This window comes from Podarcis filfolensis, assembly GCF_964270895.1.
Source record: "Podarcis filfolensis genome assembly, chromosome: 5".
Taxonomy (NCBI): domain Eukaryota; kingdom Metazoa; phylum Chordata; class Lepidosauria; order Squamata; family Lacertidae; genus Podarcis; species Podarcis filfolensis.
Genome location: NC_139608.1, coordinates 5,085,756 through 5,202,390, shown reverse-complemented (window position 1 = coordinate 5,202,390; position 116,635 = coordinate 5,085,756). Strand labels below are relative to the sequence as shown.

The 116,635-nt window shown below is 49.0% G+C and overlaps 3 protein-coding genes across 3 annotated transcripts; 1 reads left to right on the top strand and 2 right to left on the bottom strand.

The window, feature by feature from the left end:
* The first annotated feature begins 18,881 nt into the window (after window positions 1-18,881).
* On the top strand, window positions 18,882-65,843 carry ECEL1 (endothelin converting enzyme like 1). Its single transcript, XM_083612792.1, has 17 exons — window positions 18,882-19,684; window positions 40,894-40,962; window positions 41,353-41,463; window positions 42,570-42,662; window positions 44,024-44,148; window positions 44,899-45,121; window positions 46,854-46,952; window positions 49,805-49,879; window positions 52,423-52,526; window positions 54,392-54,450; window positions 54,877-54,928; window positions 56,349-56,416; window positions 57,656-57,780; window positions 60,462-60,527; window positions 62,125-62,220; window positions 63,098-63,174; window positions 65,307-65,843. Exons 1-17 carry the CDS (start codon window positions 18,920-18,922, stop codon window positions 65,404-65,406), a joined length of 2,307 nt encoding a protein of 768 aa, XP_083468918.1. The 5' UTR covers window positions 18,882-18,919; the 3' UTR covers window positions 65,407-65,843.
* Window positions 65,844-67,287: 1,444 nt separating this feature from the next.
* On the bottom strand, window positions 67,288-90,196 carry LOC310762197 (intestinal-type alkaline phosphatase-like). Its single transcript, XM_083612879.1, has 11 exons — window positions 89,945-90,196; window positions 84,858-84,974; window positions 81,176-81,291; window positions 79,132-79,306; window positions 77,839-78,011; window positions 76,276-76,407; window positions 74,164-74,236; window positions 72,116-72,250; window positions 71,752-71,943; window positions 69,949-70,065; window positions 67,288-69,087 (listed from the first exon to the last, which is right to left on the bottom strand). The coding sequence occupies exons 1-11, from the start codon at window positions 90,003-90,005 to the stop codon at window positions 68,825-68,827; spliced, it is 1,554 nt and encodes a 517-aa protein (XP_083469005.1). The 5' UTR covers window positions 90,006-90,196; the 3' UTR covers window positions 67,288-68,824.
* Window positions 90,197-91,956: 1,760 nt separating this feature from the next.
* On the bottom strand, window positions 91,957-116,410 carry LOC310762193 (alkaline phosphatase-like). Its single transcript, XM_083612870.1, has 11 exons — window positions 115,946-116,410; window positions 111,637-111,753; window positions 106,260-106,375; window positions 105,004-105,178; window positions 103,531-103,703; window positions 102,467-102,592; window positions 101,886-101,955; window positions 99,122-99,256; window positions 96,491-96,682; window positions 94,152-94,268; window positions 91,957-92,504 (listed from the first exon to the last, which is right to left on the bottom strand). The coding sequence occupies exons 1-11, from the start codon at window positions 116,016-116,018 to the stop codon at window positions 92,203-92,205; spliced, it is 1,596 nt and encodes a 531-aa protein (XP_083468996.1). The 5' UTR covers window positions 116,019-116,410; the 3' UTR covers window positions 91,957-92,202.
* Window positions 116,411-116,635: the final 225 nt, after the last annotated feature.

Below are 116,635 nucleotides of genomic sequence, written 5' to 3'. Positions count from 1 at the left end.
ATAATAAATTTTATTTATATCCCGCCCTCCCCAGCCGAAGCTGGGCTCAGGGCGGCTAACAACAATAAAATAATACAACATTCTAAAATCATTTCATTAAAATTAATTCAACTCAAATTGATGGCAACCATTAGGCTAAAGTTCTGTGAAGATTGCCAAAGGAGGGAGTCAGGCTGCGCCCTGACCAAAGGCCTGGTAGAACAGCTCTGTCTTGCGGAAAGATGTCAAGTCCCGCAGGGCCCCAGTCTCTTGTGACAGAGTGTTCCACCAGATTGGAGCCACAGCCGAAAAAGCCCTGGCTCTAGTTGAGGCCAGCCTAACCTCTCTGTGGCCTGGGACCTTCAGGATGTTTTTGTTTGAAGACCGTAAGTTCCTCTGTGGGACATACCAGGAGAAGCGGTCCCTTAGGTAGACAGACAGGTGGGGCTGAGGGCAAATCGAGATTGGCGGGGCAGCGCCCTTCTTGCACACTCCCCAATCTCCGAGCAGCGAGTGACTCCGGGGGTTCCTGCATTTACCCAGGGTTCAATTTCCTTGGAATGGAAGTCAGTGGAGATGGTGGTGTCTTTGGGAAATGCGATTTGATTTATGGATATGCGCAAGCTGAGCTTAGGATGGAGGGCCTCACAGCACTGACACACCAACAGATCTTGCCTGCCCGGGAGGTTCCCAGAGAGATCCCCAAGACACAGTTTGGGGTTGTCGTGGACTGGCTGGGCGCAGAAGAATGGTGGGAGGAACCAGCTGAGGAGAGGCCAAGAGGCAGAGATGAGTCGGGCTGCTGAAGAATCACTGTTGTCTCCTTTTCCTGCTGTGATAAGGTCCCCTCCCCCCTGGTCTCCCAGAACTAGGAGAGGCGCGAAGAGAGCGAAGGAGAGGTTGGCTTCACACAGGTTCAGTCTTCGATTGCTTGGGGAAAGCCCTGGGCAGGAGGGGACTTTCAGTCTCAGTAACTGCTTTATGGGGGCAAGACCAACCAGAACTAAGTTGCTGTGCTCACTGGGTCTAACACTCTGCCAGGTCCTTAGAGATTATGTGTGCTAATTCCAACTTGCACAGTGTGATTCACTGCTGGTTCCCTTCTGACAGGGGTCCAATACAGAGCAAGGCAAGCTTCTGTGTCTCCAGCTCCCAGCACCAGCCCAAACTCACTCACTTCCCCCCCCCCCAGCCTAATGATGATATGGCATTCAGCCAGATGAGGTGGGCCCATCCATTTGTCTCTATGACAAGAGGGAAAGGTCTTTAGATATATAAATGGCAGTACTTAGCTGGCCAGCTAAGGCCGTCATCTCGCAGCGGCCTCTTAGATTCTAAACCTCACTGGATACAGAATCGTGGGACTGGAAGGGACCCACTGATGCCATCCAGACTGACCCTCTGAAGCCCTAGTGAATTAGTGGGGGACTAAAGCTCTACATCAGGATCTGGTGCCACCTGAGGCTGTTGCCTTACTTTGCCTCATGGGTGTGCCGGCCCTGCTGGTGCTGCTCAGCCCATTGGTCTGTGGGGGACAGGGAGCCCAGGTAGGCATCAGTGGTGGGCATCCCAAGACGCCACGGCCCTCGGCACTGCCCCGATATGCCAACTCTGCAGTTATCAAAGGGATGCCTTTGTTCCTCCCTGCTCCGAGTGTGCGTAGGGTTGCTTCGTTTGCCCCTAAGTCATGGCGCTATATAGCTGAATCTAATTGGTCATGTAGTCACATGAGATCATTCCACTCATAGAATTATCTGTGGTTGTCTTAGGACAGACCCCTGCAAGATGATGATGGTGGTGGTGGTGGTGGTGATGGTGATGATGATGATGATAAAGAATTATTATTCTCCCCCAGGGCCAGGGCCTTCTCAGTGATGGCTCCGACCTGTTGGAATGTTCTGTCCCATGAGACCAGGACCCTGCAGGATTTAACTTCCTTCTGCAGGGCCTGTAAGACAGAGCTATTCTGCCTGGCTTTCAATTTGAACTTAGCCTGCTCTTTATTCCCCTTCCTTCCCTCCCCCTCCCCTTTTTACAAAGATTACCCGCTCTGGGATCCCACAGCTAATTCTCCCCTGGTCTCCTCGCTGGCCCAAATAGGACTAATTCAGCCAGCTAGCCCTGGTGATCATCTAATGTTTATTGGATGGATTTTCCCCCTAAATTGATTTTTGAATTCTGAATTTATTGTTATTCAGGTTTTATACTGTATTTTATGCTGTTTTTTGTTGCATCAATTAAGTGTTTTAAATTTGTTGTTAGCCGCCCTGAGCCCAGTTTTCTGAACCAGGAAGGGTGGAGTATAAATAAAAAAAAGAGTATTATTATTATTATTATTATTATTATTATTATTATTATTATTTATATGCTGCTCATCTGACTGGGTTGCTCCAGCCACTCTGGGCAGCTTCCAACAAATTATAAAACTACAGTAAAACATCAAACGTTTAATACTCCCCTTCCAATGTTCAGGACTACAACTCCCTGGCAGGGGCTGATGGGAATTGTAGTCCCAAACTTCTGGAGGTTTCAGGCTGGGCAAAGGCTGGACTAGGATTGCAGAGACAGCGAAGAAAAGGTGGTATGGTGGTTCTGAAATGACACAGGAAAACAAGTGCTTAAGGGGGTGGTTCTTGCCCCATCATGTTTTCTGAGCTTCCCTCTCCCAAAATATTTTTTCCCCACCAGTGACAGTTTAACTGAGACTGAAGGCTGAGGAAGACCCCGTCTTCCAGTGGCCCAGAATAATTACCAGCGGTGGAAAACTGTTTGGTTTGATTTGATGTTGTTAATTTGCTTAGCTTGCGCAACATTTGACTTCAATTAGTCCACTTTTGAACAAACTAATCAGCCTACTTAAGCTAATTGAAGTCGAAGATAAATGAAGCAGAAGCGAGTGGAGAACAAGTTGAATCTCCGACTGAGGGCTTGAATAAACAAAAATAAAGGGCTAGACTCCAAATGCATGCTGTAGCAGACGGAAGAAATCATTTGAAGCGGCAGGGAATCCGATCCGTTAAGGTTTCAGTGCTCTACCTGGGAGGAGGACTCATTCAGCTGGGCTGGACTTGAGGGGAGGGGACCAATATGGAATGGGGAGGCTGATAAACTCTCATGCTCAGCACCACATCCAAGTTTGCATGTGGTGTGCATAATACACATCCTCCAACTTTCCTCAGATGAAATTAGGAACATTTCTCCCCACCCAACTGAATGGCAGCCCAATTTGGCGATTTTCATAAGAAATAGCTCAAAAACTCTCCTTTTTTTGGTTGAGATTTTGCAGAAAAAGCTTCGGCCAAAACTACTTTTTGAAAAACAGCAACCCTAATCAAATCAGAAGCTGGAATGGCTTTTGCATTCCAGAACTGTCCCTGGGGAATCAGGACATTTGGGGGGTATGCTCTCTGAGAGACCCGGAGAGGCAATGGGCCCAGGAGGAGGGCACGCTTATTCATTTACCTGCCGGTTCATTTTGCCAACCTGCTGAGAAGATAAACACTTGGGATGCAAAGCTTTTTGTTCCCAAGAACCTCCCAGGGGACTGAAGCCTTTAAACACAGTTTAATTGCAGGTCAGGTCTTTACAGGAAAATCTCTATTAGATCTCAGATTATTAATAGCCTATAAAACGTGTTTATGGAACAGCTGCTGTATGGCAAATATATCAAATACGAGGGGTGTGTGTGTGTTTCACTTCTCCCTGATGCGGCCTGGCATTTCGGAGGATGTGTCCGAGTTAATTAGGTGAAAAACAAACGGACACAACTTTATGGTTACGATCCGCCAGACTTTTTTCTGGGGTCTGGGGACAGCTGAATGAAGCAGGGCTCTCTCTTTTCCGGGTGGGTGGAAATCAGTTGCGATCTGTAACAGGCTTTGCCAAGCTGGTGCCCTCAGAAGGCTGGGGCGGATTGGAGTTTTAGTCCAAAACGTCTGGAGGGCACCAGGTTGGCAAAGGCGGGCTTTGAGACTGGTTTGCCTGTGGATCCCCAGAGACAGTCAGCTCTGGATTCATGGAATGGGAGTTGGCAGAGGGACCACAAGGGTCATCTAGCTCAACCCTCTTGCAATGTAGGAATCTTTTGACCAATCTGGCTCGAACCCACGACCCTGAAATTAAGAGTCTCATGCTCTACTGACTGAGCCGACTCCCCAAGCGGCAGACTCGGCTACTTCTTAGAGGACCAGCAGAGCAGCGGCAAACAAAAAAAGGAATTTTTTTGGGAAAGAATCTGACATTTGATATTTCCAGAAGAAGAGGAGGAGAAGGAACATTGATGCAGTTGTCAGAGGGGAAATCAGCACTTAGTTAAACTTCCTTACACTCTGTACTTGTCCCCCATTTTCCTGCTCTCTTTTTATTACTTATCCCCACCTAAATCAGGGGGGCACCCTACTAAGGTAGATAAAACATAATGCAAGGAAATCAGATGCCGTGATGTGTTGCACATGACATGCACATGTATGCATTTCAGCATGCACACAAGTTTAAAAGGTAAAGGGACCCCTGACCATTAGGTCCAGTCGTGGCCGACTCTGGGGTTGTGGCGCTCATCTCGCTTTATTGGCCGAGGGAGCCGGCATACAGCTTCCGGGTCATGTGGCCAGCATGACTAAGCTGCTTCTGGCGAACCAGAGCAGCGCACGGAAATGCCGTTTACCTTCCCGCTGGAGTGGTACCTATTTATCTACTTGCACTTTGAGGTGCTTTCGAACTGCTAGGTTGGCAGGAGCAGGGACCAAGCAACGGGAGCTCACCCCGTCGCAGGGATTCGAACCGCCAACCTTCTGATCGGCAAGTCCTAGGCTCTGTGGTTTAACCCACAGCGCCACCCGTGTCCCGCACACAAGTTTAGGAAAACTAAAATTATATTTTACGGTCCAGTATTGTTTTTTTATTTCACGTTACATGGGGGGGGGCAATAATCTTTGCAGAGTTTAGGGTCTTGATCTGGCCTTGGCTGCGGTGCAGAGACCCTCCCCAGCCTCTCCCCTCCATCCCAAGGCAAGATCTGGGCTTGCGCCATTACAGAAACCGCTGGGGCAGTCAAGAGGGCTCCTCCAGCTGCAAATTGAGAAAACGCAGTGGGGAGGGGAGAGACTTTTGTTGCTGGACAATTAATTCGCCCATTGCTTGGATAAATAGCCGGCGAGCGGCGGCGGCGGCAGCCCCGGTGCGCGAGGATGAGCTGCGCTGGCTTTGCATTTTCAATTGCAAAATCACGCCGTGTTGATCATACAAGTGGAAAAATCCTATTTGTCACCTGCTGTTGAGGCATGAATACATCGGCAGGTTGGAGAAATAAAAAGGAGCAGCTATGCTCAGAGGTGGGGGTGGGTGGGGGGCCCACAAAGGTAAATCTGGGATCAGAAAGTCTGATGGAGGATTTGTTCCAGGCCAAGGAAACCTGGTTAAATTTGAGCTATGGTAGAGATGGTACAGGATAAAGAGGGGAGTCTGGGTTTTGTAGCTGGCTAGGAGGAGTCGTCCAATGGGGCTTGGTTTGGTGGAGGCAGAAGCCGTAGGACGAAGCAGGCATTGCCTATCCTGGACTGGTTGGATGCAGAGAGGAATGGTTGGAGGAACCAACTGCAGAAGCCCTGAGGGAAGAAGGCTCAGAAGCTGGGTGGTGATGGTGGGACGATGACTAGTGGTCAGAGGGAGAAGATTGGGAAGAGGAGGTGTAGGAAGCTGAAGAGGCAACAGGGTTTAGTGAGCGGGAAGAGGCTATGGCAGAGAGAAGTTCAGATTCAGAGTCAGAAGTACAAGCAAGAGAGGAAGAAGACCAAGAGGCAGAGATGGGTCAGGCTCCTGTTGCGACAAGCTCCCCTCCCACTTGTCTCCCAGAACCAGAAGAGGCATGAAGAGGGAGGAGCAAAGACAGCTTTTGTTGTATGGCCGTTTAGTCATGTCCGACTCTTCGTGACCCCATGGACCAGAGCACGCCAGGCGCTCCTGTCTTCCACTGCCTCCCACAGTTTGGTCAAACTCATGTTCATAGCTTCAAGAACACTGTCCCACCATCTCGTCCTCTGTCGTCCCCTTCTCCTTGTGCCTTCCATCTTTCCCAACATCAGGGTCTTTTCCAGGGAATCTTCTCTTCTCATGAGGTGACCAAAGTCTTGGAGTCTCAGGTTCAGGATCTGTCCTTCCAGTGAGCACTCAGGGCTGATTTCCTGAAGAATGGAGAGCTTTGATCTTCTTGCAGTCTATGGGACTCTCAAGAGTCTCCTCCACCAGAATTCAAAAGCATCCATTCTTCGGTGACCAGCCTTCTTTATGGTCCAGCTCTCACTTCCATACATCACTACTGGGAAAACCATAGCTTTAACTATACGGACCTTTGTTGGCAAGGCGATGTCTCTGCTTTTTAAGATGCTGTCTAGGTTTGTCATTGCTTTTCTCCCAAGAAGCAGGCGTCTTTTAATTTTGTGGCTGTTGTCACCATCTGCAGTGATCATGGAGCCCAAGAAAGTAAAATCTCTCACTGCCTCCATTTCTTCCCCTTCTATTTGCCAGGAGGTGATGGGCCCAGTGGCCATGATCTTCATTTTTTTGATGTTGAGCTTCAAACCATATTTTGCACTCTCCTCTTTCTGCAATGCAGGAATCTCAGCTAGAGCATCCATGACAGTAGGCCATCTGACTTCTGCTTAAAAACCCCTTGACTACCAGCATTACACTTTCCATTTTTAAGTTCGGAATAGAGTAGTTGCTTTGGAAGACTATAATCAGGCATCTACACAACATGACCAGTCCAACGAAGTTGATGTTGAAGAATCATTGCTTCAACACTGGTGATCTTTGCTTCTTCCAGTACACTGATATTAGTTCGCCTGTCTTCCCAAGTGATGTGTACAATTTTTCAGAGACACTGTTGATGGAATCTTCTGAGATTCCATACCCCACACATCTGACTGGGTTACCCCAGCTACTATGGGCAGCTTCCAACAGATATAAAAATGTAATAAAACATTAAACATTTTTTTAAAAAAACCTTTCCCTATGCAGGATTGCCTTCGGACAGCTAAGATGGTCAGATAACTCCATACCCTCCAACATTTCTCCAATGAAAATAGGGACATCCTAAGGGAAAGCGGGACATTCCAGGATCAAATCAGAAATGGGGACAGCTTCTCTAAGTCAAGGACGTCCCTGGAAAACAGGAACATTTAGAGGGTCTGCAGGAGGGAAGAGTGTTGCTTGGATCCTGCTCCCATAGACATCTGGTTGACTACTGTGAGAACAGGATGTCTGACCAGGGAGGTCCGTGTCATCCACCGCAACTGAAGCCGGGAAGCCGACTTAGTCAAGGACACAGGGCAGTTTGTATGGCACAGACAGGTCTTCTCCAACTTCTCTCTGCCACCCCCCTCCCAGTATCTGCCACCTGAGGCAGCCTCTCCACTTTACCTAATGGTAGAGCCGTTCCTAACGCTGGCAGCTGAAAGTAGCCGGTCCCAATACTGAATGAGTGCCATAATTTTGACGCAGTGCCCGAAATGCTAGCATGAAGAAGGAACAGAGACGAGCAGGAGATCCAGTGATCTAATTCGGAATTGGTATATTTGTTGTTGTCTTTGGTGGCGTGGGACCATTTGTTTCCTTGCCGACGCCTGCAGATCTTCCCTAACTTAATATGTAACGACAAACTGCCGAACCACAAATGTGCACGCTCCAAGTTCTCGCAATGAAGTCGGCTGCAAAATGCTTCCGGTCGGAGGCTGTCATTTTGCTGCACACAAAGTCTTGCTCTCCTTCTTCGCCTCTCCGGACCAGCTACAATTTGGGCCAGGAGCTTCCTGTCATAGAATCATAGAACGGGAAGGGACCCCGAGGGCCATCTAGTCCAACCCCCTGCAATGCAGGAATCTCAGCTAAAGCATCTCTGGCAGATGGCCACCCGACCTCTGCTTAGAAACCTCCAAGGAATCTCCTTTCCTGGAATTTGAATTCATTGCAGGGGCAGATTCATGGCTGTGCGAGTGGTAGGTGCTGATCCGAGGGGGTGCTGGGCTGTGGGAAGGAGACATGAGGCTCTGACAAGGCCCTAGAGTTTTCTTGGCTCCTTCCCAAAGATTTTCCAGCTCTGGGGAGGCGACAGAGAGCTCTTGGAAGCTTTTAATGTTTGGTGCAATACTGTATTTTAATATTTTGTTGGAAGCTGCCCAGAGTGCCACATGGGCAGGGTATAAATAAATTATTATTATTATTATTATTATTATTATTATTATTATTATTATACCCTGCCAGAGCCTCACACCTCTTTCTCAAAGTTGGGCACCTCCTTACCCACCTTTGGGAAGGCAGCAGAAGGGCTGGGGGGCTGGGGTTGCCAAATTCTGGCCTTGCGCAGAGCGGCATAGTACCCACGTCTGCCAATGTCCATTGGTTTAAGTCAGTGCTTTTTTCTGGGGGGTGCGCAGGGATACACATACCCCTAAACATTTTGTGAATCTAAGTTTGGCCTCATTGAGGGACAGTATTTCAATATGAGTAGGAAAATGAGAGTACCCCAAAACATCTATTTAGGGGGGAAAGCACTAGTTTGAGTCCTAGCCTCCGTAGCAGCATAAAACAAGCTTACTCCATCTTCCATGTGACAGCCCTTTCAAATATGTGAAGACGGCTGTCTTATTACCTCTCACTCTCCCCTTTACTGCTCCTTTAATAAATAAATAATATTTTTTTTATTTATACCCTGCTCTTCCCGGTTCAGAAAACCAGGCTCAGGGCGGCTACCAACAAATTTAAAACACTGAATTGTAATACAACATAGAAGCAGCATAAAATACAGTATAAAAGCATGAATGAGAATAAAAATCAATTTGGGGGAAATCCATCCAATAAACATTAGCTAGTCATCAGGGCTAGCTGGCTGACTTAGTCCTACTTGGGCCAGCGAGGAGGCCAGGGGAGAATTAGCTGTGGGGTCCCAGAGTGGGGACGTGGGTGGCGCTGTGGGTTAAACTACAGAGCCTAGGGCTTGCTGATCAGAAGGTCGTGGTTCGAATCCCTGTGATGGGGTGAGCTCCCATTGCTCAGTCCCTGCTCCTACCCACCTAGCAGTTCGAAAGCATGAAGTGCAAGTAGATAAATAGGTACCACTCTGGCGGGAAGGTAAACGGTGTTTCCGTGCACTGCTCTGGTTTGCCACAAGTGGCTTAGTCATGCTGTTCACCTGACCTGGAAGCTGTACGCCGGCTCCCTCGGCCAGTAAAGTGAGATGAGCGCTGCAACCCCAGAGTCAGTCACGACTGTACCTAATGCTCAGGGGTCCCTTTACCTTTACTTTTACCAAGAGTGGGTAATCTTCATAAAAGGGGAAGGGGAGGGAAGAGAAGAGAAGGGAAGGGAAGTAAAAGATCAGGCTGAATTCAGATTAAAGGCCGGGTGGGATAGCTCTGTCTTACAGGCCCTGCAGAAGGAGGTTAAATCCTGCAGGGCCCTAGTCTCATGGGACAGAGCATTCCACCAGGTCGGAGCCATCACTGAAAAGGCCCTGGCCCTGGTGGCAGATAGTCTGACTTCCTTAGGGCCCAGGACCTCTAAACTATTCATGGACCTTAAGGTCCTCTGTGGGGCAGAGCAGGAGAGGCGATTCCATAAATACAAGGACCCTAAGCCACAGTGTGGCAGCTTTGTCCTCCTCCACCTTCCCCCATCTTTCAAAATGACTCTTTTTGTTAAGCTAGGCTCTCCAGATCTCTCTTCTGCATCCTGGCGCGTCCCAGGCAGCGCCTGGCGAGGGGATTGCCAGGGTGAGGCCTCCGTCCCGCTGCCGGAATTCAAAGCAGCTCAGAACAAGGCGCGTCAATAACCTGGGGACCCTTTCGAGGGCTGCTCCCTTCACTCCATCGCGGCGGCTGCCAGAGACAAATGCTCCGTTGTCTCGCTAGTGACAGATGACGTGTCCCACCGGAGACGAGCGACGCTCTTTCGCAGTAGGCCCCTGAAGAAAGGAAAATGAGAAGACTTACAGCCTGATCTGTGGGCATGCCGGCTGGCGGGTGAGGGGAAAGTCCTGGAGAAAGCAGGAGCTCCTTCTAATGAGGAGGGACTGGGTTAGATTGGCGGGTAGTGGGCAGCGGTGGGAGAGATTTTACAGACCAGGGGCCGCATTGCAACCTTCTGGGGGCCTGATCCAAGGAGGATCGCTGGTCTCCATCAAGGAGGTGCACCCTACCCAACCCTCAGATCAGACCCCCGCAGAATAAAATGGTGAACACATTTGCAAAGCTAAGCAGGGTCTGGTATGGTTTCAATTTGTGTGCAGGACCTTGTGTCGTGATTCCTGCATTGCAGAGAGTTGGATTAGATGCTATATAGTTCAATGACTCTAAGAGGATTCTGTTCCTTTGCACTGGAGTGGCCTGGCTGGGGGCAGGCAGATACCCTGCGAGGAGGTGAGCAGGCACTTCGCCCAAGTCTTGTCCTCCGACTGGTTAGGAAAAATAACTTAAGAACGTCCAACCTTATGGAAAACAGCTAGGGTAATATCCAGGTTTGTTTGATTCTCCCGTTTGGAGGGCCACCCCATTTCTTGTTTAAAGCAGTTCACATGCATTAACTCCTCCCAACACCATTGCAAGGTAGGTGAGTCATACTATGCCCATTTTGCAGGTGGGAGACTGAGGCTGAGAAAAAGTGACAGAGGCTTTATTAAGGCTGCCTTCCATTCTTCTGGCAATTTAATTTTTCCTTGCCTCTCTACCTCCAAAATCTTTCCTCAATTTTCCCCCTCTTCTTTCTCTCCATCTTCGTTGTGTGTCTGTTTCTTTAGATTGCTACCCTGCAGGTAGGTTTTCCATCATTGTTCATTCTGTGTTTCATACTGTACTGGGTTGCAGGGTGTTTTGTTTTTTTAAAAGGTGTTTATAAATATTTATTGTTCCTTTATTATTATGCTAGAGGCAAGGGAGACTTGGTGGCTCGCAGACCTCAGTCTCCTAGCCAGGAGCCACGTGTGACTCTCTCAGTAGCTCTCCACAGCAGCCCTATAGGAAACTGCGTCCTTACTTAAAACCCAACCCTCACATAGTCCTGCAGAAAAAATAATAATAAGACTGTGTAGTGCTTAGCAAAAGGCTGGGATTTATTATTTCAGCCACTCTGTGCAGCCTGTAATTTTTACTACCCTGTGCGAGCAAGCGGCTACCACCATTAATAACGTAGGAGGGATCTGCGTGTTCTGACTCGGGGTAGAACATTCCTGGGGTGGAACTTTGAAAAGCCCGACCCACTGTTCTCCCCACCACAACAACCTCAAGTTCCTAGAGGGCTTTTTGTTGCGCTCCAAACCCAGGAAGGAGGAGGATGGTTGCCTTAGCAGGGCTGGCTGAGAAAGTTGACATTCAAGACAGAAAGCAACTGCTGGAATCTTTTCTCCTCTTTTCGAGTGTGATTCTGTCACATACTGACAAATTCAGGTGGAACAATTAAATCTGATTAGGAGGCAGCACTCCCCCCGCCCCAAAGAAAAATAGGTGCCGGAAAAACTCACCATGAAGTTCTTTCAGTAGGTCGATTAGTTCAGTGGTGCCTACACTGGCTGGCAGCTGATGTTCTGCCGCTGAGCCCCGTCTCTTCCTGAGTGTGCCGCCTTCCAACAACCCCGTTTTTTCACTCACCCTTGGCCCTCTGTGAAAGCTCTCTGGCTTTTCTCCCACGCTTTCCCCTCTGTCTTCTGGCTAGCAGAAGCTCCCCCTCCCTCTAATTAATCAGCCGGCTTCCCTCTCCCCCTTCACGTCTCTCTTCAAGGCCCACTTAAAGAGAGTGGCAGGGACAAACTCACTTGGGAAGCCAGTTGTAGTAATTCAAGAAGAAGAAGAAGAAGAAGAAGAAGAAGAAGAAGAAGAAGAAGAAGAAGAAGAAGAAGAAGAAGAAGAAAACTCTGCACGTGCTAAGAGGAACTCTTGATCGCCACTACACAAATTCCATGGATGAGCATTCACACAACAGGTTCAAATACTTACTTGGTTGGTATCCGTCTGCCTCGAGAGACAATGGAGTGTGCTACTTCAAACTGCTGCATTAATTTGTGCAAGCCTGGGCTGTATGTCTGGAGGTCCTGAGCTGACCAGACAACAAGACTCCCCTCCCAGCTTCATTGATGTGGTCCAAAGGAAAGCAGATCATGATATTTGGCACTAGCGTGGCTGCAGGAGTTGCCAGAAGGAGGCGTACAAGGAGCCATCTCACTGCCTTAGGGACTCCACTCCAGATTTGTGTAGGGTTTACTCCCTAGCCTTTTCTTCTCCAGAAGATATCCCTCAAGGTAACTGGGATTTAGGACCAGAATTTTCCTTCTCCTAGATGGGCTCCTTTCCCAGGCTGATGAGCCCCATCTGGCCCTCATTTCCCTCTGCAGCATGTGCAGGAACTGCCTTCTTGACCACTGGATCCACTCTTGGTCTTGTCTGCTCAATCCTCCAGAGCTGTCTTCACACGCAGGGGAACGTCCCTAACTCCCTGAGGATTTGAGACCCATCAGTTCCCCTCACCTGGCTTAGCCGACCAGTTGAAGCCGTTCCCAGGGTGTAGCCACTGTTGCATGTCGACAGCTTCCAGGAGCTGTGGGAATGTTCAGGGATGCAGGAGAGGATATATTGTCTGATAATAGCCTTTCCAACTTGTGTTAACAAGTTCACAATTTAGCAGAGTAACATCCCCCTTTTTAAACTTGCAGCGGATGCGTTTGTTCAGGGTCGCTAAAGCCTCTATAATAACTGTTCTAGTATTTTCCCTTTATTCCCTCATAAAAGATAAGACACGACACAGTCTTCTATAAAAGTATAAAAAGAGTTTACTCACATTCTGTTCACAATCGGATCCCAGAAGGCAGACTTAGCTTAGAAAAGTAACATACACCTGGAAACTACCGTATTTTTCGCCCTATAGGACGCACTTTTTCCCCTCCAAAAACGAAGGCGAAATGTGTGTGCGTCCTATGGGGCGAATGCAGGCTTTCGCTGAAGCCTGGAGAGCGAGAGGGGTCGGTGGGCACCGACCCCTCTCGCTCTCCAGGTTTCGCAGACCTCCGGAGTTGCCTGCATGCCGAAGCCTGCGCGCGCTGAGATCAGCGCGTCCAGGCTTCGTGGACCTCTCAGCAAGCAGCGGGAGCCAGCGCTGGGCTCCCACGGCTTGCAGAGAGCTGCCTGTTTGGGGGCTGGGGTCGGGGGAAGCTCGGGCCTCCCCCACCCCAGCCCCGCGCCTGGGGGGGAAAAATATTTTTTCCCCTTTATTTCCCCCCAAAAAACTAGGTGCGCCTTATGGGACAGTGCGTCCTATAGGGCGAAAAATACGGTATCTCATAAGGAGACAGTCCCTTTGTCCTCTCTTGGCTGGAGGCCAAGAGAGCATCTTTGGCTAATGAGATGTTGCTTCTTCGATGCATGTAGTCAAAGAGAGAGAGATGGCTGCCCTGCCCTGTGCTTTTGTCGTTACCTGCGCAGGTGAGGCCACGCCCACCTCTAGTCACATGCAGAGGATGTCTGTCCCAGCCCAGAAGGAAACAGGAAGTTGGCTGGCTGGACAAACATTCCTCCCCATGTGTAAACATGTCCACTCTAGGAATGCTGTACTTGACTGCTCTTGTGTTTCACATCCCACAGGAGCCACAGGTGAGAGTGGGCACCAAAGGAGGACAAACGACCCCAGAAGGATGACAATATGTCACCCACCAGGAGAGGCACCAGGAGAGGCACCACCCCTCCCCTACTGTGGAGAATCCCATTTTGTCCTTGAAACATCCTTGCCCTGTGGCTTTGTGGAAGAGACGGTGAGTGGTCCAAGGGACTCTATTTTTCATGGTCATGGGCCAACACTGAGCTAACCCAGAGGCAGTTGGACTATTGGTCCAACTCTGTAGAAGGTTGTTTCCGATGCTCCTATGCAACAAGCTACACAGGGACAAGGGACCTGTGGTCCTCTATATATTGATGGACTACAACTCCCATCATTGGCCATTGGCCATGCTGGCTGATGGGAGCAGTAGTTCACCAAGTTATGGAAGACCACCAGGTTCCCCACCCTAGAGCTGCTCCGCATTGTCTCTCCTCCCTGCACCTCAAAGCAGATATTGGAAGAGCTGGGGAGAGCTCAGAAATGGGCACCCAAAATGATCAAGGGGCTGGAGATAAGTCGGTATCGAAGAAAGTTTGCAAAACATTCCCAAGTGGGAGAAGTAAAGGTTACCTTTGTACAGCTGGCTAGTTTCTACAATGGGACGTGGGTGGCGCTGTGGTCTAAACCACTGAGCCTCTTGGGCTTGCCAAATGGAAAGTCGGCAGTTCGAATCCCCGTGACGGGGTGAGCTCCCATTGCTCTGTCTCAGCTCCTGCCAACCTAGTAGTTCGAAACCACACCAGTACAAATAGATAAATAGGTACCACTCTGGTGGGAAGGTAAACAGCATTTCCATGCGCTCTGGCTTCCACAACGGTATCCCTTTGCACCAGAAGTGGTTGTCATGCTGGCCACATAACCCGGAAATCTGTCTGTGGACAAACGCCGGTTCCCTCGTCCTGAAACAAGATGAGCGCCACATCCCATAGTCGCCTTTGACTAGACGTAACCCTCTAGGGGTCCTTTAAGTTTACCTTTTTTTTTTAAAGTTTCCACACGCACACAAACACACCAAGGGTAGAATTGGGTCTTTCAAATTTCAGCAGTGCCCTGTGCAAGGCCAAAATTTGGCACCCCCGGCCTCTTGCCTCCCGTTCTGCATGTGCACTACATCATAGCTCAATACCCAGTGCGAGGGAACCATTCGCACTGCCCTAAATCCGCTTCTGCCTTCCCTCCAGTCTCTGTCTTTCCTCCAGGCAAGGAGAAGGCATTCTCTGAGTTTCAGGAGACATTTCAGCTTGGCCAAAGCAGTAAAGGAGAATGCAGAGCAGGAGCATAGAATCATAGAATGGTAGAGTTGGAAGGGACCCCAAGGGTCATCTAGTCCAACCCCCTGCAATGCAGGAATCTTTCACTCAACATGGGTCTCGAACCCACGATCCTGAGATTAAGAGTCTCATGCTCTGCCAACTGAGCTATCCCAGCTCATGACCTGGCGGGGTGTGTGGGTGGGTGTATGATATGGCGAGAGCTCCAATGGCAGAGAGACTTGGAGGGCCACATTTGGACCCCACCCCATGAGTGCAATGACTGGGCGATGAGCCAGGGATTTCCTCCTTCAAACCGTGCTTCTGCCCTAAACTTGCCAGGCCACTTCTCCCTGGCTCTGCCCCCACAGCTGTAAAATGTGCGTATAATCATGGCCTACCCTATAAGGCTCTTCTGATAATCTCTGGAACAATGCGCCCTGGGACGCTCTAAAATGCCAAGCGAGTGCCTTGCAGGTATGTTTTTTAGGCAGAGTGGCCTGGCCTGCAGGCGAGTGCAGCCACAGGTGGTCAATTGTCCCAGCAAGTTGCCTCCCAGGCCAAGCCAACAGGCCACAGGGAGGGAGCTGCCCGCCGTGCCCTCTGCAGCATGCCAGCAGGGCCAACGTAGCCGCAGGTGCGTGGCGTCATATGCCCCCTATAAATATTCAAACCCTTTTGATTTACCCAGATCAGAGTGACACCCGCTGTAATTGATGGGCTATAAATCTCCACCGGCGACACCCGCTGTGGAGGGCGGACTTATGGTGGGGATTCATCTGCAATGCAGCGTTATGTTCCCGATTGGATTCAATCTGGATATTGGAAGTGGTGTGGGGGGGGGGAGGGAGGGAGGGACGATACAACCCCTCCTATCCACGCCCATCTCTACTTTTCCTGGCAGACACACACTCAGCAAAGGCACGGAACTGCCACACACACAGCTGTTCCCCCCAGCAAACACCCCCTGTGGAACCACAGAGAGAGAGCTCTGAGGAATGCCGTTCTGTAGGGGCAAGGAACCCAGAGGACATCGGGTCCACCCCGCAGCCAAGCCTGAGGGGAGGGACCACCCCACCCACCCCTTGCAACCGGTCAGACCCCCAAGCAGAGAGCCCCAGCTGCGGGCCAGGTTCTTCAGGTGCTTGGAGGAAGCCAGCTGAACCGCGCGCCCCCGCCCAGTCTGGCTCGAAACTGCCCCCCGCCACAAAAAAACGAACATCTGGCGCTTCCTCCAACCACATCTGTGAAGGGAAACTCTCCAGTCCCTCCAGAGGCAGGGAAAGGGCTTCTATATGTGAGATTCTAGGGAGTCTATATGTGAGATTCTTTTTTGGGGGGGTCCCTTTTTTACCCGTTCTCATTCCCTTGCCCAGGTCCAGGAGCGATGACCCCCACCCCACCCTCACTAGGGCTTGTCCTCAACCAGCTCTTCTAGAAGGGGGGGGTCTCTCTTGACCCCCCCCACCCCTCCTGCAAGTAATCAGGGGGTTCCCCTCCCCACTCCCAGGGGTCTCTCCCACTGGAGGGAGGGGCGAGGAGGTGGTCCCCTTCTCTCTCCCCCCAGCTCCCCCTGCCTCCCTCTCCCAGCCCTGGCAGGGATGAGGTAAGACTTTGGAGCTCAGGCACCGCCGGGCTATTTGCATAATAATCATCGAGCGGGTTTCTCTCTCTCTCTCTCTCTCTCTCTCTCTCTCTCTCTCTCTCTCTCTCTCTCTCTCCCGCACTTCCAAGGGGGGAGGGGATGGTCGGGCTGGAGGAGCCCGCAAAGAGGGGCTGAGGCGAAGACACCCCCCTCCTCACCGCCGGCTCCTCCGGCAGGCAGGCAGGCAGGCGGCAGCTCTGAGCCAGGCGACCCGAGGCTCTGACTACAGGTACTTGGGGAGGGGGGATCGGACCCGGGAGGGGGGAGAGGCGAGAGACGCCCCCCCCCGCCCAGCTCTGCCTCCCGGCGCAGCCACTGCGCGACCGTCACTGGGCAGCGAGGTCCGGGGCGCACCGGTTCTGCTCCGCGCAACTTGGTTTCTTTTTGGGGTAGGTAAGCTTTCTTTTTGAGAGGGTGGGGGTCTCAGGAAAGGAAGACGTGCCCCCCACCGACCCCCTGCTATCCCGATCCCGAGCCAGAGATCTGCTCCTGCAACTTTCCCGGCTAGCTTTCTTTGCGCCGTGGAGAGCGCAACAGATCCGGACCGGAGAGGCGGCCGGACGGGGAGGGGTGGGCAGCGGTGCTCGGGCATGTCCCAAAGTGGGAGGGGGGGTCGGGTTCGGTTCGAGGGACGGGGTGCTGTTGAGCCCCCCAAAGCTGTGCCAAGAAGAAGCCGCTGCGCTCTGGGGGAAGGCGGCCACGAACAATGGGACCGAGGGGGGGGGCACACACCACCTTCTTCCTCCACCCCCCTCCCACCGTGAGTGGGCGCACACGCTCATCCCCAAGAAGGGGGCACGTCGGAGGGGGCCCCGCGAATTAAACGCCCCCCCCCGTTTATTCTGGAGGAAGAGGAGCTGGAAAGTTGGCGAGGCTTGGAGGATCGCTCCCTCCCCCGCGCGGACCCGGCACGCCTTCCACCGGCGTGCCCCCCCACCCCCAATTCGCATGGCTGGCCGGGCGTCGTGGGGTCCCGCTAGCTTCCCCCCCCCCCGACTCCTCCTTTGGGATCGGCTGCAAATATTCCTGGGAGGAGGAGAAGGCGAGGAAAAGCCCTGGCAAGCTGGAGGTCCCAGACGCCCCCCCTCAAAAAACCCCCCATTGCTTCTGGCGCTGGTCCCGGAAGATTGGGACTCCCTCTCTGCCTCTCCCGATGAGCAGCCGCGTAAGAAAGACAAGCAGGGCGGAAAAGCCTTCATAGAAGAGGCGAAAAGAGACGATCGGCGGTGCCCAAACCCAGAAGGGAGATCTATGTATCGCCCCCCCCCCAACTTCAAGTTATGGGATGGGGGCGACCCGAGCTGCAGGGAAGTTAGATGTAGCAGGGCTGGTCGGACCTCTCCGCCCGTCGCCTCCTTCCCCTTGTTGCGCGATGGAAAGAGAGAGGGGTCTTAGAGATGTGGGGAGGGGGCGCGCATCGTCTCCACACACACCCCTTAGATCATCCATAGCGAGATCCATTCCTCGAAAGACAAAAACCCCAGCGGATCATCTTCTAGTTGGAAAGGAGGAATGATTCAAAGGCAAGGGTGGTCGCGATGAACTGGTCCCAATTTCAAACGCCCCCCGCCCGTCTCCAAAGAGGCGCGCGTCTCTTCCCGCGGGGAGCTGGGGGGGGGGGGATGCTACTCTCCTTACAGCCCCAGGCAATGTCTCTCCTTGGAGTCTGTCCCGCTAAAAATGCTCTTTTTCTCCCGGAGAGGGGCTGTGGGGGGTTAGTTTTGGCGGGCGCGTAATCTCATGGGCCTTAGCAGGGAAGGGAGTTTGCAGTTTAGGAAGGGTGGGGAGAGTTTGGCGGGGCTGGATCGGGGAGGTGGGCGTGAGATCAGGCTCCTCTCCCCGCTCCCCGCCCCACCAGTTCCCTGTGCGGACGGGGAACGATTCCCGACGAGGCTCTTATTGCGCTTTGCGCGCCCGAGGATGCTATAAAATATGGAGGCGCCTCTCTTCCCTCCCGCTAATTAAAACATCTCACTGTATGTGTGTTGCTGTTTTTTTTTTTTTTGCAGAGCAGCCCCCGCCTCTCCCCGCGGAAAATAAGCGGCTCCACCTGTTCCCCGCGCGCGCGGATGTCCCCGTCCCGCGAGGGATTCCCTGGACTGAGGTGCTTCCAAATCAGGAACTTCTGTTGCTGCTGCTGCTGCTGCTGCTGCCTGCCTGGTCGCTTGCCTTAAACGCCCCCTGCTGGAATCTCCTGCCAGCGCCATCACGGCCACCCGGTGACCTCTGTGCCCCTGTCCCCAGCGAGCCCGCCAAGCTCCCCTCTGGCCTGCCAGCGGAGACGGTTTTAGGGTAGCGCAACTGTTTCGGCTGCACCGCAACCATGCCATAGAACGAAGCACGAGAGGCGGGAGTGGATTTTAGCATCGCACGGGCGCCCCTTAACTTTGAGAGCCCAACATCCGCCGCTGCAAAGATGGAGAAGACGTACTCTCTGACGGCGCACTACGACGAGTTCCAGGAGGTGAGGTATGTCAGCAAGTACAGCAGCAGCGGCACCCTGCCCAACGGGTTCAACCTTCAGCTGGGCGCTACGGTGCCCAAGAAGCCTCGCTGCGGACTTCCCCGCTGGAGCCGGCGCGAGATATGCCTCCTCTCAGGCCTGGTCTTCGCAGCGGGGCTCTGCGTCATCCTCGGCTGCATTCTGGTTCTGAAATATGTGGCCCTCGAATACGATGCCTACTGCCTCAAAGGATGCCAGGAGCGCAAGGCCCTGGTCAAGGTGTCGCGCTTTGTCGCTGGCAACATCGACCACACCATTGACCCCTGCAAGGACTTCTACTCCTTCGCCTGCGGTGGCTGGCTGCGGCGGCACGCCATCCCTGAGGACAAGCTCATCTACGGCATCATCGCCGCCATCGGCGAGCAGAACGAGGAGAAGCTGCGGCGCCTGCTGCTGAGGCCCATCCGAAGGCCCTACCAGGCCTCGGCCGAGCGGAAGGTCAAGGAATTCTTCCGCTCCTGCCTGGACATGGCGGAGATCGACCAGCAGGGCGCCCGGCCCATGCTGGACGTCCTGGAGGACTGCGGCGGCTGGGACATGGCCGCCGCCACGGCCAGGCAGGCGCGATGGGACTTCAACGAGCTCCTGTACAAGACGCAGGGGGTCTACAGCACGGCTGTCTTCTTCTCCCTCACGGTCAACTTGGACGACAAGAACTCCTCACGCTACGTTATCCGGGTAAGTCGGACCCCGCTGTTCGTGGGAAATGAGACTGAGTGGGGGCAGACTTGGGTCATCTTTGGTATCCTGGCCCCCTCAGCCAGGCCAACATTTGGTGCCCCCAAATGGATCTTCTCAGTGATGGATCTTCTCAATGTGGTGCCCCCTTGGCTCAGCGGCCTGTGCAGGGGAATGGCCCTAAATTCAACACTGGGCTGAGCCTTTTGGTCTAAGCCGGATCATAGAATGATAGAACTGCAGAGTTGGAAGGGACCACGTGTGTCATCTAGTCCAACCTCCTGCAATGCAGGAATCTTTTGCCCAACGTGGGGCTCGAACCCAGAACCCTGAGATCAAGAGTCTCGTGTTCAACCAACTGAGCTGTCGTCACACAGGAGTGGCCATGGGATGCTGTTTCGTACCAGAACTGGACCGCTGGTCCTTCTGTCTCAGCGTTGTTCCAGGGTGTGCCTGGAGCCATTTACAAGTGCTGCTTTGTCAACCCCTAGTGGCCGAATCTTGCTCACTGCCTCTGATCGGATGCATGTGTGGTACATGTTTTCATGTGGGCTTGTTCCTTTTGCAACCTCACATGTGTCCCGTCCCCACCCCACGCCTTTGTGCGTGCATTACTGGGCACTTTTGTTGTCTTTGCTGCCAGAGGTGCACTTTTGCTGCGCAAGTGTACTTTTGGGATTCATTGCTATTCTTTTATCCGCTTCGTAGCCGCGCATTTTCAGTGGAAACATCAGATCGCAGGGAGGAGGGTGGGGAGGGACTCAGGCGCATAATTCAACGATTATTATATGCACTTACAGCCGTATTGCACCTCATCTTCCAAGAGTTAACAAAAGGAAGACGTCTCTTTCATAGTGTTCATTATCCGCTCCCTCTGTCATACATATTCAGCGAGGCTGAAGTCAGACAATCGTTTCTGAGGCAGCCAAAAGTGGCTCGCGAGAGGATGTGCTTCCTCTGGCAAGGCACACCCACACACCAATTTCTTCTCCTGCCCCGCTCTCAGCTCTAGACAAATGGGTTTCTGCAGCAATACAGACACCTGCTAAGCCTGTTGAGCATAAGAGAGACTGGGGTGAGTTGCCGCAGGAAGATTTCCGTGCTACCTTGTGGAAGGAGTGTACCTTCCTGGCAGGACATCTGCTTGGAGTGCAGAAGGTCCCAGGTTCAATCCCTGACAGCATCTCTAGATAGGGTTGGGTTGAAAGTCTTCCTGTCTGAAACCCTGAAAACTTGGACAGCTGCTGCCAGTCATTGTAGAGGAACCAGTGGACTGACTCAGTATCATAAGGCAGCTTCTGATGTCTGTGTGAAAAGGAACGACAACAAAAAGCCTGTCTTCAGCTTAAGGGTTGCCATATTCCTGCTTTGGACTAGATGACTCTTGGGGTCCCTTCGAACGCTACAATTCTATGTTTCTGTACCAGCAATTCCCCAGATTCTGTCGTGTTCAGGTACAGGCAGTTTGTGCCATTTGGCAACCGATGGTTTTTCTAGCCATTAAGAGATACTAAACTGTCCACACCTCCTCATGAAAACCAATTACAGATAGGTAGCCGTGTTGGTCTGCCATAGTCAAAACAAAAAATTTTTGATACCAGATATCTGAAGAAGTGTGCATGCACACGAAAGCTCATACCAAGAACTAACTTAGTTGGTCTTTAAGGTGCTACTGGAAGGAAAAAAAAATTTTTGTCATGAAAACCAAGTAAGAGATTAATAGAAGCACCTGGATTTGATTTCAGGTGACACTCCCTCCCCCAGACCCTTTATCTTAGAGCACCTGATATGTGCTATTGTTATCATTCCAATTTATCTCCTGTCCTTCTTCCCAAAGCAGTTCAGGGTAGCAAATGAATGCATTGCAATGATAATGCAAATCTCTTATCTCTCAGCCTTAGCCCGTGGAAAGGGAATCAGCCAAGCGACCTTGCAGGGCTGTTGTGAAAACGAAGCAGGCACAGAATCACAGAACTGTAGAGTTGGAAGGGACCGCGAGGGTCATTTAGTCTAACCCTCTGAAATGCAGGACTCTTTTGCCTAACATGGGCCTTGAACCCACAACCTCAAGATTAAGAGTCTCATGCTCTACCAACTGAGCAGTGCATGCAATGTGTATGGGCTAAAGGTCAGCCAAAGAAGCACACACACACATACACAGTGCTTGTGCATATATATATATATATATATATATATATATATATATATAATTTAAATGCCACCTGCTGCTACACAAGCCACTGGGCAGTTTGCAGCAGACAAATGGGATTTCAAAAATCCATGAAATAATGCAGCCCTGAAAAACATTTAATAAATCACAAAAGGGCAGTTCCTAATAGTGGCAGCGGCCACCAGGTCTCTCCTCCTCCGCCGAGCGCCTGCCAAAACAGATGCATCAGAACCAGTCGACTAAAACTTCTTCTTCTTTGACCATCCCTTGTAGCCGAGTAAGATTGTCTTCCATAAACACGGTTTTAACAATGAGTCCGTAAGTGACTGTGGAGGCCAATTCTGGATCCACACGTCCTTCCACAGTAGGGACATTGGTTTCCGGGTGGGAGTTGATCATGGTGTGGATTTGCCAAGCGTACTTTCCTCTTAGCACGTTTCTCTCTTGCATTCTAAGTTTGAGTGTCTTCAAAGTCCATGACACCTTTGGTAAAGGCTGTTCTCCAACTGGAGCGCTCGCAGGCCAGTGTTTCCCAGTTGTCAGTGTTTATACTACGTTTTTTTAGATTAGCCTTGAGACCGTCTTTAAACCTCTTTTGTTGACCACCAGCATTACACTTTCCATTTTTAAGTTCGGAATAGAATAGTTGCTTTGGAAGACGATCATCAGGCATCCGCACAACATGACCAGTCCAACAAAGTTGATGTTGAAGAATCATTGCTTCAACACTGGTGATCTTTGCTTCTTCCAGTACACTGATATTAGTTCGCCTGTCTTCCCAAGTGATTTTTTGGAGACATCATTGATGGAATCTTTTGAGGAGTTGGAGATGGCGTTTATAAGTGGTCCATGTTTCACAAGCATATAGTAAGGTTGGTAGGACAATAGCTTTGTAAACAAGCATTTTGATTTCCCTGCAAATGTCCCGGTCCTCAAACACTCTGCACTTCAATCGGGAGAAAGCTGCACTCGCAGAGCTCAGGCGATGCTGGATTTCAGCATCAACGTTGGCCCTTGTGGAAAGATAACTGCCTAGGTAGGAGAAGTGAGGTAGGGTTAGAGGCACCTCAGTTCCACTTATGAGGAGCCACCACTGAAAAGACCCTTTCCTAGGCTCACAGCACCCATGTTCTTCATCCAGGCTAGGCACCCTCAAGGCCTCATCTCCTGATCTTGGGGTGCAGGCAGGTCAATAAGAGTCACAGAGCTCCCCTGCCATTGGTTATCCATCTATCAGGGTGGTACTTGCATAGAAGAGAGAACATCAAGATGCATGTGCGGCAACCACGTAAAGCTCTTGGGATGCAGTTTGTGTGTGTGTGTGTTGTGTGATGCATGTCGTGTCCTTCAGACTTGACAGAATTACCTGCATCGGGGTTATAGGGACAGAGGTGAAATTCAGTTCCTATCCCCTTTTGAAGAGAATTCACTTAATCCACACACTATCAAGCTGTAGCATGGCCATCCTTCAAATTCCGCACTTCTCTCCAAATTTTGTCATGCAGTTCTCCAAGCAAATAATATGCACAAAGCTATACATATCAGGGGGATGTGGGTTTTTTTTTTTTTTAAGAATCTATGCATTTGCAGAAGTAACATTCGAAAATGCTTTTATATTAAAGAAGATTGCTTGCAAAAAAATTGCATATGTTGGTCAAATTGCATAGAAAAAGGTAGTACACTAAAATGCTGGCAGTTTTCTGCGAGGGCTTCAATAAAGTAAAATAAAGTGTAAAATCCAGAAATGTGGAGAACTGGACTTTTAAGCTTGGAAAAATGAGAAATGGGTCGAAACCAAAAATGGACCACCCTGCCTGCCCCTTTTGGGTTAAGGGCAATACAGTATTTGCACTGGAACCATCTGTGTACTGTCTGTGTACTTTGCTCAAAACAGTTACCTCTGTCCATGTTCAAATTAACCTCACAACAATGAACGGTTCACACGAATTCAGGCAACCAGCTCTTTCTCTCCTAAATGTGCAATAACTTCGGTGGAGGGAGCCTAGTGGAAAGGAGAGGGGTGCGTCAGAACGGGGGTGGGCACCTCCTGCTCCCAGTTCCATCTCTGAAAGACGAGGCGGATCCTGCATTGCTGCCATCTTGCAGTGGAATGAGGTGGGCAAGGTAGGCAAGGCTCTGGTCAAACGTAGTTTGTGGGGTTCACCCCAGGGGTGCTTGTGCAGGAGAAGCTCTGCGTAGGTGAGCCTTATCTTATTACTTGACCAAATGGCAAGAGAAACAAGGTGAGGTGGATGCGGTCCTCTGCATTGCAACTTCCACCAGCAATTGTCCATGCTGACGGCTAGGAGTTCTCCGGCCAGGCTCTCCCTCCACGGCCGGAGGCAGAATGTGCCTCTGAATACCAGCTGCCAGGAAACACAGGTGAGGAGAGGACTGCCATGCCCAGGTCTTGCTTGCAGGCAACCTGGGACGTCTGGCTGGCCACTGCAAGAAGCCTTCAACATTTTGGGTGTGTATCAGTTTAGAAAAGAGTCAAGGAAGCAGGGACGCGACAGAGCTGCTTGATAACGATACTCAGCATGGAGAAAGTGGAGACAGGGATGGTTTCTCTCTCACAATACTCTGGAACATCCAGAACAGTGAACCTGAACAGTGGTAGATTCAGGACCGGCAAAAGGGAGAACTTCTTTACACAGCGCAAAGTTAAACGATGGAATGCACTTCTACAAGACACAGGGATGGCAACCACCAACTTGGGTGGCTTTTAACGGGGATTGGAGGGTTATAATGGAGGGTTATAAGGCCACCAGAGGCCATGAGGCATGATATGAGGTTCTCCCTCCACTCTCAGAGGTAGCACACTGGGAACCGCAAGTGCAATGAGTGGGCTGTTGCATTCTGGTCCTGCTTGCAGGCTTCCCATGGAGGCCTCTGCTTGGCCACTGTGAGGATGCTGGACTAGATAGGACACTGGTCTGATCCAGCAGCGGAGCTCTTTTTTAAGTTCTTATGAGCTGGACTCCAACATCATCATCGTGATGTCAGGTGATGGGCAAGTGGGCGGCCTCATCCAACCCGTCAAATGTGCCCAGCAGGAGGAAAGTGGCTGCAGTCCCCCCACAGCTACTGCCCTGTACAAATGGACGTAAGATTATGCAATTGGCTTTGATTGCAGAGAAGACAAGTGAGTGGGACAGCCAATATGGACGGAAAACCAGAGGGTGACATTTATTCCATAGTCTTTCACTCTGGTAAGAAAGAAGTTGTTTTGTGTACGTGCCACTCTTTCCCTGGCCAAAGTTTTCCCAACAATTATTGAAGATCTAGAGGGAATTTGCCATCGTGCTATTAAGATTGTTCCATCACTGCCAGTATTTCTGCTTGCTGGACAGAACCATTTCCCTCCTTCTCCCCATTGCACTGCTCCTGGGGCACAGGAGCCAGTTCCTAAGGGCCAAGGTCCCTCCCCCCCATAAAATATTTGAGGGGTCAGGGGACCCCAAAGTTGATGGGCATTGCCATTTAAATGGTGTGTGTACACACCCTGTCTTGTGATCAATTATGTGGGGCAGAGCTTACCTGCCCCCCCTATTTTATTCACATTGGCACCCCTCTTGGGGGGGGGGGCGTTCTTCCAGCCCTCCAGAGCAGAATGGTGGGAGGGTTCTGTTTTTTAAAAAGGGCTGTCAATCGGTTCAAATGATTATTACAGCATCTTAAGCTCCTGGTAATATTGTGAGGCTATATTGTCAGGATGGGACGCGGATGGTGCTGTGGGTTAAACCACAGAGCCTAGGGCTTGCCGATCAGAAGGTTGGCGGTTCGAATCCCTGTGATGGGGTGAGCTCCCGTTGCTCGATCCCTGCTCCTGCCCACCTAGCAGTTCGAAAACACGTCAGTGCAAGTAGATAAATAGGTACCGCTCCGGCGGGAAGGTAAATGGCATTTCCATGCACTGCTCTGGTTTCACCAGAAGCGGCTTAGTCCTGCTGGCCACATGACCTGGAAGCTGTATGCCAGCTCCCTCGGCCAGTAAAGCGAGCACCGCAACCCCAGAGTCGTCTGCGACTGGACCTAATGGTCAGGGGTCCCTTTACCTTTACCTATATTGTCAGGAAGACAGGATATGCCTCCCCACCCTCCCCCAAAATTTACATTCGCAGCAGTAATCAAGAAATCACCTTACAGTATCTACTACAGGAGAACACTCCAATTTAAGAAAAGGAGGTTTCAGATTTGTAATTAATGCATCACAATCAGCGGCTGGGTCGATGCTTTCCCGCGGCAATTAGCGACGTGTATTTGCAAATGAGGAACCTGACTTTGGGTTACTTTCCAGGCAGAACGGCAAATCTGAACAAGCCATCAGTTAATTGGGAGGCGAGTTTGCAACACAGAAACTCCTTCTTGTCTTGATTTGACTGCAGCCCAGACTGGCGTCTTTCTTTGCAGATGTGTTTTGCCATTTGCCATTGATGAAACAGTAGTGAGGTAGTGCCGGATTTGTACTAGGCTGTCCACAACACAACGTTCCACTTTAGTAGTTGTTCTGCAATGCTTCCCCAGTGTTGCCATATTGTTGTGTCTTGGTTGGGCGGGGGGCACTCTTGCACTACAGAGCAATAAGAGCGGGCCAACGAAAGCACACTATGCAATGTTTGTGGTGCGAAGGATCCCAGGGTTTCAGCAGGAATTTGCAGGTTGGAAAGGAAGCAGAGTGTCTGTCCTTGAACATCTGCAGGTGTGAACAGTATTGAGAATTCAAACCAATTGCATATAACAGGCTCTCTTCCATCCTGGATGCAAATCATCATGGATGCACAATAAGGAGGACGTCTGAAGAGGCCCAACAGCCCCCTCAGTGCAGAAAGAGTTTTTGCACATTTTTTGCATTTTAACTGTAGAACTTGAATCTGGGGGCTTTTTCTGCAGGTGGTGTGCTTGCTCTGCCACCAGCTCTTTGATCCCCTCTCATAGCTTTTGTAGATTTAAAAAAGTTTTTGGAAGATGGGACATGCTAGTAGAAGTCGATGGATGTTGGAAGATTCAGGCCAGATAAAAGAAAGGAGCTTTTCACACATTGCAGTGTTACGCTGTGGAACTCACTCCCACAAGAAGCAGGGACAGGACACTTTTGCAGGAGCAGGAGCACTTTTGGCTCACTACCTGAGCCCAAACAGGAAGGTGCTATCCTGCCCCTGTCAAAGCCTCTCTTAACCTGGGTCATTGGCAAACCAGCCCTGTACTATTTTGCCTGTGTTCTCTTATTGCCTCTCATTTTCCCGACGGGGCGTACGAGCTTTTAAAAGCTCCGCAACGGGCAAATTATAGGGAGGTGGGTAGGAAATGGGTTGCAGCTAGAAAGCTGCTGACCAGGGCCACGTCATGAGGATGCGAGAACGTGCACCCATCGTTTCTCTTGCCTCTGAAGCTCCCCAAGGAAAAGGCCTCAGAGCCAGAACCAGGAGGAAGGGAGTGCATGTTCAGAAAAGTGAAATAAATGAAACGAACGATTTCAAAGCCTGGCTAACGAAGGCTGTGCTAATCGATAGCTCGGAAAGGCCAAGACCGTAGGCATGACGGCCAGGGACCTCCTCTTCTGCCAGCCCCTCTTCTCTCCCCCCCCCCCAAGAACCCAGCCGGTTTTCAAGTGCAAAGCTGGTGTGCAATGCAAAGAGCACACATTTAATGCACAGTTTGTTCCATTACCCGGCAATATGTTCCCCTGGTGAAGTGGCTGGCATATTTCTTTATTTATTTGTGTGTGTGTATGTTGACATTTGCCACACGGACAAGGAGACTGCCGTCTGGCCTTCCGGCCCGTTGCCCAAGCACGGCTTAGCGAGGAAAATGCGGGAGCCACAGCCGGCTCTCTCACCAGCCGCCAGCACTAACAACTGCCTGCTTGGGCCCGCGAGGTGCTGCCGGGTGTGCGGCGCCAGGGCCCTCATTTGCATGGCGGAGGCGCTTCTTTTATGCCCAAATTAACGGGGCTTCGGCGGGAGGGGAAACTTCGCCAGGCAATTTCCCTCCCCGTAATTGCAGTGTTTAGCAAAAGCAGCGCACCAGGCAATTTTCCAGACTAGCGGTGGATTCGCAAAGGCAGGAGGAGGAGGAGGAGAGGGAGGGAGGGAGCCTCCATGTATGTGTTCAGGAGGACAGCAACAGAAGGACTCTCCTGATGCAGGGGGGCTGTTGCTCAGTGGGTAGAGCACTTGCCTTGCACGCAGAAGGTCCCGGAGGGGGTTAAATTCTGGGTAGGGCTTGCAAAGACTCCCTGGAGAGTTGTTGCCAGCCAGTGTAAACAGTACTGAGGTATAGAACCATAGAACTGTAGATTCTAAAATGTAATCTAACAGCCTGCCCCCACCCCAATGCAGGAATCGCAGCTAAAGCATCCCTGACAGATGGACATCCAACCTCTGCTTAAAAATCTCCAAGGAAGGAGAGTCCATCTCCTCCGAAGGGAGTCCGTCCCACTGTTGAACGGCTCTTGCTGTCTGGAAGTTCTTCCTGATGTTTAGTCTGAAGACTGTGACCAGGAGACTTGGCTGTGCCTGATCGTTCTGCTTCCCAGGTGCTCACTGTGAATGGGCAGCTACTTCAAATGCCACCCCTGCCACCACGTCCTCCCTCCTTAGGGTGCTCCACCTGTACGCCAGGCTTGGGCTGGGCAGCAGGCAAAAGTTTGTCCTCTGTACCATAGGGCCCCTCTGCCTGGGCGCACTTAGAACTTCTCGGGAGGGGATTGCAAGAGGGAGAATTATTCCGCACCCCGCCTGCCAATCTTCTCATGGAAATGGCTCCCTGCCCAAGGCAGTTAACAGCCGCTGCCACTCAATTAAGGAAATCTTAAGCCAACAAGTTTTAATTGATTAGACTATGGTTACCAGATTTTTTTCAATGAATCCGGGGACACCTCCCCCCCTTTTTTTTTGAAGCTGAGTAGCAACAGGGAGTCAGTAGTGGGGATGGTGAGGCAAAAGACCCTGGGCCCAGGCACACATGCATATTGTATAAAGGTGCAAAGCCCTTCTTTCGCACCCTGTGAAACATAAATGCACACTTTTTAAAAAAACTGGGCAACGGCATGCTGGCTGCCCATGACTCCCAAGCCGTCCCTGATCTCCTGCCCCCTTCCCCCTTTGTTTTGACAGATCGGGGGAGGCTCTGGAGTCACAGGCAGGCAGCTGTTGCCCAGTTTTTTAAAAACTCTTCGCATTTATGTTTCGCAGGGTGTGAAAGGACTTTGCACCTTGCCTGGCAGAGAAACTGCACACCTTGGACCCCTCCTGGGCAACAGCCACCCACCTGTGACTCCTGAGCCTTCCCCAATCTGTCAAATAAAGGGGGCAGGAGATCTGTCCCGCCGGATGTCCCCGGTTCACCTTCGGCAGTGGCAGCGAGCAGCAAGCAGCTCCTGAAGCCAGCCAACTGTGCTACCAGGCTGGCTCTGGGCTGCTGAGGCTGCCACTGCCACGTTTCCCGGGGACAGATTTGCAAATCTGGGGACTGTCCCCGGGAACGTCTGGTAACCCTAGATTAGACGGCGACATTTGCATGCGACCGTAGCTGTCATTTTGGAGGGGAATGCTTCCTTTGGTTCCAAATGGGGCAGGCGCAGGTTGCAATGGGTGCTGTTATTCTGGAAGAGGCTTCTCCCGCTGTGTGAGACAGGGCAAGGCAGCTTCTCAGATGGAGCCCACGATTAGCACGTGGGTTACTTACTTATTTATTTTAATTAACCTGATCAATCAGGAGTCTTGCTGTTGGAGGCACTGTGCCTCTGAATATACCAGTTGCTGGGAATCACCACCAACTTTTGCGGCTATAAAAGAGGATTAGATAAATTCATGGACAACAATGGTCCATGTCCTGTTTCTGCTGTCAAAGGCATTGGGACCTCTGGGTATGGTTTTCTGGGAATCACAGGTGCCGAGAGTCACTGTTGAGCTCAGGTCCTGCTTTCGGGCTCCACACAGGGCATCTTGTTGGGCACTGAGAGATGCTGTGCTAGATGGGCCACTGGCCTGATCCTGCAGGCTCTTCTTACATTCTTATGAGTGCACATCTTCTAAGCTGGCCGAAGCTGCTGGTGGATGTTGTCAGGTTGATGAAGGTTGACTTGAACTCAGGAAGTAGCTTGAACTGCTTGCTAAATCAAAGACAACAGAAAAGGTCTGTTCTACCATCACACAAATCCCCTTTCTTGTCGTGTCAACCCACTGTTGAGGTCCTTCCCTGATCCTCAACAACAACAACAACAACAACAGCAACAACAATTTTATTATTTATACTCCACCCACGGCCACTCTGGGTGGCTTACAGCATATATAAAAACTTGTAAAACACCAGACATTAAAAATTCCCCGATACAGGGCTGCCTTCAAATGTCTTTAAAAGTAAGGCAGATGTTTATCTCATTGACATCTGACGGGAAGGCGTTCCACAGGGCGGGTGCCACTACTGAGAAGGCCCTCTGCCTGGTTCTCTGTAGTTTCACTTCTCACAGTGAGGGAACCACCAGAAGGCCCTCGGAGCTGGACCTCAGTGTCCGTTCTGGACAATGGGAGTTGAGAAACTCCTTCAGGTCTACTGGGCCGAGGCCGTTTGGGGCTTTAAAGGTCAGCACCAACACTTTGGATTGTGCTAAGAAACGTACTGGGATCCAATGTAGGTCTTTCAGGACTGGTGTTATATGGCCTCTGCCTTGTGGGACATCTTAGGGAGAAGAAAAGGCTAAGGAGTAACCTTATGCAAATCCAGGGTGGTTGGATGGTGTCTTGTACGCCTCCTTCTGGCAACTCCTGCTGCAAAGCTGGTGCCAAATGTCTTGCTCTGTCTTCCTTTGGACCCCATCAGGGAGGCCAAGAGGCGGGCCTGTCCTCTGGGCATCCCAGGACCTCCAGACGCACTGCCCAGACTTGCACCCTGGTGAGGTCACTTTGGCACTGCTAATACAGCAAAAAAACAAGATGGGAGGCAGCAATTACGAGTTGCCTGCCTCTGCAGCCACAGCAGGCGTTGTGATTCTTCAGGGGTTTGGCTTCACCTCTGCAGACACACTCCATTGCCTCTCGAGACAGACAGAGCCCACAAATTCTCCAGAGGAGTTGCAGCCGCCAAGCTGATGTCCTCCGGATGTTGCTGGACTACAACTTCCATCATTCTGGACCGCTGGTCATGCTGGATGGTGCTGATGGGAGTTGGAGTCATCTGCAGGGCAACAGGTTCCCCAGTCGCATAACTGTCCGCAACCATCTGTGCACTGCAGCGCTCTGGCACCTCCCAGGTGGAAGGAGGATGGAAGTGTTTAAGGGATGCACAACGTCTTGCCCAGTGGCTTCCCATGGATGTGCAGACATGCCCCAAGTGATGGGAAATGTGTATGTGCAAACGGGGAGAGGCTGTGTCCTGGGACAGCTCTGCGCCTGCAGGGTTTTTTGCCTGGATTGTTTGCATTAACGTGCGGGAGGAGAAGCAGAGGGCCGCCTGCCCCAAATGGCCGTAAATCCAAAGATTTATGGGGCCGGCAAGTGGGGTTGTTCTTTGCTTCCGCTCCGCGTCCCTTGAGCACGTGTCAACATGTTATACTGCTCTGTGCCACCCAACCAAGGGGGACCAAAATTGGGTTTACAGGAGAGCTGGATTTCTCTTGGATTTATTGCCCATCTCAGGATTTTTAAAACGTTCCTTAAATCACGGCGCTTATGATAAAAGCCTCTGGAGGAGAGCAGCTCAGTGCGTGTGTGAATGCAGGCGTGCATGGGGGCATATGTTGGCCAGCCTACAATTTCACCCATTAAGGGATCTTAAGAGATTGAACCACAGAGCTGTCTAGTTGGAAGGGACCCCGAGGGTCATCTAGTCCAACCCTCTGCAATGCAGGTTTTGCAGCTAAGGAATCCCTGACAGATATGGCCATCCAACCTCTGCTTAACAACGTCTGATGAGGGAGAGTCACCACCATCCAGAGCAGGAGAAAGCAAGCTTGCTCCATCTTCCATGAGACAGCCTCTAAGATATTTGAAGACGGCTACCATATCACAGAAGGGACGCGGGTGGCGCTGTGGGTTAAACCACAGAGCCTAGGACTTGCCGATCAGGTCGGCAGTTTGAATCCCCGCGACAGGGTGAGCTCCCGTTGCTGGGTCCCAGCTCCTGCCAACCTAGCAGTTCAAAAGCATGTCAAAGTGCAAGTAGATAAATAGGTACTGCTCCGTCGGGAAGGTAAATGGCATTTCCGTGCACTGCTCTGGTTCTCCAGAAGCAGCTTAGTCATGCTGGCCACATGACCCGGAAGCTGTACGCCGGCTCCCTCGGCCAATAAAGCGAGATGAGCACCGCAACCCCAGAGTTGGCCACGACTGGACCTAATGGTCAGGGGTCCCTTTACCTTTACCTTTACCATATCACAGATTGAGTTGCTGGTCCTGTTCTGCAGGGTGACGTTAAATGACCCCACTCTTTCGGCTGGCCCATTCAATCCAGAATCCTGTTCCCTGCAGAAGCCAACGCAGCCAACATCAGCCAGGTACCAAAGGCTTTGGTCAGAGTGTTAGATAAGGATGGGGATACCCAAGTTCAAATACTCAGATCACTGGGTGTAACTTTGGGTGTCTCCCTCTCTCCTTACCCTTGTTTTGACTTTTCGTGTTTGCTGCCCTGAGCTCCTTGGGGAGAAAGCGTGAAATATAAATTTAGTAAATGAAAGAATGAAGTAATAAGCTCCTTTGCCTTTAACGGCAGCACAACCCACAGGCATTCAGCAAGGAAGCCGTTCCCTCGCACGGAGATGAGTGCTGGAGAATCTTCTTTATGCCAGGCTTCTGTTAAATGCACAGGAGCTGGAACAGTTTAAATAAGCTGGCAATCCAGGAAATAGGTTTGGGCTTTGCAAGAGGTTGAAGCAAATAACTCCAGCTTTAAACAGATTAGGCTTTGCTTGCGTCTCTGTTGCATTGTCCCTATGAGGTGTCACGCGCTGACAGACTGACACGGGCAAACACTGCCTCTGTCAAGACACCTTTTTCCAAATCTCTCCTCCAAAGGCTTTTGAGTGAGCTTCCCGGCTGTCTGGATCCGAGCGCCTCTGCAGTCACACAGCCAGCGAGATCCATCATCGTTGCTGTTAGATGATGGTTTCTCAGCTTTGCTTGAAACGGCATAATAGCCTTATGTCAAGATTAATTGACTCCAATTCACAGGACAGGAAAAAGGAGAGTCCTTTGTTAGAGACGATAATGGACAGACACACGGCTTCGCTGTGTTTCATGGGTTGCTTTTACTGGGCAGGGCATTGAATTGCTTAAGCTGGGAGATGTGACCAACTATTACAGCCTGACAGTGTGGCAGGAGTGTTAAGAGACTGAGCTGTAAATCGGAAGGTGCCTGCTTTGGATTCTGCCTCTGGCATGGACTCCCAAGGCAGCCTTAGAGCAGACTTTCATTCTCCCCTCCCCTAGTCTGCAATATGATGCTCACCTACCTTATAGGGATGGCGTAAGGATTTCAGCAAGATGATGTATGCAAAAAAACTATTGATACATGCAACACTGTGCTGATTGGGGATATTGGGAGCTCTAGTCTGAAACAGCTGGTGAGCTTCTCCAGGTTGGAGAATCACAGAATTCCAGAGTTGGAAGGACCACGAGGGTCATTGAGTTCAACCCCCTGCAATGCAGGAAGCTTTCAAACAAAGTGGGGCCCGATCCCACAACCCTGAGGCTAATAATAATAATATTTTATTTATATCCCGCCCTCCCCAGCCGAAGCCGGGCTCAGAGCGACTAACAACAGTAAAATAATACAGCATTCTAAAACCAATTCATTATAAAATCAGTTCAAATCAAATTGATGGCAACCATTGGGCTAGAGTTCTATGAGGATTACAGAAAGAGAGAGGGGGTCAGACTGTGCCTTGGCCAAAGGCCTGGTAGAACAGCTCTGTCTTGCGGAAAGATGTCAAGTCCCGCAGGGCCCTAGTCTCTTGTGACAGAGTGTTCCACCAGATCGGGGCCACAGCCGAAAAAGCCCTGGCTCTGGTTGAGGCCAGCCTAACCTCCCTGTGGCCCGGGACCTCCAATATGTTTTTGTTTGAAGACCGTAAGTTCCTCCGTGGGACATACCAGGAGAGGTGGTCCTGTAGGTCTCATGCTGTACCAATTGAGTTAAGAAGCCTGCTCTATCTTCCTATATACACAGAAATGTAAGGCTGTCGTCACGCAGGGTCCATTTGTAGTGCCATGTTACAATCCTGGAATTTGGGGCTGGCAAGGGGACAAGCGAACCTGGCAGTTGCATGGGGTGGGGAGGGGACGTTTTAGGGGGTCAATGGCTGGGTGATTGGTGAGCAGAGGGAAGTCATGCCAGGGAGAAAGTCTATAGAAAAAAGTTTTCCCCCAGCTCTCAGAACACCACAACCTGTGGACATCAGTGAAGCTGAATGCTGGAAGATTCACGACAGATTAAAGAAAGTACATCTTTGTGTAGCGCATAAACTGTGGGATTCAATCTCGCAGGAGGCAGTGATGACCAATGGGTCATTGGCCTGGTCAAGCATTAGGAGAAATATTTTAAGTACAAAAAAGTGTTCACTCTTGCTGTGACTTTTCCCTTCCCCTCCTTGAAACTGAGATAGAATTTCTTAATCACTGTGAACCCAGATAATTTCAAACAGTGATAATTCAAAGAGCCCTGCATGGGGACCCGTCTCTGATTTAATTTCTCATTTGAGATTAAACAATTGAGGGGAGGAGAGCTCCCCTGTCATCCCCTGGCAGATATCTGTACTCTCTTTCGCTTTGCAGGGATCGTCCATCACTCTCTGCCTTTCTCCCTCACCTGTGTCCCCTTTGTCCTCTCCAGGCTGGACGCCTCTTAGTCCTGATTGCTCCCTGTCTCTGTAGCATTCCTGGCTTAATCACGGCCTCGTAGAATAATATTGGTTCTCTCCCCTCCATAGCTTTTTACATTTTGAACGGGATCCAAGTCGGAGCTTGCAGGCTCATTTCCTACCCAGAGATGTCAGCCGCGCTCGTGCCTCTGACCTTGCACGGAGAATTCAACGTTTCGCAGTGGGCCTGAGAATCAAACCATCCATTACATGCAGGCAGCTGTCAAGGTTATGACAGCCATATGCTGAAGCGGGGAGCACTTCTCCCTACCCTTCCCACTGGGCAACGCTACCAGCCTGGCAAGAGAAAGGCTGCTGTAGCTGTGTGGGTCACGCAGAAGAGGAAAAGGGGAGGTCCTACCGAGAAGCAGTAGAAGGTTGGCCTGCAAAACAACAACAACAACAATAACCCATGCAGGGGTTGTCAACGTGGTGCCCACGGGATGGGCAGTATACCTGCCGGTACCTGCTAGGGTACCTGTGAAAGGTCTCCATATTCTTTCAGAAACCCGCAAGTTTGCTTTTCCTGCTCAGTTCCTGGCTCAGCCTCTCCTTCCTTGGACACGCTGCTCCAGAAATGCATCGCAGGATGCCAGGATCGGATACTTAGCCCCCCTGCCATTCTGAGCAGAGGAGAGGCGCCCAAAGTTTCTTTCTATGAGTGACATGGGGCCTTTCCTCCCCCCTCAGAATGAGGGGAGCCTTGCGCACGCTGTTTGGTGGTCCTGTCCCTTGCTCTGTTCTTTTAGACTTGGGCCCCGGGGTTGCCACCTTTGTTCTAGCAAAATACAGGACAGGACGGAGGGGGCGGGGGTGGGCGATTTCCCCCTACACCTGGTGCCGAAATGACTTCAAAGCATCCATTGCAATCTATTGCAGCCTAACCGGATGATCCCTCTGCAATTTGTCACACACACGAATTTCTAAATCTGCCTGCTACCCAGAACTTAAACACATGACCTGACACGCACATGCAGTACTGTGCGACAATACATGCAGGCCAAAAAATAAGGGGGGGGGTATTCTGCTGAGGGGATAAGCTTTGTTCCACATGCTAAATTTCTGACAGAAAAGAAAATATTAGGGGGCAGGAGGAGGGCAAGACTTGTGGAGAGCTACTGGGAATCAGAGAATCGCAGAATTGGAAGGGACCCCAAGGGTCATCTAGTCCAACCCCCACAATGCAGGAATCTTAACAAAAGCATCCAGGACAAATGGCCACCCAACCTCTGCTTTAAAACTTCCAAGGAAGGAGAGACCACAACCTCCCATTCCTCTGTCAAACAGCTCTTACTGACAGAAAGTTCTTCCCGATGTTTAGTTTCCTTTGTTGTAACTTGAAGCCATTGGTTCGAGTCCTACCCTTCAGAGCAGGAGGAAACAAGCTTTCTCCATCTTTCCTGGGACAGCCTTTCAGATATTTGGCTCTCATATCTCCTCTCAGTCTCCTCTTGTCCAGGCTAAACATACCCAGCTCCTTCAACCGCTCCTCATCAGGCTTGGCTTCTCCCACACCCTCCTCTCTCAAATATCATGTAGATAATAACCATGTTCAGAATTGGGGCTTCTGGGCTACACTGACACAAAACCGCTTGCTTCTAGAGTCTCGGAGCCTGTTGCTCTCTGAGGGGTGGAGTCCAGTGCTCCCAGGCTGCACCTCTGTGGATGGAGGCCTTAACCCAGCCAGAGCTCTCAGAGAACTGGAAGCGACAACACAAAAGCCTTGCCCTTCCAGCTTGACTATTCTATGGTTCTGTGATGTGGCCCAAATTGCAATAATAATAATAATAATAATAATAATAATAATAATAATAATAATAATTTTAATTTATACCCCACCCTCCCCAGCCAAGACCAGGCTCAGGACAGCTAACGCCAGGTATAAAACAATTGATTAAAATGCAACTTAAAAACAAGATTAAAACACAACATTAAAATGCAGCCTCCTTTCAGTAGAAACTCAAATCAAAAACTTTTTGGGGATGAAAACGTCAAATCTTCACCAAGGCCAACTATTCAGACTGGTCCTACGTGGGCCAGAAAAAAAGCCAAGGAAGTCTCCAAATAGGAGTTCCATCATAGAAGGAGAAAGGAAAAAGGAAAGAGGGGGAGGGGATCAAGTTGATTCCAAGCCAAAGGCCAGGCGGAACAACTCTGTCTTACAGGCCCTGCAGAAAGAAATCAGATCCCGCAGGGCCCTGGTCTCATGAGGCAGAGCGTTCCACCAGGCCGGAGCCAGTGTTGAAAAGGCCCTGACTCTGGTTGAGGCTAATCTGACTTCCTTAGGGCCCGGGACCTCTAGGGTGTTGCTATTTATGGACCTTAAGGTCTCCCGTGGGGCATACCGGGAGAGGCGGTCCTGTAGGTACGAGGGTCCTAGGCCGTGAAGGTCATGCAAGCACAATCACTGCATACCCTACAACATTTCTCTGATGAAAATAGGGACATCCTGTTCTATAATAATAACTTTACTAATTTACTAATTTACCCATCTGACTGGGTTGCTCCAGCCACTCTGAGTGACTTCCAACACATATAAAAACATAATACACTCACACCTTGGCTCCCAAATGCCTTGGTACTCAGACATTTTGGCTCCTGAACGCTGCAAACCCAGTTTGCGAATGTTCCGGTTTGCGAATGTTATTTGGAACCCGAACGTCCAACAGGTCTTCCGCGGCTTCCGATTGGCTGCAGAAGCTTCCTGCAGCCAACCAGAAGCCGCGCTTTGATTTCCAAATGTTTTGGAAGTGGAACGGACTTCCGGAACGAATTCCATTCAACTTCCAAGGTACGACTGTAAAACAATAAACATTTTTTAAAAACGTTCCCTAAGCAAGGCTGTCTTCAGAGGGCTCGGGGGTTGGATAACTAAATACCCTCCAACATTTCTCCAGTGAAAATAGGAACACCCTAAGGAAAACCGGGACGCTCTGGGATCAAATGAGAAACCGGGACGGCTCCTGTAAATCTAGGTTTGCCGCTGGAAAACAGGGACACTTGGCGGGTCTCTCACTGCCAACCCTCCAGAGGGACCCAGGACCTGCCTCAGTCCCCAGGACCTCATTTCCCAGAGCTCAAAGCAAGTGAAGCCAACAAAGCGATCTGAATAAATCAATTATTTCAGGGCATCTGACTGGTCTTGTGATTGATTCTTCCTGGCAACAAGCTGCCGCCACCATTAGCTGATTGTTTCTTGAGAGGGGAGGCTTTTGTCTGAATAGCATCCCGTGGTGGGGAAGAAGGATTTGAAGGTGGGGAGGGAGGAGGGGGCTCAGTGGGGCTTGTCAGCTGGCAAGGAATATTGGGCTTGAGATCCCCACCAGTTCCTTTGTGTGCAGGCAAACACATCCGCCTTTTGAGTTCCTTACTAGAGGGAAAGACTTCCTGGTCTAGGTGTTCCTCTGAATAGAATACAGTGGTACCTCAGGTTAAGTACTTAATTCGTTCCGGAGGTCTGTTCTTAACCTGAAACTGTTCTTAACCTGAAGCACCACTTTACCTAATGGGGCCTCCTGCTGCTGCTGCGCCGCCAGAGCCCGATTTCTGTTCTTATCCTATAGCAAAGTTCTTAACCTGAAGCACTATTTCTGGATTACCGGAGTGTGTAACCTGAAGCGTATGTAACCCGAGGTGCCACTGTAAGTGTGTTTATTGCCCTGACGGGTGTTTACTGTGGACTTGGTGCAGCATGCAGGTTTTTCCACAGCATCCACACAACAGGATCCTCATCAAAATGTCTTCCCATTTCAGTTTCCCATTTAAATCGAGATGTACCATTTCAATGGACAAATCTGGCATTAAAAATACAAACAAGAATTTGGGGTGGCATTCTCATCAAGATGATGTCCTGTGGCTACTGCAAAAAAAAAAAGCATTGCATTCACTTCCACAATAAACTTAACATATGGAACCCTTCTAAATTGTGAAACAATAATATAATGTCAGCCACGAATATTTGAAAAAAAAAGACAGAGTAAAAAAAAAGATGTAGCCTCTGAGCTTGAACAGAGTGCTTTCCCCTATGCATAAAGTAGGCTGCTTAGATATAATTTTGCTTAAGTGGTATATACATCTTTCTAAATAAATTTTTAAAAATAGTTGTAACTTCCTCATGTGCAAAACTATTTGACCATAGATTTTTACAGCATGCTCAAAAAACTGGTAGCCTCTGAACATTTGCAGAGTGCCGTTTCCCTGTGCATTGATGAGATGCAACCCGCTATGCCTTTAAAAACTGGCAAGGGCGCTAGGCATTTGAAGCAAAACACACACACAAAGAAATGGTAAACCCTGAGCATGTGCAGAGTGCCTTCTCCTGCACAATGATTAGATGCTCCCCACCCCTATGCAAACGATTCCGCCATCTATTGTACTGTCCCAAAACTCAGCAGCCCGATCCCATAATCCATTCTCCCATCAGATTATTAAGAATCTTATCTGCCTGTGATCATTAGGTCTCATTTCTCACGGTCATTATTTGAGCCCTCGAGAGGATAAAGTAGGGCACGGACAGGAGCACATTTAAATCTGGGATTTGGGTGCAGGCTGGACAAGAGGCTTAGACCCCAGCACCTCTCCTTTCAGAAACTAAGCATCAGCGGCCAGCCATCTCTGCATCTCTCGAGAAGCACCTCCCGCAACCAGCAGAGAAGGAGCGATAGGCTGGAGCACAGGAAATGAAAATATCTTGGAGAGGAAAGAGGGCAAAGGGCACAGAGATGAGTGGGAAAGGCACCTAAATATGATAAAATTGGCCAGAAGAAGCACTGGATTCAGGGGCCTCCAAGTGTGGCTGGTCAGATGTCACCATACCCAGTGGGAGATGCTCCCCTCCACTGTTAAGAGGGACGATCAAGGCCGGCCCAAGATATTTTGCTGCCTGAGGCAAAGAACCAAATTGCACCCACCCACCCACTTCACAGAGAGCGGGCTAACAGAACTGACTGCTAAATTCTATTTCAGTGCTAGTAATTGTTGTTGTTTAGTCGTGTCCGACTCTTCGTGACCCCCTGGACCAGAGCACGCCAGGCACTTCTGTCTTCCACTGCCTCCTGCAGTTGGATCAAACTCATGCTGGTAGCTTCGAGAACACTGTCCCACCATCTCGTCCTCTGTCGTCCCCTTCTCCTTGTGCCCTCCATCTTTCCCAACATCAGGGTCTTTTCCAGGGAGTCTTCTCTTCTCAGGAGGTGGCCAAAGTATTGCAGTCTCAGCTTCAGGATCTGTCCTTCCAGTGAACACTCAGGGCTGATTTCCTTCAGAATGGAGAGGTTTGATCTTCTTGCAGTCCATGGGACTCTCAAGAGTCTCCTCCGGCACCATAATTCAAAAGCACCAATTCTTTGGCCTTCTTTATGGTCCAGCTCTCACTTCCATACATCACTACTGGGAAAACCATAGCTTAAACTATACAGACCTTTGTCGGCAAGGTGATGTCTCTGCTTTTTAAGATGCTGTCTAGGTTTGTCACTGCTTTTCTCCCAAGAAGCAGGCGTCTTTTAATTTTGTGACTGCTGTCACCATCTGCAGTGATCATGGAGCCCAAGAAAGTAAAATCTCTCACTGCCTCCATTTCTTCCCCTTCTATTTGCCAGGAGGTGATGGGACCAGTGGCCATGATCTTCGTTTTTTGATGTTGAGCTTCAAACCATATTTTGCACTCTCCTCTTTCACCCTCATTAAAAGGTTCTTTAATTCCTCCTCACTTTCTGCTAGTAATAGGGTAGATATAAAAGTGGTGGGCAAGTTGCATGACACACAACTCTCTTCTCGAACTGAAAGTTGTGGTCCAGGAACTCAGGATGAAGAACTGAGAGGCACCGCCGCCTCCCAGTATGTGCTTCCTGAGGCAGTCATCTTGCTCTGCCTAAGGGTAGGACCGGCCCTGGGCAGAATGAATCAGGGGCGAAAGAAGGAATCCTTTTCTCTTCCTCGTCTGCAGCACCGTTTCCATATTGCTGCAGTTCCCCTTCTGCCAGAAGCAATGTTATTCATCTCATAGCCATCCTCAGCAAGAACAGTAAATGGTAATGGAAGATGAGAACTGTAGTTCAGCAATATCTAGAGGGCCGAAGGTTCCCCACATGTGCTGCAAGTTTTGCATGGACATAGCCATAGGATGGGAAGAAAGAGGACTCCTCACTCCTCTGTGCCTGATGTATTTTCTCTCTACCTCAACAGATTGATCAAGATGGTCTAACGTTGTCCGAGAGGACATTCTACCTGGGACAGGATGAGGAGAGTGAAAAGGTGAGTGAAAGTATGAACACACAGGTAAATATTATGCTGGGGGAATTTAAAATATATGAATCCCTGTGGACCCAACATGTGTGGGTAAAGAATAAAATAATCAGCTGGGTGCCTGGGTTCAAAACTGCAGGTCTTGCACACTGTAGGGTCATGTGCTCCAACCCCTTGCAAGGCAGGAATCTTTTGCCCAACATGAAACTCGAACCCACAACCTGGAGCCAGACATCTCCATATACTGGTGGCATGGAACGGCAGTGTTCCTCAATATTTGCTTAAGAAATATCTCAGGAAAATGGCCATTCGAGCTCTGCCCATTTAGTTTGTCAAATGCCTTTTCAAGAAGGACCGTTCGACCAAACCCAGCCTGCTAATTCCTTCGTCCCTTCGCAGATCTTGGCTGCCTATCGCATCTTCATGGAGAGGCTGTTGAGTCTGCTGGGCGCTGACAACGTGGAGCAGAAAGCCAGCGAGATTCTGCAGCTCGAGCAAAGGCTGGCCAACGTGAGTCCGCCATTCCTCTTCTCCTTTCTGAAGGTGGAGAAGGCTGGAGAGGAAAAATAAATGAGGGCTGGGGTCCAGGGCTGGCCATTCCTGGAAGAGGCGGCTTGTGTCAGATCATACCCCAGCAGTGAACTTCTGGAGCAATTCTTAGTCCCGAGGAGGGATTGGGGAGGAATTGGTTTTGGTTTGCATTTTGGCGAGAGCTTAGCCAATGATTTGCACAATGTGCAAACTGGAACATGACGTTCCTTTGGCATTTTCACATTTCTGAATTTTGCAGCGCACTTCTTCAGCCAAATGGCGTGCAGGAAAATGCAGCTGGTAACAGGGAGTATGCCTAAAATGTGCATTTATCCATGAAAATAGTGCACGGAGATATGCATTATTTTGGAGGGAATTGCAATGTCAGGGGACATGGTGACAAATCTTTGTGAGGATTTTTTAAATGTGAGGTCGCAAACCGATGCAGAAACGTGGCAAGCTTGAACTTATGATCGTAAAAGTTAGAAATAGAGAGTGAAATTGACAGATTCAGCCACCCCTAGTTCTGAGTCGCAGGGACAGAGCTCACCTCGGGCAATGCTGATCGTCCCAGGGGAGCTGCTACACCTGTCTACCTGTAGTTCCCACCTGCCGGCCCTAAACAATCTCCTGTGAGATGCTGAGTCATTTGTATCTCACAGGTTTTCAGATTTGCTGTGAAACTCTGGAGATCTCCTTACCTGCATTTAAAACGTGAGATTATAGCTGACAATTCTGAGGGTGTTTGGGGTGTGTGTTTTGCATTAAAACACAATCCAACTGGCACATGCACAATACCTAGCTGTCATCTCTTTTCCCTAGAGAATTCTGGGAAATGTAGTTCCCTAAAGAGAGGACTGAGATCTCTAACATCACTCTCACCTAGCTGCCATTCCCAGGATTCTTGGGGGTGGGCTCTTTTCTGTTTCTTTCCTTTCCTATTACATTTATACCCCCCCCTTCCCTCTAAGCAGCTCAAGACAGTATATGTGGCTCTTCCTGCTCCCCCTTTTATCCTCATGACAACCCTGTGAGGTAAGTTAGGATACAGAACCACCCCTCCTGTTTCCTCTCCCATTTCTCAGATCACGGTCTCCGAGTATGACGACCTGCGCAGGGACATCAACTCCATGTACAACAAGGTGACCCTGGGAGAACTACAGCGCATCACACCTCATGTAGGTTTGCAGTTGTATTGCGCCACTTGCCCCCTTCGGGAGAGAGCAGTTGGAAGAAATGAGAGGCGTTTTGTGACCCCACTGGTTCATTCCACCCATGGGTCCTGCATTCCACACACATGGGCCGAGCATTCCACAAAGGGGAATGCATTCTACAAATGGGTGATGCATTCCACTCATGGGCCATGTATTCCACTCATGGGTGATGCATTCCACTCATGGGCCATGCATTCCACTTATGGGCCATGCGTTCTACACATGAGTGATGCATTCCACTCATGGACCATGCATTCCACTTATGGGTGATGCATTCCACTTATGGGTGATGCATTCCACTCGTGGGCCATGCATTCCACTTATGGGCCATGCGTTCTACACGAGTGATGCATTCCACTCATGGGCCATGCATTCCACTTATGGGTGATGCATTCCACTTATGGATCATGCATTCCACTCGTGGGCCATGCATTCCACTTATGGGCCATGTGTTCTACACATGAGTGATGCATTCCACTCATGGACCATGCATTCCAATTATGGGTGATGCATTCCACTTATGGGTGATGCATTCCACCCGTGGGCCATGCATTCCACTTATGGGCCATGCGTTCTACACATGAGTGATGCATTCCACCCGTGGGCCATGCATTCCACTTATGGGCCATGCGTTCTACACACGAGTGATGCATTCCACTCATGGGCCATGCATTCCACTTATGGGTGATGCATTCCACTCATGGGTCATGCATTCCACTCACGGGCCATGCATTCCACTTATGGATCATGCATTCCACTCCTTTGTCATGCATTCCACTCCATGGGCCATGGAGGTCTGGTCCATGACTGATACAATCAAGCTCCCACTTCTTTAACTGGAGGGTTCAACCCACCTTGACACAGTCTTTATAGACCATGCCATAGCCCCACCCCTTAGTCAATCAGGAGCCCAGGCTCCCCTGGGTCCTAGCTCTGCTCCTCTCTCTATCAACTCAAAAATGGCTGGATTTGGTTACAGCCGTTTGCTGCCTGTTCTGTATGACAGTGATAGGGAATCTGAGGCCCTCCAGGTGTTGCTGGACTCCAGCTCCCAGCAGGAATGATGGGAATTGTAGTCCATCAGTATCTGGACTACATTCACCATCCCCGTCATGCACAGAATGAACAGTAAAAAAACAAAAACAAAACCCAGTCATACTCAGAAAGATCTGGTCAAAAGGATAGAAGTTACTTGTTGTTTACTGCTGTAACAATTGTTTTCTCGAAATTTATCTTCCGTACCATGAAAATAAATAAAAACAGTATATATATAAAAAGGACAGAAATGGGATACATTCTGGGAAGCTCTTATTTTTAATCTCCAGTTCAAATGGAAGAGGCTCCTTGACAGAATATTCCATGACAATTTTTCTGAGGATGAGGAGGTGGTTCTGCTGGCCACAGACTACATGCAGAGGGTGTCTGAGCTTATCCACACCACACCTATCAGGTAAGGATGTGGCCAAGAGGAAGCCGGCTTGCTATCTCTCAGCCTGGCCTACCTCACAGGGCTGTTGGTCGCCAGGCTGACCTACGGGAGTGAAACCAACTGGTTGGGAAGTCTCCTTGCTGCAATTCAATGCCCACAGAAAACTGCATGGATCCAGTTCTCCCTCCACGCTGGATCTCTGGAGTCCCAGAAAGACAATAGTTGCCTCAGGCTATGCGCAGAAGATCTCGTGCATACAGGATGCCAGGTGCCAAAGCTCACTAGTTTGCAAAAAGTGTTTGGTGGTGGTTCTTGCTGGCCGCTCCTTTTGCTGGTTTTAATTGGACATTTAGCTTCATTACGGTGGCTGTTACTGCCCTTTAGCATCAACCTTTCTTCCACAATTTGGTGTGCTTTCCTAAGCCCAGATTATACATTTAGCAAAACAAAACAATAAGTCCTTTTTTTCACACTGCCACTTCAGACTGCCAGGGTGTGACTTTCCATATCTTAATGCTCCCCACCGTTCTCCAAATGATGTGAACTCATTTCCCTGATACGCTAGCTTTCTACATGCAAGGTGGTCCTGCTGGTGGACGACTAAGGTGTTGCAGCCGGAAAAATGATTTTGCTGCATATGAAAATGTGGGCCTCTGAGGAAAAGAGCGAAATGAGGCATATATGGGTTCCTTATTTCCCCTCACCCCACCGGACCAGGATATTCAGCGTCCGAGCCCCCTCCTAAACCGGTTTGCCCTCCTTCTGCTGCAGGATCCTCCACAACTACATGCTGTGGCGCATTGCGGTGGTGCTGAGTGAACATCTCTCGACGCCCTTCCGAGACGCCATCCACGAACTCGCCAAGGAGATGGAGGGAGCTGAGAAGCAGATGGAGCTGGGGAAAGTTTGCTTGAGCCAGGCCAACAAGCACTTTGGGATGGCATTGGGCGCTCTCTTTGTGGAAGAATACTTCTCTTCTGCCAGCAAGGCCAAGGTAGGAGCCAGCGCAAGATGGCGGACGGTGGGCAGGCAGGGTTCTGATTGGGTGGGGGGAAATGCATTCTGGGAGTTTCGAGAGGTGGGAAACCTTTTATAGCCTGAGGGCCGTATACAGCCTTCTGAGGGCCACTTTCCAGTGCTGGGTGGGGCTGGGGCCCAAAGCGGGCATAGCAATGACCTGCCCGCAGACTGTCTCACCAGAGTGGTGCATAATAATAATAATAATAAATTTTATTTATATCCCGCCCTCCCCAGCCGAAGCTGGGCTCAGGCGGCTAACAACAATCAAAATAATCCAACATTCTAAAAACATTCATTATAAAATTAATTAAAATCAAATTAAAATCAAATTGATGGCAACCATTAAGCAAAATTCTGTGCAGATTGCCAGAGGAGGGGGTCAGGCTGCGCCCTGACCAAAGGCCTGTTGGAACAGCTCTGTCTTGCAGGCCCTGCGGAAAGATGTCAGGTCCCGCAGGGCCCTAGTCTCTTGTGACAGAGCGTTCCACCAGATTGGAGCCGCGGCCGAGAAAGCCCTGGCTCTAGTTGAGGCCAGCCTAACCTCTCTGTGGCCTGGGATGCTGTGGTTATCTCCCGCTTGGACTACTACAATGAGCTCTACGTGGGGCTACCTTTGAAGGTGACTCGGAAACTGCAATTAATCCAGAATGAGGCAGCTAGACTGGTGACTGGGATCAGCCGCCGGGACCATTTAACACCAGTCCTAAAGGAACTTCATTGGATCCCAGTACGTTTCCGAGAACAATTCAAAGTGTTGGTGCTGACCTTGAAAGCCGTAAATGGCCTCAGCCCAGTATACCTGAAGGAGCGTCTCCACCCCCATCATTCACTGAGGCCCAGCTCCGAGGGCCTTCTGGTGGTTCCCTCACTGCAAGAAGTGAGGTTGCAAGGAACCAGGCAGAGGGCCTTCTTGGTGGTGGCGCCCGCCCTGTAGTACGCCCTCCCATCAGATGTCAAGGAGAAGTTTTTAAATGGTTAGTGTTTTTTTATGTTCTGGAAGCTGCCTCAATTGGCTGGGGCAACCCAATCAAATGGGCAGGGTATAAGTACAATAAGTTGCCATTATTATTATTATTATTATTATTATTATTATTATTATAGACTAGGATGTCTCTATTTTCATTGGAGGAATGTTGGAGGGCATGCTGTGCTAACTTTGACATCAGTAATAGTATAAAGAGCTCCGACGAGATGTAAGCATTCAAGATCTAAATTGGAACTTGACAACATGGCCTACCATCCATCTTTGCCGGCAGAATCAAAGGCAGCCTTCAAGTCAATAAAGGCCATGATCAAAGCCCTGCTTGTTCTTCTGGAAAAAAACATTGTTTGCCTTGGCCTAAGCCTCTGATCGATAAAGAAGGAACTTAGCATAGACTTCAGACACAATGCTATCTATTAAACTGATTGGTCTGTAGTTACTGATCTGTTGTTGTTTTTTATTGCCTTTCTCGTAAATGTTCATTGGCAGAAAGAAAGCAGATTTTGTTGGCCTTTATTGCCCAAAGCAGAAGTCTCAGGGGTTTTGAAGCACTGTGTGGGGCTCATTGCAACCCCCATGCGGTGCTTTGATGTCCCAGCAAAATATATTGGGCTAGCCTTGGGTTGCTGGGTCTTCCCCACATCTCTTTGCCCTGAATTGCTTGGAGAACGGCGTGTTTCTTCCATGTTCACTCTTACCACCTTGGGCGACTTCCTTTGAGCAGGTGCAGCAGCTAGTGGAAGACATCAAACACATCCTGGACCGTCGACTGGAAGAATTGGACTGGATGGATGAGGAGACGCGGCGGGCGGCTAGATCCAAGGTAGGCAACCGGCGAGGGGCAGGGCTGTGTGGGGAGGGACCGAAGACGATTCTACCCAGACCCAGAAGCCACACCCTGAGCATTGGGCCCTAGAGGTCAAGAAAGGGCTAGGCCCAGGCATAGGCAAAACTCCGGCCCTCCAGATGTTTGGGACTACAATTCCCATTGTCCCTGACCACTGGTCTTGTTAGCTAGGGATGATGGGAATTGTAGTCCCAAACATCTGGAGGGCCGGAGTTTGCCTATGCCTGGGCTAGGCATATCAGCTCCTTTGTGAGATGATAAAGGGCCCAGAAACTAAGCCTGATGAGGAACGGTTGAAGGAACTGGGTATGTTTAGCCTGGAAAAGAGGAGACTGAGAGGAGATATGAGAGCCATCTTCAAGGACTGTCTCATGGAAGAGGGAGCGAGCTTGTTTTACTCTGCTCTGGGGGGTAGGACTTGAGCTAATGGGTTTGTGACAATATAGGAGATTCCGACTAAACACCAGGAATAACTTTCTGATGGTAAGAGTTGTTTGACAGTGGAACGGTCTCCCTCAAAAGGTGGTGGACTCTCCTTCCTTGGACGTTTTTAAACAGAGGTTGGATTGCCATCCGTCATGGGCGCTTTAGCTGAGATTCCTGCATTGCAGAGGGGTTGGGCTAGATGACCCTTGGAGACCCCTTCGAATTCTGCAATTCTAGCATTCTATGACTTTGAGAAACCTTTTGCACTCACAACCCAGGAGGCACAAAAGGAAGGCACTATTTATCCATCTATCTATCCATCCATCCATCTATGATTTCTAAGAATATTTATGAACTGCCAGTTCCAGCTCATTAAAAAAAAATTATCATGGCAGTGTACTATAGAATATTCAGAAGGGCATACAAGTATAAAATCACCAAAGGAGAACAAATAACTGACGCTGATTCAAATTAATTCCCTAAAAATGCTTGGTGGAACGAAAACATTTTCATGGCTGTTGACGGAATATCAACATGGGAGGTGCCTGTTTGATCTCATTGAGAATGTGCTCCAAATTACTGGTGCCTTGGTGTGCCTAGAAACGAAATGAAGATGATGTGACATTGGGACAGTCAGTGTGCTAGCCTCGGGGTGACCTGAGAAACGCAGTCCAGGTCCGGTCCAGAATCCGAAGGTTCCGCTAGGAGTCAGTCCAACAGGGCCAAGGCAGGACACGAGGCAGGAAACCAGGCAAGGACAGGTACAGGATCTCAGGCAGGATCTAGCATACAGCAACGTTGCTCCCGCAACCTGGGGTGGGGTCTGACAGCCTTTATCTTTGTTGGGGTAACGGCCGGTCCTGATCCCCCGGCGACTCACCTCCCTGTTTCGCCCGAAGGCGAGCACTCCTCCTGCGAGTAGTCAGGTCTCTCCTTCTCTCAGACCTCAGTCTCTGCAGCTCGGGACACGTTGGTGGGTTACTAGACCCAGGGGCCGCCTCAGTCTCCCCTGACCCAACCGGTAGTGGAGCAGCTGTAAGTGATGGCCCAGCTGGAGGCAACAAGGTCCTCCCTGCATCTGGAGCCAGGGCAGGCTCAGGCCCCTGACTCGGCCCAGCTGGTGTTTGTTCCAGGGGAACCTGTGCAGACTGGGACCCTTCAGGATCAGGCCCCAGACTTGGTTCAGATGATGCCTGAGGCAAAGGATCTGGTGCAGACTGAGACTCCTCTGGTTCTGAGTCCGAGCCCGAGTCCCAGGCCATCACAGTCAGGAAGGCTTCTCCAGGCGACCACAGTGATCTGGCCGGTGTGTAAGAGACAAGGTGGTCCTTCAAGCAACCTGGCTATGGCCGTAGGGATGCGTTTGGCACAGTGTGGGAACTCTGAGAGCTGCCTTCTACTGAGCCACACCCATGGGTCTGTCTATCTAGCTTAATGCTGTCTACACTGACTGGCAGTGGCTCTCCAGGTCTTCAGGCAGGGTTCCTCTCCCACCCATATCTGGAGATGGTGAGGATTGAACCTGAAACCTTCTGCATGCAAAGCAGATGCTCCACTCAGCTACAGACCTCCTATAGCCCTCTTATTTTTATTTATTCATTGAATTTATATCCCACCATTTTCTCCAAGGAGCATACATGGTCTTCCTACTCACTGATCCCCACAACAGCCCTGTGAGGTGGGTCAGGTTAGAATCATAGAATTGTACAGTTGGAAGGGAAGAACCAGATATACAGATATAAGATGGGGGACACCTGGCTCACTAGCAGTGCATGTGAAAAGGATCCAGGGGCCTTGGTGGACCACAGGCTTAGCAGGAGTCCACAGTGCGATGCAACAGTGAAAAAAGCGAATGTTGTTCTAGGCTGCGTCAACAGATGTCTAGTGTCCAGAGCAAGGGAAGTCATAGTACTGCTCTATTCTTCCTTGGTCAGACCCCACCTGGAGTCCTGTGTCCAGTTCTGGGCACCACAGTTTAAGAAGGAGGTTGACAAGCTGGGAGGTGTGCAGAGGAGGACAGCCAAGATGCTCAAGGGTCTGGAAACCAAGCCTTATGAGGAATGGTTCAGAGGTTGAGGGTCATCCAGCGAGCTTCATGGCTGAGTGGAGATTTGAACTCTGGTCTCCCAGGTCCCAGTCCACCACTCTTAACCACTAAACCAATAGTAGGTCTGGGCTATTGTCCTCCACCACCAGGGTGAAAGAGAGGTGGAATCTCTAGGGCCCTCACTTTAAGCTCTGATCTGCCTTTTGAAGGTGCAAATGCATTGGGGAACTGGCTTTTAGGTAACAGTGGGATCCCCAGCATTCCTGATCTGGCTCACGGGTTCTTGAGGATTGTCTTGTGCAGGTCCCTCAAGCTGTCTTGCCTCTCAGGTATCTGAGTCCTGCTTCTCTTGCAGTTGCAGCACATGATGGTGATGATCGGCTACCCAGACTTCCTGCTCAACCCAGAAGCGATTGACAAGGAATACGAGGCAAGCATGCCAGGAGCCCAGCGCCCATGCTTCCTGGGGTGGGGTGGGAACCTCCCTGGGCAGAGAGTGGCAGCCCAACCAATTAATCAACTAAAGAGTTTTCAGTTGATTAATCACTTGTGTTTAAATAACGGCCGGTGGTAAGTGAGGAAAGAGCCTTCCTGTTTATGGAATTCTTTCCCCAAGGGAGATCGCCTAACACTTACATTGATGTGTTTTCAGCACTAGGCAAAGACCTTTTTGATTTTCCTAGGCTTTTAACATCAGAGGAGTTTTAAGAAGCGGCTTCTATTTTATCCTGCTGTTTTGTTGATTACTGGTTTTTTTCCCCCCAATTGCATTTTTCTAATGGTTTTTTTTATTGTGTTTTGTAATGGATTTGTTGTTCTCATCATATGAAGCCACCTTTGTAATTATAAACTGAAGGGCAGCATGCAATAAATAAAAACAGAAATACAGGGAGCCGCCCCACGCTGCGCTGCAACATTAGCTCACCTGGCCTAGGCAATGTGGTTGTGTATCCTATTTTACAGGAAACAGTCCTGTAAAACACAAGTGGGTCACAAAGCCTGTGCCAATGGGTTGCAGGTTTATAAGTAAACCCAAAGTAAATGTCATTTTTGCTCCTTAACTCAGTGGTTTTCAACCAATGTGCCATGGGCAACACTGGCCTCTGTCCCTCTTTCCTTCCCTCCTTCCTCTGATGCCCTCTTGCGTCTTTGCCTCCCAAAGGCTTGCACAGCTGTTCTTTGCAGCAGCCCTGGCTATAAGCTCCCCAGGTGAATGGTGCCTCTGGCGCTGGAGAAATCTGAGGGCTCCCTTGGACAAAAAACAAGGACACCAGCCAGGAATACCAGAGCAAAACAGCAGCCAGTAGGCTTGGTCTTTATTGAAGACTGTTGCAACAGGACTCCCACCTGCCACAAGGTGGAACAAGATGGAAGCCCCAAACAAAAGAGCCCCCAAACTTTTATTAGCTGCTAATCCCCATGTTACACCCCCCAAACTACATCACTAATACATCATGGTTACATCATCAAAGGGGAGGACTGGTGGCAGTAATCTGAGCATCCTGGACCCTGCCCCATGGTTCTCCTTGCCCTCCACCAAACACCCATCAAGTGTAACGAGATATTTACATTTCCCTGTTTCCCAGCCAAATTAATCACACCCTTTTGTCCTCATCTGGGTTTGTTATTTCTGGAATGGCTACCTGTCTGGCCCTCAGGTATCAGGATGCCAGGGATTATCACTCAGGCAGAGGGGCTGCTGAGTAGTTGAGCTCACGTGTCTATATGAATTTTTAATGTTTTCCCTGTGAGCCAGTACATAGATACATTTATCAGTGAATTGTTACATTTGGTATCATACAACAGAGGCCCTTTGAATAGATAGGAAGAAACTGTGATGAAGTGTTTTATGGGGACAAATCACAAAAGTCACAAAAGTGATTGTGCTGATTTTGGTAGTGGGCTGCATGTGCATGATATCTGCTGGAGCAGCAACCCCCCTCCCAACCTATACATAAATGCCTCTTACAGTTTTTTTGTTTTGCTGGCATATTGTAATGCTGGCTGCTGCGTTGACAGACACAAGGAAGGCTTGAGTCTTGCATTTTAACCCTTGGGAACCTCTCTCTGGCAGCTCATGACAGATCTCGTAACAGTTCCTCATGTTGTTTTCAGTGACTGTTACAGGTCGTTTCCGATGCAAGGTGTAACAGTCACTAAAAACAACTCCCTGTACGAGCAGCTTGTGGCAAACAGTCACTGGATCAGCTGCCAAGATTAGTGAACAGTTGAGCCAAGGGTAATATGAAGTTTGCTTCATGAAAATAATAATATATTTATTGTATGCCTGACAACCATCTAAACCTGCACTGGCCAACTCACTGGCAAAATGCAAGCTCAGCCATCCCTCTGATACTTGCCAAAATTTACTGTGAGTAAAACAGTTAGAAACATTCATCGTTTGGTGTACCTAACACTGCTTAACCTTTATGCTTTTAGTCTTCTTCTTCTTTGGCGATCCCTCGTAGCCAAGTAAGATTGTCTTCCATAAACACGGTTTTGATAATAAGTCCGTAAGTGACCGTGGAGGCCAATTCTGGATCCACACATCCTTCCACAGTGGGGACATAGGTTTCTGGGCGGGAGCTGATCACGGTGAGGGTTTGCCAAGCGTGCCTTCCTCTTAGCACATTTCTCCCTTGTGTCCTGAGTTCGAGTGTCTTCAAAGCCCATGACACCTTTGGTAAAGGCTGCTCTCCAATGGGAGCGCTTGCAGGCAAGTGTTTCCCAATTGTTGGTGTTTATGCTACATTTTTAAAGATTTGCCTTGAGACATTTTATGCACCTTTTGTGCCCTCTTTTTTTGGGTGGTGCATAAGTGCCCCACTGTGCTCAGTCCTGCCTACATGAGCAGCTTGCTTCTCTCTGGGGTTTGCAACAGGGGTCTTGAACCTGGGACCTTTTGGCATGTATCGCTGAGCTCCAATCCTTCCCTAAATCCTTGAGCCTAATTTCACTTGTCTCCTTCCACAGTTTGAGGTCCACGAGAAAACGTACTTCAAGAACATCCTCAACAGCATCAAATTTAGCATTAAGCTGTCAGTGAAGAAGATCCGGCAGGAAGTGGACAAGTCGGCGTAGGTATCCCTCCTTTTGACAGGAAGTGGAGAGCCTGCACCCTGAGTTATCCCAAGCGGGGAGAACCTAGAAATATTGCACCTAAATTCTGTGGGAATGTTCAGGGATTCAGGAGAGGATATATTGTTTTATTATAGCCTTTCCAACTTGTGTTAACAAGTTCACAATTCAGCAGAGTAATATTCCCCTTTTAAACATACATTGGATGCATTTGCTCAGGCTCGCTAAAGCCTTATAATAACTGTTCTGGTATTTTCCCCTTATTCCCTCATAAAAGATAAGACACAACACAGTCTTCTATAAAAGTATAAAAAGAGTTTACTCACATTCTGTTCACAATCAGATCCCAGAAGGCAGACTTAGCTTAGAAAAGTAACATATACCTGGAAACTATCTCATAAGGAGACAGTCCCTTTGTCCTCTCTTGGCTAGAGGCCAAGAGAGCATCTTTGGCTAAGCAGATGTTGCTTCTTCGACGAAAGTAGTCACAGAGAGACGGCTGCCCTGCCCTGTGCTTTTGTCGTTACCTGCACAGGTGAGGCCACGCCCACCTCTAGTCACATGCAGAGGAAGTCAGTCCCAGCCCAGAAGGAAACAGGAAGTTTACCTGCTGGCTGGACAAACATTCCTCCACATGTGTAAACATGTCCACTCTAGGAATGTTCTACTTGACTGCTCTTGTGTTTCACATCCCACAACTTCTCAAGAAAGCTACTGTGGAGGTCTGAATTTGCTGGTACTTCCAGCATTGGTCCTGATTTGTTTGCAGGGAGGTTAGACATTTGCTACTGATTGAGCTACTGGTTGCTTGTGGGGAAGTCAGACACTGTTGCATCAAGCATCAACCCACACTTCCTGTGCATTTTCCTATCTCTGTCTTTCCGGCTTTTCTTTCTTTTTTGAAGTATGTTTGCTGCACAGGAGTGTCAGATCCATCTCAATTGTGCAATCGGAACTTCCTGGTACGTGATGGAATCCCTCTTGGAAACAGGGACAGCCTGGGAGTCACACACACCCCAGTCTCCCCCCAAATACTTCCTCAGCCTTCCCTTTCTTTGTCTGTTAATTTCCCCAGGCTTGAGCAACCTCTAGTGGCTGGCAGCAACAGTGCAGGGACGTTGCCTCCTTTGAACCAAACCCGCTATCGAAAAGTATGTTTGAACCAGCCAGCGTTCTTCACGCGACACACAAGCAGGTGTTGAGTTCACCCAAGATTGATGGCTCAGACCTGGTTGCTCTGAGAACAGGGTTTCCCCAAACTTGGGTCTCCAGCTGTTTTTGGACTACAACTCCCATCATCCCTTGCAAGCAGGACCAGTGGTCAGGGAAGATGGGAGTTGTAGTCCAAAAACAGCTGGAGACCCATGTTTGGGAAACACTGCTCTGAGAACGAAGGAAGTGATTTTGTGAGGACTGGTTCACGAAATTCCATGCAGGCAGAAGCCTCCGACTTCCTGTAGCTGTTTCTGACAGCTGCTACAGGAACCCTTGGAGCATCTGCTTCCTGCTCCCTTAGCACAGGGTTGGGGTACCTGTTGTTGGATTACAACCCCCACCATTCCCAAGCACTGGTCATGCTGGTGGGGACTGATGGGAATTGGAGTCCAACAATATCTGGAGGCTGGCAAGTCTCCCATCCCTTAGCTGCACCAGCACTGATACTTCCTGCCCCTTTCTTGACTCACCTGTAGTGATAGAAAAGAAATTCAGTGTGTTCTTTGCCTTCTGGAGGTCATAAGAGACCCCATCTCATTCCTGTGCGGACAGATGTTGTCTTCTGCATCTAACAGTTATTGGGTCAAGCAGGCCTCACCTTGTGCTGCAAATAGACCTGTCTTGATCAAGGTGTGTTTTCTCGTTGCAGGTGGCTGCTGCCCCCCCAGGCGCTGAACGCTTACTACCTTCCCAACAAGAACCAAATGGGTATGGACACCTTTGCATTTCTGGATCTCTCGTGGGACTGGATAGCTCATGGGAAAGGGAAGTCGCCTGTTGCAGGCGCGAGAGTCAGGAATTTGCATTGCCACAGCCCTGCTATGCACTGAGGAGCACCGTTCCCCTGAAATGCCACCCAAGCAGGCTCCATAGTTGGACTGCTAGAGACTGAATCTCAAAATCTCAGCTTAGCAGCCAACAAATCTTGCTCTCCACTGGGGTTAGGAATCCTACCTTTATTTGGCAAGGCCGCTCCATACCTACACGACCTATGCAATCCCCACCAACACAGAGCTTTTTCCCTCGCAAGATTTAACGTTATGCCGTCTGCCGTTCTGCAGGGAAGCTTCTTGAAGGCTCCATATTTGCCGAGAATTTCTGTTCTTTTACCATCTTTGTCTCATTTCTCCTCAGTGTTCCCAGCTGGAATTCTTCAACCCACGCTATATGACCCAGAGTTTCCACAGTAAGTGCTTTCTCCGCACACTGGGAGCGCACCATGGGCTTCTGGAAGGGAAATGGGTACTTTGTTTTTTTTTGTTTTTTTTAAAATAAATTTTTATTGATTTTCCAACATATATTAAAACACAATACAACTAACAACACATAAACAAACAAACATATAAACATGTATAATTTCATAACCTCTTTTTCTTAAACCTTATTTCAACGACTTCGCCATACCTCCCTTTTCTGCATCCCTGTTTTAAACTTTTCCAGCAACCCCTAATTTCAATTACTTATAATTCACTTTCTTTAATCCTTTTTCTCTTACCCAATTATTTGTCACTGCAATTCTGTTTTACATTACCCATGACATTTTAGCACTCATTCATTTTACAACAGTTCTTAAGATAAACTTTAAATTTCTTCCAATCTTCTTCCACCGTCTCTTTCCCTTGGTCACGGATTCTGCCGGTCATCTCAGCCAGTCCCATATAGTCAATCACCTTCGTCTGCCACTCTTCCAGCGTGGGTACTTTGCGTGTGGTTCTGCTGGTGGCGATTCAGGCTAGAGCAGTGCGCTTCAACCTCGTGTCTCTAGATTCCGTTGGACTACAACTCCCATCATCCCCTGCCAGCTTAGGCAGTGGTCAGGGATGATGGGACTTGTAGTCCTACAACGTCTAGGCGGCCCATGGCTGAAAAATTGTGGGCTGGTGGGTTTCAGTCCAACCCTTCTGTTCTCTTAGGCCAAGTTTTGTGGGGATGATGATCCCTTCCTTTGTAGGAACGCTGGGGCTCTGCTTATTTCACCACACATTTCTGGGAGGGTGAATGAACTGTAAAAATGTGCTCTTCGAAAAATGTGCTGGAAAGTGGCCACGTTTGTTCTGAAGAGAAAGTACCCCCATCGTTCAGCCCGGACACTGAGATCCAGCACCGAGGGCCTTCTGGCGGTTCCCTCATTGCGAGAAGTGAGCTTACAGGGAACCAGACAGAGGGCCTTCTCGGTGGTGGCGCCCGCCCTGTGGAACACCCTTCCTTCAGACGTGAAGGAAATAAGCAGCTATCCTATCTTTAAAAGACATCTGAAGGCAGCCCTGTTTAGGGAAGTTTTTAATATTTAATGCTGTATTGTTTTTAACACTCAGTTGGGAGCCGCCCAGAGTGGCTGGGGAAACAGCCATATGGGAGGGGTATAAATAATAAATAATAATAATAATAATAATAATTATTATTATTATTATTACTAATATTATCAGCCTGGGGCAGATTCAGAATACGGTGCTGACCTGGATCATGCCCCTCTAGCCCTTCGCGGATTTCCAGCCTAAAATTCTCCATCTTTTTGCGGAATCTGGGCTCTCACCTGTTCCCCAACCCTTCAACCCCCTGTTTCACTGGCACCCCATAGCCCCCTACGTTTTATCTCCCACCTACAGGTCCCTGAATTACGGCGGGATTGGAACGATTATTGGACATGAGCTGACACACGGCTACGATGACTGGGGTGAGCTCCCCCTTCCCCCTCCCTTCCCCAAACCTATTTCAGGGCCTGATAATCATCTCCCCGAACCTTCCCAAAACCTAATAACCAGGCCAGCCTGATACATTTTGCTGCTTGAGGCAGAAACCAATTCAATTCAGTTTATGGAAGCCAAGCAGACGGGCGGCTTAATATTACTTCAGTATTGCTGATGGGCCTCCCAGAGAATTTTTAAAGCATTAAATGGTTTCATAAATGATTTTTAATAAATGGTGGGTCCGCACCATCCTCTCACACCTGAGGGAAGCAGGTTAGCTTAGAACAGGGTTTCCCAAACTTGGGTCTCTAGCTGTTTTTGGACTACAATTCCCATCATCCCTGACTACTTGTCCTGCTAGCTAGGGATGATGGGAGTTGTAGTCCAAAAACAGCTGGAGACCCAAGTTTGGGAAACCCAGGCTTAGAAGGATCATGGTGGAAAACCCACAGGTTTGTCCTTGAAACACCTCGCCAATGCTGCCTGCCCCCCACCCCCAATAATCTGCCACCTGAGGCGGTTGTTTCACTCTGCCTCATAGTAGGGCCGGTCCTGGCCTGGTTTGAAGGGAGGCCTTGCAGCTGCTCCTACAGAGACTGCAAATGTCTACCAGAGGCCATCTATTTTCATTCTTTCATCTGCACAATGGGCACAGAACAGGCATGCACCCCAAAACACAAAACCCTTTCCCTCACTCATTAATATGAGCCCTGAATGAACTAGCTGTTGATCCTTGCCTCCTCATTTTTTCAACTTAAGTTTGAATATATCCATCACGGACCTCTGAAGCCAACAACGTCTTATATTCTTAATATTGAAAAATATGTTTATGTCCTGTGGCTAGGTCTGTTCTCAGCCTTATCTGAGCTCCCCCTCCCTTGGCAAACACCCAGCCAATCAATGAATAATTTCCGTAAACACTTGAGCGTTCTTGATGCTTGTTCTCACGTTACACTGAACCCAGGTACAAGCTCTCTCTACACACGTGCAAGGGTTTTCTTTGAAAGAATGAACACTTTGCGGATGCACACAGCTCGGCTCTTGTGTGCACAGGTACACAAAGTGTACACTCGTTGAACGCTATGTGTGGATAACCCACAGGAGTGCTTATAACATGTGAACACTCCTGCAGTCAAACCGCAATAGAACTGCAGCCTCTCCCCCCTATAGCAGCAAAATCTCTGAGGTCACCCTTGTGACTGACCCTTATCTGTCCCGCTTTGCAGGAGGCCAGTACGATCGCCATGGCAACCTGATGCACTGGTGGACCGACTCATCCTACAGCAAGTTTCTTAAGAAGGCAGAATGCATCGTTAACTTGTATGACAACTTCACGGTCTACAACCAGAGGGTGAGCTGGGGTGTGCCATGCAAAGGGGGAGAGCTCCTTTGCAAAGAGTCTGCCGTAGAACCCGAAACCCGTGTTTGCAAATATGTGGGAAATGTCCACATTTCCAGTTCCACTCCACATGTTTTTAAAAGATGAAATTTTGGGACCTCGCATCTGCATTTGCCCTTTGACTGTGACATTTCCCCACAATATCCAAATATCGGCTTGTTATTTAAGGCAGGCATCAAATCTGAAACACACCCACCCAACCCGCTCCAGAAGCTGTCAAAATTCTGAATGGCGTTGTGCATCATCAGTCAAATCCAGTTCGATATTCAATACTATCACAGCATGGCTATCAAATAATGTTATCAGTAGGTGGATATCAAATATTCTGAAAATGAACAACAAATATTGGGCATGCATTCATATAACTAGAGAATATTTGATGGGACCCACTTAATTTGATGGGACCCACTTAAAAACTGCATTTATAACAGGGCGTTCTTGATTTGTTCTTAACGCCGTGTTTTAAATTGTTGTAACCCACCCCGTTGCAGGCAATAAATTAAAATAATGAAAATGCAGAGGAGAATTCTATAAACAAATTTATTACAGCTCTGATTGCTGTAACCAAGCAGGTCCTCTGGGGAGAGTCAAAAGTCTGGAGTCCACTGGAGAGCCAGTAATGATTACCATTTCAGACCAGAACCTGGGAGACCTGAGTTCAAATCCCCACTCAGCCATGGAGCTAAACTGGGTGACCTTGGGCGCGTCACGACCTCTCAGTCTGGCCTACCTCACAGGGTCGTTGTGAGTATAAAATGGGGGGGGGGGAGGTGTGTATGCCAGCCACCCTCAGCACCTTGGAGAAAAGGCGCGGGTGCAAATGTCATAATAAATAAATAATAAATAATAATAATAAATAAATAGAATAGATGAATAGGGCTTGTGCCCTTAGTACCCTTTACCTTGGTTGGACAGTGTTCTCGAAACCACAAACATGAGTCTGACCAAACTGCGGGAGGCAGTAGAAGACAGAAGTGCCTGGCGTGCTCTGGTCCATGGGGTCACAAAGAGTCGGACACGACTAAACGACTAAACAACAACAAAGGTACCCCTGCCCGTACGGGCCAGTCGTGTCCGACTCTAGGGTTGCGCGCTCATCTCGCTCAAGAGGCCGGGAGCCGGCGCCGTCCGAAGACACTTCCGGGTCACGTGGCCAGCGTGACGAAGCTGCAGCTGGCGAGCCAGCGCCGCACACGGAAACGCCGTTTACCTTCCCGCTATAAAGCGGTACCTATTTATCTACTTGCACTTAGGGGTGCTTTTCAACTGCTAGGTTGGCAGGAGCTGGGACCGAACGACGGGAGCTCACCCCGCCGCGGGGATTCGAACCGTGGCCTTACGATCAGCAAGTCCTAGGCACTGAGGTTTTACCCACAGCGCCACCCGCGTCCCAGAAGTGCCCTTAGTACCTTCCTTCTATTTGGTATAGGAGGCAGCCATCGCAAATTATAACTCAATGGGCAAGAGAAAGGGTTATGCCCCCCTCCCTTGAAGGAGGGCGGACCTTTATTTTGGCCCACTATCATATAGACAGGCTTTTGAGTAAGAAGCAAATGCCCAGTTGTTCTGTATGGGACAATGACCATAAAGATTATCGTATCGTACCGTGTCAGTGGCAGAACAAAGTTCTGCAGTTACCGTGGCATTTGGAAGTTGGCATCTTGGTGCCAGCTGGCAATTTCCAAAGAGGCTGCATTTGCTGAGCTACACATCACATCCGGGTCACCCGGCAATCAGCGCTGGATGCCAGGCCTGGAAAGGGGCAATTGAATGTTTGCCCAACGCCCAGCTGTTAAAAGCAGGGAGCCCCAGGCACTAAAAAGGTGGCAATCCAACTTTGGGGATGTGTGGGAACACACTCAAGCCTTAATATGAACACATAGTGTTGGGTGAAGTGTAAGGAGGGAAGAACAGGGGTTGGGTGAGGCGTTTTCAAAGGGTGAGGCAGGAGAAGTTGACAAGAGTGGTGAGGAGATTCGAGGGCAAAGAAACAGGGATTTTCAAATAATAATAATAATAATAATAATATTTTATTTATACCCCGCCCTTCCCGGTTCAAAAACCAGGCTCAGGGCAGCTAACAACAAATTTAAAACACTTAATTATAAAAGCAGCATAAAATACAGTATACATGAATAACAATAAAATTCAAAAATCAAATAAATAAAAAAAATTAAAATTCAAAAAAAGAAAGACCAGGAAAGAGAAAGATTTCTTTGTGTTGATGAGACGGGAGTTTGTTTGTCTCAAATTAGACCGGACATAAACGAGATTACCCGGCAAAGACAAGCTCAGGCCTCCCATTGAGTTCATAGACATACTTCAGGTGCATATGTAAGATTTGTAATTATATTTTGGGAATAGTTTGTGTTCTTATGTTGCTGCATTGTTTTATACTTTCTGGACGTCTCATGATCCTATTATAAAGCAGTTGCGTTCTGTGCTATCAATTAAGCACTGCTAGGATTTGATTCTTTTTGTTTCCCTGTGTTTTCTTTATCGATAAAAAATTGGTGCCGCCCGGAGAAAAAAGTTTGAGAGCCTCTGTTCTCAAAACTGGGGTTTTGTGGGATGGTGGAAAGGAAGCATCTCCAATCCTAACTCTGCTGTCTGTCTGTCTGTCTGTCTTACAGGTGAATGGCAAGCATACCCTTGGGGAGAACATTGCTGATATGGGGGGACTTAAGCTCGCCTACTATGTAAGTCCCCCCACCCCCGAGGAAAGAGGAGTTCCCAGTCACATGTGCAAAGTCCACCCAACAGGGTGTCTGCCTGACATCTGCCCAAGCTCAATTTGGCTGACAGACCCGTGCAAGAGTGCTTTTCACACAGTGCCTAGTTAACTGTGGAACTCCCTCCCACAGTGATGGCCACCTGAAATATACTCAGAGTCGAGAGTGGATTTCATGCTCTTTATTCAGCTCATAGTGGTGAGGAGGGAATGAAAGTCCCCTCAAAGTATCTGCTTTATATACATTATTTACACAATGGGCCCCACGTGATTGGCTAATTCCGGAATTCTCCTGGAGGCCAATCAGGTTGTGGATTCACTTCTATCTGGATCTGGATTGGGTGGCTCCTGCCGACCAATCATACTGCTACATTGTTCTAGGACCAATCAGACTGCTGCATTCTGAATCCTATTGTTCTAGGACCAATCAGACTGCTGCAGTTTGGATCCTATTCAACTCAGTACATAACACCACCAAATTTGAGGGCTTTAAAAGAGGATTAGATGATTTCATGGGAGAGCAGTCTATGCACAGCACTCCACCCCACCGCGGTTTCACCTCACTTTTGATTTGTATCCCGCCTTTCTGCATTGCTGAAGAAACTGCAAAATGCACACAGAGATCGCACATTTTCTAGCAATCCTAAACAAATAACCCGTAGTAAAAAAATATGACTGTAAATCAAAACAACTTATAACTAATGAAGGAATACTCAGTTGTCTATTAGAATGTAAACGTATGCAATAAAATTAACTCTCAAAACTTTGGCAGATAATTATTTAACAGAATTTCACTCTCAACCATTATGGCAAATCATTACTAAATTATAATGGATAAGAAATAACAGCAAAGAGTCTTAAAAGAGCCAGACGTTTGCGGATACAGATGGCACCGAGTGTCCGTGTTCCTCACTATTTGTATAAGAAACACAATTGTTAATATTTTTATACCCTGCTTTTTCCCCTGTCAGGGACACAAGGCGTCTTACAGACAACAAATAAGAATGCCTTAAAAACACGGGGGGGGGGGGACCAGGATTCAAAAGCTCTGCCCTTTAGATACTTTAATAATAATAATAATAATAATAATAATAATAATAATAATAATAATTTATTTATACCCTGCCCATCTGCCTGGGTTTCCCCAGCTACTCTGGGCGGCTTCCAACAGAATATTAAAAAACAATAGTCTATTAAACATTAAAAGCTTCCCTAAACAGGGCTGCCTTCAGATGTCTTCTAAAGATAAGATAGCTGCTTATTTCCTTCAAGTCTGGTAGTTGTTTTTCTCTCTGACATCTGGTGGGAGGGCGTTCCACAGGGCGGGTACCACTACCAAGAAGGCTCTCTGCCTGGCTCCCTGTACCTTGGCTTCTCGCAGCGAGGGAACTGCCAGAAGGCCCTCGGCGCTGGACCTCAGTGTCCGGGCAGAACGATGGGGGTGGAGACACTCCTTCAGATATATTTGACCGAGGCTGTTTAGCAATTTAACCTTTGGGGAGGGTTTTGCAGGGAGGGTTGGGGAGCAGCCACCTCATTTTGCTGAGCAAGACTTTCTCTTGCAGGCCTATCAGAAGTGGGTGCGGGAAAACGGTCCCGAGAACCCTCTCCACCCTCTCAAATACACCCATGAACAACTTTTCTTCATCGCTTTTGCCCAGGTAAGGCCTGCGTGCCCAGGGAATGATTGCTTGGGGTTCCTGAATCAGACCCCAAAGGCTTGAGCAAACGCTGCTACCACGTCTCATCAGACTGAGGCGTCTCCAAAGCATTCTCAACTCACTAATGCACCCTTCAGCATCCTGGCTCCCAAGCAGATGTTCTGGACTACAACTCCCATCAGCCCCTGCCAGGAGTCCAAGCCATCTGCAGAGATCCAGGCTGGTGAAGGAAAGGCTGCACTCAGGAGCTTACAGGAGGAGTGGCCCAGATCCTTATCAGGATCAATCTTGTGAGCCAAATTTGACAGGTGTGGTGTTCAAAGGAGAGAAGGCTGCATCAAAGAGCACTTTTGCAAAGAGCTTAAAGGCAGTTTTACTGTTCTAGTTTTCAGCTTCTGGAGACCAAAATGGGAGTGTGTGTGTGTAAGCTTTAATGACCTTTAGCTTGAGGTCACTCTGGCAACGTAAAACGGCTGCCATCCAATACTGCTATTGCCACAGACAGCAGCAAAAAGCTAAGAAGGAAGAGAGGAAGGGAAGAGGGATCAAAAGCAAATGCAATTTTTAACAAATGAAGAACAAAATAAATAATTTCGATAGCAAAAGGGGGGGATTCATGCGACCTGTTTCTGCCTTTTCTAACGTTGGCCAGAGACCCCTGCTGCTACCACCATTCTGCCACACAGACAAAGGCGTTTCTGGTGGAGGGCTGGGGCAGGCTGCCTGGTCTCTAAGGCAAAGAGGCTTGAGACACTGGCTAAGAACTTGAGAGCCCTGGGCCCTCCCAGGCAGCCTCACCTTGGAGCCACAGGCCGGACCTTCCCTCCCCAGTCTCTGACAGATCCAGCCTTCTACTTCTCGCTTCTTCTCCCTGCAGAATTGGTGCATCAAACGGCGCTCGCAATCCATCTACCTGCAGGTGCTGACCGACAAACACGCCCCTGAACACTACAGGTACCTGGGTGTGTGTGCGTATGCGTGTTTGTGTGCAAGAGGAGGGGACAGGAAGGAGAAGGGATGCTGTTTGGGTTTGGCTTGCACTGGTTGCCCATAAGCTATGGGACCAGGTTCAAGGTGCTTGCATTACCGTATTTTTCGCTCCATAAGACGCACTTTTTTCCTCCTAAAAAGTTTGGGGAAATGTCTGTGCGTCTTATGGAGTGAATGCACTGGGCGGCAGAGGGATCCCTCGGCTACCACTGCAGTCACAAGCTGAGGGATGCCTCCGCAGCCAGAGCCATGGCTCCTGTCTGTCGCTCGCTGTGCAGCTATCGCTCTTGCTCTGCTGGCTTCTCAGCGAAGCGGGAGGAAGGACAGACGGGAGCAAGAAAAGTGATTGTGGCCTACATGCGCTGCGCAGAATATTTTTTTTCCTGCTTTCCCCCTCTAAAAACTAGGTGCGTCATATGGTCAGGTGTGTCTTATGGAGCGAAAAATACGGTAATTTACAAGGTCCTTGACAGCTTGGGTCCAGAATACCCCAGGGAGCATCCCATCCCTTATATTCCTGCTCAATCTTTTTGCAAGAATCCCTGCTTGGATGAATGGGTCATATCTACCAGGAGTTCTGTGTTTTGTATTGTAGGCCTAATTTTGTGAAACTGCCCTCTTGTTGAGATCAGGCAGGTCCCCTCTCTGTTAAACGTCCGGCTCTTCCTAAAGACTTTCATTTTATTCCAGCAGGCTTTCTAAAAAATAAATTTATTTATTTGCGTTTTTCAAATGAAAATTTTACAATAACGTAACAACTTACAATATAGAAACAAGATTCCACAGAATCTCCTGGGCTTCCCTCCTCTGTGGTTCCTATTGTTAGTTCTTTCCTCCTGCATCTTCTATAATAATCCAAATCTTTTGCCTCTCCATTATGTCCAAAATTCACCATTGTTGTTCCAACCCCACTAACGATTTTAGCTGCTTACAATGGTTTTTAAGATAGATTATAAATTTCCCCCATTCCGTATTAAAATTCTGGTCTTCCTGATTTCTGAGTCTTCTGGTCATTTTTGCTATTTCAGCATAGTCCATCAACTTAATCTGCCATTCTAGGGGCTTCTTTCCATCTCCAGCAGGCTTTTTAAAAACTGAGTTCTGAATTTATAGTTTTGACTCATTTTTATTCCTACTGTATTATGGCTCTTGTACATTGCTGAGATTAAATAGAGCACAGATTGTTGATACAAAATAAATAAAACATGGACACTCTCGTGTTCCGAGAGCCTTGCTTGCCAACCCACGGTTGACGGTCGCCCTATGTGGTCTCCTTGCTTGACTGCTCAGCAAATTTCCCCTGCCAGGCTGGGGGCATCCCTGGTAGACCAGCCTTCCCAGGCCTTTCCTCTAAGACAGGAATCCCCAAACTCGGCCCTCCAGCTGTTTTGGGACTACAATTCCCATCATCCCTGACCACTGGTTCTCTTAGCTAGGGATGATGGGAGTTGTAGTCTCAAAACAGCTGGGGGGCCGAGTTTGGGGGTGCCTGCTCAAAGAGCAGGCAGGCCAATATCCAAATTTTGGACATGGTGTGTTTGCATGTTGAAGGAGGCAGGAGAAACCTTCAGACCATCAGCTTCAGCCAGGGAAATGGGCATGTTTTGGATTCTGATTTGAGAGATGCACCGCTTTGGGGGATGACACACACAGAGAGGGGTGAAGGCCTATGAGAGATTTCATACCAGAGTCAGATGGAAGCTGGGGAATAAATGGAATTAAATTAATGATAAATTTAGATTAGATAGGATAGATTAGATGGCCCTTTGGGTCTCTTCCAAATCTTCTATGATTCTATTATTCTAATCCTTTGGAGCTGCCAGGGGCTTAAATCTGAAACAGTTCCCACCCAGCTGTCAGGGTGCAGCCACCAGATCTTGAGAAGGAGGAGCAAAGAGTGAATCTGAGCATGTGAAAAGTGCTTCCCTCTTTCTACCAAGCCCCTGCAGCCAGCCTCCACATGAGGAATCAAGGGTTGCAAAACAGGAGAGGCATCTTAGGTGCAGTCCCATGCTTCTCGTTTTATACAACAATCCTTCTTAGGCTTTTGTGGCTGCCGTTGCATTATTTCTCTCTTCTTTCCCTCTCGCCTGTAGGGTCCTGGGCAGCGTCTCGCAGTTCGAGGAGTTCGGCCGGGTCTTCCACTGCCCCAAGAACTCACCCATGAACCCAGCTCACAAATGCTCCGTCTGGTGAAAGAGCCGCCCGCTCCAACCCACCCCTGGCGTTGTCCAAAGCGCTCGCCGGGCTCAGTCGCCACCACTCTAAACCTCGTTGCCCACCGGCAGGACAGAGAAAAATGAGGGAAACACACACACACACAACCACAAACACACCCTGTTGCTCCGAGCTGGCCCCGTTCTCAGGGACCAACATGCACACCGACAGACAAGGGCCATTATTTTGGGAGGTGGGGATGGACCGACTCCTGCAGAAATTGGGCACTCTTCTCCCCAAGACCTCACACAGACCTCTGTGCACACCTGTGTCGCTGCTTGATGGGAGAGGAACAGCCAAACTCAGGCAAGGCCACCCAAGAGAGGACACTACGGCCAAGCCAGACAGGGCCAGATGGAGGTGGCAAACATGAGGCCTGTTTCTCCAACCAGATCTGGGAAAACAAAACAAAACAAGATGGCGGACGAGGCCAAACCAAGGCGCCTCCTAATTTCCCCTCAAAGCTTATCGTCTCCAGATCTCCTCTCAAGACCAGCTCATTCCCAAACTCTCCTTGGGTGCTAGAAATATTGATCAGGGCCTTCTCTAAAATGGGCAGAGCCAGTAGGCCTCTGCCCCTCCTGCCCCAGGATGCCCACTCTGGCATGCCATGCGCCACCTGCCCCCTTCTCCCCTGAGCAAAAGCACACCAGGGAATGCAGGGCATGTACGGTAGATATTTGGGGAGGGGGAAGGACCAGGGTGATTTCTAGGCCAGCACTCATCCTGATCTGCCTACACAAAAGTTGCAGGGAGGTTATACGGAACCCCCGTTCTGTCGAGCCTTTATTTTGATCTGTTTGCGGGGAGGTTATACAGGATCGCGTCAAGCGATTGCTATCCCATACTTTCCAGCACATTTCCCCTTGCTACAAAAAAGGTCAAATTTTTATATTTTTTTGATGGAGGGGGGGAACAGATTCATTGTGGAAGGAGGCCAGCCCAAATGCAACCTGAGTTTGCCGATATGCGATCGACTCCTGTCTGCAAAACAGTGAGAGTCTGGAGGCAGGTTGGCATGGTCAGCTGTGTGGCCAACCGCCCCCCGCCGCCCCACCCCAACCTCCCAAACCCTCCACACACACTCCTAGCCAGCAGGTGGCGCTGTCTGGGCTGTAGGGCTAAGTGGCTCTTTGTAAAGAAAATGTTGCGCTGTATTTTTCTGCTGCTGATCATGTCGAATTAAAAGGCCAGAGCTGTTTTGTCTGCATGGGCAAAAGGGTGTGATTTATTCGTTGGGCTTCTTGCAACCCTCCCTTTCCAGTGGCGTAGCGTGGGTTGTCAGCACCTGGGGCAAGGCAAGTAATTTGCGCCCCCTAACCTGTGGATTTTAGCACTCGAGTCTCTTCCACTAGATTAGCGCGCGCCCCCCCTCAGATCTTGCGCCCGGTGCGGCTGGCCCCCCCTGCACCCCCCACGCTACGCCACTGCCCCTTTCCCAAGGGCTTGGAGGAGACGCCAACCTACTATCTATGCTACCTCATCCTTTAATTTAATTTAATGAATTAGCAGAATTGAATTAAAATGTCTTGCTTAGGAACATCAGAAGAGCACGCAGGATCAGGTCTGTCTAGTCCAGCAATGGACCCAAGTCCAATAGCACTCTCCCTTCCTCTGGTTTCCAGCAACTGGTATTCAAAAAATTGCTCCCTCCAACAGTGGCCACGGATAACCTTATCACTTATGTCACTTCCAGAAGATGCTTGGGCTCAGAATTTGTTGATTTTCTGGGAGGAAGAATTCCAAGATGGAGGCGCAGCCAATCAGAAACCAAAACAGCCAATCTCTGTGCCCCTGCCAGGCTTCGGGGTATCCGCTTCCTCCCCCGTGGCCGTAAATGAGCAGATCAAGCGAAAGAGAGTTCTTACCAGTTAGTTTCTTTAATAAACACAGCAAAGAACAAAAATAGTGGTGCTGACCGGAATAGCAGTGCTCCCAATTAAGTTCACTCCCTGATCCGTCCCTATTAATCCACATCACTCCTGCATCTTGTAATCTGAGGTTGGAGCCTCTGTGTTTTCTGTTCTGACACTTTCTGAGCTCTCCGGGACTTTGGGGAAAGGGGGTGGATACTATCCAGAGACCGTGAATCTGTTAACTCTCTCTCTTCTAGTGTTTCTTCTGCTAGCTGTTCCCCATCCAGTATTTCCCAGCTTCTGCCTTCTGAACTAAGCCCCTCTGCAAACCACTGTTCCAAATCTATACTGTCCTCCTGCTCCTGGGAAGATTCAGGATCAAGGGGAGAGAAGAAGAAGAAGTAGAGTTTGGATTTGATATCCCACTTTATCACTACCTGAAGGAGTCTCAAAGCGGCTCACAATCTCCTTTCCCTTCCTCCCCCACAACAAACACTCTGTGAGGTGAGTGGGGCTGAGAGACTTCAGCGAAGTGTGACTAGCCCAAGGTCCCCCAGCAGCTGCATGTGGAGGAGCGGGGAATCGAACCCAGTTCACCAGATTACGAGTCCACCACTCTTAACCACTACACCACACCAAGAGGGTAGCTCCCACCATTTTCCTCAGTGCAGCCCTCCTCATTATGGTCCCTGGCAGCTCCCTTGCAGTCCTGATCTGGAGCACAGGTGGTTATTTAAGAGACCATTCCCAGTCAGACATGGCAAATCCAGGTGGAAGTGTGATGGTTGGGTTAGGAAGCATCACGTCACATCTCCATGATGACTGGCATGGAGTGGAGAATCAGCTGATGGGAAGGAGCCTGTCAGCTGCCCAAGGAACCTCTCCTTTCAAACTGCACACAACACACACACACACACACACACACACACACACACACACACACACTGCTCCAGCCTCTACCTATCAATGCTAGTAATAATGATTACGAGAGAAAGGGGGGATTTGGGCACTGCAGGGTTTGCACATCGCTTGGCATTCTAGAAGCTGGGCATGGTCTCCCTGTGGCATTCATGGCAGCATGCCTTTGGTGCACTACCACCCACCATTCAGGTCTAGGTAGGAGAGCAGCTCTCAGGTCTGAAGTTGAGCATGTCACCCTCTTTTGAGGCACCAGAGTCTCTGTTGTTCCTCATTCCGACTCCTAAGCACCTGGAATCACTGGAATCTCACACTGCTCAGAGATTGGGGGGTAGTGTGCAACACTGGTGTCAGAAGTGGAATTCATGTTTCCTTGAAATGAGGGATACCCCTGCATGTGCTCCTGCATGTTCACACTGTGACTGGAACTGCCAACCCCACTTTTGGTGGAACAAGATGGAAGACATTCATTGATTCAGCCTTCAGCAGGATGGAGAACACTTGTTTAGCTTAAGAAGCAAAGCTCTTGAGGGTGTATTCTATGTGGCATCAGAGTTGGAACTGCTGTCCAGAGGAGAGAAAGAGGAGAGAGATGTATCCCTGAGTTGTCGTCCAGGGGAGGGTTAACAGGCCCAAAGGAGCAAGGAGGCCAAGAGAAGAGTCACCAAAGTGGGCTTTGTCAACCTGGCAGAGTTAATGTCCAGGCCATTATCCTGGTATGGTTCTATGCCAGCAGCATATGCCATGACATGGGCAACAAACGTCTGCTCCTGCACCCCATGGAATAGGTGAGCCATGGGGCCCTTTGCCAAGATGGCCACGTCCTCGCCCCCATGGGTTTCCGAGTCAAGGGGCACCGCAGCTTGCTGGTGGTAGTCGTCACGCTCTACGGAGAGGAATGGAAGAACATAAGAAGAGGCTACTGGATCAGGCCAAGGGCCCTTCACAGAGGCCAACCAGATGCCTGGTGGAAACCTGTGGTTTCCAGCAACTGGTTTTCAGAAGCGAAGGACTGCGAAGGACACAGGACAGGTTTAGGGTCTAGGCCACACATAAGGTGGACGATCAGTAACAGGATCTCCCTTAGTTTTGGGGGATGTGTGGGTATTACTTTAAAGCAAGTATGGAGTGGAGAGTTAAGCATTTAATGTGGATTGGTGCAACAATAAGTGGGTGGAGGTGTTTGAACCTCAGATCTGGAAAATGGCATAAAGGTAAAGGGACCCCTGACCATTAGGTCCAGTCATGGCCAACTCTGGGGTTGCGGCGCTCATCTTGCTTTATTGGCCGAGGGAGCCGGCGTACAGCTTCCGGGTCATGTGGCCAGCATGACTAAGCCGCTTCTGGCGAACCAGAGCATCGCACAGAAACGCCGTTTACCTTCCCGCCGGAGTGGTACCTATCTATCTACTTGCACTTTGACGTGCTTTCGAACTGCTAGGTTGGCAGGAGCAGGGACTGAGCAACGGGAGCTCACCCCATTGTGGGGATTCGAACCACCGACCTTCTGATCGGCAAGTCCTAGGCTCTGTAGTTTAACCCACAGCGCTACCCCTGTCCCGGAAAATGGCATAGGGAGGGTTAAACACCACAACCACCGCCGTATCAATTAACACTCTTGGGTGACGTGTGCTGTGGCCTTGGAATCCCTTCCATAGAGTCAAACTAGCCTTGAATGTTGACCACACGCCCTGTCCAGCCACCCCCTCCCCAGGCCTCCCCAATTCAGCAGCACCATCCCTCTTACCGCTCTCTTCTTCGGTCAAATTGGGGCGGCCCTGGCTGGTGATCTGGTAGCCCGGCCCGTTCCCATACACGATGGATGTGTACGCCTTCCTGTCTGCTGCTAATGCAGGGGCCAAGCCTGTGGAGGGAGTGTAGTGAACAGTGAGGAATCTTCTTTCCAGGCCAAGGGCCGGTTTCCTTTCTGGGCAAGCTCCCAAGGGCCGAATTCCAGTGGGGCCAAGGGCAAAAGTGGGTGGAGCAGTGCATGCCCGTTCTGCCTTTGTGTGGGAGGCTGCTTTCTACACACACTCGCGCACACCCCTCCCTAAACCCCATCCAGACAAGCGAGAGGCATGGTCTGGGTTCAAGGGCATATTCCAGCCAGGCAAAAACACCCATGGTGTGAAGCAGAGCCAGTGAAAGGCATGACCCAAGGAGAGGGTGGTGACGAGGGCCAGACAGAGCTTGTGGACTCTCCTTCCTTTGAGGTTTTAAAGCAGAGGTTGGGTGGCTGTCTGTCATGGATGCTTCAGCTAAGGTTCCTGCATTGCACAGGGTTGGGCTAGATGCCCCTTGGGGGTCCCTTCCAACTTGACGATTCTATGCTTTTATCCCTGGAGGGCCACTCAGCCTGTTAGTTCATCTAGTTCAATACTCTGAGCAGCAGAGGCTCTCCAAGATCTACAGCAGAAGTATTTCTCAACTCTACTAGAAAACACCTTTTCTTTTTCTTTTTTTAACTGGGGATGCCAGGTATTGAACCTGGGTCCCTTTGCATGCAAATCACAGGCTTTGCTCTCTAAGCCATGGCCCTTTCTGGACGCAGCCCAAGAGACTGTGCATCCTCACTGCATTGTTACCACTATATTCTTCCAGTGGTTTGGACCACCTGCATGGAAGCCTTTGGAAAATAGATAGCTGCCTTATGTTTAGCCTGGAAAAGAGGAGACTGAGAGGAGATCTGAGAGCCATCTTCAAATATCTCAAGGGCTGTGACGTGGAAGAGGGAGCAAGCTTGTTTTCTGCTGCTCCGGAGGGGAGAACATGAACCAATGACTTGAAGATGCAAGGAGATTCTGACACTGAGGTCCAGCGCCGAGGGCCTTCTGGCAGTTCCCTCGCTGCAAGAAGCCAAGTTACAGGGAACCAGGCAGAGGGCCTTCTTGGTAGTGGCACCCGCCTGTGGAACGCCCTCCCACCAGATGTCAAAGAGAACAACAACTACCAGACTTTTCGAAGACATCTGAAGGCAGCCCTGTTTAGGGAAGCTTTCAATGTTTGAGGCATTACTGTATTTTAATATTGTGTTGGAAGCCGCCCAGAGTGTCTGGGGAAGCCCAGCCAGATGGGCGGGGTATAAATAAATTATTATTTATTATTATTATTATTATTATTATTATTATTATTAACATCAGGAAGAACTTTCTGACAGGAGGAGCTGTCCAACAGTGGAACAGTCTCCCTTGGGAGGTTGTGGGCTCTCTTTCCTTGGACGTTTTAAAGCAGAGATTAGATGATCATCTGTTGTGGATGCTTTAGCTGAGATATCCCCATTGCAGAGGGCTGGACTAGATGACTCTCGGGGTCCCTTCCAACTCTACAAGTCTAAGTCCGACCAACAGTCCATGTAGCTCTGCATTGTCTGCACTGGCAGGCAGTGGCTCTCCAGGGCTTCAGAATGGGCTTCCTCAGTCCTATGTGAAGATCCTACAGGACCTTCTACATTCAAGGCAGGTGTTCTAACCCTGATCTATGGCCCTTCCCCTCCCCCAACCAGCTGAGCCCACCAGAACCAGAACCGGCGGGTTCCTCGCCAGCCCCATACCGAAGATGGAGGAGCCTCTCAGCGTGTAGCCGCCAAAGCCAAAGACGTGGGAATGGTCAGCGGTCACCACAGTCAAGGTGTCGGCTTCTTGCGTCAGCTCCCCTGCCCGCTGGATAGCTTTGTCGAACTCCACTGCCTCAGTGAGAGCCTGCTTGGCAATGCCGTTGTGGTGTCCCAGGTCAATCTTGCCTCGTGCGGAGAAAAGGGCAACTTAGAAGGAGAGAGATCAGGGAAAACACCTGCAATCGCCCCAGTTAATGGATCCCCCTTTCATTGGGCTGTTTACAAATTTTTAACTACAAGATCCCAGTCTGCCTTCCACCCAAACCCTGGTCAACGCAGCCCAGAAGATGCCCCAACTTATCTTCAACAAAGAGGTAGAATCCCTCGGGGTTGCGGCTGAGGATCTTTAAGGCGACCTCAGTCATCTCCGCCAGAGATGGGTCAGTCTGATTGTTGCGGACCAGCTCGTATTTCATGTCGCCAGGTTCAAAGAGGCCTGGGGATGACAGAGAGAACAACAGCCTGTTCTAAGTGCATCATGGGAGAAAGGACTGTTTTGAGGCGTGTCGGGTGAGAGGATGTCCAAGAGTCAGCTGGCAGTAAATCACACCATTCAAAGTTGGAGTTAAGTGTTTATTAGCAATAACATGATCTCTGCAGACTTGGTTGAGTGTCAGGCCTAATAAGCACAGCAGCTCATCCCCATGGGTCTGGCGCCCATGAAGCAGTTGCCAAGACTGAAGGCTCCTGTCTAAGTCCTCTCCAGGGTTTTCCCCAAGCGATCTGAGACTTCACCTGTGCGACACTATTTTTCTCCTCCGCCCTTTTCATGCCTCTCCTAGTTCTGGGAGACCAGGCAAGACGGGAGCTTGTCACAGGACGAGTAGGAGACACCTGGGACTCTTCAGCAGCCTGACTCATCTCTGCCTCTTGGCCTCTGCTGCTTCAGCTTCTGTCTCTGATTCTGGACTTCTCTCTGCCACAGACTCTCCCAGCTCACTGAGCCCTGTTACCTCTTCAGCTTCCGACACCTCCTCTTCCCAGTCCTCTCCCTCTTCTCCATCTGTCCACTCAGTGTCATCCCACCACCACTCCCCGGGTTCTGAGTCTTCTTCCCCTGGTGATTCCCTAGCTGGTTCCTCCCACCATTCCTCTGCATCCAACCAGCCCAAGACAGAGGATTTGTCAGAAGAAAGAATGAGTTCCTAGCCCTTTCCAAGCCACAGTTCACACAATCTGGCAGAACCAAGTGCTACAGCAGAGGTGGGCAACCTCCGGCCTCTTGGCTTAAATAAGAACTATCCAGGGTCCTGTTTTGACCTGTGAGGCTGTTTTTGTGAGGATACGCAGAGTTTACAGGATTAACAGCTCAAGGGAAATGGCGTCCTGTCACTGGGGTGTGTTCGCATCTTTATTATGTGAACGTTTTTACTTTCTGTTTTGGCTGCGACAGGAGAAGCATGTCTTCGCTTTCCCCTGGCTGTTGTCATTTTGCTGCTGTACAATGAACGCTTCATAGAATAGAGGAAGCCATTGTACGAGAGTTTTACTGCATGGCTGAGATTCCTTCCACACAGGCACACCACTGCGCAAGATTCTCTGCTGTAGCCGGGAGAAGCAGGTTGGCGCAGTGGAAGCGGACTGGACGCCATAACAGTCCCGCTGTTGGCAGCCTTGACAGACTCTCAACAGAACAGTTTCTCCAAGCCACATCCACCTGGGCATCATATGTGAAGCCAGGTGTGGGGCAGGTAAAGAGATGGCTGCAAAGGAGCCCTCAGGAGCTCTGAAGTTGTTGTGCTGTCAGGTGATTGACAGGACCCAGCAGCTTGTCTCTGGGGCTGAAAATGGCTTCCCACCCCAGGGTTACAGCTTTTCCTAGAAGGCACCATTTTGGGTGCAGTGAGACTGGTGAGAGGAGAGCGGTGCTGGTCTGAAGGCTATGCCACAAAACCCTCACTCCTGGAATTTTACACATGTCATGGGGCTTCCCTCACTCCCCACATGAGGAAACATTCACACGTGAAGAGAGACACAGGAAAATCTGCAGCCCAAAGCGGTTCGGTCCAGGATTTCTGCTTGATTCTCCTGTGTGTATAAACCGGTCTTAAACGCATTCTGAGAAAAATGCTTCTAATCGCTGCAACTGGGAAGAGCGGTGAGTGATATGCATTTCAAGACAGGGCTGAATAAGGCTGTGCCTTTGGAGCACATTCAAAGCATATTCTTTTTCTCAAAGAATTCTGGGCACTGTAGTTTGTCAAGGGCTGCTGGGAATTGTCACTCTGCGAGGGGTGAACTACAGTGGCCACAACCCTTTGAGGGAAATAATGTGCTTTAAAGCTGTAAGCTGCCTAAGACACCATGCATGAAGAAACTGGGAGGCAAATGGGGATTTGAACCCGTTACCCATGAGGCGGCTCACAGCTGGGTCTTCTGCAGCACTCAGCAGCTGTGTTCGGTTCCAGATGTACTTGGTGCCCTAGGAAGAAACACAAAGAATTGAGGGGATATTTTCTACGCCTCCCAGGCAGTGGCGTAGCATGGGTTGTCAGCACCTGGGGCAAGGCAAGTAATTTGCGCCCCCTAACCCGTGGATTTTAGCACTCGAGTCTCTTCCACTAGATTAGCACGCCCCCCCCTCAGATGTTGCACCCGGTGCGGCTGGCCCCCCCTGCACCCCCCACGCTACGCCACTGCTCCCAGGCCCAACGTAGCTTGCCATATCCACCACAGATTAAAATGTGTTTCCTTTTGGAGAATATTTGCCTGTCTACACCAATACTGTCCCCTCTATGAGGTGGGATTTTTGTTAAACCCATTATCAGTTAGGCCAGCATCACTTATGCAGAAACATGACCTGACCAGAAGACTGGTAAGAGCCACTTTTGGAGTTCCCTAATGGCTGGCTGTTGAAGTGAAAAACAGCTCCAGATAAGGCACAAGGAGGGCTCTGCGCATACAGTAAAAAAGATTGAGCTGAGTAAGTGTTTCCAAGGATTGTGGGTGAATGAGAGATCGTGGGGTGACAGGGTGGCAGAAGGTGGATGGGGAGAGAATGAAACAGCAAAGATTACATATATTTTTCCTACACAGAGAGCATTCCAAGCTCTCGCAGAGTGTTAGAACTCCGTCCAGAAATGCATTGCTGAATAAAGTCTGACTAACTGGGAATTGGGTGTGAGCTTCCATACTTAAAAGCCACAAGGGGAAATTCTCCCCACATGACTGGCAGCCGCTCTCCAAACGCTGAAGCAGAAAGAGCTCTCTGTCATGTGCTCCTTTTAACTGGAGATGCCAAGATTTGAACCCGGCATCTTTTGAATTTAAGCATGAGCACGAATCTTCTGCTGAGCTGCAATCCCTCCCCGATGGCTGGCTGTGTGGCCCAATGAGACCCACAGACTAAATAACAAGACCCCCTTTGGACACACCCAGCATTGACCTCTTATCTCATAGAAGCATAGTTGGAAGGGATCTCGAGGGTCATCTAGTCCCACCCCCTGCAATGCAGGAATCTCAGCTAAAACATCAGAGACATCTCACCCTTCAAAGAATTGCATGAGCTGCAATTTCATAAGGGTTGCTGAGAATTGTAACCCTATGGTGCCCAAAAATCTTTGCGAGGAGAAACATGCTCCAGAGGCGTACAATGTGTGCACAGCCAAAGTACATTGCAAATGATGTTGCACAACACGTACACACCCGCTTCCCATTGAAATAAATAAATTAAGGTCTTATATATATAATAAATGTTCATAAATGTACCAAGCAAACACGTACATAAATATGTGGACCACATGTCTGAAGCAGCACAGGAGGGCAGTCCTGGAGCCATTTTGGCTCTCAAACTGACCAAATGTTTTCTCTGCAAGGTCAAAGGAAAATGGAAAAGCCTCCCCATTGTCTTTTCTTTCACAAATCCTGTCTTAAGGGTATATCTGTGTATGAATGGGGTGAGCCTGTGGCCTGTCTCAGGAACTGGGTATTTGTTACTACAAAGGACTAGCCAGGCTCCCCAGGGTAAGCATTAACAGGTAACCTGCCAGACAGGAGATAAACAATGACAGGAGGTAAATAAAGCACTCAGATTTCTGCTGTAGACCGCCCTTTTTGTGATGTAGGTATAATGTATCTGGAGGGGGGTGGTCTTGAGCTACACCCCTTCTGTGATGGGGTATGATGTTTCTGGGGGTGGTCTTGGACTCCAAGGCGGGCAATATAAAATGTCTATATAAGGGCGGGCACACCTTTGTTTGGGGTCCTCTTCCTTTCCTGCATGTGAGCGGAACACCCTGTTGCAACAGTTCAATAAAGATCAGGCTTACAAGCTGCTTTGCTTCTCAATATTCTCTGGCTGGCCTCTGTTCTTTTCTCCGACTGATGGAGAACCTACAAAGGACTCTATAAGGGCTCTTGTGTCCCCCATAAGGGAATAAGGGCAGATTTCTGTTTATCACACCATCCTCGTGTCAAGTCCACAATTCCGAAAGCAAAAGCATTTCGGTGAGATAAACTTACCGGCGAGGAGTTAAGCCACTCTGTGATGAGGTTCTTGCCATCCTGGCGTATGCCCTTGCTGGAGTTGGTGCTGTACTCGGGGTCCTGAGTGCCCGCTGGAGTCATGTACTTCCGGCCGCCGCCCAGGATCACCTGTCAAGAAAGTCACACGTCGTAGGAAGGGTTGTGTGAATGTGCACACAAGCGAAATCAAGCACTCAGGGGAGCCATCTTGGCAGGAGATTTCCCAGGTTTGAAGGGACCCACGGCAAGGACACCTCGAGGGGTGCACTGTAGGAATGGATTTACATAGGCACTTGGAGAGGATATATGATATAGTTATTATCCTTCCTTGCTCGAGTGGGTGAGATCAACAGAATACCATGTTTTGCAGCTTAAACTTGGAAGCTAAAACAAGGTTGATTTAACCTTCTGGAAGCAATAATCTTTTTTAGACAGGGTGGGTTGCCCTGGTGTCTCCCTTTTTCTCCCCCTTAAAAACAACATTGTTTTGTGAAGAAGTAAAAGTAGTATTTACTTACATAATCTAAGCCTTGAAGCAGCAGTTATGGCAGAAAAATGGAGGGGCAGGTTTATAACTACTATCTAAGTTACAAAACAAACAAAAAAAAATTCTTTCCAGTAGCACCTTAAAGACCAACTAAGTTAGTTCTTGGTATGAGCTTTCGTGCGCATGCACACTTCTTCAGATACTCTGAAACAGAAGTTGCCAGATCCTTCTATATAGTGAGAAGGTGGGGAGGGGTATTACTCAGAAGGGTGGTGGGAATGGGTGATTGGCAGATAGCTGTGATGAGCCTGTTGACGACTCTTAACGACTGCAATAGGTCTTACAGGAAAAAGCAAGGGGTGAGAAGGTGAAAAATGGCTTTGTCATGTATAATGAGATAAGAATCCAATGTCTTTGTTCAGACCAGGTCTCTCCATGGTTTTAAGTTTGGTAATGAGTTGCAATTCAGCAGCTTCTCTTTCCAGTCTATTTCTGAAATTCCTTTGTAGTAATACAGCTACTTTGAGATCTTGTATAGAATGTCCTGGGAGATTGAAGTGTTCTCCTACTGGTTTCTCTGTCTTGTGATTCTTGATGTCCGATTTATGTCCGTTTATTCTTTGGCGTAAGGTTTGGCCTGTTTGTCCAATATAGAGAGCTGAAGGACACTGTTGGCATTCTGTTTCAGTGTATCTGAAGAAGTGTGCATGCACACGAAAGCTCATACCAAGAACTAACTTAGTTGGTCTTTAAGGTGCTACTGGAAATAAAAAAAAAAATTTTGTTTTGACTATGGCAGACCAACACGGCTACCTATCTGTAAGTTACAAAAGTACAAAATGTAAGTTCAGAATGTGTGGTCAGCTTGGAAGCATGCTGGAGAAGAGGGAGACGCCCAGGCAGGAAGGAAGAATGCAGTGTTACAGCTGCAGGGAGTCGCAAGTGGGGAGAGGACACCAGGTTGGCAAAAGCTGCCCCACAGCTTACCCTAAGCAGGATAACAGAGCAGAGAGGGCAGGAGTGGATTGCAAGCCCAGAAAGGAGGAGGTTTGCTGCCCCTCTCCACAACCCACCGTCAGGTTGACGTTTTTAACAAGTTGCTGAGCGATGTCCTTGCAGCCTTCTGAAATTGCTGAGGTGGGCATGTCGGCGTCCGAGTACCAGTTCCGGTTCACCACGTGGGCATAGTTCCCGGAGGGTGACGCATGCTGGACTCGCGTGGTGGTCACAATCCCCACAGACTTTCCTGAAATTGGGGAGAGAGATTGTCTGCAAGAGGGACTGTCTGAGCCAGGCAAGAGACCCTCATTGAACTGGGGTTTTGTCTTTGATCTGAAACTTGGAGGAAGGAGAAGACAATGCTTCTGGGCATGTACTGAGTGCCTCCCCTAAGTATGAAAGAACCATGCTTACCATCTACATCTCTGGGATTAAGGGTTTGCAAGTGTGAGGGCAAACCCTGAGCCCAATAAGACGTAACTAAGTTGGGGGGGAGGGACGCGGTTGGCGCTGTGGGTTAAACCACAAAGCCTAGGACTTGCCGATCAGAAGGTTGGTGGTTTGAATCCCCGCAACGGGGTGAGCTCCCGTTTCTCGGTCCCTGCTCCTGCCAATCTAGCAGTTCGAAAGCACGTCGAAGTGCAAGTAGATAATTAGGTACCGCTCCAGTGGGAAGGTAAACGGCGTTTCCGTGCACTGCTCTGGTTCGCCAGAAGCGGCTTAGTCATGCTAGCCACATGACCCAGAAGCTGTACGCCGGCTCCCTCGGCCAATAAAGCAAGACGAGCGCCGCAACCCCAAAGTCGGTCATGACTGGACCTAATGGTCAGGGGTCCCTTTACCTTTACCTTAAGTTGGGGGGGGCACACAAAAAAAAATTATGTAACTAAGCGTTGGGGTGCTGCCCCCTGGTGGCCTGGAGGTGTTGTGACTCCTTACAAGCACCAGAGAGCTTTAGTCAGACAAACCACCCAGATGGCTACAAAAATGGTTGCCAACCACCATGGGCTGGCAAATTGATTCCACCAACCCCTGAACCCCACTTCCTCTGATGTTCTTTTTAGCTGTACGTCTTGGGCAAATGGATCCGCCACAAACTGCTCTGCTCCACCTCCAGACCCAGGGGCCCTATCCTGACTAAAAACATTTCTCTTAAAGCATCAAGAAGACCTAGCAGGCTGGGTGTTGGACACAACATACATTGAAGGCACATGGCTTCCCCCAAAGAATCCTGGGAACTGTACTTTACTCCCTGCGCCCGCTAGTAACTACAGTTCCCAGGGTTCTTTGTGAGGAAATAAAAGTGCTTTAATCCCACCCCTGGTGTGAATGAGACTATGCTTCTGCATCTGTGCCCTCCATCTTACCAGCTGCACGGGCTCTCTGCATCACAGACACGACTTCGTTGCCAACAGTTGTGTTACACTGGCTAACCCGGGCAGCCGCGTTCAGCCCAATAGTTTTGTAGTTGCCCTTCACCCCACAGAGGTAGGCGGTGGCAGTGCCAGCACTGTCGGGCACTTGCCGGTCCACGTTGTACGTCTGCCAAAACCAAAGGAGAAGCTTAAAGGCTGCCCTCTCACACCCTCCAGTGAGCTGTTGGGCGGCCGGCCCTACTGTTGGGGTAAGGGAACGGTAGGCAGCCATTTCCCGCAGTCCGTGAACAGGACGTGAGAAAAGAACAGGACGTGAGAAAATTGCTTGTGACGTGGCATTTCTGTCAGCGAGAACAGTGTCACGTACGCAAGAACATGGCAAAACCACATGGCTGGAAGCTAACAGCTGAGCATCAAAGTGAAAAACAACTGAGGTAAGGTGCATGGAGGGTTTTGCACGTAGAGTTTGAAAAAGTGGGTTGAGTAAATTTCTCCAAGGATGAGAAATTGTGGGGTGATGGGGTGGCCGTAAGGTGGTTGGAAGAGGATGAGACAGCCAAGGTGACATGTTTTTCCACTACAGTGGTACCTCTGGTTACATATGCTTCAGGTTACATACGCTTCAGGTTACAGACTCTGCTAACCCAGAAATAGTGCTTCAGGTTAAGAACTTTGCTTCAGGATAAGAACAGAACTCGTGCTCTGGCGGCGCAGCAGCAGCAGAAGGCCCCATTAGCTAAAGTGGTGCTTCAGGTTAAGAACAGTTTCAGGTTAAGAACGGACCTCTGGAATGAATTAAGTACTTAACCCGAGGTACCACTGTATAGTGTGTGCGCTGGTAAGCTCTGGCAGACTCCTGGGACTCCGTCTGGTAATGCATTACTGAATACAATCTAATTAGGAATCGGGTGTGAGTCTCCGTACTTGAACACCCAAGGGAAATGTCTCCCACACTTGCCCCACTTGCATTGGTGGTGGGTTCTCTGTGGTTCCTCAACCACACCTTGACTAAGGCTGTAGCTCAGTGACAGAGTATCTGCTTTGCATGAGGAGGAAGGTCCCAGCTTCCATCCTCAGCATCTCCAGGAAAGAACCCCTCTCTCAACCCCTGGAGAGAGGCTGCCAGTCATTGCAGACAACACTTGACAGCAGGTGAAAATTCAATCATGTAATGCTTTTCCATGCCCAATGAATAGGAAAATGTGATATAGCTGCCACAGGTCCTTTACTGGCTCTCTGCTGCCTCTTCCAGCAATGCTCCCCAAACCAACTTGCTTAAGACTCATAGCTGTTAACCGTCCCTTATTTGGCGGGAAAGTCCCTTATCCCAGCGCTGTGTCCTGCTGCTGTCCCTTATTGATGATGTCCCTTAAATTTCCCGGGTTTCAAAGGAAGCAGCTCCTCTCCCTTCCTCCCTCCCTGCCAGCCAGGGAGGAGGGAGGCTCCAACTGTGTTGCTTGGCTGCGTTGCTCAGCCAATAAGAAGTCTAAGAACGACTGGGGGGGTGGAGCTTGCATGCCTCGCGCTGATCAAATCGGCTGCGTTGCCTGGGGACTCGCCTTTGCTCAGCGCTTCCCAGCGGAGAGGTGACGGTGGTTTTCCTTGCTGCATCCCCTTTGCCGGGTTGCTGCGCTGTGGGAACCACCGCTTGAGGCCTCTTTGGCTGCTGGCTGGGCTTTCTGCCTTTGGCTCGGAGGGGCTCAGAAGTTGAACATACCTGTGCTGGGAAAATCCCTTATTTTGGCTGCTGATCCCTTATTTTCGAGGCTGCTGGTCCCTTATTTTCAAATCTGTAAGTTGACAGCTATGTTAAGACTGCACTTGGCAGTTGCATGCATGCAAGGTGTGAGCTTGAGCTATGAGCCTTGCCCAAAGAAGGTGCAGTCAGTACAGGCTTCACCTGCTGAATTACTGCCTGATTGGCCTCAAGTAGAGAAAAAGAACCTTCTCAATGGAAAGGAAGGCACGATTCCCAGAAAGCTATTTGTCCCACCCCCCACCCCGAACTGCAGGGACAAGCGTAGATGGAAGGCACCTTGGAAAGAGCCACGTAAGGGAAGGCGTCCATCGCCAGAGGCAACTGGGGGCTCAGCTGGTTCTTCATCTCTCCCTTCAGGATTCGGGTGGCGGTGATAGTGGGGAGGCCCATGCCTGACAGGGAGAAAGAGTGAGAAGGTTTGCAGCCCACGGGATCCTGACACAAACACCTCATATACCCCCCAGTACACAGTGTTCCCAGAGCAGTTTCCTCCCAGAGAAACGACATCTACTGTATTTTTCGCTCCATAAGACACACTTTTTTTCTTCCTAAAAAGTAAGGGGAACTGTCTGTGCGTCTTATGGAGTGAATGCGTGGTCCCTGGAGCCAAATTGCCCAGGGGCGAAAAGCAGATGGTGCTTTTTTTATTAGAAAGAGGGAAGGGGGTGTTGAAACGAAGCCGCTGAGCAGCTGATCGGCAAGCGATCGGGAGGGAGATAAGGGACTCTAGCGATAAGGGAGACTGCCTGGGAGGGGGGTGGTAAAGACAGCGAACTTGCAAGGAGAGGAGACAGGAAGACTAAATCAACGAGGAGAGAAATTAGAAGAAAAGGAGGGGCAAAAAACTGCTCCAGCTAAGGAAAAGACACTAAGGCAAACAAGAGGGAAGGGAGTGTTGAAACAAAGCCGCTGAGCAGCTGATTGGCAAGCAATCAGGGAGGGAGATAAGGGACTCTAGAGATAAAGGAGGCAGCCTTTGAGGGGGGAGGTAAAAGCCCATGGATCCTCAGGATTTTTGCATTGGGTCACCCCAAATTCTCCATCAGACCACATAGCATGTCCATGGCTACAGCCTGCACCAAAAAAATCACGCATCCACTGTTTCCTGGGGCCACAATGGCGCAAAAACGTGGTTACAAAGCACGGATCCACATGGATCCTCAGGATTTTTGCACTGGGTCACCCAAATTCACCATCAGATCACATGTGTGTGGCCACAGCATGAACCACAAAAATCATACATCCACTGTTTCGTTCAGAATTTTTTTTTTCTTGTTTCCCTCCTCTAAGAACTAGGTGCGTCTTACAGTCAGGTGCGTCTTATGGAGTGAAAAATACGCTATTTCACACTCCCTGACTTCACCAAAACAAAAAACAAACCAGCTTAAGGCAGCAGAAGGAAATATGGTTTGAAAGAGGGATTGGTGCTTTGGATCAACTATGAAACTAATAAAGCTTATACCCCAAGGCCCCCAATCCCAGAGGGCCCCCAGAAGCAGCTTTAGTCTACATTGCTTAAAAAAGTGGGGTCTAGTAGACCCAGGGTGGATCTATACACAGGAATAAAATATTATAAATGAGCCAGAAATTAAACCATTATAACAAAAGAAAAAAACCACTATGGAAATCACAAAGAATTTTTTTTTTGCTCTTCGTTGCCATCTGCTGTTGCATATTTATAACACATTCAAAATGCTGGGTGTTTTGTTTTGTTTTTACTAATGTAGCTGAGTCCCCAATTTGAGTTGCATGACTCAAATTGATTAATTTGTTTTTGGTATATATTTCAACAATCCCAAGATTTGAGAGTCAGAAGCACAGCTGTTGTAAAGGTAGAGTGTTGCGTTTAAGTTGGCTGTTCTGCTGCAGCTGATGCATCCCTCCCCTTTTAAACAGAGGTCATAGCAAAGAGGAATAATGATGAGTCCACGCAAGTTCTCAGGTGGATCCCAAAAACGCAAACTCGTGGAAAATTTGTGGAGATCTGTCATGGAACAACCCAATTGAAGAAGATGACAGAGGTTACCCAGAGCTCATTGCTGGCTGTGAAGGGGCCCCTGTGACAGTTCAGGAGGCCCCAAATGTAGGTCCACCACTGTTTGCACCCCAGTTTTTGACCAGAGGCAAAGAGGTTGCACTCAGGTTCTGACTGCAGGCTCCCCATTGGAGTGTGTGGCTGACCATAGTGAGAACAAGATACTGTACTAGATGGGACTTTGGCCTGACCCTGCAGGCTCTCCTTAGCAAATTCACGGGAAACAAAGCTGGGGAACATGAGTGACAGGCTATTTATTGGGACAGAGTGATTTTTGCAGCTGTTGTTAAAGTTGCAAAACAACAAAGCACGGGACAGAGCAACGGAGAAATTTCTGAAACGATAATGGGATATCAGCTTCACCCAAGGCATGACAGATAACAGCAACAAACAGGAAAAGATAGACATAACATTTTACAAGGACAGGAAGAAACACCACAGACAGAATAATTGCCACACACAGGAAGAACAAGGTTATAGTTAGAGTGCCTCACTGGTAGTTCTATAAATCACTTAATGTGTCAATACAAATAGAAGATATTAATATTGCAGTTGTTCTATAAGAGATTATTACTTTGACCGATATGAAATTGAAATTAATAAGATTTTGGAACGCAGAAATAAAGAAAATAATCAAACTATCAATTCTAGCATGCGGGGTGGAGGTGGCAGCACCTAAATTATATAATTCGGTATTTGAATGATTGGTATTAGTAATTGTATTATACTTTGGTATTGTTATAATGAGGCTATTATTGGATTGTACTTGAAAATTAATAAAAATTATTATTATAAAAAAAGAGTGACACATTGACGTTGCACTCATGGCCTGCTTGCCATTGGTTGGCCAGTGTGCGAAATGATTGTTGAAATAGGTGGGACTTTGGCCTGATCTTCTTACGTTATTAATTTATCTCACTTAATTTGCATAACCATCAGTTCCCATAATCTTCGCAGCCTCCGGAATTGTTTCCCTCCTGACTTTGGAACCAGAGTTTCCCTGAATTGTGCACGTCAAGAGTCCAAAGAAGACTATTGACAACACAACCAGCAAATCATTATGGCACACACCTTCTGAACATTTAATGCCAGTTAATGAGAGCCATTAATGCACAGATAGCGTTTCCCTTGATATAGGACTCCTGTCCAAATTGGTTTATCAGCATCAAACACAAACTGGAGGAGGAAAGCAAGCTTCTGCATCCTTGGAAATGCAAGGCTCAGGGAAAGGAGCTTCTTTGACTACGCAGCCTTCCCAACCAGTGGTGTAACATGGGGGGGGGGGGAGGGCCACGGGGTAGTTGCCCTGGGCACAAAATTGTTAGGGGCGCAAAATCCCAACACCTGGTGCTGCCTCAATACAGCTGGGTGCTTCCGTCACAGCTTCTCCTAGAACCAGGAAGTGACCTCTCCAGACAATGGAATGATTTTTCTTTTCTTATCTCTGTGGCTATGATCTCCTGGGTGACACAGAAGCCATTAGGCCAGTGATAGCCAAACTTGGCCCTCCAGCTGGTTTGGGACTACAACTCCCATCATCCCTAGCTAACAGGACCAGTGGTCAGGGATGATGGGAAGTGTATTCCGAAAACAGCTGGAGGGCCAAGTTTGGCAATCACTGCATTAGGCAGTTGAATGTGCAAGCGTACTCTGTTTGTTTCCCTCCTTCCGTGCTGCCCCGGGATCTGGCAACCCATGCTACACCACTGTTCCCAACCTGGTGCCCTCCAGGCATTTTGGAGCCCAACAACATCAGCAAAGCATCAGGTTGGTGAAGCCTCGGCTTGTGAGTGCTGACTTGGTTCTACACCGGGGCTGACATTGTTCTGTGTGCACTTAGTTCTGCATGCACAGAGAGAAGAATTTATTCTCGCTCGTGTTACACAGACAGGGGAGCGCAACCCAAGCGTTTCGCCCACTTACCATCTCCCAGGAAGAGGATGAGGTTCTTAGCTTTGTAGTGCCGGGGACGGAGGCTCAGGGCTTGCTCAATGGCCTTGAGAGCCTGCTGGTTCCAGAAGGAGGGCTTCTCCTCTTGAGCTTGAGGAACAGAAAACAACAACCAGGAATTAGGGTTGGCAAACAGGCAGTGCAAACCTTTCTTATGGCTCCTCCAGATGACCGGTTTATTGAACTTCAGCCTGATCTGCTTCCACAAAGCCTACATGAAGGATAGATTGGTTAGTATTGATTTGTCTGCAGGGAGGATATACACCTTCCCATTCATAGAAGCATAGAATCATAGAATTGGAGGGGATTCCTGAGGGTCATCTAGTCCAACCCCCTACAATGCAGTAATCCCAGCTAGATCATCCACAAGAGATGGCCATCCAACATATGCTTAAAATCGCCAAAGGAGAGTCCACCACCTTCCAAGGGGGTCTGTTCCACTGTCAAGCAGCTCTTACTGTCAGAAAGTTCTTCCTGATGTTTAGTCAGAATCTCCTCTTTGCAATTTAAATCCATTGGTTGGGGTCCTACCCTCTGGAGCCGCAGAAACAAGCTTGCTCCGTCTTCCATGTGACAGTCCTTTAGATATTTGAAGATGGCTACCATATCTCCTCTCAGACTCCTCATATCCGGACAGAACATACCCAGTTCCCTCAACTGCTCCTCATATGGCTTGATTTCCAGATCCTTGATCATCTTGGTTGCTCTCCTCTGCACACATTCCAGATTGTCAATATCATTCTTAAACTGTGGTGCCCAGAACTGGATCAACGTTTGTTGACCACACACTTTTCAGCATACCTGCTTGCTTGTCAGTTTCCAAACTGCACAAAGTTTGCTGTTGTTTAAAAAGTGGAATTGCTGCCCTAGGAAAGCAGAGCCACTTTAACTGCACAGACCTTAATGTCTAGTATGTGCTCGTATTCCTCCTGCAAAATACTGGAAGCAACCTTAGTAATCACATGCAACCTGCAATTAACTGGTGAGGGAGAGATTGCATATCAAATCCCCATAAAAAGAGGAGTGTTGAGGCCTGGAGAACCAGGAATGAACAGTGTGTGGGATAAATCAGCCTCATATAACCAACATGCTCAAGTCTCATTATTGCATGAAGGGGTTAACACCATAAAGTAAGCTGTCCTGCCAGGCTTAGCTTGATCGCTTCCCCTCACCTTGGTTTACCAAACTCTGTTCTCCTACTTCCTACTCTTCCACCATACAAACCCTACCAGTAAAGAGGTCTAAGCTGGATGCTCCAAGCTTCGACTGTGTGGCTTCAGCAAGCCATCTTTGTGTTTCTGCACAAATAATTGAGAAACATTTACCATTTGGAACCAAAGCTATACTGCCTGCCTTTTCTTGCTGCTGTATGGAAAAGCACATTGTCAAGGCTGCCCAAGGTCCCAGCTCACAAAGGACCAACGCTGCTTTCTAATTAAATACAAAAGTCTTTATTGAAGTTCAGTTTCACTTCCAGAGCCGCAGCGCGCAGCTCTACGTCTCAACTGTCAGACCGCTGATGACCCTTCTGAATCTCCTCCCCCTGTACACCAATTTAAGACCCTCGCCTTGCTCCACCTTTTCCGCTGCTCCTTCCTCCTCTGGGTCTGCCTGCCCGCCGGGGTCTCGCCCTTCCTAGCCTCCTCTGACGCTGATTCCCCTGAGCCTTCTCCCTCCCTCCGGCGGGCTTTAGGAGCTGGTTCCCCATCCGGGTCTCCTGCTGTCCCGCGCGCCTGTACATTTGAACTTGGCGCGCGCGCCCAGCCAGCCGTTTTCCTCCTAACCGTTTCACTGCTGCTGTCATGCTTCCCCCTTCGGGGGGACTAGCTGCAACTGACCTCCCCTCCATTCCCCCACTCTCCGATGGAGGCGTGGTCAGCCCTGACTCACTCTCTCTCTCCAATGGAGGAGACGCTGGCCCTGACACATGTGACTCTTCCCCCCCACTACGCTCTGGTGGGGAAACTGGTCCCGATCCTCCACTGCTGCTTTGGGGTTCCCCTCTGGCTCCTTGTTTCTGGTGCGTCCCCCCTGGGACCCCCCTTGCCCAGACCATCGGCGCCCCCTTCTAGGAATCTTCTGATTCGCTGGAGAAGCTCATGGAATCTCTCGGGTCACTGCCATACTCCCCTACGCTGCCCTCGGATTCTTCCCCTTCGCTCTCCAATTCCTCTCTCCCCTGTGCTCCTGCTCCTGATTCCCTGACACACATGAATCTGACCTTTGAAGAGTTTGTAAGTAAACCATTTTTAACTTACCAAATGTGTGGTCTCTTTCTATGCTAAAGGAAGAGGAACTTTGGAAGCAACTTTAGAAGGGGATATTTTAAAGGTCGAGCAGCCTATATTTCCACGTTTTATTTTGCTGCCTGTTTTGTGATTTTAAATTTCTGATGGTGCTCTCTCACCAAAGGGTACTTGCCCCAAGCCTTGATCTAGGCAACCAGCGAATTCTCCTTTTTATTTTACCATACCTACATTTTTCTTGCAACCAAATACTAAAAACAAACACAGTGAACGGAGAACTTGCTCCAGGTATAGAACTTGCTTATTTCAACTTCAAACACCTGCTCCAAATGGGGCCGTAGACTTTGGACCGATTCATCCAGGCAATCACTACTGAACCTTGATAAATTTTATTACACTCAAGATGTTTTTCCTGGCAGCCAAAACAAGTGTCTATTTTAGGATGATTATAAAGAGTGAAATTTAATTGGCTTTCTTTATCACTTATCCAGTGAAATCAGTGCACATGAAACTTACAAGGTGCAGAGTACAAGAGGCCCCTGCCCCAAGGAGCTTACAATTCAAAATTCAATACACCTGAGGGGATGGGAGGCAGGAGAAAGCAAGGAAGGAATGTGCAATTGTCTCAGTTATTTCTGTGGCTGGGAGCATAATTCCAAAGTAAGAACTCTTAGACAGAAAGGTAGAAACATAAGCTGTTTTAGCTGTGCGTAGTAATTAGAGAGACCTATTTTTAAACATAGGAAGCTGTCGTGTTCTGAGTCAGAACCATTGGTGCAAGAGTGTCCCCTCCCCCAATTTTAATAGGTACTTCCGCAGTTTTATTTTGCAGTGTTAATATCTTCACTGTTATTATTATTTTGGCACACTGCCCTGAGACTTTCTCAACCGGAGGGCAGTATGGAAATTTAAAATAAAATAAGTTCCCCCCCCCCATGCTCAGTAGATATGCTCAGTAACACAGACATATTGGTTTGAAGTTGAAAATGCAAGTTACAATAGATAAACACCTTGTTGCTTCAATTTTAGAGCCCAGCCTGTTTTTCAACAGACATTCAGCAGAATATCCCAGTATCTGATAAGGAAATTATTTATCTGTAAACCCTCAACAAGTGGAACTTGATATGCAACATATTGGAGAGAAGCCAAGTGTATCACTACTATTAATGAACGACCAGTGGAGTAGCGTGGGGGGTGCAGGGGGGGCCGGCCGCACCGGGCGCAACATCTGGGGGTTAGGGTTAGGGGGCGCAAATCCACAGGTTAGGGGGCGCAAATCCACAGGTTAGGGGTGCAAATTACTTGCCTTGCCCCGGGTTCTGACAACCCACGCTACGCCACTGTGAACGACCAGATAAACGACATGAAAGACAGTTCCACATTGCACATACTGATTGGGGAAGGGAGCTGATAGAAGAATAATTTAATAAGAAAACAGAACAGAGTGGCCTTTATGTTTTATCGGAAGGGGTGAAATATGCTGATCTGTATACAGTGATCACAGAAATTCATTGAATCATAGGACTGTAGACTTGGGACCCAGAGGGTCATCTAATAATAATAATTGTTTATTATTATTATTATTATTATTATTATTATTATTATTATTACTGCTACTACTACAACTACTACTACCCCATCCATCTGGCTGGGTTTCCCCAGCTACTCTAGGTAGCTCCCAACAGAATTTTAAAAACACAATAAAACATCAAACATTAAAAACTTTACTAAACAGGACTGACTTCAGATGTCTTCTAAAATTCAGATAGTTGTTTATTTCCTCGACATCTGATGGGAGGGCGTTCCACAGGGCGGGCGCCACCACCGAGAAGGCCCTCTGCCTGGTTCCCTGTAACCTCACTTCTTGCAGGGAGGGAACTGCCACTAGCCCCTCGGAGCTGGACCTCAGTGTCCAACCCCCTACAATGCAGGAATCACAGCTAAAGAATCCATGACAGATGGACATCCAATCTCTGCTTAAAAACCTACAAGGAAGGTGCGTCCACTCTGATGTATTTCAATGACTTTGGGTCATGTTTCAGGGGTTTCCATAGCAGGTGGGAACTGCAACAAAAGAGACCCACTGGTGGGAAGAGAAATTAAAATAAAATACCAGAATTTGTTCATGTACGCCACAGTCGCCGCAAGAGCTTTACTGGCCCAAAGATGGAAAACACAAGATTTACGAACCATCCAGAAGTGACAGGTGAAGATGATAGCGTTTGCGGAACTTGCCAAATTGACAGGAAAGATCCGGGACCAAGAGGACCAGAGATACAATGACAATTGGAACAAATTTATTGAATATATAAAGGAGAACAACAAAAATATTAAGACACTAGCAGGATTGGAATAACACCTTCAATGTAAAACAGAAGAGTTATGATAATAATATACGGAAAAAGTATGTGATGTATATACCAGTGTTTGGGAGGGAGGGAAGTCAGGACTCGGCAGAGTCAAAGGGATTATAATGTGATAATAAGGATTGTTGGAAAAAGAACTACATGATGAAAACAATAAAAAATTATCTACAAAAGAGACCCACTCCAAAGTCGCTCAGCGCCCCTGAACTTCACAGTACACACCAGGCAATAATTCAAGTGGGGCAACTTTCCTCACAAATCCCAGGTGGAGAGATCTCTCTTGATAGATCCAACCTGCCCATTCTGAGGTCACCCCAGGAGACCCTGGGCATGAACCGAACACCCTAATCTTTCTGCACCCTGGTCATGTCCCTCTCCCTAAGCTCTGGTACCAACCCAGTAGAGTGGATGATGGGCAGACGCAAGCCTCACGACCCGGCCACATTACCTGGGATGATGGCACCGGCGAATGCCAGCCCCAGGCAGAGAGCCAGTCCGGAGAGCCACATTGCTGCAAATGGAGCGGAGCTGTTTCAGGGCGAGTGGGAGAGATTTCAGGAAGCTCTGTGACTTATAAGACTAAACCCAGGGAGACCTTTGGACACTTGGACAGCTGCAAACCATCATTCGTGGCACCCAGATTCCTCCCTTCACCAGACCCCACCCTGGGGAGTTTCACAACTGCTGCTGGCAACAGGAAATGTGCAATGGTGCGGTCATCAAACCAGTTCCAAGGCTTATGGCTCCAGTCCTCACTTTTTAAGAGTGCTTTCTCTCTGCCCCCAACTGTTTCTCCTCTTCCATTGCTTCTTTCCATTGTCGTCTTCTCACTCTTTTTGGGCTCTGCCTAAACTTTTGTCTCACTTTCCTGCTTTCACCCAGGCCGCTTCCTTCCTGTGCCTTCTGTTATAGATGCTCCTAATATCTTGAACCTAGAAGTCCGAAAGCACGTCAAAGTGCAAGGAGATAAATAGGTCCCGCTCCGGTGGGAAGGTAAACGGCGTTTCCGTGCGCTGCTTTGGTTTGCCAGAAGCAGCTTAGTCATGCTGGCCACATGACCCGGGAGCTGTACGCCGGCTCCCTCGGCCAATAAAGCGAGATGAGCGCCGCAACCCCAGAGTCGGCCATGACTGGACCTAATGGTCAGGGGTCCCTTTAATATCTTGAACAGCTCCTATTTACCAAGGTAACTTGTCTTTCCTCCTTCCAAACTTTTAAGATTCTCCCCCATCTTGTCTTGACAGAAACGGTGGGCCAGCCATTTCAAGCCTCTCCCTTGCCCCACCCCCACTTTCCCTTCTTAAGGTTCTTTAATCTTTGAAATTGACTTTGACCCCCCCCCCCCAACAGAAAAGTTTGTTTACTGAGCAGGTTGAGTCACAGAGTGTTGTTGTTTTTCCCCCTGCCAGCAAACAGTTAACTAGCAAGAGCTCCTGATTGGCCAGAGTTCCAAGGGAGGCAGTTGAGGGCTGAAATATACTCGAGAATGGATTTCATGCTCTTTATTCAGCTCATAGTGGTGAGGAGGAATGGAAGTTCCCCCAGAATGTCAGCTTTATATACATTATTTACACAATGGGCCCCACGTGATTGGCTAATTCCGGGATTCTCCTGTAGGCCAATCAGGTTGCAGATTCACTTCCACCTGGAGCTGGATTGGGTGGCTCCTGTGGACCAATAAGACTGCTGCATTCTGGATCCTATTGTTATAGGACCAATCAGACTGCTGCATTCTGAATCCTATTGTTCTAGGACCAATCAGACTGCTGCATTCTGAATCCTATTGTTCTAGGACCAATCAGACTGCTGCATTTTGGATACTATTCAACTCAGTACATAACAAGGGGAGTGAGAGACTGTATAAGAGCGATTCATGGGGTCTGTGAGGGGGATTTCTGTCAGGAGAGTTCGTTCTGACAGGTGGTAGAGCTGAGGAGAGCCAAGAGTATATGCTCTCAGGTTCTGAACTGCATAACGCTGTTAAAAAATAATCAAGACACAGTCCCACACGGTGTTCACAGGAAAAAGGATCCTCAGAGGGAATACAGTCATACCTCATGTTACGTTTGCTTCAGGTTGCGTCCTGTGGCAACCCGGAAGTAACAGAACAGGTTACTTCCGGGTTACGCCGCTCGCGCATGTGCAGACACGCAAAATGACGTCACACGCATGCGCAGAAGCAGCAAATTGTGACCTGCGCACACGCAGACGAGTGTTACATTCTTTTCAGGTTGCAAACGGGTCTCAGGAACGGATCCTGTTCGCAACCAGAGGTACCACTGTACTGTGACAGGAAAGGGCAGTAGTGGTTGGTGTGTTGTGCGACAAGCACACAGAGTGCAATGAGATTGAGTGCTTGTGTGGGGGAGAGGGAGGCTTGGTTATTTTCCTTGTACACAGGTTGTACATTGACAATAAAGGTATTGATAATAATAAATAATAATAATAATATTACAGGTGTAAAGAAAACAACATCATGCTTTATTCTTTGAAAGCTGAGGCTAATGAGAGCATCACCATCCATTAATATACAGTTGTATGCAATGAAGCGAAACAAATGAATGAACAAGACTGATGTCCCTTTGGGAATGTCCGGGGAAGCCAAGGATTTTCTAGGACCTCCCAGGTGATGCCCAGAGGTCTTTTGAAAATGAGCTTTCCAGTAGTGTGTGCGTGTGTGTGTGTGTCTGTGTGTGTCTTTCAGTGTCACATCATCAGCAAGAAAAGGCACGCCCAGAGAGCAAAGAGGGGTAGTGAGGAGGGGCGATGTGAGACACCCAGGCCAGGTGATCCAAAACCTTCAGTCCGGACCTGCTCAGGGCAGTCAGGGTGCCTGTCATATGGCTTGATGCAGCCTGCATAGGCCAGGACATGGGCGATGTAGTTCTGCTCCTGGATGCCGTGGAAGAGATGGGCCATGGGTCCCTGTGCCATGATGGCCACGTCCTCTCCGCCGTGGGTCTCGATTTCCAGGGGCACAGCTGCCTGCTGCCGGTAGTCCTTGTCCTCTGGATGGGCGAGAGGCAGGAGGTCAGTCTAGACTTTTGGACAGTGGCTCGGTGGCACTGCGTGAGCCCATGGCACCCAGGGGGCACTGAGATGGGGCTTATCGGGAGTGGGGCATGGAGGGTGAAGGAGCCCACCGCAGTACCCCCATGCGCCAAAGGAGAAACAAGCTCCCTTGGCCGCAACACCTCGCGGGGTCAGGGCTGATGGAGCTCATTCATCTGAGCACCTGACGTGCCCATGCCCCAGCCCCGAAGGCCAGCCCGGCTGCAGCTTCCCTCGATGAGGGAGCTATAGTGGGGGTGTCTGGTTACACCCCCTTGGAAAATGCACACGGGGCAACGGCCCTCCAGCACCCCCACGGTATGCCACTGTAGTGGCACCCAAATTTCTGTGGGCCACCAGCCCCTGGGTTGCATAAGCTCATCCCCAGTGCCCCCTACCCTATCAAAAGCATTCTTTGCACGACCTGCTAAGGAAAATAACAGCGCAAATGGAATTCAAAACAGTAAGCATTGATGGCTGCTCTAGGGGCAGGGATGGTTGCTTGCAGAAACTCAGGCTGTGGGTCAGTCCTCACAGGGAAGGGCTCGTAGGCCCAGGATTTGAGGGAAGGTGCAATAGAATGATCCATGTTTGAATCCACACTCAGCCAATGCAAGAAATGGTGTTGGCAAATGCGGATATAACACTGGTCCTGCTAGCTAGGGATGATGGGCATTGTAGTCCAAAAACAGCTGGAGACCCAAGTTTGGGAAACCCAGGACTAGCTTCTGCAAACCAGCCTGACCAGGCTAGCTAAGTGCAGAGCCATTAAGGAACAACGGTGAGCCAGGTACTGAGGCATAACAAACTTTCCTTCCCCCCTGGTTCTGTCACAGAAAAATGTGCCCTTTTTGAAATCTAAAGGAGTTTCTAGGAAGGGAAAAAGGACGTGAGCAGAACTTCGTGGGTGAAAGAGGCTGCACCGAGAGACCAGGAGCCATGACTGACTGCTGCTTTGGACCCAAGCTTGCTGAAGCTATGAGAGGGGCATTGAGAGACACCCTTGTGGTATAATGTTCCACACCCCCTCCAGGTGTATATAGGTGTAAAATAAACCATATATCTTAAAACACTACAGTCTCTGACGTGCCTGAATTCCCAATGGAAACACGACTACAGGTAGACAACTGGAATCCCCTGGAATCTTGTGCGCTGCTCAACAGAGATTGGGGGTGGCGTACAACCTCTGTAACACTGGTGTCAGAAGTGGGATCCATGTTTTCTCTTTGTATACTGGCGGGCGGAATCTGCTCTCACCTGCATTTTCAACTTGCTACCAAACCCTTTTCTTGTCTTCCCAATCGAGAAAGAGTCCCAGCTTCTCCTATTCTGCACCTGTTTTCACTTCTCCCCCCTCCTTTGTCGCATCTCCCCTCGCACACAGACCACTCCCATGTTAACCAGTTGCATCTTCCCCATCCCACATGTCTTAACTTCTAGGAACCTTTTTCAGCTTCTGCCCTGCTATGACACTACCACCCTTCCTATCCTTGCACACCCGCCTTGCACACCCCTGCTTTCATCGGCACCCCCCCTTTTTGCAGCCCCCCAGTCCATAAGCGGAGGTGGTTCTGCTGAGCTCCGCATCCAAAAGTTCTGCATACCGATAGCATCGGAGCTGACATCTGGGCGGCTGCCATTCCTGAGCTTGTACCCAGGTCCGTTCCCATAGAGGATACTGGTGAATGCCCGCTTGTCTTTTGCTTGCTTGGGTGCCAGGCCTGTGGAGAAACACAGACGATGCTCAGTGCTGTCTCTGACCTGACCAGAGTCAGACACACTTACAGCAGAGTGGAATCAGTGGGAGGAGGGTCTCAGGCTGGCCGGATAAATAAATGTGCATTTATTTCAGCCCCCACCCCAAACCAGGTGCCCTCCAGATGTTTTGAACTACAATTACCAACAGCTGTATGATGTTGGGTTAATGGGAGTTGTAATCCAAAAGACCTGGAGAGCACCTGATTTATCTGTTTGTCCCTCACCATTTTTTTTAAAAAATGCAAATATCCTGGTTTAGCTAATCTTAGTCAACTCTCCGTCCACAGAAGGAGAGGCTTCCAGATCTGAGGAAAAGGTAAAGGGATCCCTGACCGTTAGGTCCAGTTGCAGATGACTCTGGGGTTGTGAACCAGAGCAGTGCACGGAAACGCCGTTTACCTTCCCGCCGGAGTGGTATCTATTAATCTACTTGCACTTTTTGGTGTGCTTTTGAACTGCTAGGTTGGCAGGAGCAGGGACCGAGCAACGGGAGCTCACCCCGTCGCAGGGATTCGAACCGCATTAAACAGCCATGGTGGCTTCCCCCATGGAATTCTGGGACCTGTAGTTCATTAAGGGTGCTAAGTTGTTAGGATACCCCTACTCCCCCTCATAGAGCTACAATCCCCCAAGTTCCTTGTGAAGAGGGGCTTATTGTTTTCTCCTGCTCTAGGGAAGGGAGATTCTGATTAAACACTGAGAAGAATTTTTTAACGCTAAAAGCCATTTAACTATGGAACAGATTGCCATGGGAGGTGGTGGACTCTCCTTCCTCGGAGGTTGGATGGCCATCTGTCATGGAAACTTTAGTTGAGATTCCTGCATTGCAGGGGGTTGGACTAGATGACCCCTGGGGGTCCCTACACTTCTATGATTCTACGATTCTCAAACTACCCTGGGAATTGTGCTAGGGGGGCCTTTCACCTCCTTCCTTATGTTTTTATCTGTGTGCTAAAATCCAGTCCCTTACACAAGCCATTAGCTGAAAAGGTTTAACAGAAACTGTGTCCTTCTGGGATTTTTTCCCCCTCCTGGAAAATCATATTGGCTAGAAATTTGCTTTCAAGTTTCAAAAAGGGCAGTTCTGTTTCTCAGAAGCGATGTGATTCCTAGTGCACTTCACACCCACGAGAATTCTTGCATTGCAGGGGGACTAGATGACCCTGGGGTACCTTCCAACTCTACAGTTCTACGATTCTATAATAATTAATAATAATTTATTATTTATACCCCGCCCATCTGGCTAGGTTTCCCGAGCCACTCTGGGCGGCTTCCAACCGAATATTAAAAACACAGTAAAACATCAAACATTAAAAACTTCCCTAAACCGGGCCACCTTCAGTTGTCTTTTAAAAGTAAAATAGTTGTTTATTGCCTTGACATCTGCTAAGAGGGCGTTCCACAGCGCGGGCGCCACTACCGAGAAGGCCCTTTGCCTGGTTCCCTGTAACCTCACTTCTCGCAGTGAGGGAACCACCAGAAGGTCCTCGGAGCTGGACATCAGTGTCCAGGCAGAACAATGCAGGTGGAGATGCTCCTTCAGGTATACAGCACCGAGGCCGTTAAGGGCTTTAAAGGTCAGCACCAACACTTTGAATTGTGCTCAGAAACGTACTGGGAGCCAATGAAGATCTTTCAGGACTGGTGTTATATGGTCTCGGCAGCCACTCCCAGTCACTAGTCTAGCTGCCACATTCTGGATTAGTTGCAGCTTCCGGGTCACCTTCAAAGGTAGCCCGATGTAGAGCGCATGGCAGTCGTCCAAGCGGGAGATAACCAGAACATGCACCACTCTGGCCAGACAGTCTGCGGGCAGGGAGGGCCTCATCCTGCGTACCAGATGGGGTTGGTAGACAGCTGCCCTGGACACAGAATTGACCTGCTCCTCCATGGACAGCTGTGAGTCCAAAATGATTCCCAGGCTGCGCACCTGGTCCTTCGGGGGTACAGTTACCCCATTCAGGATCACCCACCAGCCCGCCCCCTATCGCCCAAGAACAATATTTCTGTCTTGTCAGGATTCAGCCTCAATCCGTTGAATTCCATGAATTCTCAGCCTGGTGGCTCGGAGTATTTTGAGACTAAGACTTCCAGAAGAGGTGGGAAAGCTTCTCTCTATTGCCCCTTGCCTCTGAGATAGGGAGCAAAGTCTCGCTCTTCAAAGAGCCTGGAAACTTATTCTCACCAAAGATGTTGTTGCCCCGTGGTGTGTTGCCGCCTAAGGTGAAGACGTGCGAGTGGTCAGCTGTGACCACCATGAGAGTCTCTGAGGCGTCGGTCAGCTCCACGGCTCTCTCCACGGCCCGGTCCATCATCACAGTCTCGCTCAGGGCCAGCTTGGCTCTGCCCTTGTGATGCCCGTGGTCAATCCTGCCTCGTAAAGGAGAAAAAGGCAACATATCAAGACCTTTTTCTCCCCGCAAGGGACACCAACCACACTGTTTCAGGCTCATGACCGAACATTCCCCCAAACATGAAAAGTAGGGTGTCAGGGAGAAAGGTTCTAGCCCAGGTGTCGCCATGCCAGCGCTCATGGGCACCCAGGCACCCGTCAAGGCTTCCAGTGCTGCCCCACCCAGAGCAGGTGACCCGGTCTCTGAGCGTTCATTTTTAAAAAGTGAGCCTCTAGCCCTCCCAGAAAGAAAGTTATGAGGTAAAATGTGCAGGTAACCTATGAAGTGGAATGAGAACGGTGTGGTATATTTTTCCTGGTACCAAACAATGTTCCCTGTTGCTATTAGGCAGCAGGAGCAGCAGGGTGTGAACTCTGTATTACAGGACCAGCAGGAAATATCTGACATCCCATAGTAAGCATAAGGTGGCCAGGCTGGTTGTCTCTCTAGTTTTGTGTTCTGCCACATGTTCTGTTCTGTTTGGCTGCCATCTTGTGTTCTGACACATGCTCTATATGGCGGCCATCTTGTGCTATGCCACCTGCTGTGTATGGCAGCCATCTTGTGCTATGCCACCTGCTCTGTATGGCAGCCATCTTGTGCTATGCCACTTGTTCTGTATGGCGGCCATCTTGTGCTATGCCACCTGCTCTGTATGGCAGCCATCTTGTGCTATGCCACTTGTTCTGTATGGTGGCCATCTTGTGCTATGCCACTTGTTCTGTATGGCAGCCATCTTGTGCTATACCACCTGCTCTGTATGGCGGCCATCTTGTGCTATGCCACCTGCTCTGTATGGCAGCCATCTTGTGCTATGGCACCTGCTCTGCATGGCGGCTATCTTGTGTTCTGCCCTGCCTCACAGCTGCCACTTTATACTATTCCACAGGCCCTCCATGGCAGCCATTTTGTGACTGCCTGCCCCAGCACTCTCTCAAAATTCGAAAAAAGTGCCCACAGATTGGCAGTGAGGCATCTGATCAAGGCCTGTATTTTAAAAATGAGCTTAAAGATGTTTTTATGCCAGGCAGAAGACCAGCTGGCTAAAAGACTGGCAGATGTTTATCCTCCTGGACAAAGGCCCCCCTGATTTATTTATAGCAGGAGCCAAAATTCTCAAAGTTGTAAAAAGGGAATTACAGGCTGAGAGCAAAGGTTACTAGGTTACTGACCCTACAGAATACAATCAAGCTGCAAAAGCACTAATTAAGAGTTGGTAAATAGTAGGATTCATTGTTTAACAAAATATAATACCATGTGTCTCCCATTAGAGACTTGAGCCACAGGTTAAAGGGCAAGAGCTAATGGGAAAAGCAGCTGGCCAGGAAAGGAGGGTTGCTTCTGGAAAGTGTTTTTACTAAGTTCCTTTTTACTTTGAAAAGGCCTTTGCTTCTAAAAATCTATATATGTTATGTATGAAATATATTGGCTTAAATGTAATTATGCAAAGGATTTAGAAAGTAAGAAATGTTAGATTCTTATGTTAGATTCTTATTTCATAGAATCATAGAATCATAGAGTTGGAAGAGACCACAAGGGCCATCGAGTCCAACCCCCTGCCAAGCAGGAAACACCATCAGAGCACTCCTGACATATGGTTGTCAAGCCTCTGCTTAAAGACCTCCAAAGAAGGAGATCTTTCATTGATGGTGTGTGAGAATGTGAACCCAAGATCTCTGACCTCTGTTTAAGATAAAAATTTAAAACCATTAACCATCTGTTTTGGAGGGCAACAGGGCAAGAAGGGCAAGAGGTGATCTGGTAATTAAGGTGCCTTGTTGAGGCAAATGTAAGATATATGGCTACTTGTTTGCCATTTATAGATAGAAGGAAATATAGCTCTTTGTCTCCCATAAAAGGTAATAGGAAATGGGTGTATCTTTTATGATTGGTTCTAGCAAACAGCCAATAGGAATTTCAACCAGGCTGATTGGACAGAGGCAGCCAAAGGAGGAGCAAGGGGGCTGGGCTGAGGAAATATAAGTGCTGGCCATCAGGGCTGGAGTGGGCAGAGCTTTGGTAACCATATACCACTGTGTCTCTCATTTATTTGTCTGACAAATAAATTATTATTTTAATTTCTCTATTGCTGCGTTGAATATTTCATTCCAGCTAAGCCTTAACCACAAGCAGGGTGCTACAGCAGCTCCTGTCTCTAGCATACCCTGCCTGAAGTGCTCATTTTCTAAGCGGAGGGAACCATTTTGTTTCTTCGGAGGACCACCCAGTCACGTCAGCCTCAAGCTGCAAGCCAGAGTTGCGCAGGTTCGCTGCGCTAGCCAACATGAGGCCTGCCAGTCCCTCCTCAGTTCAGATGGGAGCCAGTGCAGGTTCCCTCACAGAGCACAGTAGTCGCCATATCATCCCCGGGGTTCTCTGCTGCCCCTTTCAAGATGGGAGAAGCGGAGAATGAGGATACTCATCTTCCACAAAGAGGAAGAAGCCGTTGGGGTTCCTGCGCAGGATCCGTATAGCCTTCTCCGTCATCTCCACAATGGAGGGGTCCGTGTTGTTGTCACGATCCAGCTCATATGCCATGTCGTGCGGCTCAAAGAGACCTAGTGATTGGATCAGAGAAAGTGAGCGTCGCCGTGGCAGGAGCCTGACTGAGACGAGGGAACATTACGTTTTCATAATCATTGGCTATTCAGATTGGTGCGTGGGCCCAGTTGGCATTTGCTCCTGCCGGGGCCTTTTCGGTGGTGGCTCCCCGTTTGTGCAATTCCTTCCCTGGGTGAAGAGAAACTGTCTCTCTCATGATCGAGTCTTGGGAGGAATCTGAAAACATTCCTGTTTACCCAGGCGTTTTGATGGGTGAAATACAATGTTCCTGGAAACCCTCAAATCATGGGCTAGGAGAAGGTGATTGTTGCTCACCGTTTTAAGAATACACACACACACACACACACACAGTGCATTTGTCACCCTGGGCCATAGGTGCCAACTCCCTGGGGCCCTGGTTGCCTGAGCACCCACAAAATTCCCCATGAAAGGGCCAAACACCCACAAAACCCACAAAACACCCATAGTCGTATGACCAAGCTAGCACTCCTTTCCTGGGCTCCTTCACCCTGGTATTTTCAGATGGAGAGTAGTATGCAAATTTAATAAATTTAAAAAAAATGCAAACTATTAATATTATTAATATTAATACTATTGCTATTATTTTACATTAGGGATGGGGCAGCCCCTTTGATATGGTCCATGGCTTCTCCTCCCCCCTGGCTACTACTGCCCATGAATTAGGTTGGAAAAATTGCTCTGCGGTTTTTGTTCTTTTTGAGTGTGGGCGTTAATGGGGATGGCAGCTGCAGAGAGAAATTTATTAGGCAGAGTAACAAGTGCAGAGAGAGAGAGAGAAAGAGATGATTCCCTGCCTTGAGGAAATTTCAGTTTAATGTTGATTGAGTGTGAAATTAATGAAAGGACACCTTTGGGAAGCCTGCAGGCAGGACCTGAGCACAAACAGCAGTTCTCTCCACCCTTGCGATTCCCAGCTACTGACATTTAGGCAGATTTCTGCCTCCAACAGTGGGCTTGGACATTTCCCTTGTGGCTAGGAGCCATTGATAGCCTTACCCTGCATGAATCTGACTAATCCGCTTTTGAAACCATCTGAGTTAGCGGCCATAACCGCATCTTGTGGCAGGGAGTTCCATAGTTCAACTATGGGCTCAATCAAGATTCGGCTTGTCCCACCATTTCCCCCCAGGGAAACCTGCTGTTTACCGCTGAATCGTAGCAAATGCCTATTGGGTTTTCTCCAGACTGGTGTTTGTTTTGATTTAGTGCTCTCAGCACAGGACAAGTGGGAGAGTGGACAAGCCCTATGGGTTGTGGACTGAGGTCCAGCTCCGAGGGCCTTCTGGCGATTCACTCGCTGCAAGAGGTGAGGTTACATGGAACCAGGCCTTCTCGGTGGTGGTGCCCGCCCTGTAGAACGCCCTCCTATCAGATGTTAAGGAGATAAAGAACTATACAGAAGGCAGCCCTGTATAGGGAAGTTTTTAATGTTTAATGTTTTGTTATGCTTTTATATGTGCTGGAAGCTGCTCAGAGTGGCTGGGGCAACACAGTCAGATGGGCGGGATACAAGTTGTTGTTGTTGTTGTTTGTTATTATTAATTATTATTATTATTATTATTAATTCCAACATTCAGCTTCATTGTCCAAGAGTCCCCATATTATGGGAAAGGGATAAAAGCCCCCCCCCCACTTTCTCCATACCATGCAAAGTTTTATCTATCATTTCTCCTATGACTCACCTTTTGCTTCCTACAAATAACTTTGGGGGTGTGAAACCCTAAAGTAATAATAATGATAATATTAATTATTTAATTAATTAATGATGATGAGATTATCATTTACAGTAATACCTCTATGAACATCCGTCCTGTCTAGTGTCCATTCTGGCGAACGTCTATGGCAAACCCGGAAGTACCGGAACGAGTTACTTCCGGGTTTGCCGCTCACGCATGCGCAGAAGCACTAAATCATGCTTTGTGCATGCGCAGAAGCGCAAAACGCTCTGCGCGCTTGCGCAGGTGCCGCGCTTTGCCCTGCGTCCATTTCGGCTAGCCGCCGGGACTCCGGAATGGATCCCGGTCGCAAAACAAGGTACGACTGTATACCCTGCCCATCTGGCTGAGATTCCCCGGCCACTCTAAGCGGCTTCCAGCACATATAAAAACATAATAAAACATCAAATATTTAAAACATTTGAAAAGTAATGTTCCTAAGGGGCAATGGGGCATAAAATGCTGAATCATAGCTGTCAACATTTCCCATTTTTAAAGGGAAATTCCCTTATTCCGAATAGGATTCCTCGCAAGAAAAGGGAAAAGTTGACAGCTATGTGCTGAATAAAGGCAGAGTACACTCAATTAGGACTCAGCTATGCAGCTGCAAATATAATGTTTTAAGTGTGTTTCATGTGCATTATACAAATGTGACACTAGATGGCAATGGTGAGCTAATGGCAACTTCAATATATTTTCCGCAGTGTTTTTTTAATATGTGTCTAGATTCCAACTTCGTGGCTCATCTTGTCTGCTGTTTATCTGTGCCCAAACACAATCTCTCCCTGCACAGTTCACATTCCCTTGCGGGGTGTCAGGAATCAGGAAAAGTTTGCCCCCTTCCTCTGACCAGTAGGAGAGAAACAGGAAACCCCCATAGTACTCTTACCCATAAGATGGTTGGTAGTGTTTTCATTGACGGAGGCCAGGCCTGTTTTATTCCAGACATACTGAGCTCCCTAGAAATAAATATTGGGTTCATAAACGCCAGGAATCAACAGCATATTCACTACACCAGCCTTCCTGCACCCGGTGCCCTCTTAATGTCTTGAACTACAACTCCCACTGATATGAGCTGCAGTCCAGAACATCTAGAGGGCAGGGGAGGCTGCATTAAACAGGTACAATAAATGGATATATTTCCATTGTTGTTATGATTAACATTTAAAGCATGTTTGCCCTATTCTTCAGCCCAACAAAAGCTCCCAGAGTGGCTTACAAAGCTCAGCAATAAGACAGATTCTGCCTTCAGGCTTAAAATCTAAAAGGAACAGCACAAAAGGAAAACGAGATTGGGAGGGAGGAAGAAGAAAGCAGGCAGTAGTTCTTGGTTACAGGCTTGAAATGGAAAGAGTTTGAGGAGAGGAGGAGTGAATGTTTTCTCTAAGCCACAACCAGGGTTTTCTCCCCCTGCCCCCTGCCCCCCACTCCATCCCGCTGGACTCCCAGCCCTTCCCCAACTCCCATTACCATCCTGTTGCTCAACCACATTTCAATGAGGTTCAGGCCATCCTTCCTGGTCCCATTCTGTTTCGGATGCTCTGGGTCGCTCATGTTCCTAGGCATCATGAATTTCCGCCCTCCTCCGAGAATCACCTGCCAATGTGAAGAAGGCAATGTCACTGTTCATCGCCACCTCACCAGAGTTATTTTTCTTTTTCTTTTTTAAAAATTCATTTTTATTAAATTTTCCATTCTAACAATCCAATCAAATCACATTAGCTATTCCAGATTATACATATACATATCAAATAATCCAAATATTCTGCCAAATTATAAATTTTTTAAGGGGACTTCCCATACTTCAAGTTCGAAGGGTTCTGACCATCTCATACCTCTACTGCATTTCATAGTCACAGAGTTATTTTTCTTCAGAATTTTCATCCCGCATTGCAGGGGGTTGGAGAAGGGCCTTCTCGGTAGTGGCGCCCGCCCTGTGGAACGCCCTCCCATCAGATATCAAAGAGATAAAAAACTACCTGACATTTAGAAGGCAGCCCTGTTTAGGGATGTTTTTAATGTGTGACATTTTGATGTACCGGTATTTTAAATCTTTGTTGGAAGCTGCCCAGAGTGACTGGGGAAACACAGCCAGATGGGCGGGGTACAAATAAGAAATTATTATTTGTTATGTACTGAGTTGAATAGGATCCAAAATGCAGCAGTCTGATTGGTCCACAGGAGCACCCAATCCAGCTCCAGGTGGAAGTGAACCCTCAGCCTGATTGGCCTACAGGAGAATCCCGGAATTAGCCAATCACGTGGGGCCCATTGTGTAAATAATGTATACAAAGCAGACATTCTGGGGAAACTTCTATTCCTCCTCACCACTATGAGATGAATAAAGAGCATGAAATCCACTCTTGACTCCCAATATATTTCATCATCATCATCATCATCATCATCATCATTATTATTATGACATGAACCCTTCCAGCTATACAATTCTATGATTCCATCATTCCTCCGGCTAGGCCCCTGAATGGGTCTCCCCGGCCTGCCTGGAGCAGCTCTACGCACGTGCAGCCACTCACGTTGATGTCTGTGTTGTGCACCAGCTGGTAGGCGATGTCCTTGCAGCCTTGGCTGGCGGCCTCCTTCGACATGTTGACGTCGCCGTACCACTCGCGGCTGGCCGAGTGGGCATAGGCGGCTGCCGGAGAGGCATGCTGCACACGGGTGGTGGTCACGATCCCCACAGACTTCCCTGTGAGGAGGAGAGGGCATGTGGGAGGCAGGCTTGGAAAGAGGGGAATAGGAATGGGGGTCCCCCTCCACCCTCCCCACCATTCCCACTGCTGCCGGTTGGGGCGCCGTCTCTTGTGCTTCACCCCACCTCAACAGCAGAGCCGTCTCCCTCGGGAGGTGGTGGACTCTCCGTCCTTGGAGGCTGATCAGCAGAGGTCGGATGGCCATCTGTCATGGATGCTGTAGCTGAGATGCCTGCATTGCAGGGGGTTGCACTAGATGACTCTACGGGTCCCTTCCAACTCTACAATTTTACACTTCTAAACTGCCATTTTGGAAAGAGCGATGTATCCATTGGCATGCCAGCATGCATTGGGTCAGTGTCATGATCCGGTTCACGGGTGATCGAAGGCCCGGCTGGGGACGTCGGGACTGGGGCAAGATGGCAGGGTGCGAGCAGGAACGGGAGTCCAGGAGTCAGGAAGCCAAGAGTCGAAGAGTCAGAGAGCCAGGAGTCAAGAAGCCAAGGGTCAGGAAGCAAAGGGTCAAGGAGCCAAACACAGCAAGGCAAGAAACATGTTGCTGTGGCAAAGAGCCGAAGGGAAATGCTGACCTTATATCCCTTCCCAGCTCTTGCCACCAGGTGCTGTGAGTTACCATTCGGCCTCACCTGTGTGGCCACGCCTTGCCTCTCCAGAACTAACTTAGGAAGGCCCCAGTCCTGCAAAGCCCTACTGGTCACAGGGTCTGGCTCCTGCACGCACTCCTGACAGTCAGACACCGAGGAGAGATAACCTTTGAGGGGTTTAAAGCGGCAGGGAGTAGTCCTGCCGTGTGACCCAACATGCCTTCTTGTCATCTGTCTCCTTCATAAGAGGGTCATTGGGAAAGGCATGGAAATGGGAAAGCTAAATAAGCAGCGAGTTGGACCAGCATTCCAGCAGGGAGGAGTTTATGCCTGCTTTCCAATAATATACACGCTTTTCTGCGTGAAGAACTACATTGCAAAATTCAGAGAAATGCAGGTTTTAGAGGGCAGTTGCTTTTCGGTTCCTGTAGGAAATCAAATCAAATTTCTCTCCCCCATGTTTTATGGTGTTTTGAATATTCTGTTGGGAGCCGCCCAGAGTGGCTTTTATTTTGCCCCAGATGGGCAGGGAATAATAATATCAATAATAATAATAATAATAATAATAATAATAATAATAATAACTACTGCTACATGGAGAAGAAGCTTCCAGCCCTGGAGAAAGGCTGATCTTTGTCAATGCCCCCCCCCATCCGACCCACAATGTCTCCCTCTTTCCCTCAGCTCCTACCTGACAATGTTGCCCGATGCAGCACAGAGTGGACTTCGTTGCCAAAGGTGGTGTTGCATTGGCCCAGGGTGGCACGAGCACTCAGGCCCAGGGTTTTAGCATTGGCCTTCACCCCGCACAGGTAGGCAGTGGCGGTTCCAGCGCTGTCAGGCACCTGCCGGTCCACATTGTACGTCTGCCGATAGAAATGGAGAGATGCTGCGATTCAGGGAGGCCTGGCACAAGACAGCAGGCGGCTGTGTAGCAAGGGGCCAGGAGCTCATCCTGAGAAATGTTACAGGAAAGGGATGCTTAGCAGCTGTCCAGGAGGATATGACTTTGTTAAGGGTGCTGGGAATTGCAGCTCAATTAGGCCAGCACCTTTAACAAACTACAATTCCCAGGATGCTCCATGACTGTTCATTGGATCATAGAATCAGAGTTGGAAGGGACCTCGAAGGTCATCTAGTCCCACCCCCTGCAATGCAGGAATCTCAACTAGATTGGACAGGTGGCCATCCAACCTCTGCTTTAAAAATGTCATGGGAGGAAAACCCACCAGCTCTTGTGGGAGTCTCTTCCAATGTTTAACAGTTATTACTGTCAGAAGGTTCTTCCTGATGTTTAGGCGGAATCTCCTCTCTTATAACTTGAAGCCATGGATTCGAGTCAAACCCTTTGGAGCAGGAGAAAACAAGCTCCTTCCCTCTTTCATGGGACAGCCCTTTAGATATTTGAAGATGACTAGCATATCTCCTCCCAGTCTGCTCTTTTCCAGGCTAAACATACCCAGCTGCTTCAACCGTTCCTCATCAGGCTTGGTTTCCTGACCATCTTGGTCGCCCTCCTCTGCCCACCTTCCAGCTTGTCAACATCCTCTTTAAATTGTGGAGCCCAGAACTGGACACAGGACTCCAGGTGTGGTCAGGGTGTGGTCACACTCCAGGTGTGACCTTGGAAGGAGGTGGACTCTCCTACCTTGGAGGCTTTTAAGCAGAGGCTAGACGGCCATCTGTCAGGGATGCTTGAGCTGAGATTCCTGCATTGCAGAGGGCTGGGCTAGATGACCCATGGGGTCCCTTCCAACTCGGCAGCCCTATGATTCTGTGAGCTAAGGCTGCAATTCCTAGGCACACTTACCTGGGAGAAAATCCCAGGTAAAGGCTTGATGGGAAGGAGGCCTTGGAAAATAGGCAGACTGGGCCCTCCTAGGGAACTGGCTGAGGGCGAACACAGCAGTGTGCAGCGGCACTCTCTTCCTTGGCACAGGATCCCACCTTGGACAAGGCGACGTAGGGGAATCTCTCCATCGCCAGCACGCTCTCTTCCCCGGAGCCTCCTGCCAGCTGGCCCTTGTAGATTCGGGCGGCTGTGATGGTGGGCACCCCCATGCCTGAAAGGGCAGAAGGAGGGTCATTAGAAGAGTTGTCAAGGGGCTAAACAAACGGGTGGAGCAGGTTCAGCGCCTGCCTTTGGAGAGATCAATAGGAGGCACATTCTTCCACAGGGCCTACTTCCTACTATTTTGGTACCCGTTTAAGCAGTCGTGGTTTCTCCCAGAGGATCCTGGGAGCTATAGTTTGCTAAGGGCGCAAAAATGGTACTACGGTGCTTTAAATGTATGGAGCGAATGTGGCCTTTGTCCTAGCCATGGTTTCTCCCAGAGGATCCTGGGAGCTATAGTTTGCTAAGGGCGCAAAAATGGTACTACGGTGCTTTAAATGTATGGAGCGAATGTGGCCTTTGTCCTTGCCGGAAAGAAAGGGACATATTTCATATTTCCCCCTGTTACAGAAGCACATGCAAGTGTTCAATAACTCTGAAGAGAAAGAAGCACATCATTAACTTTCACCCTCCTTAATGACACTAGCCTCCGCCAGTTAATCAACTGCAACTTAATCTACTAATCAAAGCTTGCAGCCCTGATGGTATAAATAAACACTATTGCATGAAGCAAGACCATGGTCTTGTTTAGCTGGTCCATTATTTACTATCTCCTTCGGAAGGTGGTGGACTCCCTTGGAGGTTTTTAAGCAGAGGCTGGATGGCCATCTGTCAGGGATGCTTTAGCTGAGATTTCTGTATTGCAGGGGGTTGAACTAGATGACCCTTGGGGTCCCTTCCAACTCTACAGTTCTATGATTTTTGTGACTTTGATGTGGTTTGTAGCAGTGAGTGCCAAGCATAAAAATGAATTGGTTTTAGCAGAACCAGGCACTGTGTTAAATGCAAGGGTAAATGGATTGAGAGCCAGACTCAGTTTCTTATTTCTTTTTAAATAAAAGCATCGCCACTAAGAGGCTGAGCTAAGGATCAGCAATTCCCTTTTCCAGATCTCACCTGTGCTATGAACCCGCTAGGTGACTTTAGGCAAGACACCCTCAATCGCAGAAATGTGGGAGTCAATGGGATAATCCTGGCCCACATTACAGGGTTGGTGTTAAGGGTTACAAGAATACATGTGAAATCCTTGAAGCACTTGGTGAAATACTAAGGGTCACATCGGCAGCTGTGACATATAAACCTACAGATTGAATACATTGAAAGATAGCTCACAGGGCAGTAAACGTAAGTGTGAAGAGACTCCTGGCTGCAAGGATGTCGTAAGAGTCAAGATGTCTGGCAAGACGTGTGAAGGAATTTGCTGACACTGACAGATGACTCTAGGGCCTCACTCCTCCTCGAAGCCCGTGTCTGTGATATTACTTTTGCTCTTCTGATAACACTGCTGCTTAGGTACCTTTTCCTTATTGCAGGGATTAATTTCTACTGTACGTGCAGAGCTAAGACAAGGAAACACCTCTATAATAAGCCTGTGCAACTTATAGGGCCGTGGATTCCACTTTTGTGGTTTTCCAGCAAGTAAAAACTGTCTTAAAACATCATGACTGGTGCATTTAATTGAAGAAAATTCACTACGTGTCTTTTTGTCGCTGAGAGTTTTGTCAAACCGCTGGACATTGAAATCTGTACTTTATTTTTTTATTTTTTTAAACAGCTCAATAAATGTCTCATTCTCCACCCACCAACCCCCACGTGGGTAGAGGGGAATGCCCTTCAACATCTCTCTGATGAAAATAGGGATGTCCTGTATTATAATAATAATAATAATAATAATAATAATAATAATAATATTTATGCCCCCCCATCTGACTGTGTTGCCCCAGCCACTCTGGGCGACTTCTAACATATATAAAAACCTTATAAAACATTACACATTAAAAAGCTCCCTAAACAGGGCTGCCTTTGTATGTCTTCTAAAGGTTGCATAGTTACTTATCTCCTTGGCTCAGGGGTTGCATAACTCTGATAAGAAAAGGGACGTCCTAAGGGAAAGCGGGACACTCCGGGATCAAAAGAGAAACCAGGACGGCTTCTGTAAATCCAGGACTGTCCCTGGAAAAGAGGTTCTGGAGGGGCCAGCCTCTTGGGATACTCCTGTGATGGCCTCAGATAACCTGGAGGCATGCAGAAGAAGTTGGGGGTTACATGCTTCCCTACAAGAAATGTGCAGGAATCAGTGCCCTCTGCACAGCCTTTCGCTTCTGCATGGAAGCGCATGGGCCACTGGGAGCTTTAGGTCTCCGCAGCGCTTGGCTCTCCTCGCCTCCCTCCTCCAATCCAGGAGTCTCCCCCATCCTGCCATCTAAGATAAGCTGCCAGAGGGCGGAATGACCTGGCAGTCAATGGCCTGCAGTGACCCAAAGAGACTCCCACCTGCGAGGGATGATGATGAGTGGGTCTTGGCGAGGTCTGCGGCTGCTCCTCCGCCTGCCAAAATCCACTTTGCGCAAACTCTGGGTTGAGTTATGCGGAGACGGCTCTCTGACGGCGCCAGAGGCAGCGGCCAAAGGGTGTAAATCAGCTTCATGAAGGGGAGCTGGAGAGCGGCAGGAGGGAGGCTGGGCCTCACCTTAGAGAGGAGAGAGAGACGGCTGGACCCCTGCCAGGCGGACCTTCGCTGCCGGTGCTGAGCCAGAGGGAGCAGAGACCAGGGAAATGCTCCCTTTGGAACTCAAGCACTAGGCCAGGGTCTGGAATCACAGGGACACAAGAGGCTGCCTTATACCAAGTCAGACCCTTGCTCCATCTAGCTCAGTGTTGTCTGCACTGGCTGGCAGCAGCTTTCCAAGGTTTCGGGCAGGGAGTCTCTCCGAACTCCACCTGGAGATGCCACCCCGGCATCTTCCACATGCAAAGGCAAATGCTCTCTGGCTGAGCAAAAGGTTCGGAGTGCCTTTTTGACTCAAAGCGGGGTCCAACTGTGTCCAAACAGAGATGGAAACTTGCTCCTTGAACTCAGGGAGCATTGCACATGGTTTGGTTACAACAGCTAAAGAAGTGTCCAGGTGCACAGCAAACGGACAAACAACTTTGAAGAATATATAGTAGAATTGTGTGTGTGTGTGTGTGTGTGTGTGTGTGTGTGTGTGTGTGTGAGAGAGAGAGAGAGAGAGAGAGAGAGAGAGAGAGAGAGAAATTGGGGTGGCAGCAGACCTTCCAAGTGTCCCTATTTTCCAGGGACAGTCCCAGATTTACAGAAGCTGTCCTGGTTTCTGATTTGATCCTAGAATGTCCTGCTTTTCCCTATTGTCATCAGAGAAATATTGGAGGATATTTGACCCCCAAACCATCTGAAGGCAGTCCTGTTTAGGGAAGCTTTTTTTTTAGTGTTTAATGTTTTGTTATGTTTCTATATATGTTGGAAGCTGCCCAGAGACTGGAGCAACCCAGTCAGATGGGAGGGGTGTAAATAGTAAAATTATTATTAATGGAATAATAATCATCAGAGAAATGCTGAAGGGTGTCTGGTCAGCAGATGCAAACTAGAATGTGGCTCCTGTAAACTTAACAGTTGTGTGCAAGGGGGATTTTTAGCAGCTGTTGTAACTTGTCCTGCAAAGTTGCACCTTTTGAAATGCCTCCTTCTACAACGAAAGGGCCAGAGCCCTCTCTGCACCTTGCGATCAAAGAAAGGAATAGTTACAGGTAGGTAGCTGTGTTGGTCTGCCATAGTTGAAACAAAACAAAATAAATTAAATTCCTTCCAGTAAAAATAAAATAAAATAAATTCCTTAGAGACCAACTAAGTTTGTTATTGGTATGAGCTTTCGTGTGCATGCACACTTCTTCAGATACACAGAACTGTGCATGCACACGAAAGCTCATACCTGAAGAATATGTGTATCTGAAGAAGAGTAATAATAATAATAATAATAATAATAATAATAATAATAATAATAATAATTTATTTATACCCCGCCCATCTGGCTGGGTTTCCCCAGCCACTCTGAGCGGCTTCCAACAAAACACTAAAATACAATAACCTATTAAACATTAAAAGCTTCCCTAAACAGGGCTGCCTTCAGATGTCTTCTAAAAGTTTGTTAGTTATTTTTCTCTTTGATATCTGGTGGGAGGGTGTTCCCAGGGCAGGTGCCACTACCGAGAAGGCCCTCTGCCTGGTTCCCTGTAACCTCACTTCTCGCAGCAAGGGAACCGCCAGAAGGCCCTCGGCACTGGACCTCAGTGTCTGGGCAGAATGATGGGGATGGAGACACTCCTTCAGGTATACTGGGCCGAGGCCGTTTAGGGCTTTAAAGGTCAGCACCAACACTTTGAAGTGTATCTGAAGAAGTGTGCATGCACACGAAAGCTCCTACCAATAACAAACTTAGCTGGCTACTGGAAGAAATTTTTAAATTTTGTTTTAAAGAAAGGAATGTGTGGGTGGGATTTGCAGAGCAATCCTAGGTAGGTCTATTCAAAAGCAAGTCCCAGAGATGGCAGTGGGACTGGCCTAAGATGGACAAAAAAAGGATGTGCACGTTTCCTAGTTAGGTCTGCTTTAATTGGGTCAGGATGGCTAGAGTGGTCTGCTGCTACCCAAGTTAGCATGGCTGGTTCTGGTGGCAATGTGTAGATATGGACTGGGAAAAGATCCAAAATTCAAATGTTTGCATTTGGCCTTATTATTACATTTCTCTCCTACCTCTGAGGAGCTCAGTGTGGCATTCACACTTCTCCCCCTTTTATCCTCACAGCAACCTTGTGAGGTAGGCTCAGGGGAGAGGCAGTGATTCGGCAAAGATCACTCAGGGAGCTTCATGGCCGAGTGGGGATTGGAACTCTGGTCTCCTGGGTCTTAGTCCAAAACTCTAACTGTACTAGCTTTTGCTTCACAGATTTGGAGACCCACCCACGCCCCATAGTTAGGATATTTCCGTTCCACCTTAAAAGGGAGCAGGCTATGTGAGTCACAGAGTCTGCGTATTTCCTGTTCACAGGATGTTTATGTTTTCTATTGCTTTCGTTTCTCTCTGTGCTTGAACACACAAGCAGGCAGTCATGTTTTTCTTTGTTCTGACCAACGCTGAATAAACTTGGAAAAATGCTCTCCTGCTGTGCATCTTTCGCTGTGTGAATTCTGCTGATAGAGCGTGCATCAGCCCAGGAATGTGGGAAGCTATTTTCTGGAGCTCATGTCGCTAATTGCTGATACTGTATCTACGGGAGATCGGTGGACGTCCGGAGTCGACGTGGAGGCAGTGATGGCCTTTGTCTCCCTGGCAGTATCCCAACAGTGTGCACCTATAAATCTGCCCCAAGACCCACTCTGGGTGCGCAGGCTTGTACACCCATGTACAAACTCACCGTCTCCTAGGAAGAGAATGACGTTCTTTGCTCGGTGGTTCATGGGTTTCAGCTTGAGTGCTGATTCCAGGGTCTGCTTGGCTTTCATGTTCCAATATTCTGGGTCCTTTTCCTCTTCTAGAAGAACCAGGGGAGGAGAAAGTTACTGCTCTGTATGCCTTTGTGTTTTGGATTGGCTGGTCTGAGTGAAAACTCAGCTTCTGCCTAACACAGGGATGAAGCACGTTGTGGATCTCCAGATATTCTTAGACTCCAGCTGCCACCACCCCTGGCCATTGCCATTCTGGCTGAGTTAGATCCCCTCACATCTGGGCACAGGTTCCTCAGGCCTGGCCTAAGGCATTCAACTGTGGAATCTGAAGGAGCGTCTCCACCCCCATCGTTCAGCCCGGACACTGAGGTCCTGCTCCGAGGGCCTTCTGGCGGTTCCCTCACTGCGAGAAGCGAGGTTACAGGGAACCAGACAGAGGGCATTCTCTGTAGTGGCGCCCGCCCTGTGGAATGCCCTCCCACCAGATGTGAAGGAAATAAGCAGCTATCTTATCTTTAAAAGACATCTGAAGGCAGCCCTCTTTAGGGAAGTTTTTAATATTTAATGCTGTATTTTTTTTAACACTTGACTGGGAGCCGCCCAGAGTGGCTAGGGAAACTCAGCCAGGTGGGCGGGGTATAAATAAATTATTATTATTATTATTATTATTATTATTATTATTATTATTATTTCTTAAGAAATTTTGAAGCTGAAAGTGGAGCAGGGAACCAATCAAGTGGACTTGAAGTAGCGCAAGGGCTCTTAGGGAAGACTCTTTCAGAAATGTCTCTATTCCTCTCCAGCTCCTGCCCACATGTTTTTGCTTCCCAAATCCCACACTTCAACTCAACCCTCCATGAGCCTTATCTCCTTGGCACCTTGACACCAAGGATATGCCTCTCCCCCAGCACCGGGTTTAGGGTGGCGAGGGCAATTCCACCACCAGGGTGCGAAGCCCAGGAGGCACAAAACTGAGAAGATCCATAATGGAGAAGATTCCTTTGAGGGCACCAAATTTTGGCCTTGCAGTGAGCATCACAAAAGATTGCAAAAATCTGCTGCTCCTCTCCCCTCTTTGAAGCTTGGAGCTGTGTATACATTTGGGAAGGAGCAGCTCACTTGACAAGGACATGATAAGCCCCCTGAGGCAATTTCCCCAAAGGAAATGGCCTCTTCAAAGACCAGAGCACCCCAATTGACATTCCTCACTCAGCCACTAACTGGGACAGCGGTGAGCTAGCGGTGGCTAGAGTATGATAGCGACCTTCCACAGATGTTGGCAGTCTATCACCAGATGCCAGGAACTCAGAAGGAAGGAAGGCTACCACCATCTTTGTGACCTGATGTTCTTGTGAAGCCTTAGGAAATGAGATTCTAAAATTGCCCCATCAGCCTTTGCTTCCTGTGTTTGGAGGGTGGGGGCTTGTGAATTGCCCAGGGAATTCTTATCAGCAAGGCTGCATGGGATCAACAGATCCAGTTGGGACCTGACCTCACAAAGAGCAAAGATCACAGGCATCAACCGCCTGGTTCCTAGCAAACCAGACCCTGCCCATTCACAACCTTTGCATGCTCATTAATCACCCATTGATCAGGGGTTTGCCTTGTAACTGATTGAGCCTCTTCGCTTAGGAGAGCTGTGCGATAGGCAAAGGAATCAAATAGGCAGAGCATCCTCATTTGTTGTTTATAAAAAGTGCCTGATATGCACAGACTCATTCATCCAGGGGAGGGGAGTGTGGGCATAACTTATTTATTTTTAATGACAATTTCTGTCCCATTCTCCCTCACCGAAGGACAGATAGCAGCCTAAAATGCAATAAAACCATGTTGAATACCCAATAATTAAAACGAGAGTTATTAAAACTTCATCATCCATAAAGAAAGTTTGGGGGCGGGGAGAGAGAGAATCATATTCCTTCCCTTTCTTTTCCTACACACAAACACACACACACACATACACACACCAGATTTCAGATCCCACACTATGATCCCTCAGGAAGTCTTGCTACTCTGCCTACCTTCCTGGTGCAGCTGGCATGGAAAACTGAGCCAAACTATGGTGCTGGAGGAGACTCTTGAGAGTCCCATGGACTGCAAGAAGATCAAACGTATCCATTCTGAAGGAAATCAGCCCTGAGTGCTCACAGGAAGGACAGATCGTGAAGCTGAGGCTCCAGTACTTTGGCCACCTCATGAGAAGAGAAGACTCCCTGGAAAAGACCCTGATGTTGGGGAAGATGGAGGGCACAAGGAGAAGGGGACGAGAGAGGTTGAGATGGTTGGACAGTGTTCTCGAAGCTACCAGCATGAGTTTGACCAAACTGCAGGAGGCAGTGGAAGACAGGAGTGCCTGGCGTGCTCTGGTCCAGGGGGTCACAAAGAGTCGGACACGACTAAATAACAACAAATGGGGGAGCATGAATGAGCAAGGGAAGCTCTGCTTGCCCACAATCCCTTTTCTATGCAGCCAGGTGCCCCCCGCCCCCAATTCCAGTTCTTTGCCTATGACCTCCCACCTACCAACTTTGGGCCGGCCTTGTTTGTGCCAACGTCCCCAGAACCTGAAGCAGATCAGCGTGCATAAGGACATAAGGAATCCACTCATTGCACATCCATGACATTTTGCTTCCCCCAAACTGAGCCCCGGTCAAAGTGCAGGAGGCTCAACCAGGGTTGTCCTCTCAGACTGCTGGTCCCCTCACCACACACTTCCTTTCTTGAGGGTCAGCTGCACCGCCATTCTTTGCAACTTTGCATTGTGTTGGAAGCAGCTATTTCCTGCACAGTCTCGTTTGGCCCAGTTTGTTCCACAACCCTCTTGTGGATATTTGCAGAAGATAACACAGGAACCATCTCAGCGGAGGTGCAGGGAGAGTGACAACGGTAGCCTCTGCTCTCAGCTGCAGCAGCAATGCCTTGCAAATCTTGCCCAACATCCTCTTTAAGCAAGACCAGACCGGACCATAAGATACCAACTGGAAGGAAGTGGGCAATTTGTTTCCAGGACACGCTCTGTGCAATTTCTCTGAGAAAGAAACAGCACAAATTCTGCAAAAGTAAAACCCAGAGTAGGGAGAACCTTGTGAGTTCACCTGCTGATCTCAGCCCATTTTAAGATTATTATTATTATTATTATATGGGCTGGGTTTTACATTCTTGCTTTATGATTTGGACTAACACAACTTTCCTCTGTTTTGAAGAACGCTCAAAATACTTGCCTGCCCTCACCCTCCCTGCTTAGCAAAGGCTGGCAACAGAGCAAAGCGGGACACAGACTTTCTGCAAACTAAGAAACCGTGTCGATCAAGTCGTACCTCTGAATTTGGACCTGTGCTCCTGTTCTTCTCGTAAGCAACATCCCTACCTTTCCTTAAGAATGCTAGATGGCCTTGCAGCTGGATCAGGCCAAAGGCCCATCCCATAAGGTATCCTGCTCTTGCAGTGGCTGACCTGCCCTAACAGCTCCCTGGGGAGCAGGACCCAAATCCTTCCAAGCGTACAAACGGCAAAGCAGTAATAAGCACTATTAAAAACAACATCAAGTCCTCAGACATTCAAATGCAACAGGACAAACTGTATAAAACCAGCAGAAGCTAGGACCCCTAAAGCTTGCTTTATTTTTTAAGAGAAGTCAGTTCCTGGGGAAACACTCTGCACAAGCCCAGAAGCGTAATTTCCTTGGGCTGTTATTGAAAGCAGAAGCTGGTTCCTTTGCTCGGGGAGTTAGAAGTCGGGATCCCTAAAAGCAGGCATGCAGCACCCCAGAACATGGCACACTCCCCTCCATCCCAGCCAGAGCATCACTGCTGTGCAGAAAACAAAGTCAGCTTGAATCCTTATATTACAGAACAGCCTTGGTTGGACTTTGAATGTCTACAGAAGACTCTCTGCTCTCGTCAGATCAAGCACCCACTGACTTAGATGAAGTTTATCTCCAAGTGAAGCAGAGGAGGGCCGTAACACAGTGGCAGAGTGTCTGCCTTGCATGTAGAAGGTCTCCGGTTCAATCCCTGGCTTCTCCAGTTAGGGTCAGAAAAGACTCCCTGGCTGAAATCCTGGCAAGCTGCTGCCAGTCAGTGCCAACAACACTGATCTAGAAGGACCTACAGGTCTGAAATTGTATAAGGCAGCTTCCTATATTCTCTCTCTCTCTCTTTCTCTCTCTCTCTCTCCGAAAACAACAACACTCTTTTCCAGAAACTTGGGCTGGTGGCCGATTTGGGTCCAGAAGACCTTCTCCCAAGCTGTGAAACAACAGATAGCTTTGTTTCTCACCTAAGGATGTGGCAGAGAGGCAGGCACAGAAGCAAAAGAGAGCCTGGATCCTCAGGGCAGCCAGGGGCTTCATCCTGCAGCCAAGCCAAGGATGGACAGAGTCCCTGATGAAAGACCGCAGCTTCTGAGGCTCTGGGGTTTTTATGCTCCTCCTCTCACCTTTGGACCCAGGGGGGCACGGGGCCAAAAGGCTGGGAGGGGTGGGAAAGGAAATGATGATGACGTCCCATCCCCTGTCCCGAGAGAAGTACCGGTAACTGCCCACAACACAGTTTCATCACAGCCTTTCAAGTCTGCAGTGGGGAGAGCATTTTTCTGCTGAATTGGCCAGCCTATCTGTAGGCTCCAAGGCTCCTCCCTGACACCTCTTCTGAACACCAGCTCCGGAAGGAAATCAAAGGCTATGGCCCTGCTGAGGAGACCACGCAGTCACTTGCAGGTTTCTGCAAAGAGATAGGGAGTCTTCCTCCTGTGGGCCCGGGCAGTGGAGAGTCAGGCGGTTAGGGTCCTCTAAGACACAACGGCTGCCCCAGAGGTCACTGCAAAGCTCATGCCTGCCTCCTTAGCTGCTTCCGCTGAACTGAGTGGCAAGGACACTTTGGGAAGTCAACACGCATGGAAAAACCGAGTCCTGCTTCCTTCCATAGAACTGGGCAGATCTGGTCTGGGCTGCTGACGACTGGAAATTGC

Bases quoted from the DNA above. Each gene is read 5' to 3' on its own strand.
- LOC310762197 (XM_083612879.1), bottom strand. From the start codon at position 90,005: ATGTGGCTCTCCGGACTGGCTCTCTGCCTGGGGCTGGCATTCGCCGGT. The intron at 76,408-77,838 runs GTGGGTTGTGGA...CTTTCTTGACAG, and splicing joins TTAAAAACGTCAACCTGACG to GTGATCCTGGGCGGCGGCCG. The intron at 69,088-69,948 runs GTAAGAGGGATG...TCCTCTCCGTAG, and splicing joins TTTGACCGAAGAAGAGAGCG to AGCGTGACGACTACCACCAG.
- LOC310762193 (XM_083612870.1), bottom strand. From the start codon at position 116,018: ATGAAGCCCCTGGCTGCCCTGAGGATCCAGGCTCTCTTTTGCTTCTGT. The intron at 111,754-115,945 runs GTGAGAAACAAA...TGGTTCTTCTAG, and splicing joins CCTCTCTGCCACATCCTTAG to AAGAGGAAAAGGACCCAGAA. The intron at 106,376-111,636 runs GTGAGTTTGTAC...CTGCCCTTTCAG, and splicing joins CATTCTCTTCCTAGGAGACG to GCATGGGGGTGCCCACCATC.
- ECEL1 (XM_083612792.1), top strand. From the start codon at position 18,920: ATGGAGAAGACGTACTCTCTGACGGCGCACTACGACGAGTTCCAGGAG. The intron at 40,963-41,352 runs GTGAGTGAAAGT...GTCCCTTCGCAG, and splicing joins AGGATGAGGAGAGTGAAAAG to ATCTTGGCTGCCTATCGCAT. The intron at 49,880-52,422 runs GCAAGCATGCCA...CTCCTTCCACAG, and splicing joins CGATTGACAAGGAATACGAG to TTTGAGGTCCACGAGAAAAC.